This window comes from Haemaphysalis longicornis, unplaced genomic scaffold (assembly GCF_048455015.1).
Source record: "Haemaphysalis longicornis isolate Haplotype H1 unplaced genomic scaffold, Haemaphysalis longicornis Haplotype H1 scaffold_6, whole genome shotgun sequence".
In the NCBI taxonomy this organism is placed as follows: domain Eukaryota; kingdom Metazoa; phylum Arthropoda; class Arachnida; order Ixodida; family Ixodidae; genus Haemaphysalis; species Haemaphysalis longicornis.
The window spans coordinates 212,752,614-212,896,792 of NW_027526407.1; positions in this window are offsets into that span (position 1 = coordinate 212,752,614).

Sequence of the window (144,179 nt, forward strand, 5' to 3'; positions counted from 1 at the left end):
TAGCACATTGACGTACTAAAAGTGATATGCCATGGATTGGTGTGAGCTTCCTTTAATTTTTGTAACTCTTAGCACATGAGCAAGGTGCGCACAGGGCCGCTAGACGGGTGTGAGTGGTCGTGTGACGCTTTCACGTGGCATTCAGCGAGAAGGCAGGGGGTAAACCCGTAGATGTGCTTGGTGAGTACACCATTTGTCTTCCCGTGTTCCCGTGGGCTCGTAGCTGAATCGGTAAGACAACGGGCTCTCGCTTTGTTAGTTTATTAGTTCCAGGTTCGATTCCCGGCGGTGCCAGTAAATTCTTTTATTTGTTCGCTGGAGTTTTCTGGTGACACCAACGGTCGCGAAAGAACCCTTGGGGGGTAGAGGTAGAAAGCTTTGCTTTAAAAGTTGCAACGATCACACTATGGCTCTAGGTCAAGCAAAACGAAACCTTTGTACAATAGAGTGCGTACATTAAGAGACCAACAAGGATCAAACAAATGCGCAGAGTTCCCAACAAACAATGAAACCCACTAATAAAATATTGTGAGCACAGGCGCCATCGTTGTTTCATAACTGTTACTCGAATGGCCAATCCCACCTAGCAACTCATCATCAGTGTGGCGCACGCGAGCACCACACCATCTTCTTCATCTTCCATCCTCGCGCCTTCTTCACCATCGCTTTTCTCAACGGCCTCTCGGCGAGGTTGCGTCGTCATTTAACGCGTCCCTCAAGTCTCCCGTGTCCGAGTCTTGCACGTGGTGGAGGTGCACCTCGATCCACGTACGCTCTCCCCGGCTTCTCCCTGGATCTTCGCTCAGGTCGGCGTGTTCATCTTCCCACTCACAGCATGCCACAAGGCGATCCGACCAACCCTGCCGATGGCCCAGCACCCGCAAGCCCGCTTTCCCCAGCCTGGATGATCACAAGCCTGCAGCGAGACCCTCAGAAGTTTTCAGGACTTCCTGGGGAAGACGTAGAGGATTGGCTCGACGATTATAACCAGGTGAGCGCCTACAATCGGTGGGATGATAAGCTCAAGCTCGCCAGCGTCAATTTTCATCTAAGAGAAGTCGCTAAGACATGGTACCTGAATAACAAAGAGGACTTACCTGACTGGTCGCGGTTCACCGCAGAAATACGTCGAATATTTGGCACGTCCACTTTGCGCTCAGACGCGGCCAAGAAGAAGCTTGCTGAACGCTATCAGCACCCCGCCGAATCGTACACGTCGTACATTGAAGACGTTTTGGCTTTATGTAAGCGAGTGAACCGAGAAATGGCTGAGTCTGATCGAGTGAAGCACATCCTCAAGGGCATTTCTTCCTTTGCGTTCAACGCGCTCGCCGTGCAAAACCCGACCACCGTGGGTGATATCGTGACGATTTGCCAGCGCCTAACTGATCTCCAGGCCTTGCGCCTGCAGCCATCATCTTCCGATTGTACCTGACCAAGGCAACCTGCGAGCCATGATAAGAGCAATAATCCGCGAAGAGCTGCATGGGCAGGCGTCATCGAGCTTTCCGGTGGTGCAGCCACAGACATTCGGCTCCAGTCTGCGGGAGATTATCAAGGAAGAATTGGCCGCAGTCACGTGCTCTTCACCTCCGAAGCCCGACTTTCGCGCCGGGCCTGCGCACTCTGATGTAGTTGCGATGCCACACATCCCGTCCTCGCCCTCCGTTCCTGAGGCTTCCCATGTTCACCTGGCCCCCGTCTCCGCTGCATACCAACCGGCCACATACCATGCACCATACTACCCACCATGGCGGCCGCCTCGCCCAACATGCTACTACTGCGGCATCCGGGGCCATATTTCCAAGTTCTGCCGACGGCGCCAGCGGGATGAACGTCAAGTATTTTCTACTCCGTCACGGGGTGATCCCCGGTCCACGTATGACTACCGACCGCAGCCATTTACCTATTCTCGCCGCCGCTCACCTTCTCCTCCGGACTCCGTTGATTATCGTGCCACCAGCAGGTCTGACCGCCGCCGATCCCCTTCACCTTTCCGTCGATTTTCGTCTCCCCTCCGTCCAGCCTCTCAGAACGTCGACCGCCGCGCGGAAAACTAGGAGCCGCAGTTCAGGGAGGTAGAACTGCGTCACACGGAAAAAAGACAAGTCCTCCTGACCGGCCATGCAATATTTTGGAAGTTGTTGTTGAAGGAATTCCCGTCGAAGCTTTAGTGGACACTGGCGCGAGCATTTCCATTATTCATGCAGACTTGTGTTCGCGGCTACGGAAGGTCAGAACTCCTTATGTTGGTCCTGCTCTACGCGGCGCCAACGAAAATGTGATTCAGCCTTTCGGGCAGTGTACAGCGCGTGTATTCATCGAAGGCATCCGTCATCACATTCTATTCGCGGTATTAGCCCCATGTGCTCATCAGATGATCCTAGGTTGGGACTTCTTGTCATCAGCATCTGCTATCATTTCCTGTCGTGCACCCGCCCTTTCTCTTACTGACACGGCTTTCGACACGGTACCGGACGGGCGAATACGTCAATTGGTGTCAGCTTCCGATTTTGTCCTGCCTCCTGGAGAATCCGTATTTTCCATCACGTCTGACAGCATTGTCGATGGCGATGCGCTCATCGTGCCAGCTGGACACTTCATTCCCAAAGGACATATGATACCGGCATGCCTTGTCCGTTTTTCTTCCGCTTCAGCTCTCGTAGCCGCTGTGAACACTACGACTGAACCCATTTTGCTACCTCAAGGCGCTACTATTGCTTCTGTGCCCCGCGACGATCCCGTAATCGTTCTTCCGGTCTCTTCGCTTTCTTCGGACCAACCGAGTCATGCATCAAAGCCCTCGCCTTCCCTTTTTGCTAGTATCATCAGTTCTGACCTGACCTCGGATCAAAGAGAAGCATTGCTCAAGTTGTTGACTAAGCACCGAGGATCATTTGACTGCTACTCTTCCGTCCTTGGCCATACCTCTGCCGCAACCCATCGAATCGAAACGGACAACTCCTGCATCGTCCGTCGCCGCCCATATCGTGTGTCTTCGTCAGAAAGAAAAAATATTCAGGAAAACGTGGATGATATGCTGAAGCGGGACATCATTCGGCCATCATCGAGCTCTTGGTCATCACCCGTTGTACTAGTTCGGAAGAAAGACGGAAGCGTGCGATTTTGTGCCGATTACCGAGCCCTAAACAAGATAACTCGTAAAGATGTATACCCGATGCCGCGTATCGACGACGCTCTAGATACCTTGCAAGGTGCACAATTTTTCTCCAGCCTTGACCTCCGGTCAGGATACTGGCAAATTCCTATGGATGAGGCCGACAAAGAAAAAACAGCCTTCGCCACACCAGATGGTTTGTTTGAGTTTAACGTTATGCCTTTCGGGTTATGCAATGCGCCTGCAACCTTTGAGCGCATGATTGACAATGTTCTTCGTGGCTTAAAGTGGAAGACGTGCCTCTGCTACCTTGACGACATTGTTATCTTTTCTTCTACCTTTGACGAACACCTTCACCGTCTAGACGTAGTTTTAACGAGCCTCGCCAATGCTGGCTTGCAAATAAACACCAAAAAGTGTCACTTTGCGAGCAAATCAATCAAAGTTCTGGGGCATGTCGTCAGCACTGATGGAATTCACCCCGATCCCGACAAGATCAACGCCGTAGTTAATTTTCCGCGACCTCTTCGTCAAAAAGACCTTCGAAGTTTTGGCGTCCTTGGGCTTGGGCTTTGGGCTTGGTGTCCTACTTCCGTAGGTTCATCCGCAATTTTGCCCAAATAGCGTCGCCACTCAATAAACTACTAGCATCGGCGACCCCTTTTACCTGGTCTGACGACTGCGAAGCTGCATTCCAGACACTCAAGGATGCCTTGACTTCTGGACCGGTTCTCTGCCACTTTGATGATGGTGCTCCCACTGTACTCCACACGGACGCCAGTGGACACGGTATCGGCGCGGTCCTCCTACAACGCAACTCATCATCAGTAGAGCAAGTTGTGGCCTATGCAAGCCGGACTTTAACACCTGCGGAGCAAAACTACACTATAACGGAAAAGGAATGCCTTGCCGTTGTTTGGTCCGTCCAAAAATTTAGACCGTACTTGCACGGGCGTCATTTCTCGGTTGTGACTGACCATCACGCGCTTTGCTGGTTGTCGTCACTGAAAAATTTGTCGGGCCGCCTCGGACGTTGGATTCTCCGTTTACAGGAATATGATTTTACAGTGACCTATAAGTCAGGGAAGAAACACATGGATGCGGACGCTCTTTCCCGCTGCCCGCTGTCGCCTCAGTCAGATGATAAGCATCCTGGTGTTAACTCCCTAATTTTGCCGATTGCACCTGCAGATTACGATACCTACCACTTGCCTGATAACCTGATCTCTTTGCAGCGGTCCGACACGTACTGCCGAGACCTCATCAATCGCCTCGGCGGCTTGGCGCAGCCTTCTAACAGCCACTCGCGTCGCCAGCTGGACAAATTTCGACTTTTGAATGGCGCTCTGTACCACTACAATTACCATCCTACCGGTGACAGATGGGTTCCTGTGATTCCCCGTTCGCTTCGAAAGGAGATTCTAGAAGTTTTCCACGATGCCGCCACCGCTGGCCATCTGGCGTTTCGCAAAACATACGACCGCATCAAGAGCCGGTTCTTCTGGCCTGGCCTCGCCACCAGTGTCGCCAAGTATGTTGCATCTTGTGCTGCTTGCCAGCTTAGAAAACATAAAGCCACTGTACCTGAGGGACTGTTACAACCAATGCCATGTCCGTCCGCTCCTTTCCACGTGGTGGGAATTGACTTGTACGGGCCCTTGCCATTGACGACAGCATGTAACCGTTGGATCGTCACTGCGGTGGACCATTTAACCAGATACGCCGAAACTGCCCCGCTTCGCACCGGCTGCGCTTCAGAGGTGGCTCATTTCTTTCTAAAGGACATATTCTTGCGACACGGCCCTCCCCGCATTCTTCTCAGCGACCGCGGAAAAACCTTCCTCTCAACACTACTGAATGAAGTTCTTCGCGCTGCTGGTACCATCCACAAAACCACATCGAGCTACCATCCCCAAACAAATGGGCTGACTGAGCGATTTCACCGCACCCTCTCTGATATGCTTTCGTTTTATACAAGCCCTGACCACACGAATTGGGACACCGTTTTACCTTTCGTCACTTATGCGTACAACACAGCAACACAACGAACTACTGGCTTTTCGCCCTTCTTTCGTTTTTACGGCCGCCCTCCATCTCCCGTCCTCGATGCTGCTTTCTTTTCTGCACCTGCCTCTCCGCAAGCGGATGTCCCAGGAGAGTTTGTCTCTCGCCTTGAACACTGCCGCCGTCTCGCACAGTTGAACACCCAGGCCTGTCAAGAAGACCGCAAGTCTCGTCATGATGCGACGCATCGGACTGTTTCCTTTCAACCAGGCGATGAAGTGTTACTTGCGACTCCCATGCGTGCAGTTGGATTATGTGAAAAGTTACTTCCACGTTTCATCGGTCCTTACACCGTTCTGGAGCAGACTTCTCCAGTAAACTATCGAGTGGCTCCTACTCGCCCCACGTCCGACCGCCGGCGCCGCGGAACTGAAATTGTCCATGTCTCGCGTATCAAGCCGTTTCATCGGCGCCCCTCATCTCTTTAGCGCCTGGAGGCGCCCCTTCCGCCGCGGGGGGGATATTGTGAGCACAGGCGCCATCGTTGTTTCATAACTGTTACTCGAATGGCCAATCCCACCTAGCAACTCATCATCAGTGTGGCGCACGCGAGCACCACACCATCTTCTTCATCTTCCATCCTCGCGCCTTCTTCACCATCGCTTTTCTCAACGGCCTCTCGGCGAGGTTGCGTCGTCATTAAACGCGTCCCTCAAGTCTCCCGTGTCCGAGTCTTGCAATATCCTCAACCATTCAAGAGCTACACAGAAACTAGAAAAGCACCAGCAGTCAGTGGGCAAACCTCTGACACAAAGATGATAATTATTCTAAGGCAACAAACACTTTCGCTGAAAAATCGGCCAAAGTTCGCGCAGAGAAAACCAAACTCGGTAATGCATTCCACTCCGCAATTTTCCGCGGGAAGAAAGAGTATTTGAATAGATTTGTGCGAGCTTTGTAAAGAAGAAAATTGTGTGAGTGGCGATGTCTCGACGCTCGAGGTAAGAACGGCTTGACGTAAGGGTTTGCGTTGAGCTTCAGGTGGCCATGAAAAAGCGAAAACAAAAATTTTAGGCGGGCTAGTTTCATTTGCACCATTCCATTTTGCACCATTAACGAAGACGGGGAATCAGTGGATCTGTACTTGTTGAAAATAAAACGCACTGCCCGGCGCTGCAACATTTATAGTTTTTGCTTGTCTTTCTTAGAAAAGGGGCCCCAAGCAATGTTGGCGTATTCAAGCTTATGTAACACTAAGGTCTTATAAGCCAACAGTTTTGCTTCTGTAGGGGCAGCTTTAAGTTTAGGCCTTATGAACCCAAGCTTGCGCATGGAAGCTGCGCAGGTATTTTCAATGTTCTTAGACCATGATAACGTATTAGTAATTGTCACCCCTAGAAAGTTGTGTTCAGGGTTTTCTTTAGCAGTCACCCCATAAATACAATAAGAAACTTTAAACCGCTCTGTTTTGTTTGTGATTTGCAGAACAGTCTTATCCGAGTTTAACTTCATGCACCACGACGTGCACCATTGGCCAATACGTGTCAGGCTGTCATTTAAGATTATTTGATCCTCAGGACATGTAATTTTTCTGAAAATGATGCAATCATCTGCAAATAAGCGTATTTGAACATCAGACGAGACAATTGAAGTTATATCATTTACATAAATTAAAAAGAGAATTGGGCCCAAGACGCTTCCCTGTGGAACTCCTGATAAGACAGGTAATGCGCCTGACGAGCACCCGGAGATCTCCACATATTGAGTCCTGTTGGAAAGGTAAGACTTAATCCAGTTAACAAGAAAATCTGGTATACCAATGTTTAGTAGTTTGCCTAAAAGTTTACCATGAGGAACACGATCGAACGCTTTGCTGAAGTCGAGGAATACCAAGTCGATCTGGCTGGCCGAATCAAGGGCAGAGGCAATTTCGTGCACCGTAGCTATCAGGTGTGTGTGCGTCGATAGCACTTTACAAAAACCGTGCTGAAATTCGGAAAGTAAGCCGTTACGTTCGAGGAAGTCTGTTATCTAGTGAGCAATAATGTGCTCCGTCAATTTACAGCATGTAGACGTTAATGAGATCGGGCGGTAGTTTTCTATCCGTAAACGATCACCCTTCTTGTGTGCTTCCAATATGCGAGCAACTAGCCAGTCATAAGGCAAAATGGCAGACGCTAAGGACAAACGAAAAAGTTCAGTTAAAATGTGAGATATTGGTTCGGCGTATCGGCGCAAGAATGCGTTGGGTCCACTAGATGACTTGTCTCGTACACTGACCAGCAATGATAGCACACCGTTTTGACATATAAAATCTTCAGGAGGGCATGCTGTAGGAACCAAGGGATAACTGTCATCGTGCGGTGCGGAAAATACTGAATGGAAGTAGTAATTTGCCTTGTAGGCCACTGAACGGGCGTCAGTGATAAGAGCACCGTTTTGTTGGATTTGTTCTAGCCTACCACTCTTGGAGGCTAGATAACGCCAAAACTTTTACGGGCTTTCTTTCATGAAGGTTGGCAGCGTTATTCCAAAATATTCGTTTCTAGAAGTCGCCAGCGCTGCGGCGACTTCTGCAGCGTTTGTATCACCTCAACAATTACGACCTGTTTCTTTCTTGCGCGTTTTAGTCTTTTTTTAAGATGTATTACGTTCCGATCAATCCAGGGACTTTTGCGCTATGACTTCATGCGGCGTAAGGGAACGTGCTTGTTAATACAGTCCTTCACAGTTTTCTTGAATGTTTCCCAAAGCGTTCGTGGATCAGTATCAGAAATATTGTCAACAAGCTCCCACAGTGTGTCAAGTACGGATTGATCGTCAGGGGGCAAAGCACCTGGTGAGGATCAGATAACAGCAGACCTCTTGAAGGATGGCGGAGAAATTGTACTTGAAAAACTGGCAAACCTGTATACGCAATGCCTAATGACCGCAATGGTACCGGAATCTTGGAAGAACGCGAACATCATCCTAATCCATAAGAAAGGCGACATGAAGAACTTTAAAAATCACAGGCCGATCAGCTTACTGTCAGTCGTTTACAAGGTATTTACCAAGGTAATCGCTAACCGAATCTCTGCAACCTTAGATTTCAGTCAACCTAAAGAACAAGCAGGGTTCCGTAAAGATTATTCAACAATGGACCATATTCACACGATCAATCAGGTGATTGAGAAGTGCGCTGAGTATATATATATATAGCCTATATATAACCCCTATATATAACCCCTATATATAGCCTTCATAGATTATGAGAAAGCATTTGACTCGGTCGAAACCCTAGCAGTCATTCACGCATTACGGAACCAGGGGGTAGATGAGCATTATGTAAGAAAACTAGAGGATATCTACAATGGGTCTACAGCTACCATCATCCTCCATAGGGAGAGCAGTAAAATACCTATAAGGAAGGGTGTCAGACAAGGAGACACAATCTCTCCAATGTTATTCACAGCATGCTTACAAGAAGTATTCAGAACGTTGGATTGGGAACAGGTGGGAGTAAGGGTTTATGAAGAATACCTCAGTAACCTCAGATTTGCTGATGACGTTGCCTTGCTAAGTAACTCGGGGGGCGAATTGCAAAGCATGCTTTCGCACTGGACGAACAGAGTAGAACCGTGGGCCTGAAAATTAATATGCAGAAAACTAAAGTAATGATCAACAGCCTCAGGACAGCACAGCAGTTTGAGATAGGTGGGGAGGCAGTGGAAGTGGTAAGCGAATATTGTGGGATCCGTCGACCCCCAAGGACAAGACTCAAGCGTCGAGGGGGAGAGGAGCGACCATCGAGGTCTATGTTTAATGGAACGTCGAAGGGAACAGAAGACGAAGAAACAATGCGTGCGCTCGTGAAGCGTGAGACATGACCATGCCAGCCCAGGGAGATTGACCTCAGTTCGCTACAAATAATGGCTGGCCGCACCCGGCCTATGGCGGTCGATGGCGATGCGGCTGTGACCTGTACAAAGAGATTTTACATCTTCCCGGCGGCCGGCAATGTGGAGACAGTCTGCATGTAAAGAGTGTAGGCGTTGAGCTGGCAGCCATGGTACAAGTTCCTGCGCAGTCGTTGCTTAAAATCTGGCATACCCGATGGCAGCATGCACTGCAGTGTAGTTTCCGCAGAATGTTTTCAAAACTCATGTCGGAGTCCAAAATGAAACGAATGACTCTTAGATTGGCGCAGCAGAAAATGACGTGGGAGCGCTTCTTCGAAGATGGCGTCTTGAAAATACGTGGTCCCTTCAAGCTCGTTGCCTCGGTTATTTGCTGTGGCTGCATGGGCAAAATCTCCGGGTCAGGGGGTGAGCTGTGCATAGAAGATGTCCGCGAGGGTCCTTCCCACGACGCGTAAGTCATCAGCGGCTCGCTTTCCGTTTTCCTCGATAGGTTCTCGTCTGAGTTGTCGCTTCCTAGGGAAAAGTTCTGATCGTGCTTCTCGACCAAGTGACCTGTTCTTCGCTCTGCTCCTTTGGAATTGTCACCTAGGTCAGTTGCCTGTTTGGAGGGAACAGCAAGTTCGTAACTCGCACCGCCAAAATACACGTTTTCCTCTGGCTCTTCTGGGTCTTCGTTGCACATTGAGGGAACGTGCCGTCGTTCGCAACGGGGGCAAACGATCTTCCTCCTACACTGTCGAGCGATGTGTCCATGGGTGAGACAACGGAAACAACGTCCGTATTTGGTAAGAAGGCTCTTCTTCTGTTCCATGGTTACATTTTCAGCTGCGCAAGACGCTGCGTCATGTGAGGCGGAACAAAACAAGCACTTTCGTATCTCGGGAGCGGCGGTATATAGGAACGCTGCAGCATGTTGATGTTTTGAAATTCCTGTTCGCAGCTGTTCCCCTGTCTTGTTGTCCTTCTTAAACTTCGTTAGCTCCGACGAGTCCTGAAAAACTGCTTCCAGGTACTCAACTTCGTTTCCAATGAAGTCCATCAGTTCATCAAACTTTTTCTTGTGGTCGATCGGTTGTTGTTGACGCTCCACTCCGGTTGACGATAAAGCAGTAGACGACGTCTTTGAATGCCGGTGGTACCTCAGGACCATGTCTCGAGGGAGTGCCCGAAGAAGTATCTCACGTAGCATGGCACAATAAGACTCTGGGCTAGTACCAAGTGCAGTCAAGCTTCTACAGTGTATCTGCACCTCGTCGTAAAGCTTTCGTAGTTCTATTGCGTCAATTGATGAGGAAACAGGTGGTATGTCAATCAGAGCTCGCAGGTGGTCTCGGTCAATAAGAGTCTGGTCACCGAACCGCTTCTGAAGTATCTCGATCGCGTCATTGTAGCATTGTTCGGTCATGGGCAGACCAGAAACTGATGCAGCCGCCGAGCTGGTCAGTAGGCTGTTCAAGTAACAAAATTTCTCCGTCGCCCGCAGTTCTGAGTTGTTATGTACAGCGGACTCGAATATACTCCAAAATCTCAACCAGTTTCGACGGTCTCCATCGAACTTCAGCAGTTCTAATGTCGGCAGCTTCGTTCTTGTGGTTGCGGTTTCGCTATGCGGCGGTCTCGTTAAAGAAGGCGAAACGAGGGACTCACCAACCTGTTGATCTCGAGATCTGTACTGAAGCACAGCCCTAATATTCGCCACCTTGTCGTTGTACGAAGTCGCGTTGGAGGTCTCTTGCGTGACCATTTCCTCTGTAGCTTCCAGGAAAATGTCGTCGTCCAGCTTCTGGATCGGTCGATGCATGGCCTCGATCCTCTCCAAAGAAATCGCTGCGTCCATCGCTGTAGTCAGGGTACCACTTCGGAGGCCGTCTTCTATCTCGGTCAAGACGGCGGAAAGCTTGTCCCGAAGGGCAGTTCGTCGAAGCAGCTTTCGCTCGATTGAAGTCATCCTTGGTCCTTGGAGGTAGGTCCGCCGGTCAGTCAAGCAGAAGCCATCGAAGAAGGGCTATCGGTCCTGCTTGTCGGTGTCGGCCTGGCAGACACGAGTCCCGGGTCGTTTCGGCACCAATTTGTGGGATCCGTCGACCCCCAAGGACAAGACTCAAGCGTCGAGGGGGAGAGGAGCGACCATCGAGGTCTATGTTTAATGGAACGTCGAAGGGAACAGAAGACGAAGAAACAATGCGTGCGCTCGTGAAGCGTGAGACATGACCATGCCAGCCAAGGGAGATTGACCTCAGTTCGCTACAAATAATGGCTGGCCGCACCCGGCCTATGGCGGTCGATGGCGATGCGGCTGTGACCTGTACAAAGAGATTTTACAAATATATCCACTTAGGCCAAGTTGTGACCCCAGATCCCAACCATGAGGCAGAGATAATTAGAAGGATCAGAAGGGGGTGGTGTGCATATGGCAGATATTCTCAGATAATTATAATGAATAATGAATAGCATTGTCGCTGATGAAGAAAGTGTATGACAGCTGCATCTTACCAGTACTCACCTACGGGCCAGAAACTTGGAGGCTAACTAAGAGGGTTCAACTTAAATTGAGAACGACTCAGCGGGCAATGGAGCGGAAAATGATAGGTGTAACATTAAGGGAGAAGAAGAGAGCGGAGTGGGTCAGGGAGCAAACTGGTGTTAAAGACATATTAGTAGAAATTAAGAAGGAGAAATGGACGTGGGCAGGGCATGTAATGCGAAGGCAAGATAACCGCTGGTCATTAAGGGTAACAGAGTGGATCTCTAGAGAAGGCAAGCGCTGCAGGGGGCGGCAGAAAGTTAGATGGGCAGATGAGATCAAGAAGTTTGCGGGGATAAATTGGTCACAGTTGGCACAGGACCGAGGTAATTGGAGAATAATGGGAGAGGCCTTTGCCCTGCAGTGGGCGTAGATAGGCTGGTGATGATGATTAGGTACACACTTATCAAAATCGCATTAAAGAAGTACTACTTTATGGTCCGATACTCCCGGCTCCAAACTTAATTCATATTCGGTAAATGCATTGCTTATAAAAACAAGGTCTAATATTGAGCCGCTGTCACCATGTTCAGGCGTGATGGTGCGTACTACTTGTTGCAAATCGCATACTAACATTGTATCCACCAATGGTCAATCGAGCAAATCAATAGCAGTTTTGCGTGACCTCTCGATTGACGGTAAAGAAAGTCACCTGTCATTATAATTTTTTCATGCACAAGGGAAGACATGTATCTGTACAGAGAAGATAAGTACTGAGGTGGCGATGAGGGCGATCGATACGCTGCGCACACTAAAAATGTGGCCTCAGCAGTTGACTTTCAGAAATAAACTTTCATGATCAGCAATTTGAGGCAACAATGTAGCAGAAAACGTGCTCGTCAAAATTATCGCCACCCCACCCCCGCGGGAAACGCGATCGCGGCGAAATATCTGGTGCGAGGGATTGATTAGCTTATCATCCGTGATCCCCTCGTGAAGCCAAGTTTCAGTTATGATTGCTACATGCGGGTCGTATTTCAGAAGCAGATGTTCCAGCTTATCAATTTAATTTACTACACTGCGGAAAATTGCATTCAGGACACGCAGCTTCCTGGAGTCGCGCTGCTGTACCTGTCAATCTGTTTTTCCCGACCTAGGAGCATTAATGACGACGTGGCAGTTCTTAGAATCATCGCAGGCATAGAGGGTCCCATCAAGCTTCAGCTTATCATGAATAAGATACGCTTCCTTGCCGTTAGCTTCATCCTCCTTCGCTGTGTCCCACAAAAGCTTACGCTTGCGCAAAGTAGCTTTGCTAAAATCACTTTGTACAAATATGTCCCTGCCCTTCAAGTTCTTCGCACTGCGCAAAATTGTCTCCTTCTCAAGACAATCTTGAAACAATAACTGATCTTTTAGTGGCACCAGGCCTTCCAATGCGATGGATTCTAGCGACCGAGTTGCCCGTCTGTTTAAGCTTCTGTTCGAAAATGCCGTCTACAACCTTTCTTCTTAAGCTTTCATCGTTTTCACCTCTGTCTTCTTCAACGCCAAAAACGACAAGGTTGAAACGGTGGCTTCGGTCTTCCAGGTCGACAAGTTTCTCAGACTGTTGCTCAATGACCCGTTCGAGATTTAATACCTTTGTCTGTAGTGTGTCAATTTGTGAAGTTTTCTCCCGAATTTCAAGGAGCAATTTGTCGAGATCGTTCCATCGAGTGCCCAAATTTGCAACAGTATTTTCAGTCGTTGTTAGTCGTTCTCGAATATCAGTAAGTTCCTTTAAATGGTTCCCTGGCCACTCTGAATTTTCGCGAACATTTCCTCAACGGTAGGACCTGGGTTCTCTTCCACGTCCCCACAGAGAAGAAGCACACATATACGCAAGCAGTTTTGAACATCTACTTAGGCCAAGTAGTGACCCCGGGTCCCAAACATGAGACAGAGATAATTAGAAGGATAAGAATGGGGTGGGCGTAAGGGTTAATAAAGAATAAACTCGGGTGACGAATTGCAAAGCATGATTACCGCACTGGAGAAGCAGAGTAGAATCGTTAGGCCTGAATATTATTATGCAGAAAACTAAAGTAATGGGTAATAACTTCGGGAGAGCACAGCGGTTTGAGATAGGCGGCGAGGCAGTGTAAGTGCTAAGCGAATATATCTACTTTGGCCAAGTTGTGAACCCGGATCCAAACCATGAGGCAGAGATGATTAGAAGGATCAGAATGGGGCGGAGTGCAGGCAGGCATTCTCAGAAAATGAATGGCAGCCTACCATTGTCCCCGAAGAAGAAAGTGCATGACAGTTGCGTATTACCGGTACTCACCTACGGGGCAGAAACTTGGAGTCTGACTAAAAGCGTTCAACTTAAATTGGGGACGACTCAGCGAGCAATGGAACGGAAGGATAAGAACAGAGGTAAGTATCATGGAAGAAACGCGTATTAAGGACATATTATCAGAAATTACGAAGAAGAAATGAATGTAGGCAGGGCATGTAATGCGAAGGTAAGTTAACCGTTGGTTATTAAGGGTAACCGAGTGGATCCCTAGAGAAGGCAAGCGTGGCAGGGTGCGGCAGAAGGTTAGATGGACAGATGAGATCAAGAAGTTCACGTTGATAAATTGGTCTCAGTTAGCACAGGACCGGGATAATTGGATATCCATGGGAGAGGCCTTCGCCCTGCAGTGACGTAGATGGGCTGACGATGATGATGATGAAGCTGTTCGAAAGGCCTCTGCAGTTCCATTTAGGATGACAGGTTGACGAGTTGACGGACGCTTAGCCCGTTATAAGTTGGGGCCGCCTGGAGAGGGTTTCAACTATGACTGTCCGTATGACTGTCCGTATAGGCCGCATCCGTGGAGGAAAGTTTTGCGTATCTTGCAGTGAATGCGCTGCAGCCCGTTATTTACGGAATGCGCTGCAGCCCGTTATTTATTAAAGCTGCTAAGCATGCCTTGCTTTGGCCGAGTGTCTGAGGTTGTTCTATCGTAAATTTTTTTCTCCGCCATTCAGAAAATCGCCCCCCCCCCCGCCAGGTTCTCCTAGGGCGGTATTCTCGAGTTTTGTCCTGTTTGCGTCCCTTTCAAAAGTGTCCCTTTTGGCAAGCCCTGGTTGGCTAAAAGCAAACACCCGGAAGTGACGTAACGCAAGCGCGGCAAACCTACTGCCAACGCTTATTGCCTAACCGGAAGTACGTCACGAGGAAGGAGCGCAAAAAGGGACGTTTTCAATAGGGACAGTTACGAGAATACCGCCCCAGATTTGCTTTTGATTAACTACATTCACTGATTGCCTAAACCCAAGTCTTGTTAGCCGATCCCGGGGGCTGTATACACGCCATTATATATGCGCAACTATCATTATCATCATCGTCAACAACAAATGACACGCAGTGACAATGAAGAAGAAAATCAACAGGCTGAGCCATGGCGGAGATCCACCGAGAGCTCTCAAGCGTTCTTCGGGAGAGAAACGTTTTCTCCATCGTGCTTGGCAAGATCGAGGACAAGGCTAAGCTGAGGAGAGGGTGGCTGGTCTACGGTGAGTGCTGGATGACCGGCTTTCCTGCGTGCGTGTCAACTGGAACGTCATCGCGAAGCCTTTGAGGGAACGAAAACCAGGCTTCGGAGTCAATGCCGCCTTGAGGGGCTTATGCAGGACAAGGATGGGCAGCCACCTCATTAAACAAGCGCTTTGTAAGCACGACGTGGAAATATGCCATGAATTCGCGCCTCGAGAGGGACAACATTTTCCAAGTTGGAGATGACGTGTGTGTATGCCCATGTCCGTTGTGTGCCTAGCTTAACTACAGTTAGAGAGTAGCATTAGGCTATAATAACTTCGATGTTACTCCCGTACAGCACCGGCCGCAGACAGGCTGCGCCCTACGGGTTCCAGCAAGCCGAGCCACCGGGCTTGTTCGGCTCTCGCCGCACGTACGCCAGTCACTTCGCGGGGAAGCGACAACTTTTATAACACCACGGTTCACGGCGCCAGGCGGGCAACCACGATACAGCAACAGCACTGCACTGTACAGCGTGCATCCTGTAAGACGACGGGTGCATGGCCAACAATGCGCATGACAACAAGGATATAAAGGGGGCTCACGGCAGCCGCTACGCGGCGTGCCACCAAGCTTAAAGGAGCCATGAAGACAAAATACAAGTTGGGTTTATTAGAAAGACTGCTTAGTCCCGATAACAATGATACCAATATAATCGCAATCTTCGAACAAATAACGGAGATATTAAAGAAAACTTGTGAAGCAGTCGCGACCCCCTAGCCAATTTCACGCAACTTTTCTATGACGTCACGGAACCTTGTTTGTGTGATTGGCAGCCGCGTAACTGACCTGCCGTGACGACACATGACTGGACGTCTGTAATTGGGCCTCTAGTTCCATTTGACCGCATCACTTGAATGCTAACGTGCAGTTAACGCCTTGAAAATTATGTTTTATTGTTGACCCGTATGACGTTATTCTTGCTCATAACACGTCACTGTGGCGCAAAATATGAAAGTTTTTAAATACGTCTTGCTTTTTTTCGTTAAAGAAACATTTTTTGTGGCTGTAATGGAGCTGAGTGAGATACTGAATCCTAGTTCTTTCAAATTAAAGAAGTTGTATTTTCTCTTCATGGCTCCTTTAACCGGGCGTCAATGGCACTCGTCCGCTGACCTTTAACGGCGCCAGGCGGCAAAACGCGAACGCTGGTCAAGCCGACAAAGGACGGAGAAGCCCAAGACTGATCGAGAATCCGAGACAACCCGCCGGGCCCAGGCAGTTGTGGGCCCAGGAAGGGGGCAAGAGCGGGTTGGCAAGAGGAAGACGAAGCTGCGCCCACTGCCTCGCTTCCATTGCTTCCCGAAAACAGCACGTCTGAGCCGTGCTTTCCCACCGTGGTCCTCCAAACGATTGTCCCAAATGGAGGGTGGAGAGTTAACAGAGTTATTGAACCGAGAACCGGTCCCGTCATGGTACACGGTACACCTGCGCATACACAACAACCAGTATTTCCGCCTCGCGCACGCGCTGTAGCCCCACTCGCCTACCGGTTCGCGTGCCGGAACCGGTTTACCGCTTTCTGCAACTCGTTATTAGACAATATTAGCATGCAGTCTGTCCTACACGTTCTTTGTGTACCGTGTGTACCAGGAGCCGACCGCGAGCATGCGCATTCGTTCCGGTAAAGTGGCTTAGTTCTGCTGATCAGCCACTCCGCCCAGCCATGCGCGCGCTATCGTTCCCGTGGGGTTCGGTCCTCCTCGCCGTGCCCGCGTGCCTAGGCCCCGTTGGAGCCTGGTACGCACTGTACACGCGGAACGTACGGAAGAAACGGTATTTAAAAGTTGTCAGTTAAGCAGAACAAAAAAAAAAAAAAAACCGGCGATGGCACGGTACCCGGTAGGTGATCTCCGCTCCCAGTGTGCCTGCGCGGAGGCGAGAAATTGTGCCCCGGGTACCATACCGGGACCAGTTTTCCCGCTATGCTACAACTCCCTTCTCTGTTGCGCAGCGACGAATCGGCCCCGTAAGGTACCCGGTGCACATGCAAATGCACACGTCCTGTTCTACCACCATTGCGCACGCGCAGTGGAGCCGGTCGCCTACCGGGTAGGGTTCGGGACATGTTCTCCACTCTGCTATAACTAATTTAAAGGCAATTATGGCATGCACAAACCAACGAGGTGCTCGCAGGTGCAACTGCAGGCGCAACAAGGGCCAGGAGTGGCCAAAGTGCGTGCCGTACATCGCGGAGTGTCGGTCAGCCGTCCCTCCCGCGCAGGCCGCTCGCGCTCCTGCCGAGTCTCCCCGTCTGGAGAGGAGGGAAGCGTCCAAGAATACTCTAAGCCCACTGGAGAGAGAGAGGGGGAGAGAGAGAGGAAGGGTTTCGAGGAGAATCGAAGTCCGAATGGTGGTGGCAGGTAACGGGCTGAAGGCCCGCCTCCTCCTGGACGTCTTCTGCGTGACCTAGGTTGGTAGTCCCGTGGTGGCCGTCAATGAGGTCAATTTTGTTGGTTTCAGGAGCGGTTTAAGGTATGGAATCGAGTAAACTGTTCTGCTCACTACGAAGGCTTCGATTTGGCAATCCCTGTTCTGCTCGGTCAAACCTGAGTTTCTATTGGTGACCCTCTTGAGCAGACCGATGGGTATGTGCCGTTCTATTCTTTTGGAGAAATTTGTGATTTATTCTAGTGGATTGTATGTGCAGCCTCAGGCCTTTGAGGGCCGCGACCTCTGAGATCTCTCTGCCTTCAATGTGAAGTTTGATGCCGAATTAGAGCCGTTTTTTTCTGGTTCGAGGGAATGACAAGTAGCTCAGACTTGACCGGAGAGCAGGCCAATCCCACCCTCCTTGCCTCCTCCACCACCACTTCTATGCCTGTTTGTAGTGTTTCTTCGATGTGCCCATCACTCCCCTGATTCATCCAGAGGGTGATATCGTCAGCGTAGAACCTGCGGTAGAGGTGTGGGATTCGTGCTAAATTCTTCGGGATGTCTATGATTGCAAGGTTAAAGAGTAATGGTGACAGTAGGGCTCCTTGTAGATTACCTCGACTGCCTAGCGGGAATGTGTCTGAGACGAGGCTATCTGGATGTATGATGGCTGTCCGGTTTGACAAAAAGTCCCTAATTTAATTGTAGGTTCTCTCACCCGGATTGACCGATCCTAGACCCGACATTATGGTCTCGTGCGAGACGTTGTCAAATGCTTTTGCCAGGTACAGGGCCGGTATCCCCGATGTATCTAGGCTGGTGGGTGGTTTGATGATTTGTTCTGATAGCTATATGAGTATATCTCTAATCTAGAGACCACGTCTGTAGCCAATCATTGTATTGGGGAATTGTTCCGTGTCGTTCATGTGTGTTGTGAGCCGGGCTAGGATTACATGTTCTATGAGGTTTCCTACGCACGACGTGAGAGAAAGGGGGCGGATGTGTTCGATTGTGAGTGGTTTGTTTGGCTTTAGGATTAGAATAACCTTGGCATGCATCCACGATTCTGGAATTCGCCCCGTTCTTCAGCATGTGCTGTAAAAAGCAGTGATTGGGGTTATTGAGAAATCGTCCAAGTTTAGTAGCACCCGGTTCGAGATGTGGTCAGGCCCTGGGGCTGAATTCGACCTAAGTTTGCGAACCGCCAATCGGACCTCGGCTTCAGTTATGTCCCTGTCCATCTCGCTGCTGGGGTGACCCGTGAACAGGGGTAGCTCAATCTTGGGTCCTATCGGGAGGTACATGTCTCTGATTTCTGCTATGAGTTCGTCGTCAGAGCCTTGAATATGTATGGATGATTTTGGTTATGCGGTTTCTTTGTTCTGTCTTGTTCTGATCAGGATCGAGGAGGTGTCTAAGAATCTGCAACGTCCTCTTCTTCCCAAAGTTTCCTTGCATCTGGTTGCAGATCTGGTCCCATTGGGTGTGCGAGAGAGTGATCGTGTGCGCGTCAATCTACGTCTGCAGTCGGGACAGTTTTAGCCTCAGTTTGGGATTGCTCTTATTTCTACTCCATCGTTGTCGGATTCCTCGATATGCCTCCCAAAGGTGATTGAGACGGGATTCTACGATATCGGAAGGGATGTGAGGATCTAGGTCCTTGGTGATTGGTTTAAAGTCTTCAAGTAGCTGTTGTGTCCATTCGTTGATGCCCCAGTGTATTCCGGGCTTGCGCACTCATCCGCATAGTTGCTGTTACATTCTCGGATCATTCTGAACTCATCTAAGTCAGTCATAGTTTTTTTGTCTGAGTATTTTAGCGATTTTGTGTTTGGGTATAATCCCTATTCGATTATTAGGTGGTCGCTTCCCAGTGTTTGTTCGGTGACTTCCCATGTTACCCTGTCTCTGTGCAGTGAGAGAGTGAGATCCGGGGTAATGCCGCGTTGTGCGCTGTTTCCCATTCGTGTAGGAGTGTGAATGTCGTTCTCTAACGTAAAATGATGTGTCTGTATTCGTTCCCAGAGGTCTCGTCCCTTTCGCTCGCAGGTTGGGTATCCCCAAACCGCTTGAGGAGCATTTGCGTGTGGGCCCACGTCCTTCCTCGTGAGCGAGAATAGGGGGTTGAATCGGTCTGTCTTAGATTTCAGGGTACTATAGACGTTTAGAATATGAAGCCTTTCCGCTCCCCTTTTGCGTGGGAGGACAGTAATGAAGTCGTGGGGGATGGCAACACTGTCGAATTCACCCCTATAGGCCGGTATATACCTCTGTATGAGGACCGCGGTTTTCAGGTCCGTCGCACTTTGAAAGGCCCTGTAACCGGGCAATTTGACAACGGCGTTTTAGCGTCACGTACGCTGCGCTACCGGTGGCGGGTACCGGGACTCGACACGTGCAAGCGCGCATGTGTTCCAGTCAGTGCACGTTTCGCCAGTTCAGAATCAAAGGGATATGGGCCATTCTGTTCTAGGACGGGAGGCCCCGCGCCATGCCTGTGCGAGCATGCGCCGAGCGCTCCCGGTACCCGGCGCTGCTAGCGTATCGTACATTACCCGCTACTCTAAAAGTCTGGCTGAGATGCAGCACGTCCGCGCCGAGGAAAGTGGTTTGCAGCACCACAGCGGGAACACCCTCACACAGCCTCTCTTTCTACCTCTCTTTCTACCTTTCTACCTCTCTTTCTACCTCACGCACAACGCGACCAAAACGAGGCATCAGTGATGGATGTGACACAAAAAAAGTCCTATTCCGGCTTTCCCGAGGGCCATTCTTAGTAACCGTACCCCAGACGACGCATGCGCATTCCAGTTTCGGGCTGATGAAAGGTCCGTACGAGCTTAGTTTCAGATGGTACGCGCTTTGGTTCATGTCTCTGAAGACGAAGCTTACAGAAACGTGATCTCCGAACATTCAGTAGATCATCACACTTATTCAAATTGCCCCAAGGCATTACATAGTAGATGAGGGGTTGTCACGTGTAAGAGGTGAATGTTCGAACTCTCGTTATTGCATATGATTGTGACATCAAGATTTTAAATGCAGAGCATTTCTTTAACTCGCACTGTCACCCGTCGTCCCTCGGCGTTGTCCGCAGCCAGCCGGCGAGGCGCAGGTCCGCACCCCTCCCCCTACACTATAAAAAAAAATAGTTATCGGCGCCTGGTTTCGATCTCACGACCCTGCGGGCGGAACGCAAGGTACATGGTGCTCTTCCCACTGCGCCACAAAGCCTACACAGAATCAAAGGCTACGAACGCGCCTTATATCCTTGACTCATTCAAACTACGTCAAGAAGCTTCTGATACAACGCATTCACTACCACCAACTCCCCAAACACTAAACATTAACGCAATACACCCACCCCCTATTCGACGCACTTACTCGAGTCCCCCTCGCGGGGAAATCGGCCCAATTTTTATATTGATGACTTTCGTAATACGGCAGCGTTAGTCATATAAGCAATCGACAGTCTCTTTGGGCTCTTTAATTTCACTCACACAGGTTTTATACGTAACAAACCTCACTTAGACTGGCGGACGTTTCCTTTGACAGCAGCTTCCTTTTATTGGAAAAGAAGATTCCCCAAGATGGTGTGCCCCAGGAGGAAAGGAACAACAAAAACGACTAATTTTGTTCTACCGTAGGCAACCTGTAGCATGCTGGTATCATATGGGGCTCCTGTTAAGGAAAGCTGGGTGGAAATCCTGTCGGCTCACAGATGCGTTTTTTATTTACTCTTTGCAGCGGCGGCTACGTGCTTGACTGAACACAACAAGGATGGTTTTCGCACGATGGCTCATTTATCTTTATCTTGAGCCTGGTTGTGTCCACTGCAGGACGAAGGCCTCTGCCAAAGGTACACAACCACGCCTATCGAGAGCCTGAAGGCCGATAGTGCGATTGTATAATCATTGGAGGTGTTCAGCAAATGTACTCAACCAGGGTTGCTAAATCCTCGTCTTGTAAGGAACTAGGGTTTGTGTCCCAGGGAGCCCCACCTAGCATGGTTGAACCTATCTAGTGCCGCCTCCCTCGGTATTCGGCGGCGTTATATAGGGGGCATTTATAGGGTACAAATATTGACTTGTTCAAGTTGTCGCTCACGGCGCCTGGGAATATGGTAAGTGTTAGTGCCGTTCTTTTTTAAATTTATTCCTTTCAACTTCCTTTCTTTGTTCGCTCTTTTTTCTCTTCCCGTTCTCAGTGAGCGCTACACTGTATGGCATGCCAATATAATCTTGGTGTTCTCTGCTTGCTCTTACATGAATAGACGGGGTAATTGCATACATTTCCCTAGTATGTAAACTGATGCTGCGATGATGTATCCTCTAATCTGTTCCGCCGCCCACCTTCGCTTGATAAAAACCATGCTCTGGCTATATGTTACATTTCTTCGTTTCTTGTTTTTCGACATGCAGCTTGTACCTGTTTTCATGTAGTTGTGAATCTTTCATCGCCCTCCATTTCTTGTACCGCCCTTACGTAATGCCTCAACTGCGGCGACCTATGACCAATGGAAGTGAAAACATTATTTTGTTCAGCCGTACTGTACGCCAGGAGGCCGTTACAGGGTCGGGTACAGCACAGGCTAAGCGAAGTACAAAATGTACACTATACCCAATTTATGAAAGCTGTGCATAAGTATTGCCTTTTTGAGCACACGTCGATAAACACCGAATAACTAAAACAAGGGGGCGCACATAGAGTAATACGCAGTAGAAATAGAAAATGAGCACAATCTGTTTGATAGCTTCCATAGTTCAGAGAATTTTATTTAGGACATCACTCGCTTCAGCTTGTTTTCAAACTGTGCTTCAGTGTCGCTCTGAATAATGGTGGTTGATAGTGTGTGTCGTTCTTTCATTGCTCGGGGGAACAACATTGACATATGCATGAGGGTTCAGTTGGGAGATCGGGCAATTATGTTCATGTGTACCTCTGAGGGTGCTCCCTTGTTGCGGTGCTAGGTTTGAAGTGGTGTTGATGTGGAAATGCCCTTTACAGAGCAAGGAAATTAACCTCACTCTGGCTGAACGGGGTCGTTTGGCTAAGGAGGGCACTTGATGTACATTCCCAATAAACATGAACGATATATGGGTGGCCTTCACCGGCCCCTGCAGAAGCGTGACCTTACCTGTCGGCCATTCGCTCACATTGATAAATCTATTACACTGGCAAAGAAATGTTATTGATCTACGAACCATGACACTACCCGTGCTTAGCGACATAAGACAATTGCGTCTCCTTCAACCGCGGTTGAGGGAGCCACCATTTGGGGTTTTCCGGAATCATCGGCACCATACTTAAGAACGACCATGGAAGTCGCCCCTTCGGATTTCATCGCAGACGGCTGTTTCTCCTCGCGCCGCAATGAGTGCACAGAAATGTTTAGTTGGACACTTTATCGGGCGCTGGTGGAGTTGTTGGGAGTCTGACAGCGCCCGTCTTGCGCGTTCTTTTGCGTACTTCATCCGTTTTTACTGTAACACTTCAAACCAAAGCGTGCGTTACTGCGAGCATTCTGAATGCGAAACCAGTCGTTTTCGTGACTTTTAAAACCAGTTCTGCTTTCAAAATACTGCAGCAATTAGAAACTGCGTGAGCAGATCATAAAGAGCAGAAAGAGCAGACCATATCACACATTGATCGGAATCTTTTCAAAGGCTGCACGCGCGTTGACGTCTGGGTCCGCCGCTTCGGCGACGTGATTTATTACATGAGCTATTGCCGTTCGTAGCTTACGTACCAAAGCAGTCACGCGACGGGAGCTCCAGAGATACTCTGTGATCGTTTTAAATGCAGAGCATTTCTTTAACTCGCACTGTCACCCGTCGTCCCTCGGCGTTGTCCGCAGCCAGCCGGCGAGGCACAGGTCCGCACCCCTCCCCCTACACTATAAAAAAAATAGTTATCGGCGCCTGGTTTCGATCCCACGACCCTGCGGGCGGAACGCAAGGTACATGGTGCTCTTCCCACTGCGCCACAAACCGGACACAGAATCAAAGGCTACGAACGCGCCTTATATCCTTGACTCATTCAAACTACGTCAAGAAGCTGCTGATACAACGCATTAACTACCAAGAACTCCCCAAACACTAAACGTTAACGCAATACACCCACCCCGTATTCGACGCACTTACTTGAGTCCCCCTCGCGGGGAAATGGGCCCAATTTTTATATTGATGACTTTCGTAATACGGCAGCGTTAGTCATATAAGCAATCGACAGTCTCTTTGGGCTCTTTAATTTCACTCACACAGGTTTTATACGTAACAAACCTCACTTAGACTGGCGGACGTTTCCTTTGACAGCAGCTTCCTTTTATTGGAAAAGAAGATTCCCCAAGATGGTGTGCCCCAGGAGGAAAGGAACAACAAAAACGACTAATTTTGTTCTACCGTAGGCAACCTGTAGCATGCTGGTATCATATGGGGCTCCTGTTAAGGAAAGCTGGGTGGAAATCCTGTCGGCTCACAGATGCGTTTTTTATTTACTCTTTGCAGCGGCGGCTACGTGCTTGACTGAACACAACAAGGATGGTTTTCGCACGATGGCTCATTTATCTTTATCTTGAGCCTGGTTGTGTCCACTGCAGGACGAAGGCCTCTGCCAAAGGTACACAACCACGCCTATCGAGAGCCTGAAGGCCGATAGTGCGATTGTATAATCATTGGAGGTGTTCAGCAAATGTACTCAACCAGGGTTGCTAAATCCTCGTCTTGTAAGGAACTAGGGTTTGTGTCCCAGGGAGCCCCACCTAGCATGGTTGAACCTATCTAGTGCCGCCTCCCTCGGTATTCGGCGGCGTTATATAGGGGGCATTTATAGGGTACAAATATTGACTTGTTCAAGTTGTCGCTCACGGCGCCTGGGAATATGGTAAGTGTTAGTGCCGTTCTTTTTTAAATTTATTCCTTTCAACTTCCTTTCTTTGTTCGCTCTTTTTTCTCTTCCCGTTCTCAGTGAGCGCTACACTGTATGGCATGCCAATATAATCTTGGTGTTCTCTGCTTGCTCTTACATGAATAGACGCGGTAATTGCATACATTTCCCTAGTATGTAAACTGATGCTGCGATGATGTATCCTCTAATCTGTTCCGCCGCCCACCTTCGCTTGATAAAAACCATGCTCTGGCTATATGTTACATTTCTTCGTTTCTTGTTTTTCGACATGCAGCTTGTACCTGTTTTCATGTAGTTGTGAATCTTTCATCGCCCTCCATTTCTTGTACCGCCCTTACGTAATGCCTCAACTGCGGCGACCTATGACCAATGGAAGTGAAAACATTATTTTGTTCAGCCGTACTGTACGCCAGGAGGCCGTTACAGGGTCGGGTACAGCACAGGCTAAGCGAAGTACAAAATGTACACTATACCCAATTTATGAAAGCTGTGCATAAGTATTGCCTTTTTGAGCACACGTCGATAAACACCGAATAACTAAAACAAGGGGGCGCACATAGAGTAATACGCAGTAGAAATAGAAAATGAGCACAATCTGTTTGATAGCTTCCATAGTTCAGAGAATTTTATTTAGGACATCACTCGCTTCAGCTTGTTTTCAAACTGTGCTTCAGTGTCGCTCTGAATAATGGTGGTTGATAGTGTGTGTCGTTCTTTCATTGCTCGGGGGAACAACATTGACATATGCATGAGGGTTCAGTTGGGAGATCGGGCAATTATGTTCATGTGTACCTCTGAGGGTGCTCCCTTGTTGCGGTGCTAGGTTTGAAGTGGTGTTGATGTGGAAATGCCCTTTACAGAGCAAGGAAATTAACCTCACTCTGGCTGAACGGGGTCGTTTGGCTAAGGAGGGCACTTGATGTACATTCCCAATAAACATGAACGATATATGGGTGGCCTTCACCGGCCCCTGCAGAAGCGTGACCTTACCTGTCGGCCATTCGCTCACATTGATAAATCTATTACACTGGCAAAGAAATGTTATTGATCTACGAACCATGACACTACCCGTGCTTAGCGACATAAGACAATTGCGTCTCCTTCAACCGCGGTTGAGGGAGCCACCATTTGGGGTTTTCCGGAATCATCGGCACCATACTTAAGAACGACCATGGAAGTCGCCCCTTCGGATTTCATCGCAGACGGCTGTTTCTCCTCGCGCCGCAATGAGTGCACAGAAATGTTTAGTTGGACACTTTATCGGGCGCTGGTGGAGTTGTTGGGAGTCTGACAGCGCCCGTCTTGCGCGTTCTTTTGCGTACTTCATCCGTTTTTACTGTAACACTTCAAACCAAAGCGTGCGTTACTGCGAGCATTCTGAATGCGAAACCAGTCGTTTTCGTGACTTTTAAAACCAGTTCTGCTTTCAAAATACTGCAGCAATTAGAAACTGCGTGAGCAGATCATAAAGAGCAGAAAGAGCAGACCATATCACACATTGATCGGAATCTTTTCAAAGGCTGCACGCGCGTTGACGTCTGGGTCCGCCGCTTCGGCGACGTGATTTATTACATGAGCTATTGCCGTTCGTAGCTTACGTACCAAAGCAGTCACGCGACGGGAGCTCCAGAGATACTCTGTGATCGTTTTAAATGCAGAGCATTTCTTTAACTCGCACTGTCACCCGTCGTCCCTCGGCGTTGTCCGCAGCCAGCCGGCGAGGCACAGGTCCGCACCCCTCCCCCTACACTATAAAAAAAATAGTTATCGGCGCCTGGTTTCGATCCCACGACCCTGCGGGCGGAACGCAAGGTACATGGTGCTCTTCCCACTGCGCCACAAAGCCGACACAGAATCAAATGCTACGAACGCGCCTTATATCCTTGACTTATTCAAACTACGTCAAGAAGCTTCTGATACAACGCATTCACTACCACCAACTCCCCAAACACTAAACGTTAACGCAATACACCCACCCCCTATGCGACGCATTTACTCGAGTCCCCCTCGCGGGGAGATGGACCCAACTTTTTTTTATTGTGCGAAATCTATTTTGTGTCTTTGCTGCTTGCATACGTTATCTGCACCATGCGGCAAAGTTTCGGGTTCATTAACTTAAAGGGGCACTGAAGTGTTTTGTAACCATTCTGGAGTTACTAGTGCGAATTGAAGTCTACAGTCCCTCGGCCATATTTCGACCACTCGGGGTGCGTTTACGCTGCATTATTGATTAAAAAAATCAATTTGAAAGTATTATCATTTTCTCTGCAGCCTACTTGCCGCTTTCCTTTGACGATTTTTTTGCAGCTTACTTGAGGCAGGCTTGGGTTGACTGCGCGGCTTGCCGACCCTCCACTATGTCAGTCGCCCAACCGCTGGTGGGTTAAAACTAACCTACGATGAGGTTTGCTTACGGAAGAATAGGGTTTTGTTTTGTTACTTGGCCGACTGTAGTATGATACTAAAGTGAAAGTAGCTGCACACAGCGCACATGCGAAGCTTAGATGGCTTGTCTTCACTGGAGCTGTAAGGTGCATGTGCCTGTGCGACTGGTAGGCTAGAAGAAAATCTAAGGTCAAATAAAGGCGGCGGAAGAGTACGCTAGCAGAAAATGTAAGTTGAATTGAAGGCGGGAGAAGACACAGCGAAGATAAAATAGGCAATACGGAATTAAAATCAAGTAAAAATATTTTTGCAAAGTGTCAAACTTCTTCCGCAGGATGAAATTACACAGCGCGCAGCCGCGCGACCACATAATAGCGATCGCTCCTTTTACATAAGGAACGCAGTCACTAGCGAACGCAGTCACCCGTGGGGATTTGGGGAACACTTACTGCACGAGCTTTATTCATAAAATACTCATCTTAAATGCAGGGAATTCTGAAAGTAAGAAAAAACAGTCTATACGATATATACTTCATATTCCTTTCCCGGCCACCCTGGGGTTTGTGGCTGAGCGGTCAAGGCGCTAGTTGTAGTGCTTCGCAGAGAGCAGGTTGGTATCTACGGTAGCACAATCTTTTAAATGCAGAGCATTTCTTTAACTCGGACTGTCACCCGTCGTCCCTAGGCGTTGTCCGCTCTCAACAACAGGTGCGGGCGCGCATGCGCGTGCTCCGGTGCTGAAGGAGGCGTTGCAGCAGCAGGTGCTACCTCCTCTCCCTCTACTGCGCGCGCTAAGGCAGCAGCGAAGCGTCAGCGTCGAGCAGCCGATCCCGAGCGTCGAGAACGAGAGGCCGCCGCCAGTCGTCAGCGTCGAGCTGCGGATCCATCGAATCGAGAGCGAGACACGGCTTGGAAACGTCAGCGGCGAGCTGCGGACCCCGCGTTACGAGAACGGATGCCGCGGTCGGCCTTGTTGACGTAGTCCACGACGTATGCCGCGCACGCGTAGTGGTTGAGGATGATCTGCAGGTCCATGTTGGAGTCGAGAACCCTTCCGATCCACGGGTTGAACGCGTTCACGCGCTTCTCGGCGGGGGTCCTCGCGTGAAGCACGCACGGACGCGACGCGCCAGCCCGCAGAATTTCCGAATACTCCTCCCCGGACCGCACGTCGAAGGCGCGCAGGAACACGTCCAAGCTCGCAAACTCCCCGTGCTCCAACGCCTCGTGCATTTCGTCGTACTTGGCCTTCCAGCGCCGTCGAGCACCCGTACGACAACAACAACTACAAATACCACCGCCAACTACCACAACCTAAGCCACGTGACCACCCCCAATGCTCTGCATTTACTCGTGTCCCTCGCGCGGGGGCATGCGACGGGGACACTTTTTGTTTTTTTTTTCGTTTCGGTAATGTTTTCTATGCTGCATTTACCGCTTTGCGAGTTTGCAGATCGCGAGCAGACAAAGTGCCACGCTGGCGAGTTCTCGTTGGCATGATGTTGTCATAAGCACTGGTAGCTTGCGGGCACAGCGCCGGATTAGCCGACTATCGGCTTGAAGCGAGCTCGCCTCTTACGACGTACCCAAACATGTTCCAAAGGTGGCGGAGAAGCGCCTCGCCGTTCAGCGCGCCCGATGACGCGGATGGCGTTCAGCCACAGCGTACATTGTTAATAAAGAGGTCGTAAAAAGGTAGTAACGGCCGTATTCACTAACTCCTTACGATCCGTACTACCCCGCGGTACGGTACGTAGGCTCGGCCACAAGCAACTGAATGGTTAGGAAATTAAGTGGGTGTTGGAAGTAGTACACACATTAAGGTCATGCTTATGAATAGGTTATGCATAGCCGGTTGGTAAACGCATGTAGCTCAGAAGGGTGTTATGTCTAAGACTTTACTAGTAAAGGTAGTGGTACTTACTGCCTGCTTTAGTTAGTAACCCTTACTAGTGCTGTATTTACTACCTCCGTTTAAAGTACCTAGTGTATACTGGGACAAGTAACTTTTTAGCGTTCTCTTAGTGAATGCCACAACCATTACCTTTTGCTCGGCGTTCAGGAAGAAGCGCGATACAAAATTACCGAACTTTCCTTTCTACGATCACCCAATCATGCCACAACCATTACCTTTTGCTCGGCGTTCAGGAAGAAGCGCGATACAAAATTACCGAACTTTCCTTTCTACGATCACCCAATCATGCCCGGCATTACCTTTGAGGCTAACGGTATCTTGAAACTGATTGAATCGCTCAAGCTCACTTCTTCATCAGGCGTGGATGGCATCAATTCCAAAATCCTCAAAAATACTAAACACATATCCACTATTATACTCTCGCTCATTTTCCAACAGTCGTTATCATCTGGAGTGGTTCCGCAGGACTGGAAGGCGGGCAAGATCATTCCAGTACCAAAAAAAGGTAATCCATCGTCACAAAACAGCTACCGTCCTATTTCCCTGACTAGTATCTCCTGTAAACTCATGGCACATGTTATTTATTCCCACATTACGAAATTCTTAACGTCCCTTAACTTTTTCCACCCCAGTCAACATGGCTTTCTTAAAGGTCTATCATGCGACACCCAGTCAGCTTTATTTATTAACGACATATATACTAACCTGGACATGAATGTACCTGTAGACTCCTTATTTCTAGATTTCGAGAAGGCATTTGATAAAGTGCTACATAACAGATTATTTCTAAAGTTATCTCGTCTAAACCTTGACCCCGCTGTATTCGCTTGGTTGCAAAATTTTCTAACTAACCGTAAGCAGTTCGTATTCGCCAACTCACACTCTTCTAGCCTATCTCCCGTTCTCTCAGGAGTGCCTCAAGGAACAGTTTTGGGACCCTTGCTATTCCTTATTTACATCAACGACTTGCCAACTAGTATCCAGGCTAACATACGTCTTTTCGCTGATGATTGCGTCCTATATCGTCCCATCTACAATAGCAATGATAATATAATTCTCCAGCGCGACCTTAATATTATTAAAAATTGGTGCGATACATGGTTAATGTCTTTAAACGTTACTAAAACCTCAGCAGTGTCATTCCATCGCAGGCCGGCCTACATTTCGCATTTCTATGTAATTGGCAATTGTAACGTTTCGTCTGTAAAAACCTATAAGTATCTAGGTGTAACTTTAACCCAGGATCTTACTTTGACAACTCACATTACTAACGTGACCAATGATACTAATCGCGTTCTTGGGTACTTATGCCGAAATTTACGCTTTTGTTCTACATTCGTCAAATTGCTGACCTATCAAACACTTATACGACCGAAACTCGAATACGCATGTGCAATCTGGGATCCCCACCTTTCTAACTTATCTAATACACATGAATCTGTACAAAACCGTGCGGCAAGGTTTATTTCTTCGGACTATTCCTATCACACGAGCGTCACTAATCTAAAAAGCCAAGCTAATCTTCCTCTACTAGAAACGAGGCGCAAAGTTAGGCGGCTCTGCTTGTTTCATAAGTTTTATCATTCTCGAACAGCTCCCAACGGCATTAAAGAAGTACATCGTCACTCTGACCACGTCCACCACCCATTGGCTGTTTACCCACGAAAGACGCTCACCTCTGCCCATCAGAATTCTTTTTTTTTTATAAATTAAAATCAAAATCTGAATAATTCTGATTTTATAAAAAAATCAGCCAAAGACGAATGATCTTCCCGCCGACGCCGTAGTCCACTCCAGTCCCATCCGTTTTCACCAAGCCATCGAAGAAATTTTGTACTGACTTTCAACCACTGTATTATTAATGTATGCCCACCCCTCATGTAAAACCCCTGTACAGGGGCCTTTGAGGTATAATAAATAAATAAATAAATTTAAGAGTGTATGCGTCGGCTAGTGAATGTTACTATTCTAAGCTGTGCTGGCAGGCTTACCTGACCCATTCTAGAGCCGACCACGCTGCAGAAGCGCGGCATGCCGATTTCTGAGATGACGAGAATGCCCAAGCAACGATAACGTCGCGAGTCAGCTGTTGTTGCACTGAAAAAAAAAACCAAATGTTGTTTGAATTCCAATCTTGGACATCGTCCAATCACATCGCACCTCGAATACGCGTCACTGCTCTTAGTTGTTGCGACCCCCGCAGAGTGTGCGTGCTATTATTGCTTGTTTCTTGGTTTATAAATTAAATACTGCTTTATCGACCGGTTGAACGATGCAAAAAATGTTTATTTGAGCCAGTCAATGCAATGCCAGCAAGAACAAATTTGACAAATTCAGTGCAGTTATAAGGAACTTTAACAATGTTACGTTGGCGTTTCATTTGCACCATCTCTGCTCACTTGCGGCGCTGCACCAACGTGCAGTAGCGCCATCGATCGGTTTCCATAGAGAGCTTGGGGCGACAATGAGCCGCCAGTGACGGTGCTTAATGTTGAACGAAGACAACTTCTAGTTCGTATCTTCCGGTAATATAGCCCTAGCGTTAATTTCTGCCACTTTCTTTTCCTGAACTTGGGGTCGTAATGTCGACGCCGGCGTCAGTTCCAGTGATGGAGAGTTTCCGTGGACGCTTGATGAGCACAGCTGATAACTTGTGAGTAATGCAGGGGAAAAATCACCGAATGAGCCTAATATATAAAGCTATCGTATTATAAATGGGCAAGTTTAGATCACTCTCTTGTGGTGCTCGGATGGCGATAACGGTGAAACTTGAGTTCTGGAAGGGGGACAAGAGGTATGCGCGTTCTTTTCTGGCAAAAAAAAATAATAACCTATGTCATTTAGGGGAGGTATATTGTCAGTTTTTGAACAGTGACCGTTTCAATATATCTTTAAGGGGTTTAGTGCCAGTGTTAACTCGGGAGACAATCAGGAGCGTGAACCATGAATAGAGAGTGCGGAATATACCTGAAGCTTCCTTACCAATTCGGGTTGTATTAACGTCTAGAGTCTTTTGCCGTACTTTGAACCGCATGAAGCACAGTTGCTGAAACTCGGGTTAATTTCCTTTGCAGCCTTGGCTGTCACCATCATAATCATGTACATCTTGAAGATTGCCGGTCCTGGAATGACACACTTCGTTACGACGTTCTGGCCCATACTAGGTGAAAAGCCCGGCAGGCGTTGCCTAGAATATTCCACGTGCTTGGGTAGCGGTAATTGGGAAAAATGCAAAACAGCGTCTCCACATCCAAGAAACAACAACTCTTCGGAGCACTTAAGCATGCTTACTTAGCTTGGCCGCGGAAGTGACACTTAAACTGCTGGCACTAATGGCATCCTCGCTTCTGGCTTGGTGGCGTACTTGCGTGGTTGACATCCAGCGCTTAGCCGGCGCGGAAAGGGGCGCTGCAGCCGACGTCGGAACATCTTCCACCTCGACACACGGCGCGAGTCACTGCGACACCTCGGAAGAACACCCAATATAAAGGTCTCTTGGTCTGCCCCACTGTGAAGTTAGGAGACCACGAGTACCTCGAACAGCTCCAATGAACGCAATGCGCGCTGACCGCTTCCGCGCTGTTGTGCTGTGCAGGTGGAGAAGCTGTTGTGCAGCTCGCTAGCACCCGATGCGTCGAAGACAGGACAGTATTTTGCGGCAGAGGATGTTAAACACCCACATGGTGTATACGATGCTCTTCCCGCCAATCCCGGGCAGCAAAGGACGACAGGACAATGACGATGGCGGGAATCCTGGGATCAATGATGGCAAAGTAAAAGCAGTGGCTTCAAAGCAATATGAAGAATACCCCAAAGTCTGCTATTCTGTCCTGTCAACATGAGACAATTACATAAGGGGGCTTTTTGTTCAGTTATACGTATCCGGAATGTGCTTAACGATGTCTTCAAGATGTTCATTGCGTCATCACATGCGACGTTTTGCCTATTTAAATGGCTCCGTACTCATGCCAGTGGTTTTGTAAGAAGTTGAAAACGTAAGGTGCAATAGTAAATGTTTCAGCGTAGACTTCCATAAATAATATTTTTCCATCCTACTCATTCTGCAGCCTTCGAGCCATGGGCAGGCAATCCCCGGACCTCCAACAGAAATGGCTTCGATACTGGAATATTTACGCGTCACTCAACACCTTTGAATGGGTGTTTGTCAGATTTCAAAAAAATATTCCGTAGGAGGCACCTTGTAAAGGTTGAGCGTGAACTATCAAAGGGTAAAATCGTATATGAAAATACTTGACTGTCACCTCATTGCAATTGATCCCCATTTAAATGTGCTGTGTTCTATGCTAGCCAGTTTACTGCGGACGGGGAACAGTCGAGCTATAACGTTGGGTCTATTTATCTTCCAGCTCGTGACGAACCAAAAACCAAGTAAACTACATGAAATCCCAGGAATCATCGGCCACTTTCAGAGCCTAACAGCCATAGGAGACACTCCATGCACTTAAGTGGCTATTCGGGCGTGTTGGTTTAAAATAATCGGGGTAAATAGAGCGCAGCTGGCGCACGGACAAAAAGAAGACTGGACACACACGACCGCTCGACGAATGGTTGAGCCCAACATAAAATCTCTTACAACGGAGTGGAGTTTTGTACACAACGCCTTCTGCGCATTCAACATAGGCCCTCCTGTGCTTCAGACTGCAGTTCTTCCACCCACCACGAAGCACAGGTTCCATAAATGTGCGCGTATTTCGTTTCAATAAACCGTTGGTTCAAGGGTTGTGTGTGTCCAGTCATCTTGTTTTTGTCCGTGAGACATAACATGGACACCGAATGTTTGGACGGTTGACAAAATTGATCGCACAACTAAAGCAGTAATTGTTCAGCTTTCAAAGTAATGGCTAGGCATTGCCAGATAAATTGGAGCATAGGCGATCACCGACGACTCTCGATGTGATTCTAACATCGGCCTTGCGGCTGTGTGTCCGAATTGCGTTTGTGTAGTGCTCATAATGCCTTCCCCTTTATTACTGAACATCGACTCCCTCTCTCTACCCCCGCCATATCGATATCCGTTTGCACCTTCCCACCCACTTCCTACACGCTTCGGAAAACGTTTAAGCATAGACACAATATGACAGGCTGGACAAACAGGATATAAACCTGGAAAAGACCTCAACAATGTAAACACCACCCGAAAACTACAACCAGAAGATGCGTAATCGCCACCAACGTAAGTAGGCTTTGTATAAACGCAGCAGTTCAGAGATAAATGTGACCAGCCTCGCGCTGAAGTAGAAAGAAAAAAGGACGATGGGGTTCCGTACATAAACCTTAGTATGGGCTAGGGACCGCGCATTCAAGGTGTGAGAAATTGTTGAAATCGACGTTCTTAACTCCTGTTTCTGAAGCCCTGCTGCCTAAGTTTCCGGGAACACTCCATCATACCTTCCATCACACCTGCCTTTTCCGGGAACACTCCATCATACCATTCTTGAAAGTCAGCTGCCATAAAGTATTTAGAAGAATTCCACGCCAACTTGAATGTTTCAATTCAGTACGAGCCAAATACGAAACTATCGTACTAATATTGCTAAAATTCATTGCGTATTTTTTAATTACTCGTGGCTATAACATTTCTTTACCTGACATGGAAATATGTCATTAATAGCTTTGGCAGCGTTGCATTTAGTTGAAGTTGAAGTTCGGTAACCAACTTTCACTTTTTTCTCAAATTCGCCCAAGGTGGATTTGGCTCATTTCGAAAAAGAAACGCGTAATGCATTCCGGTAGCCCAAGTTTGTCTGACCTTAACGAGTGACTGACAGTATTTCAAAAATAAGGGAGCTGGAACAAGGCACACTGACGAGCAGAACTACCATTTGGTCCATTAGGTGCCGCGATGAACTTCTTCCAGGCGTGGAATATCGAGTTTTGACCTTTTCGTGTCCGTTTCAAAATGGCCCTTTCGAGCGAGCCCTGACTGGCACAAAGCAGACGACTGGATGTAACGCAGCACGTTGATTGGTCACAGGCCTCGCAAAACTGCACGACTGGAACGGATGCGAAATGGTCGTTTTCCAAACGAGCACAACTCGTCAAGCGTCCAAGTCCGCGATGTTTTTATTGTGACATTGTCTGGTGACCAGCCCGCGGCCGCCGCAATGGGCCTTTCGATCACGCCATTTTTGCTCCGTGGCCACGAGTGAAAGTGCGACCTCGCCTTCCCCGCTTTCTCAGACGGTGTGAACTAGAGGTTCACTCGGGCCTTTCCTCCGTGTCTCCTTCCGAGCGGACCCGGGATCGGCCGCGTGCGCCGCTCTACACCCGCTCTGCCCCACCCGGCTGGTGTACGCCAAGCTCCTCCGGCATCGTTTGTGGCTGGACGGGGGAGGCACGGCGCAGGGTGGCCACTCACTCGGCGCCTCTTCGGCCGCGCAGCCCTCTGCTGCTTCAACGTCGACCATGGACAACACCGAGACTACATCCACGGCCAGGGCGGCCCCGAACAAGGCGCCACCCAAGAAGGCCGGCTCTGGCGGCAAGCTGCACAAGGGGTGAGCCATAGAGGCATGTTGCGCCGCTGTTTGCCATCGCAAGGAGCAGCAGCAACAGCAGCGCCACTTTCTATACCCTGGTAGATCGTGGCGTCATATCTATTGTGAAAAGTCCCTTCTTATCAGGACCTCTGTTTCTAGCATGAAATTTACCTAGGAATCCGTTTGATTTGATTGATCGACTGATTGATTTTGGGGTTTAACGCGCCGACGCAACGCAGGCGATGAGGCGCGCTGTAGTCGGGGGCTCCGGATTAATTTTGACCACCTGGGGCTCTTTAACGTGCGCCGAAATCTCGTACGCCCGGGCTTTTTTGCCTTTCGCCTCCACCAGAAAACGTGTGATTCGGCGTCTTGCCCGATATACCAATGGCCACGATAATAACAAGTAAAACCACTGGCGCCTACATATAGAAGGCATGGTGAGTAATGTCATAATAACAAGAGCCTATATAAACGATCAGTTTACTTGGCGAAGATGACAGCATGTCACTGATTTTGCAGCCGACCATCACGATGCATTTGTCACGGCTGTATGTACGTTCTGTCTCAGTGTCAACCTCGTAGACTGTTGGCATGACACGCTGCAGTGAGTGGATGAGAACTGATTAAAAAACCTCCCTTCTTATTTCATTGCCCTAGAGTGCGCTACCGGCAGCTTTATTATAAGAAGATTGTGGCCTTCTGGCTTTTCTTTTTTCTGAATTGGCTGTCAAAAGCGTTTATTGCCCCAACTGAAAGAGAGCCGGTCAAAACCTCCTGCATTGGTGCAGGGACGTTGTTTGAACGGCTGCTGGACCGGGAAAGAGAGAAATTTTTGGGAAAGTTCCTAATGGGAATAGCGCAATTTTTTGTGGCTTAGGTACTTTGTGACCTCCTATTCAGGGTACTAGGTGTGTTTGCTGACACGTTTTAAGAGCATCTATACTTTAGAAAAAAAATTAAAAACTGTTTCAGGGTGTCATTATTAAGAGAAGCCAAGCTCCTAGCTATTCAGAAAGCATACTTAAAAAATGCTTTAAGGCAGCCTTTCGTGAGGCTCGGAGAAGATCCAGAATAAGAAAAGGTTCCTGAATTCTTCAAAAACGTTCCTTAAAGGCCAACTGCCCTCAAATTTCACCTCGTCCAAATTTACTTTAAAGGTACAGTACGTACCACCAAACCCAGTAGGACAAGACTGGTGGAACTATGAAATTCGTTGTTAAGTAGCCAGAAACGTTTAAAATAGCTCTGTCGCAGGCAACGCAGCACCTTCCAGCTGATCGCGCGAGCAGCCGTGACGCGGAAGTGACATCGTAGCCACACGAGTGCTTTCTCCTCCGGCCAGCCAGGAGAACTGGTCGAGCTCCTGTGGGCGTGCTTCTCGTATGTCTGTTGTGAGGGCGAGGCGTTGCTAAGCCATTCTAGCCACTTAGCGTTGCGCGCAGGCTTGCTTCGGACGGCCGGTCGCATGTGGCTGCTCGCTCGTCGACGGGAATGTCGCTCCAGCCTAGCCGTGGTGGCCGCGTTTTTCTGAATTTCAGCTTCTAAATCTCCAATTTTCTCCAGTGAACAACAATCTCCAATCTCCAATGGACACTGCTGCACTTAAGTGGCATTTGTCCGTTCCAGGGGTCCTATACAGGTTTCCAATACACGCGGCAGAGATGAACGGATAGCACGAAAGCAGCACTTTCCTGCTCAAAATAAGGGAAAATATAACCCTTCGGCTCTAGAGATCAGGATAACGTTGCGGGTTTGGCTCGCTGTATCAGCTGGTCCTATATACTTCCCTTTTAGGCGCGAAAGTCTTGAACTCTTCCACGAGTTCTCCTCAGCATTCCGTAAAAGTGCTTTTCCGCTCCTACAGCTCTTGCAGCATGGTAAATTTTGTCTCCCAAAGTTGTGACGTTGTCTCAAAAACAATGAAAACACAATACGATTTTTGTTTATTAAAATGCTGTTTCCTTCCGGTGACAACAACGGCAGTTGTATCGCAAACTTTAACAAAAAAAAATCAAGATATTGTGCCGGACGCTACTGAGGACTCGACTGGTAGGAGGTGACTAATAAGGTTTACTTGGCACCGCCTGTTATGCAAAAAGGGGCAATGGCTACCGAGCTCGCCGGTCACTGTTGATCAATGTCCTCCTCTCCACAGTTAAGCCTCCATGCTGATCGGTGATAACTTAGTGCTTTGTTGGCGTTTAGGGTGACAATACAACATATATTAAGAATGGCGGCAATATTAGGAAAAACAGACGAAGCAGCGGCACATACTCCGCCATTTTCTGGCTGAGTTGGCCGTGGAATAACGTCACAGTGTCACAGAATCTGTGACGTCAATAACACGGTATTGACGTCACAAAACGCCGCAGGCTCTGTGACCTCACAGAATCCTCTTTCTGTCACTGGCGGGCGCCGACAAACGCCACCGCGAGACAACATAAATGGTTGACTCTGAAGTGTCTAGTTTCCTTTGAACGTTTCTCTTGCATTTTAATACGTAGCGAGCGCTAGAATTTACAACTTTTATATTGTAAATTATTTCATAACTTGATATTTAACACCTAAAGTTTACTTTTGACGTGTATGGATGTCTGTAACTTTTAGTAAGTAGTAAAGTCAGACGATTTTAACTTTTTTTAGGGAGTAGAAATGACTTGACCTGCTATTGAATAAGTCTGGGTATTTGCACATATTTTGTGCTTCTGAGCACGAGGTCGCGGGTACGATTCCCGGCCGTGGCGGCCGCTTTTCTGATGGAGGCGAAAAGCAAAAAAAAATTAGCCCCATCTTCCCGAAGGGAACGCTGAGTAGATGCGGAGCATGTCGGGGTTCCGTTGTGTTTCCGTTGTGTTCGTAGAACTTCATCGGAAGAACGGAGTGAAATGGAGTCAACCGCAGCAAGCGCTGAACTGAACGCGCGCAGCGCGCTACCCGATTTACATTCAAGGTTGAAGGAGAGGAGACGAGAGGAGGAGAGATGCGGAAGCGCCGAGCATTCGCGCCGCTCGCTTCAAGCGTTTGCGCTCAGCGTCGCGTGCCCTTCGCTGCGAAGCTTTGTCTTCAGTGGACGTAGCGTTGCTGTTAGTTTGTAGGGTGGTGCTGACGCTTGCTTGCGCCAACACACTAACTGATGGGTCTGTTGCTTCCATCACACTTCATCGCAAGAACGGAGTGAAGTGATGTCAACCGCAGCAAGCGCTGAACTGAACGCGCGCAGCGCGTTACCCGATTTACATTCAAGGTTGAAGGAGAGGAGACGAGAGGAGGAGAGATGCGCAAGCGCCGAGCATGCGCCGCGAAAGCAGAAGCGAGAACGCGGGAGAAGCGAAAGCGAAGTGCACGCAGCTGGTACGAGAGAAGAAGTGGCGGGAGTATCGCGCAGCTGTGGGAGAGAGGGAAGGAGGAGAGTTGCGCTTGCGCAGTGTGAGTGCGGACGCCGACGCGGGACATGCCCAGATTATAAGATGCCCCGCATCTAAAACGCCCACGTGTACGATATTTCGGCGCACGTTAAGGATCCCCAGGTGGTCAAAAATAATCCGGAGCCCTCCACTGCGGCACGCCTCATCGTCTGCGTTTCGTCGGCGCGTTAAACTCCCACAATAAATCAATTTGCACATATTCCTTGCTTTGTGTCATTGAAAAAAGAAAGTTACAGTACGCCATTGTTATCAACTGAGTCTTGCAGACAGGCCTCGAAGTATGAATATTCCTTAGAGGACGTTTTAAAACTGTTGCAAGAAATGCGAAACTGGTTGCGTTGACGTTTCAAACATGCTCTTTGTGCGCTTTATTGGCCGGGGCAGGTTACGGCACTTTGTCAGGCATTAAATTGCCTTTTTCCCAACATTGCCCCTTACATGTGTGACACATGTACAGTTCACTGTACTTTGTAACCGATTTATTGATTGAATAAACAAACTTTACCAGTTAACACGCTGATAACTACGCTTCTTTTCTATTTACACGCCGGGAGGCAATGGAGAAGTGGCTTTTGAGGGGAGGTCTAATTGAATGACGCAGGAAAATTGAGCGCTGGATGGGGTCCCAGGCAGTGCGCGGACGATACGCAGTTGATGATTGGGGAGGCCCTATTTTTTAGTGCTGGCCGATGATACGTCACTACGGCCCACAATGAGTCACTGCAGCGGGAAATTGGAACGTTATTGCATTTTTGGAGATAAGAAACTTCTTTTGTGGATGGAACGATCAACGCGAGCAACCAAAGGCTAGTTCTCTCAAACAGGACGAACTTGTATTTTGGTTGGATGGCCGCTTTTTTGGGGTGGCGCTGCGGTCGCTGAAGGGAGCGGACGTGTCTCTCATCGGCTCCTATTATTATGATAATTTTCGCAGTGCTGACTATTAGGTAACACGTTTTCATTGTTACCAGTGCGTACAGAACCGTATCCGGCACCTACTGAAACCAAATTTGCCCGAATGGTATGTAATTTTCTTACTTTGCGGACGATTCCCTCTCGACTCACGTGTGCTTTTCGCTAAGCCTAACAGTGGGCTTAGCACGTATACGGCTCCGGGTGGTTCGGCCCCGGTAGCAAAGCCTAGCCGTTAGGCCTAGTTAGCGAGAATCATGGCCCAGACGGACACAACGAAGGCGATTAGTATGCCAATAAAGGAAAACAAGATTCCGTAGTTACAACTTGGCAGCCATGAAGGAAGAACGAGTGTTGAAGTCCAAGGCGAAGATCTTATTCCCAGTGATACGGCGGGGTGGATGACCTCAGGCCAGCAAGCCAAGCAAGCCGACGTCACTTCGAAAGTGTGTCAGTCCTCTTCGATTGACTATCAGTCTAGATCGCGAGATCGTGTTACTTATGCCAGAAGAGTTGCGGCAGCAGTCACGAAGGCAGCACGTATGGCATCGATAATGCCGAAAGACGACATCAAGATTATTGTGAGGCCACGTAGCGGACTCAAGATAGCGAGAACTGAAGCCTCGACCATCATGTCGGCCATTATTGCGGCGGCAGGTGTACCGAAACTGGAAGCCAGTGAAGACACAATTTGCACCAATGAAGCGCAAAATATCATCGTTGTGAGTACCCCAGACAAACGTCGCGCAGGGTTGTATCTCAGGATGCGAGGCCTGTTTATAGGAGGAAGGACTCATGAAGTCAGTACTTATGAGGCGGCACAAGAAGATACAGTGAAAGGAGTGATAAGAGGAGTGTCGATTGAAGGCCCCATCCGAAATTAGTGCTAATATTGTGAGTCCGGCCAACCCACTGGCAATTCAGGCGCACACAATTGGAAATACGACAACGGTAATTGTTCTGTTGGAAGGGCCCAAGCTTGCTAATTATGTGAAATATGGCCCCATCCTTTTGCGGTGTGGACTGTGTCGAAAGCATTTCGATGTTTGTAGACAGTGTGGAAAAGTTGGACACAGAAGCGATGTGTCCCTATTTCCTGATACTAGAGTTTGCCTTGATGGGGTGAAGCCAACCCTAACGTGGATTACGAACGTCATTGTAAACCTAAATGCAAGCTGTGGGGTGGCCAACACGTGACCGGCGCCCGGGAGTGCACAAAGAAGTTCAAGGTGCCCTATGCTGTCAAGCGCAGACAATGGAATCGTAAGATGGGGGAGTTGCGCAGCCAGCAGCTGCACCGTTTCCCAGGACAAGAAGCCGACTTCCCGCCACTGCGGCAAACCTCGGTCGAGCGCAAAAGAGAATGGTCGCAAACACGTGGCAGTAGCAGGCAAGGGAAGTGTTAGTCGTAACCGCCAACCGTCACAAACTAGTGAACGTATTACATGGGAAGATATCCTCAAGAAACCCAAGATGCCAGAGCGTCTACCCTCCGCGAAGAACGCTGCCGTCAAGGCCCTTCGAGCGGAGAATGAACAACTCAAGCAGAAGATCGCTTATCTCGAACATGCAAACAAGAGTATCAATGCGAAACTGGACCGACTCCAGCAACAACCGCAACAACCGCAACCAGCGCCACCACAACCGCAACTCTCAGACCAGCGGCCGGCAGAACTTGTTAGGGAAGGATCGGTGCCCGAACAAGATCCCAGGGCTCACCAACGAGAGAGGGAACCGACGACCAAACGACGAGCACTCGAGCCTGCCAAGGACCAAAAGATCTTAGCGTGACTTGAGAATTTGGAAGACCGCTTTGAAACCTTCGTCAAGGTGACAAACGAACGCTTTACGAAACACAATGGACGTGCCGGAACATGCAATATAATCATGATGCAGATGCAAGCACAACTGCAAGTGCTTATGACGCTCCTTGGACTAAGTGGATATCCCCAGCAAATGCAGTCCGTCATGCAGCAACCCGTGTGCGGACTATTTCTACAATCACTGATGCAGTAAAACATCTCCTGGTATGGCATTGGCTCGGAATTGGAATGGTTACGCAGGGAAGAAAGCACTACTACAACAGCACCTCAAGCACCTCACCCGAAAGCCTGATGTCATTATGGTACAGGAAACACAAAGCGAAGTCACGCCGAAGCTCTCTGGCTACCGCACGCACGCAAGTCTACCCAGCGTGCGCGCCGCGGCAATGGGAGCTGGGCGAGGAGTCTGCATCTTCGTACGCAAAGGAATTACATTTGTGGAATACGACCTTATTGGCAACAGCACGATTGAGCACTGTTCATTGTAAATCATTACGGGCAAGAAGCACAAAAAGAGTACCTTTCTAGTCATGGTATACAGCAATCCGGCACATCGAAAGCAACGATTTCGCGCATTTATACACAAGGCAAGCCGACTAGCTGCAGGAAACACACTACTGACTGGCGTGGACTTTAATGCACCGCACCAAGACTGGGGATATCCGAAAACAACCGTCAAGGGCCGACCGTCAAGGGCCGCAATCTGCTGTATGACGCAATGGATGCCAGGTTGCACTTGCTCACGGATCCGGCATACCCTACACGCATTGGCCCGTCGATTACACGCGACACTACTACAGATATCACCTTCATCAAGATTGAGGGAACCTCGCGAGGGGCTCGGTGGTGGAACACGGGCGACGATTTCGGTAGCGAACATTACGTCATCGAAGTTGTTGTCTCACTCATCGATCCCAAGAGTATCCCCACTACCCGAAAACATCGTATTGCACACTGGAATGAGTTTCGCCGGTGTCTTCCGGAGGAACGCATGGATATTGTTGCGGGTGGTGGCTACCGCGGTCTGCTGGTAGCGGGGCCGGTCGCCGTCGTTCCGTCGTGCCAGGACTAGGGGAGAGCTTAGAGCAAACTCAACGGGTTTATTTACATTTTTACAGTGAGTTGTCGAGATGAAGACAGAAGACCGCTCTTGGCGGGCCGCAGCACGCCCTTTTTGTTGACCCCCGATCCCTAGTTCCCTAGGTTGGGGATCCCCATACAAAACAATGCGGACCAATGGTGAGGTGTAAGTTCCTCGCTGTGAAGCACCGCCCTCGGGTAGGGTCACGCCTTTCAGGTATGTCGACAGATGCACGGCACACACACACACACACCCTTGCCACTCGTCAGGAGCATCTAGTCGGTGTTGCTGTAGTAGAGGGGAAGAACGGAAGACGCGCGAGCGCCTCGTATCTTTTGGGTGTCCGCCGCGCGCTGCGTTCCCACGGTGGGGTTCTCACACATACTTCCCAGGGAGCTAACAAGGTTCGTGGAATCACTCGGAAGGGTTAATGGCTTGACAATTGCCACTGCCTTCTTCGCTGTGCTGCCGCCGCCACTGGGTCCCATTGTCCGGTCGTCGCCGTCTGGGCTTTCACGCGCACACGCGTTCAGTTGCTTAGGCCGGGGGACGAGCGGCGGCTCCTTAATCCCTTTTGGGCAACAACACTAAACACCGCTCAAAAGCCGCTGTCAATCAGTGGCCGCCGCCGCGGTGTCGGCTTCCTTTCGTTTCCGTCGACAAGCGGTGGGGAGGTCGACCGGCGGGTGACTGACCCGCGCAAACATGGTGCCGGTGAGTCATAACAGCTCCTCCGCCGACGGGAAGATCTCGGACGTCGTGTAGTATCAGCTGCTCGACGGGAGAGATCACAGTAGTAGCATTCTTTCAGCACCATTGAAACCACAAAGACCAACCTCCCCGAACCAGCAAGCGCCGGCAATGAGTTTTCGGCAACCAGGCTGCTCTTTCAAAGGTGCTACAGTGCACCTACGCCTTTTTTTTTTTTTTACATATGGCAACCACACTAATACTCTTGCTCACAGCTAAAAACTTAAGACTGAATTACTTAAAACACTACTCAAAATCACTACAGACAAACGTTCCTCAACTGAAAACAAAAGAAAGCAAAAGCGAAAAAGCTAAAAGGCTCTGCTTAATGTGTCAACATTGGCGTTGGCGGAACCCTTCTTATACTTCACAGTGAAGTTAAGCTCCTGAAGCGCAAGGCTCCAGCGTAGTAGTCGCGGATTCTTTCCCGACATTTGCGACAGCCACGTTAGTGGGCAGTGGTCAGTGACGAAGACAAAAGAAGTTCCGTAAAGGTAGCAGGCCAATTTTTGGGTGGCCCACACAATGCAGGTACGTTCTTTTTCTGACGCACTGTAGGCCTCCTCGTGAACCGAGAGTTTCCTGCTGGCGTACAGCACCGGGTTCTCGTTCCCGTTCTCATCCTCCTGGCAGAGTACTACTCCTAAGCCTCTGTTGCGGGCATCGCATTGCACAGTAAAGGGACGATCATAGTTCGGTGCATGCCGTACGGGCGAGCTAACAAGAGCCGTTTTGAGGCCTTGGGAAGCACCCTCCATTTCTGGTTGCGGGAATTCGCTAACCGCCTCTACTTTCAACTCGTCAGGTCGCCTCCTGCCCTGCCTTACCACGTGCCCTAGGTACCGTACTTCGGCGCGAGCTAGCTGGCAGTTAGCCGGCTTCGCTGTCAGTCCAGCGTGTGTCAAACGTCTAAGGACATCGCTAAGATGGTACAGGTGGTCTTCCCAAGTATTGTAGTACATAGCAAGGTCGACTAAGTAGAGAACAGGGTATTCTTCAGCCCCCTGCAGAACTCGGCTCATCAGCCTTATCCCACACTTATCCAGGAAGCCCGCGGTCAGTACGCTGGTGAACACTGAGCCCGGGTCGCACAGTATCTCCTGAGGAAAGCCCACTCTAGAAAAAATAGACAGTAGTGCGTTGACTACTTCTACCGAGCTCTGCTCCTTCATTGGGATCGCCTCTGGAAATTTGGCTGGTGGACAAACAGCGGTAAGCAAATACCGGTAGCCTGATTTTGTCTCTGGGAGTGGTCCCACAACGTCTATTACCAGCCGGCGAGAAGGCTCCGAAATGAGCTGAACAAGCTTAAATGGTGCCTTTCCCTTCTCGTGCGGTTTTCCCACTCTCTGACAGGTTTCACACGCTCTTACGTGGTTCTCAACCTCGGTGAAGCATCCTGGCCAATAAAACTCCGTTAGGAGCCTATCTTTGCTCTTCCGAGCTCCTAAATGCCCCAACCGACCAACTCCGTGACAGAGATCAACAATGTAATGCCGATACTTAGTCGGAACTACAATCTGGTCAAACGTGCGACCTTTTGCATCCTGGTAGTGGCGGTACAAGATGCCGTTCTTGACGGGAAAACTGACATTCTTCCTCGCCACCCCTTCCCTGACGGTGTTCCAAATCTCCTTAAGGCTGGGATCGCTTTTCTGCTGCTCGATGAGCTCATCTCCTGTCACTTTCCCCTGTACATTGCCTAGTGATTTAGATACAGGCAACACGAGCAGCCCCTCTTCCGATTTCCCTTCAGCTATATCAGCGCGAGTCTCCTCCTCTGACCCCTCTCTCTTTTTTTCAGTAGGCGACGGGATAGTAGACTCCGCTGTGCTGACTCCAGCTGGTGTTGCTGTACTTCCGGTGAAACTCGGTTCTTTCCGCTCTAGTTCGGCTGCTGGCGTCCGTGCTTTAGCTCTAGTCAAGGCTTGGACTGTTCCCTCCTGAAAACTTTTCCCTTGTTCTCTAAGCAGACGGTCGGTCTGATTCGAGAACAAGTAGGAGTACTGCGAGGGCAGCTTGTCTGACACCGCCGCTTCCGTCTCTACATCTCCGAACGGCCCAGTGATGACTACTCGAGCTACCGGGAGACAAATGCTTCCCTCTTGCAAAACCGGTTTAATCCATGCGCACTTGCCGTTGTAATCTGCCTGTGCCACATAGTCCGGGTGCACCAGATCAATGGTTGCCCCACTGTCTCGTAAGACGCGGCATGGCTTTCCATTCACTGTTAGGTTAAAAAGGTACGGACTAAGTAGCTCCTCGCTAGTAGCAGAGTCACAAGTGTACGAAAGGGCTGGCCTGGGCCTACGACAGCCTATGGCAATGTGACCGACCTCCTTGCATTTGTAGCAGGTAGGTGGTTGCCTAGCGTCAAAAGGACTCTTTTTGGGAGAACTATCCGAAGCCTTTCCCTCCTGTTTGTTTTGTGATCCCTGACTGCTTGCAGCGAAGTCCGCCTTTTTTTGTGCCGTCATACCTGCGCCAGCCCCTTGCCTCGCCGTCCAAGGTTTTCCTTTATCTCCCGCTTTTGCGGGAGGAACCTCGTCCCTTTCTCCCCGGCGTGACGCGTACTCATCAGCCAAGTCGGCAGCTGCCTGCACTGTTACTACTCCGGCCCTATCTTGGATCCAGAGCTTCATTGGCTCGGAAAGCTTAGAAAAAAACTGTTCCAGAGCCACTACCTCAAGAGCCTTTTCGAAGTTCCCAAAAGCGCTGGCTCCCTTCATCCATTCTACCAAGTTGACCTTCAACTCGTAGGCAAACTCAGAATATGTGCTGCTCTGCTTCTTGCTAAGATTGCGAAACCGCTGCCGGAACGCATCTGACGAAAGTCGGAACCTCTTCATGAGGCTATCCTTCACTTTGTCATAATCGTCCGCATCCTCCATCGGAAGCCGCGCGATCACATCCGCTGCTTCACATGGCAGCAAACTTAGCAAGTTTCGAGCCCATGTGCTACGGTCAAGCTTCGCTTTTTCACAGGTTCTCTCGAAGTTCACGAGAAAGAGGCCCACATCTTGCCCTACTTTGAAGGGTTGCATTAGCTTAGATAAATCACAAAGATTTTGTCTGCCTGCTACCTCCACTCCTTGAACCTCAGCCATCTTCCTCACTTCCACCTCCAGGCGCAGCCGTTCTACTTCCAGTTCCTTTTGCTTTAGCTGGCACTCCTGTTGCTCACGCCTGTTCTCACGCTCCTGTTCCTGTTGCCTTTGAATCTCGTTCCACGTTTCTGTAATATCTTCACTGGTGAGATTCAAGCCCTCGATAGCGCGAACAATTTCGTCCTTCTTCATCCCCGAATCTACTTCTGCTCCCAGCTCCTCCCCCAGAATCAGCAGCTGATTCTTCAACAAACGCTTCCAATCCATGACAGAGAACTGGTGTGGTGCGGCTCACTATCTACCCAGAAGTTCCGGAAACAACTGCTTCTGTGGTAGCCTCTACCAGCGAAAAGATTGCACTTCTATCTTATCAGCCTGGCAACCAAAAAACCAAAGCCAGCACTCACCAGTTCACAGCTGTCAGTCTCCATGATCTCGGCGTGTTGTTCATTCTCCGACGTCCAGGCTCAGATCCAACCGCTTGCCATCCAGTTGTTGCGGGTGGTGGCTACCGCGGTCTGCTGGTAGCGGGGCCGGTCGCCGTCGTTCCGTCGTGCCAGGACTAGGGGAGAGCTTAGAGCAAACTCAACGGGTTTATTTACATTTTTACAGTGAGTTGTCGAGATGAAGACAGAAGACCGCTCTTGGCGGGCCGCAGCACGCCCTTTTTGTTGACCCCCGATCCCTAGTTCCCTAGGTTGGGGATCCCCATACAAAACAATGCGGACCAATGGTGAGGTGTAAGTTCCTCGCTGTGAAGCACCGCCCTCGGGTAGGGTCACGCCTTTCAGGTATGTCGACAGATGCACGGCACACACACACACACACCCTTGCCACTCGTCAGGAGCATCTAGTCGGTGTTGCTGTAGTAGAGGGGAAGAACGGAAGACGCGCGAGCGCCTCGTATCTTTTGGGTGTCCGCCGCGCGCTGCGTTCCCACGGTGGGGTTCTCACACATACTTCCCAGGGAGCTAACAAGGTTCGTGGAATCACTCGGAAGGGTTAATGGCTTGACAATTGCCACTGCCTTCTTCGCTGTGCTGCCGCCGCCACTGGGTCCCATTGTCCGGTCGTCGCCGTCTGGGCTTTCACGCGCACACGCGTTCAGTTGCTTAGGCCGGGGGACGAGCGGCGGCTCCTTAATCCCTTTTGGGCAACAACACTAAACACCGCTCAAAAGCCGCTGTCAATCAGTGGCCGCCGCCGCGGTGTCGGCTTCCTTTCGTTTCCGTCGACAAGCGGTGGGGAGGTCGACCGGCGGGTGACTGACCCGCGCAAACATGGTGCCGGTGAGTCATAACAATATAGACGACATAGAGAAGAGGGCAGAGGCCGTCGTACAGACTACTTCAGCTGTAACTCCGGAGATGGAGACGGACGGCAGTATTGATCAGATGGATAGTCGACTTTCTCATCTACTTGAGGCCAAGCGGTCCATTAAAGCATGCTGGAAAACACAGCGCACAAACAGACGTCTCCCTAAGAAGATTGCGATTCTCAACCGGCAGATCGAGGCACATTGCAAGGTGTTATGCACCCAGGAATGGCACGAAGTGTGTAGTGAGGCTGATGGGCAACTTCACGAGGGCAGAACGTGGGGTATGCTCAGGCACTTACTCGACGAGATTATGACGAAGAGCTATCACCACAACACTCTTGCCCGAACTCTACACAGAGCCATCACGGAACTGGGATAACGGGAAGTTGGCAAGCGCTTGGACGCCAAGTACCTACCAGTGTCCCCCACAGACCGTCACCCAGAATACGCCGGAACGGACAACGATGTGCTAGACCGTGACATTGAAGTTTGGGAAGTACGAGCAGCCCTGCAAGTCCTCAACTGCAAGTCGGCGGCGGGCACCGACCGTGTAACGAACAAGGCCGTTAAGAATCTTAAAGGAGCCATGAAGAGAAAACAAAAGTTTGTTTTATTCGAAAGATTAGGTGTTTCATAGTACCCCAAGCGCTTTCCCGGAAGCAAATGATGCTTTATTCACTGAGAAATAAGGCAATTTAAGCCAAAATTTTAAATCTCCCGCTAAAATTGCACATTTGGTGACGTGAGCAATGGCGTCACACGGGCCGGTCCATGAAACAGATACTTAGTATGTCGACTCCATATAGCACCCACACGCGGGAGTCGACCGAGACGGCGGCCATTTTAAAAATACTAGTAACACCTAGTGCACCCGCAGCCCTAGTCATGGAATCGCCTGATCCGGAGAACAAAACTCTCGCCGAGGAGCTCGGGCTTGCATTTAACAACCTCACACCACTTGAACGCCCAATGCTTCTAAGTGCATGAGCGGCAAGAGTTGTGGGATACGCGGTGGACGGGAAAGCGACCATTCCGCGATAGCCACAACAGACGAACGCCCTGCCGTCGGCACCGCTGCCTCGTCAGCCCCGTCGCGACGGACGAATACAGACTGGTACGTATGTGCCGTATTTGTATTACGGTTAATAATAGTTCAACTTCAGTAGCAGTATCGCTTATGCCAGTTGGCCGGTGTCGTGTATGGAAAGCCGTTCGAGCGAGCTCTCTGCTTCGACCAGAAAGATACGAGCGTCAATGCGCGGTGTTTACGGCATTTTTCCCCCAAGGTCAGAGCGCCTCGAACCCGAAAATTCGTCTGCGCGACGGCGAGATGTCGAGCTCGGCCAGGCAGTAGTTTCGTACGCATTGGCGCACACGCTTGCGTGTTCGTTCGGAACTTCAACCGTTTACTCCACCGTTCTTTGTCATAAAAAGAATGTGCAGTATGTTTCACGGGCATTTAGCTCGCTATGCAAACTGTAAGCCCTGCCTAACATGCGTTTGCTTTTGCCGGCCTCCGCCAATCGCAGAGCATTCCCAAGTGACATCACAGGTTCTGTTGCGGAAAATGAGCTGGTGGGTCGCATGGACATTCCCTTTTTTCCTAATTATGTAGCTTATTTGAGCGAAGTTTGCGTTATAAGTGGTGTCGTTATGGTTCTAACGAGGCAATCTTTCGAATGAACCAAACTTGTGTTTTCTCTTCATGGCTCCTTTAACGATAACGCCATCGAAGCCCTCACGCGTTACTACAACAACTGCTGGCAAGAGGGTCGACTCCCAAGCCAATGGAAAACGGCTAAGACTATCTTAATTCCGAAGCCAGGCAAGCCACCAAGCATAGAGCACCTCCGACCGATCTCGCTCACTACGTGTGTGGAAAACGTCATGGAGCATGTTCTAATGAATTGCTGGCAACGTTATCTAGAAGACGCCGGGTTCCGGGAGAAGTTGAGTACACAAGATGCCATGCTCCTTCTCAAACGCGAAATCATCGACGACGTCAAGAACACCCGAGACAACATGGCGGTACTGGGCCTCGATCTCCAGAGCGCCTTTGACAAAGTGCGACATTCTGCGATTCTGGCATAAGTGGCCTAGTTGAACACGGGGAAACGAACGTGCGACTACATCCGTGACTTTCTCACGGGTCGCTACACGCAGATATGCGCCGGCGATCTGCCAGTGAAGCAGCTCGGCAGTGTAGGCACTCCACAAGGCTCCGTAATATTCCCATTGCTTTTCAACCTGATCATGATTGGAGTCGCCAACCGCTTCGAACACTTGGAGGGCATCCGGCATACCACCTACGCCGACGACGTTACCCTGTGGGTTACGGGTGGTAGCGACGGCCACTACGAAGATACACTCCAGAAAGCAGTGAATGTTATCGAAGACCAACTCGACGCGACGGGGCTCATCTGCTCCCCTTTTAATTCCTTTTAAAATTCCGTGTTCCCCCCCTCCCCCCAAAGAATAAAGAAAAATAAAGTGGGGAACAATACCCGCTCCAGCAAGGCTATGGCAGGTTTAAAGCCAATATAAAATAAATGAACGGGGCTAAAAGCCAAACTTTCTTTTTTTTTGATTGAAGAAAAGCCAATTTGCAGGGCTTAAAAAAACAACAAAAAAAAAACCTACTTTCCACGTTCCATATGCTCGGGTAGCAGGTACATAGAACGTGAGAAGAGAGTCGGCAATCAAGGATGTGATTGAAAGTAAACAAAGAAAACAGGTAGCAAAATGTCCTAATTGCGAAGTGCAGTTGAAAAATGTGATAGCTAGCAGCGTGGAAAAAAACCCGGATAAGCAGCAGAGGAGAAAAAAAAACACGAAAAAAAATACAAATACATATGGTGTTTCACTCATAAAGTTCGCCACAAATGTCCGTCTAGAAGTAGCTGTTATAAAATGAACGTCCAGTTGGGGTATTCCTGTTCACGAGAATATCTAACTGCGACGCCCTGCTGAAACACCGCATACATTATGCACAGTATCCACTAAATACAAAACGAAGCGCCGCCGAGGCATTGTAAAGGTAATAAATAGAAAGTCACTGGGTCCAGCGTAAACACTGCAGCACTCCCTGCCACTCACTGTCACATGGTACACGCGATAAAAAAAAACGATACCACGCTGAAGAAAGGTACGAATTGTCCCAGGGAACAGTACTCCAGAGAGAACACGTGTTTCCTGTCATGTGCACACAAAACACAACTTGAGGAAACAAAATTAAAAAAAAAACACGCACTGGAGAGCCGCACAGATCACAAGTTGTGCCGCAGGAATACCCAGGCTTGTAGACCGTACGGCGCCGATTAAGGACCATTGGAGACACACCGGCATCACACGTCGGGTAAGGAACGGGAAATGAAGTCGACGAGCTCGATTAGGATCTAGATGGCTTCAGAATTATCCAATAGATGCCGAAGGTGTGGCGGTTCAAGTGGTGGCCGCACAATGCGAAGCAGTCGTTGAATGTATGATGACGTTTTTGAACACTGCGTCAGATAGTGAGAGACGGAAGTGGCGGCTGCACCGCAAAAACACAGGCAGTCCGGCGTAAGTTCGAGACGGAAGAAATAGTGAGGGAATCGGCCATGTCCAGTTATAAGGTGAGTAAGTTTTTTAGACGGCGGAAAAGAAGCAGGCAGATTGAGAACACTCGGCGTCCAGCGGAATAATTCTGTGTCACTGTTGTTCAATGACCACACCTCCTGCCACAATAGGCGACCTGCTTTCAATAGTGACGAGCGGACCATATGTTTGGATATTTTCCCGCACACATCCTGTCCTCTCGTAGCAGCACTTCGCGCGACTGCGTCGGCGATTTCGTTTCCCCACACGTTAGAGTGCGCTGGCACATGGTACAAGGCCAAGGAGACCGAGCTCAAGAGCAAGAGAATGTCATGTTTCAATTGGTGGATTGTGGAGGACTTATTGAAAGGATTGTCGAGTGCCAGAAGTACAGAAAGACTGTCAGAGTATATGTTGACAGGAGAGGAAGGCCTATTGTCCAGGAGGAACTCGATGAGTTCTTGCAGGGCTATCACTTCAGCGTCAAAGGATGTTGTGGGAGAAACTAAACGGAACCTTCTTACGGCGTGCACGCGGTCGGGCCCGTTCAGAATGACAAAGGCTGCTCCAGCCGCAGTGGGTGTGTGGGAACCGTCTGTGAAAGTGTGGAGAGCGGAGAGATGAAGTCGCTGGTTCGCCTCCGCGCTCGTCAGGCGGCCACTTCGGACACGAAGACGTCGCGCAGGGTGAGTGGCGAGACCGATGGGAAGGTCTACGTCGGCAGGTCTGAAGGAAACCGAGTGGAATGTGATTGATTGTCGATGATTAAACAGTAAAATGATGCGCACAGCGATGTCAAGGTGAATCTGTAACGGGAGCGCATTGGCGATGACCTCAAGGGCTGCTGTCCTCGTCGTGGTGTAAGCTCCCGTGATCGCGAACAATGATGACCTAAGCAATGAGTGAACTCGAGCTTTTAGACTATGGTGTTGATTTAAGTGCCACCAAGCGGGAGCGGCGTAGGAAATTGCAGGAAGGACGACCAGATGATGCAGTTGACGCAGATGAGAACGGTTGACGAGGGTGTGCATCTTTTTACTGTTTAATCATCTGCTCCATGCCTCATCATCTGCTTCATCTGCCTCATCTGCTCCCCTTCTAAATCAGAACTTCTGATCATTCCACCTAAGGGTCGGCGGAAAACACAGTCAACGACTACCATCACAGTGTGCACGGCGGGCGGCCAAGTGATTGCCGAGGTCCGCGTGACCGCGTCAACGGGGCTACGGTCAAGTTAGTGACGAAGGCTGCTGCGGTGGTGCATCTCATCCGTCGTATCTCCACACGTCTAGCAGTAATGAAAGAGGAAAGCCTCACCCGCCTCGTTCAGTAATTTGCCATCAACCATATCGCATACGTGGCTGCCTTCCATCACTAGAGGCAGTGCGAGCGGGTGAAGGTGGAGGCCATCATCAGCAAGACCTACAAGACGGCTTTGGGACTTCCCCAGAGCACAAGTACTGAAAAACTCCTGGACTTGGGTGTCCACAACACCTTGGACGAGATTGCTGAAGCCCGACGAATCGCCCAGATAGAACGCCTAACCGGAACACGGACGGGTCGTCATATTATCCAACACCTGGGTCTGCTATCCACAGAAGACAAGCGGGAGCCCAGGAATCCGATACGGGATGGTATTGGCAACCGTCTGGTTGTCTGTCCCCTCCCCCAGAATATGAACCCCGAGAACAACCACGAGCGGAGGTTGGCTAGAACGAAAGCTCTGGTCGATCTTCATGCCAACGACACCGGGGCCGTGTACGTAGACGCGGCCGAACATCAGGACCAACCCGGTACCTTCGTGGCTGCAGTAGCTGCGGGTGCGACGGGCAATACTGAGTCTGCTGCGAGCTTCCGGGCCAGCAGAGCACATCAGGCAGAAGAGGTGGCCATCGCCGTGGCCATCGCGGAACCCAAGTGCACTACGGTGTTAAGTGACTCTCGGACAGCAGTGATGAACTATGCTCGGAACAATGTGTGCAGCGTTCGGGTGCGTGTCCTTCGTGGGGCGTATGTGCGTGATGGTGCAGTGTCTATCAAGTGGTTCCCGGCCAATATGGGTCTCAGTGTTTCGTGTAAAGGGAACGAGAACCACAGCGAGATGGCTAACGCTGTCGCGCGAGGACTGGTGAACCGTGCGGCGGCTATGAGTGCCGGACCCTCGGAGTGGCAGCCCTTCAAAATTAGCAAGGATCCTATGACCACCTACAACGACGTTGTGAAATGGTATCGTTTACAAAGCAGGAGAACTATGGCGTCCCCACACCCGGGTCTCACTCGGTCGGAGGCAGTGCTCTACTGACAATTACCGACCGGTTCGTTAATTACTCCAGTGCTTGCTTGCCCAGAGGTGTACGAGAGTGACGTGTAGATTATGCGCGAAGGAGCGGGCCACTGCGGTCCACATCCTCTGGAACTGTGAACTTAATCCGTGTGAGGGCAGTGCGATGACAACGATCCCGCAGCAGTTTGAAGCTGCAGCGCGGAGTGGAGACTGCGACACCCAACTTCAGGCCGTCCAGCAGGTCGCGGCGGCCCTCAATAGACAGCGCCCGGGGAACACAGCGGGGGAGGGAGCAAACCGTCCGCAACCCGGAGATAGTACCCGGATGCAGTCTTAAAGGCGCTGACGTGACGACGTCCAGGCCAACGTTACTAGAATAAACTCAGTTTCAAAGCTCCGCCGGAGAGGCAGTCCGCGTGGCGGTCGCGAGAACTAGCGGCGCTGCAGTCAAGTATTGCATAGGGAGCCTACATGCCGCAGCCCGCTTTAGGGAGCCTACATGCCGCCGGCGGCATGTAGGCTCCCTAGTATTGCACTACTTCCGGCGCGTTGTCTGCTTCGGCGGCGGGCGGCCGCTGCAGCCGACCGCGGCGGGCCGCCGCGCACACGTACCGCGGCAGCTTTCTAATACTGCTGTTGCTAAACTTAAATATCTATCATCTTTCCAATCAACTAGCTTATACGCCTTCGTCCTTCTAGTCCATGTTACCGCATCACATTTGTGCACTGTTTTAGTGGAAATGCGTTAGGTCGCCTGTATGCACTAACCTGCACGCGCATCTCATTGGCTAGCTAAGAATCGACGGTCGGCCTATATTTTAACTGTCTCCATTGCGTTTAACTTCATGTGCGGTAGTTTCTAAGCCAAGTACCCCCTCGGCGTAGTTTTTATAGCTAGTGCGCCGTCTTACCTCGACCAAAAACGACCCAATGAGTTTGTGAAAGCAGTGCCTTTATAAGTGCATTTATCTCCACGCGGCAATAGGACAGTTTTTCTGAATCTCGTCGGTGCAAGGTCCCGTTAACCAGCTTCCGATGTAGTGTCCCTATGCTGAACTTTTACATTCTGCCGGGCTGGTCCCACGTCATCTCACCTTTGTGCACTCCGTAGTGCATACGAGCATTAGATCACCAAAGATGAAAGTTCGCTTTATAGTTCTTACGCTCAGTTAATCTGTGACAAACGCACTCGAATTTTGTTAGTTCACATTAAAGCTTAAATCCGCAATTTAACTCATGGTACGCCTGAATTAACAAGGATCTTTGACCGCCATTTTGATGTCTTGAACTCAAGAAATGCGTTCAGCTGGTTATACAAGACACCTCTCCGAAAGGCGAATCAGGCTTCAATGAAGACTTTTTTTGAAAAGGCTGAATTGTACATAACATGACGCAAGGATGCACAAAACAAAAACCAGTGTTTGAGGGCTTCAAGAACACTGTATTTGCAGGACTCCTTGTGTCAGCACCTTTTGATGGGTTTGTGACGACGGGAAGCTGCCGGATTTGCTAACGCTCAAGTTGCCTCAATACCACATCAAAACATTTTTTGGTTGCGTAAAAAGGAAATGGCGGCTAAAACAACAGCCCTACTGCCTGTCAATTTACAGCTGCCTACAAGCGTCTTTTTATTAGAACAGAAGTGAGATCATCAGCTACTGGAAACTCCTCTCGCGATATTGTGACTGATCTCTGCCCCTCAGGTGATGAAAACCTCGTTGAAACGCCCACAGCTTTCGCCTCCTTAAGAAGATCATCGCTGTTGCAAGTACTTAATGATGATAACTATACCACCAAGCGGGTCGACTTCCACACAAGCCTTTCGCTTGTTCTCAGTGCAGTAGTGCCATATACAGCAGTATTTGGGGCACGCAAAGTATATGGAGGCACATCCCGCAAAGAATACTGCACTACACTGATGTCCACTGAGCTTCCAGAAGTCGTTCCTGCGAAAACAAACGGTGGTGTCGTGGCACCATCGAAATACTTCTTGAAATTGCGCCACGTCGTGGAAAAAGGGTTTAGTGTTTACAGGTTTAATGCAAGGGTTAATGTTCTACATGTTTAATGGAGCCGTTATATGCAAATAATGAGCGCCAATAGTGGAGGTGTTGACAGTATTGTTTGAACAAATATTACTTGCTGAGTTGGAGCCTCATCTGTTGAACTGCGATGCATTCGACAAATACATTTAAGTTTTGTCGAAGAAGATTGCCAACGTGTATTCAAGAATCAGGTTCAGCCCATTCCGACTCAAATCAACCGGAAAAACTTGTATGCACAACGGTGTATGAACACAGCAGACAGTCTATTATTTCGTAAAATCTGCAAACGACAGATAAGAACCAGAATTTAAGGAAGCTGGCTAGCTAGTATGCCTTCGTATTTTTTGCCGTTTTTAAGTGCGTGCGTTTTGTATAAGTCACCTCGTAGCGTACGTTGTGATAAATCAGGAAGTTTTTTTTAATTGGTTAGTCTTTTATCGTGTGTCACTTTTTTCTTTTGAAATTGTGTAAACCCTGGGATGAATAAAATTCGTGTACCGTTTGTTGCTTCCTCCGTGTGCCTCTCTTCTGGAACGTTTCGAGCAAATATGCCTTACACCGTGAACGGCTGAATGCGTATTCGCTCTTATGTAATCGCGTACGGCACATATGTTTGTCTGTAAACAGCTGCTTTGGGAGGGTGTAATCTGTTGTTTTAGCCACCTTTTTCCTTTTACGCAACCAAAAAATGTTTCTATGTGGTATAGAGTCATCTTGAGCGTGAGCGTTTTCGGCAGCTACCCGTCGCCACAAACACATCAAAAGCTGCTGACACCGTGCATACATATAAGGAGTCCTGCAAATACAGTGTTCTTGAAGCCCTCAAACACTGCTTTTTCTTGTGCATCCTTGTGTAATGTTATGTACAATTCAGCGTTTTTCAAAAAAAAAAAGTCCTCATTGAAGACTGATTCGCCTTTCGGAGAGGTGTCTTGTATGACCAGCTGAACGGATTTCTTGAGTTCAAGACATCAAAATGGCAGTCAAAGATCCTTGTTAATTCAGGCGTACCATGAGCACCTTTAAATTCCGGATTCAAGCTTTAATGTGAACTCACAAAATTCTAGTGCGTTTGTCACAGATGAACTGAGCGTCAGAAATGTAAGGCGAACTTTGATCTTTGGTGATTTAATGCTCGTATGCACCACAGAGTTCATAAAGGCGAGATGGGGTGGGACCAGCCCAGCGGATATAAAAGTTGAGCATAGGAACTCTACATCGGAAGCTGGTTAACGGGACCTTCCACAGACGAGATTCAGAAAAAACGTCCTATTGCCACGTGGAGATAAAAGCACTTTTAAAGCTATACTTTCACAAACTCGTTGGGTCATTTTTGGTCGAGGTAAGACGGCTCAGTAGTTGTAAAAACTACGCTGAAAAGGGTAATTGGATTAGAAACTACCGTAGACGAAGTTAAGCGCGGGCCGCGGCGGCCGCTTTTCTGATGGAGGCGCAAAGCAAAAACGCTCGTGTGTACGAGATTTCGGCGCACGTTAAAGATCCCCAGGTGGTTAAAATTAATCCGCAGCCCTCCACTACGGCGCGCCTCATCGCCTGCGTTGCGTCGGCGCGTTAAACCCCACAATCAATCAAATTAAACGCAATGTAGACAGTTAAAGTATTGGCCGACCGTCGATTCTTAGCTAGTCAATGAGCTGCGCTTGCAGGTTAGTGCATACAGGCGACCCAACGCATTTCCACTTAAAGAGTGCACAAATGTGATGCGGTAACGTCGACTAGAAGGACGAAGGCGTTCAAGCTAGTCGACTGGAAAGATGATAGATGTTTAAGTTCAGCAATAGCAGTACTAGAAAGCTGCCGCAACACGTCTGCGGGGTGGTCTGCCGCGGTCGGCTGCAGCGGCCGCCCGCCGCCGAAGCAGACGATGCGCCGGGAGTAGCGCAAGAACAGGGTGCCTGGATGTTCCTCCTGCCCGAGGTGGAGCATCCAGGCACCCTACGGGCTTTCCCTATCCCTACGCCTCGCGCGGATAATTTTTAAAACTGTCCGCACGCCTCGCGCGGATAACTCTTAAAATTGTCCGCACGCCTCGAGCCCGAATGCAGCCGATGCAGCGCCATGTGCCGAGTTTCTTTTTCCGGGTGTTATTATAGTGCTTGAATATACTATATTCTAGGCACTATAGTGTTATTATGGACGCCCCAGTTTCTTCCGCTCTCAACTTGGATGCTATCCGCGTGTTACGTTTCGTGGCTGGTTACTGTAGTGTTCACTAGTACGATGATATCCTTACTTAAACAGAGTGCAGCGTCGGTCTGCTAACGCTCGGCTTAGCGTTGTGTGCTGTCCTGAGCCAGCCACATCACGGGTGAAGCCGGGGTGCTAAGCCCATCTCCTGAAGAATAAAGGACGAAGTTTGCCATCGCTAGTTCTGCACTTCCTATCCTACAAGCCACGTTGCAACAGTGTGCCAGACATCACCACACGAACAAATGCCGTGCTGTGATATGGCGAATACTGTGAGGTGAAGATGATTGTTTGCATCGCGGTGTAGTGCTCGACGTACTACCACATTCGTCTTGTGATTGCGGTGACGGCGTAAACTTTGTAAAGGAGGGCTAAAAATAGCGAACTTCTCCAGTTGCTAGTGGCCTTGGTCCTCTATCCTCATTTGCACAGCGAGCCTCCTCTGACCGTAACAGCTTCCCTCGTGGTGGTGTACAGCCATTGCTACTATTTCTCAGGCCCACTTTGTGTTGCACACAGAAGTACCCATTTCACTGAGAGGAGGGGGAATCACCCCCGCAACCTCACCCACCCAGACGTCGTCACCTGTACTCGTACTCTTAGACGTATGTTGTGCTATGAATGCTGTAAGCACTGTACGACGCAAGATAACGTGTATGCTAGTTCAATCAACACAGTGAAGCACCTGAAGTAGCTTTGTGATGCTTTGAGTTTGTCAGCGTATCCATGGTCGCTGTTAAAGATCTCTGTAAAGTGGTTGCAAGAGCACAGCCTGAATGTTTGTAACCACTTTGCCGACCACATTTTCCCTTCGTATTATGTGAATCCTTGCCAAGTTACCGCCGTCAGGTTCTGTTGTTTTTTTTAGCTCAAAAATCTCTGCCCTCTACTGTCCTGCTCCCTGCCTTGCGCTGTTTCCAGGAGGAGGAAGCTCCTCTCACACAAATGCAGTCTTGACCGGCCGACCTATTGCTGAGGAGGGTACTGATCATCCACTGTGGGACCAAGGCCATTCTTGGCAGTGTGTGCAGTGAAGGTAGTTTATTCGTGGTTGACCTGTGTGAGGGACTGCTGATAGCACTGCACCATTCCCGCTATGATTACTCTTCACTGTCCTTTCCTTTACTGCCTTTCCTACCCTTTTGCTCACTTTCTTCTCAATCCCATTTAGGTCTCCGTTTTACTCTAAAAGGCAACCCGTGAAGGAAGAAAAAAATGCGTAGGGGGAGTAAAAAAAAACTTGGAAGCCAAATAGTGCTCAACAGAAGTCGTTATGCAACAACGGGAGGAGTTTTCAATTATCAGTCCTGGACTCTCTACGAACTCCCCGAGGGGGAATCTGGTATTTCTTGCTCACATGTATTCCTGTGGTGTGGAGAATCTTGTGACTACCCGTGGACAGCGGGTGAAATGTCACTGAAAGACCCTGGAAGACCCTGGTTCAGGAATTAAGTCAACCTAATGCATATAGATGATACTAAATCTTTGTCACTTGAAAAATCTTGCATATTCTTCACGTTTGGCCTCATGTTAGCTCCTTCTGCACAGGCAGGCTCAGTGAAACTATGTATGAACTCGCTGCACATTGGCTCCAGGGTACCATTTTCTGTCGAATAGCCTGCTGAAAAATACCGAACACTTTCCAATATCAACTTCAGGTTAGTTGTAGTGCAGTGGGAAAGTGTGTCGTGAACTCAGAAGCCATAATGTTTTTCATGGCTAAAGCTATGGCTACGTGATAAATCCAACATGTGTATTGATTGATTTTGATTGATTGTAGGGTTTAACGCGCCGACGCAACGCAGGCGATGAGGCGCGCCGTAGTGGAGGGCTCCGGATTAATTTTGACCACCTGGGGATCTTCAACGTGCGCCGAAATCTCGCCCACACGGGCGTTTTTGCTTTTCGCCTCCATCAGAAAAGCGGCCGCCGCGGCCGGGAATCGAACCCGCGACCTCGTGCTCAGCAGCGCAACGCCTTACCCACTGAGCCACCGCGGCGGGTTTCCAACATGTGTAACATGAGTTGTTAGACCTGTGACCGTCCTTATGTTTCTTCCCCTCTCTTCGTTTCTGTTGCACCGATTTCATCCAAAAAAGACCCTCTAAATTTCTGCACAGTTTCACCTAAAAACTAGACCATAAGGTACAGTTGAGGCTAACATCAACCCCCCGGAGTTATCGTCTGTGGGTGAAAAAGTGATGAGCATGATCCAGAAAAAACATAAAAACAATATGATGCTGTTTGGGCAAAAGCTATATTGTGCTCAATTTCATTCGGAAAAAAGTTACTAGCGAGTGAAAGTGGATTTCAGATTAGTTTATCTTCAGCATTTCTTTCAGTAAAGTTTTACTAAGGCTGCTCTCATTTCCCAAGCTGACATCACAAGCATGGTGAGTTAGGCAACACCACTGCCTCAACATTAAAATTGTATCATGTAAGGTGTTTCAACTGTGGTGATTCCGGCACTCAGTAAAATGCAACAATACTGTGCTTAACCATCACGCATATGACTCCACATTACTACCCCTCCCTTTGCATAATACCACCAGAAGGTACTGCATTCTACCTGCCCTTGACATGAATGAAAACAATTTCCGGGCACCTTTCTCTGGCACTGACATCACCTATTTGGCTTTTTATTACAAAATTATGAACAAGGTAATGGTCCTTTTATAGCAACCTGAAACGAAATTTTGTGTTTACTTTTTCCTTTGTGCTGAGTGAAGAGTGGTGTTACTAAGGCACCTATGTCAAAAGCAGCCCTGTTCTCATCTTACTTGCCCCTGTGAAGAATAAAGGCAATCTAAAGAACTACTGACATGAAATTTCCAATTTGAGCAACTATGTAATCTTTCAGAAGTTGGAACTTTACTGTTTCATAAAACAATTACAAGCTTCGCACGTATTCAAAAGGCAAAACGGTGCAAAAAAAGGCAGAACACCAACCCAAGAAAAAGAAATTGATAAACACCACAACACGAGCGAGTACATATCTTGAAACACTTGCACTGCCTATGGTCTAAAAATATTTGCTCAGTTCAGCCTCGTAGGAAGAACTGAACATTATGAGTAACTACTCTTTTAATATGTGTGCCGTCTGATGCACTCATAATACAAAAGATTAACGGATACATCATCTCGGGAAAGAACTTTCAAAGGCACACACACAGTGAGACGACTGTGATATAATTCCTCTTCTCAAGAGTGAATGTATGCCCTGGTGGCACAGGTTGGAATCATCAGCTGTTGAAGTGTTTGCTTTTGGCTCTAGCTCCTCTATTACCATATAGAGTATATTGAACAGAAAAAGTTTGACCGACACATGATGCACGCACACAGAATGTTTGGCTAGGGGTCAACACATATCGCATCATGTGATAAAATATATAACAGTGGCAGTGTGTTGGTTCGGCACAACAGTAAAAAATAGCATGGCTGGAACAATGACATAGGAAAGACGTGACACACCCAGAACTCGTGTGATGAAGTGCTTGCCAGTGCCCTCTTTGGCATTATAGCAGACCCTGAGTTGTGTACAGTTTTGCTGAGAAGCTTTGTCTATCCAAGCCCACATACTGCACATGTGCTAGTGCCAGTAGGCAGTGTTTCCCGGTCCCCCACCTCACCCTGTCTCGTGAAGCTGCATCTATGGTCCGAAATGCACAAACCCCTTCCCTTCTTGCCCAGCCTCGTGTCCACTATATAAATGGAATCCTGCTGCCCCACTTGCCCGACAACCAACTGCCCTTCACACCCCACCAGTACTACCCCTCTGCAGGGGGTGCCATCCACTATACCTGCCGCAACACGCTTCCTGGTAAGACTGGCTGAGCGCGGATCATGGTGTGGACGTGAAGTAGATGCAAGAACTTCTGGTAGTCATGGCATTCGGCTTAGTGAGGAACTCTTGGAGATTTGCAGACTGACCGTCTTCTCATGAAGATTAGGAGACGGCCAGGCAACCTGGACTATGGCTGCCTATATAGTACAGATTTTTCTCTCTCTCTCTCTCTCTCTCTCTCTCTAGTCATGAATACCACATTTATAATGCTTTAACGCGCTCATAATAGCAGTGCATACAATGGGCCGCTACCTAGAAAGAATGCGGCAATGATGTGTGTTGTTTAAATGCATCAGACTCGCTTCACACAACCGCAGTTTCCACGAAAGCGAGTGCTTTATAATGGAGCGCTTGTAATTTCGAACTAAATTTTTATAGACAAGAAGTCGATTGATTTTTCATACGCAGTGTTTTGGAAGGGTCTTTGACGCCTCATCACATCTAGCACAGCTAGGACATAAGGGGGCCAGCTAGTGGGTAAACCATAATGCTCACAATAAAAAAAAAACGGGCAGATTAAAGGAGAGCAAACAGCGCTAGTTTTTTTTCCATTAGTTGTTTTTATTTTGTGCTGTGAGCGTTATTCCACGTACCCTCGTGTTGTGTTCAAAACCAATGCATGAACACTTGATTCAGTATCGCTTTGGCACTATGCCTCTTCCTCTAGCCCGAAAACTAATACGCGCAGTAGCAAGCAAGCACCCGCAGAACAATACTAAGCACTCAAGGTATGCACAGAATATACCACACACGCATACTCAGGTTATCAGTTCCGTGCGATAATCGCGTTTTTTCCCCTTCAATGTTACGCGGGTAGCAGCTAGGTTGAAAGAAAGAACCTCGGGCGCTAAACAAACGTCAAGGCGACCGTAGCTGACTAGGAGCAACCGCTCCTTGCTTGCAACGGCTGCCTGCAACAATCACTGCTCGTGCAAGCATCGCACTCAGCCGCCGAATGCGCCGACATGAAGGGCGATAGCGCAGAGAACACACCCTGCACTCGGCCCCACCTCATTCGCGCATTTACCATGTGCTACGCCGTCACCGCAAACACAAGCCGAATGTGTTAGTACGTCGAGCTCTACGCCCCGATGCACACAATCATCTTCACCTCACAGTATTCGCCATATCGCAGCATGGCATTTGTTCGTGTGGTAATCTCTGGCACATTGTTGCAACGTGGCTTGTAGGATAGGAAGTGCAGAACTAGCGATGGCAAACTTCGTCCTCGATTCTTCAGGAGATGGGTCGGTGTCGTCGTGGTCGCCGTTTCTCCGACGAGGGCTTAGCACGCCGGCTTCACCCGTGATCTGGCTGGCTCAGGACAGCACACAACGCGAAGCCGAGCGTTAGCAGATCGACGCTGGACTTGGTTTAAGTAAGGAAATCATCGTACTATGCTCGGTGACAACTTAAGAACGACACCGGAAGTTGCGGCTGTGCCTTTAGCCGGATGTTTCTCCGCGTGGCGCAAGTAGGGCGTTACTATGAATATTTTGAAGATGGCGTGAACCGTTCCCGTGATTTTTTGTACTTAACATGCTTATAAATGACTCCAGTAACGGCAAACTGCGTGAGACAAGGCAGACAATAGCACGCATTCATAGCAAACCCCTTTAGAAACGCGCGCACACTGATGTCACGGGTCCGGCGCTTTGGCGGAGTGATACACTACATGAGGTGGTGCCGTTCTTGAGTTGTAAGTAACCAGCCACGACAACGGAACACGCGGATAACATCCAAGTTGAGACCGGGAGAAACTGGCGCGTCCATAATAACACCCAGAAAAAGAAAGTCGGCACACGGCGCTGCATCGGCTGCATTCGGGCACAAGGCGTGCGGACAATTTTAAAAGTTATCCGCCCGAGGCGTGCGGGCAGTTTTAAAAATTATCCGCGCGAGGCGTGCGAACTGTTTCAAAAATTATCCGCGCGAGGCGTGCGGATAGGGACAGCCGCACCCTACGCAAGACCAAGGTCCCTAAAATTACTAAGGTAGCGCCAACTGCTCCCTCCTTCTCCGCTGCCCTCCTCTTTTTTCTTTCCCCTCACCCGCGGCGCCGCGGTCCCTTTAACTCCGTGCCGGTGCCGCCATATTTGTTGGCCACTTGAGAGCAGACGCCCTCGCTACGCTTCAGGGCGATCGCTGCAGTTTGCTCTTGTTTTCGCGCCGAAATCGCTCTTTGGTAGCATTTATAGGATTTCTAGAGCCCCGATTTACCAACACGCGCTGAGTGATAGGGTTTTGTTTTATATTTTTGTCTACAAGGGGATATTTGCGGGGCGGATGCCGCTGGCGCATACGCACAGCGCGGTTTTTGTTTACGTGTGCGGCATTCTGTAACACCTCAGGATAGCTCGTGAATGCGAAAGGAACGAGCGTGGACATTTCAAACTGCTCTGTTACGGTAGTTCCGTTCTTGCATTTGCGTGACTGTGGTCGTGCAATCACTGCACAGAGGTCTTGCGCACGGTTCGCGGCAGTATACAGAGCGCTTCATTCGCAAATGCCGTAGTTCGAGCGTTGCGCTGGCGTCCTTGCACTCGCCTTTCTTGCGATAATTTGTGAATGCTCAGCGGCGTTCACTCTGCGCCCGCTTTTACTAACGACCTACATCCTACCTTAATTCCACGCAGTTTAGAGTGCTTTGCCTTTTTTGTAGAAATGTTTCTTCACCTTCATGTCGTTATAGGCTGCTGTTAGTAGATTAAAACATACACATGCTGTTGTGCGCGTGTGCGCGTACAGCGACGTGAAAAGCCCCTGCTTCCCCAACTTCGCAGCCGGATACACTAAACTGCACTCGCGGCCGTACGTTCATGTGCAAAACGAGTGAAAAACGCAGACTTGTAATTCTGGGAATCCGCGCAAGAGAAGACTGCGATCAATCGATCGGGTAAACTGAAATTACAGATTTGTGGCCTCTTATTTCTCATACGAACCAGAGATCGAGTCCCTCTAGGTACAAATTATGTAACTAGTTATTGCAGTTAATTAATCATGCAATACGTTTTTTCACCGGGCGCGGTCGTTTACAGCCGTTATTAATGAAGGCGCCTGGACAGAATTGTTTTGTGCTGGGATATATTCTGGCATATTTGTACATTGCACTAACACAGGGATACACCCGAAAGAAATTCGAAAGAGGACCAATGTCACGATGATTATCAAGAGAAAACAATAAATCACAAAAATGAATTGGTGCCACCAAATAGATATTTTATTGGAACAAACGTCCGTGATGACGTCGTGCAGGTGGCTTGTGCTGCTGACGTGGCTTCCCGTGAGAAAAAATGTTGGGAGTGGCATTTGGGTTTAGTTTTTTCAACGCCAAGCTTCTCCAATATCCGTTGCTCAAATTGATCCGTGAAATAATCCTATTGAGAAGGGAAAAAAATGTAGCCACCGAGTTTGAGATGCGCCACAAACACTCCGCAAATATAGGCAATAATGCATTGCAGAAGGGAGTTAGTGACCGTTCTACCGTAGCATGGTCAAATTCGTGTTCGCGCGTCTGCTCAGTGCCGCGTCCGCTCAACTCGCTACACTAAACCCGTTTAGCAAGCGCTTTGCTGGACAAAAATACGTCTGCTGAAAATAATATAGTCGCCCAATGTGTTTTGGTTCCAATCGCAATGACTGGATACGCTGCGCCATTGACTACTGAGATGAAGTAAGCGCGCACACTGCAAATGTACGGCATCACGTGTAATGCAAACGTAAGTTGTAATTAACATTACTCTGTGCATGCACGGAAGAAAGGGCGTACAGCCGTTACGGTGCGAATATGCATTTGAAGTGCTCATTCAAACGTGCAAGAATTTATTAAAGCGATAACAGAAATGGCGAATCAAACGTACGTCAACGGCGCGGTCACTATATTAGCTGGCCTTAAATTGTTTTACCTAGCCGCAATTTTTTTTTCTCGCAAAAGACTCAATTTGCGCCGCACCGACCAAGCCCATATTACGCAGCAAATCGATGATGATGGTTGGATGTTTATGGCGCAAGGCCAACTGGGGCAAAGAGCGCCAAAACAAGTTATATATGAGGGATGAAACCTGAAACACTAAGTAAAATCAGCAAAAACAAAAGTAAAATCACAAAACGACAATGAGCATGGCTGGTGTATAGGGCCAGATTTCATGATGCGTGATAGGAAATGAGGTTTAAAAACTTGACGTCGGACAAATACTCAAACACACGTTCGACGGAAACAATATGGCATCATCACCTAGAAAAAACGATGGATGCAGGGGAATATGTTGTCTGTAGAGTTCTCTGAAGTGTTTGTGCCGTGTTGTGTGAAGTGCCTTCCATGTGATTAGTATGTGCACTACGGATAGGGCCTCTCCGCACCTGCTGCACTGGGGTCTAGAAGATCCCGTCAGCAGATACGAGTGCGTTGCATGGGTGTGCCCTATCCGCAGCCTACCCAAGGCGACGTCCGTGTGTCTGTTGTGTGAGTCAGTTATGTAGCATCCCAGTTGTGGTTTTATAACGTGTAACTTGTTATCTGTCTGTTCACTCCAGTGTGTTTGCCATGTTCTACGCAAGTGATGTCTTATGTGTGGCTTGAGGTCTGTATATGGTACGGTTGTTATGTCTACAGTGTTCCTGAGTGCAGCAGCAGCTGCCCTCTCGTCTGCTAACTCGTTTCCAGCGATCCCAGCGTGTCCTGGGACCCAGCAGAGGAGCAGCTGATGCTTCTGGGCATACACAGACATGATAGTGTTAAATACAAGATTAACTATGTGGTTTTTGGGGGGTGTATGCGATGACAGTGCGCGAACAACACTCAAGGAATCTGTGTAGATGATAGACTTTGGAATTTGATTTTCAAGTATGTGCCGTACAATCAGTAAAATTCCGTACGCTTCTGCTGAAAAAATTGTTGTGTGCACGCTCATGGTTGTGGCTGCATTGAAATTCGGACCATGAGCAGCGCACGACACCATAGTGGAGGTTTTAGAAGCGTCACTGTAGAATTCAGCACGTGGGTATTTGAACTGCAAAGAAAGAAAGCGCTGCAGTATTGCAGCACGCGGTACCCGATTTTTGTCAAGCTTTATAAAAGAAAGGTCACAGGACACAGGGCGAACTTGCCAAGGCGGTAAAATGTTTAAAGAGGATGACCTGCACACGTCTAAAAACGAAGCACTCAGATCCGAGGCTCGCTCTCTCGCTCGAAGTGAAAAAGGCGGAGTAACGGACGGGCGATTTACAAACAGCACAGATGTGGATGTATGGTTAAGGACAGTATAAAAAGGGTGGTTATTCTGAGATGAAATTTTAAATGCAGAGCATTTCAGTAAGTCACGATGTCACCCGCGTTGGCGTCTGTAGTCCGCATCGTCGTTGTCCCCACTATATAGAAAGAAAATACTATCCGACGCCAGGTTTCGATCCCTCGACCCTGCGGGCGGAGCGCTATGTACATTGTGCTGTAACCACTGCGCCACAAAGCCGACACAGAATCAGACGCTATATACGCGCCTTATATCGTTGACTCATTCAAATTACTGCTGACGAGCACTCTCTCGTCAGCAGTTGCCACAAGTGCAACAACATTAACGTAACGCAAACTACTTAACGTCATGCGCCCCCGGAAATGCTCTGCATTTGATCGTGCCCCTCGCGAGGGGCATGTTTCACTGCGGCTTCCTACTGGCCAGTACACTCGTCGCCATCTGTCGGATGTTGTGCGAACCCTTTGCGGCTGATGGCGCGCGATCTGAAATTTAAAAGCATAAAGTAAGTCCATGTACGTTCGCTGGTTCTCAGGGCTCCGCTTATTACATTCAACATATAGACTCTCGACAGGGCTAGTGCGAAAAGCACCCGACGCAAGCCGTAGCCCCAAGTGTAGTACTGGGTCAAGCATTCGCAATGCTGTTTTACTCGCCGACCCATATACCACACTGCCATAGTCCAAACGAGACCCAACCAAAGCAGTATAGAGCCGTAGTAGGAGTTCTTTGTCGGAACCATACGAATTGTGGGAGAGAACCTTCAGGATATTCATTGTTTTAAGACATTTATGTTTAAGTTTCTTGATGTGTGGAATGAATGTGAGTTTCTGGTCAAACACAACGCCTAAAAACTTGTGCTCCTTGTTCACAGGAAGCGACACGCCATTAAGTGTAATGTCTGGGTCTAGAAGGATCCCGCGCTTCCTAGAGAACACAACGCAGGAGCTTTTTGCAGGATTCAATTTAAAACCATTCTTGTCTGCCCAGCTGGCAAGTTTCTTGACGCCGAGCTGGACTTGACGTTCGCATATTGACATATTACAAGATTTAAACGATATCTGCACGTCATCTACATACATAGAGTAAGAAATTGTAGGCGGCAGCGCCTTCCCAAGGGAGTTCATCTTTACTATGAAGAGAGTGCAGCTTAGAACTCCACCTTGCGGCACGCCATTTTCCTGCACGTGTACCTTTGACAGTGCAGAACCAACTCTGACGCGAAAGGTTCTCTCTGACAAATAACTAATAACGGTATTTAACATGTTACCAGAGACACCGAACGACTTAAGGTCAGTAAGTATGCTATAACGCCATGCGGTGTCATAGGCCTTCTCTATGTCAAAAAACACCGTAAGACAGAATTGTTTGTGAATGAAGGCATCCTTAATGTATGACTCTAGTGCCACAAGTTGATCGTTTGTGGATCTCCCTGCCCTGAAGCCTGCCTGGCAGCTCTCAAGAAGACCGTTGTACTCCAAAAAGTACACAAGCCTCCGGTTTATCATCTTCTCTAGAAGCTTGCACAGGCAGCTGGTCAGGGCAATGGGTCGATAGCTAGCGGGAGAAGAAGGGTCCTTCCCTTCTTTCAAAAATGCTACAACTATGGCATCCCTCCAAGACTTTAAAATGTGCCCCGAAAGCCATATCTTATTGAAAAGGTGAAGAAGTGTTACAAGAGTGTCTGTGTGTAAGTTCTGTATCATTGTATATGTAATGTTGTCTGGGCCTGGAGCTGAGGGTTTACACGTGCTCAGAGCACCCCTCAGCTCATGAAGTGTGAACTCAGAGTTATAAGAAGTGGCTGACCTGTCATTGTCATGTAACGGCTTCTTTTTGGCCATTTGTTTGTGTTTCATGAAAGTGTTTGTATAGTGTGCTGAACTGGAAACGTGTTGGAAGTGTTGTGCGAGTGTGTCAGCCTGGTCTTCGAGTGTGTCCCCTGTTGTGCTGACCAGAGGCAGGCTGTGCGTTTGTTGTCCTCTGAGTTTGCGTATTCTCGTCCATACTTTCCGTGTGTCTGTGTAGGAGTTTATGGATGTTATGAAGGAACGCCAACTCCCTCGTTTTGCCTCACGACGCACACGTTTTCCTAACGCCTTGGCCCGTTTGAACAAAATGAGGTTTCCCGACGTGGGGTACCGACGAAGGATACCCCACGCCTTGTTCTGGGCCTCTCGCGCCCGCCTGCAGTCCTCATTCCACCACGGCCTCCGCTGGTTGCGCGGGGCACCAGAGGCGTGGGGAATGGACTTTTCGGCGGCGTCGAGGATGTGCGCCGTGAGCAGTTGGGTAGCTTCTTCAACGTGTAGGTGTCCTATGAATGTGTGGTGTAGTTTGGATGTCTCTGTAAATGTATTCCAGTTAGCTCTTGCTTCATTAAACCTTTTATGGGAAGATGGACTGCTCGGGCCTGTACCTATATACGTTAATGAAGTGGGGAAATGGTCACTACCATATGGGTCCGTGCCCACACCCCACTCAAGACATGGCAAGAGAATTGCAGAGCCAATAGCCAGGTCAAGATGTGAGTATGTGTTGTGACCTATGTTATGGTATGTAGGCTGTTTATTGTTGAAAAGGCATGCTCCAGAGGATGTAAGAAACCTCTCTATCAGGCGACCTCGGGCATCCGTACGAGAAGAGCCCCAAAGAGAATTGTGAGCGTTAAGGTCGCCTGTTAGAATGTATGGTTCGGGCAGCTGGTCAACCAGCGCCTCGAAGTCAGAGCTCAAAAGCGTAACATCAGGAGGAATGTATATGGAGCATACCGTTATCAACCTATTAAATATTATTAAGCGTATTGCTACAGCCTCCAGGATAGTGTTTAAAGTGACAGGGTGGCATGCTAAGGATTTCCGGACGATTATGGCCACACCGCCAGAAGAGTGTGTGCAGCCACCCCTGTCTTTCCTGTATACCAGGTAACTATTCAAGAAATTTGTGTGTTTGGAATTCAGATGTGTTTCCTGGACACACATTAAACTTGGCTGATTGGCATGCAGAATCTCATACACGTCGTCAAGATTATTTAGAAGGCCTCTGCAGTCCCATTGAACGACATTTTCTCTTCCCATTATGATGTATTAGAGCTACTGGAGTGTGACTGTTTATGTAGGGTCTTTCGGGGCTTGGACTCTTGGACGGGTTTTCTTTACCTCATCTGGAGGTTTGGATGGAGGGACCCGCTCCTTCCGCTGCGAAGCAGACAGGAAGGGTCCCACATCCAAGTCATCATCTGATTTGGAAGGGGTACCCGGCGTACCGGACCCCCCGGACCTGGCACCCTTTGCGGTGCCCTTCGTTTTGGCCGCGACCGCCGAGGGCGTCAGGAGCGCCCCGGGTGGCACAGGTGGTGCGGCGGAGGTGGGAAACGCTGCGGTTTCCTCCAGCTCCATCTCCTCCGGGCCCTCGCATGTGCTTTGGGCCGGTGGAGAGGAGGAAACAGAGGGCGCAGCAGCATCCCCAACGGACGTGGATGCCACCACAGCCGCTGCTGGCCCAGCTAGCGCTGTGGAGGCAGGTTGGGCTGCAAGAGGGGCGGTGGCGGGACCAAGTCCGACTCGCGGTACTGGGTCCCCGCCGAAACAAGACGCCGCTCCGCCCCCCGGCGAGCTGCGTCGGCGTACCTCCCCAGAGGGAAAGAGGCGAACCTCTTCCGCGCCTCTGGGAAGGTGATGTTTTCGTTGACTTTCAAGGCTATTATCTGTTTTTCCTGTTTGAACTTTTCACAGCTCCTAGAATAGGCAGCGTGTGGTCCCTGACAGTTCGCGCAGTTGAAGTTCTCGGATTTACAATTGTCTGTTAGATGATCATGTGCTGCACATTTTGCGCACGTCAATTTGCCACGACAAGAGGTTGTGCCGTGCCCAAACCGCTGACACTTGAAACAGCGCCGTGGGTTCGGCACGTAGGGTCGGATTGGACATCTCAAGAAACCTGCGTTGACCGACTCAGGAAGGTTAGAGCGGTCAAGTGTCAGGATTATGTGCTTGGTTGGAATTATTTCATCATTTCGACGTATGGTGATTCGCCTCACCGCTGTCACGCCCTGATCTCGGAGGCCCTCGAGCAGATCTGCTTCAGTCTCATTCATTAGATCCCGATCAGAGATCACGCCCTGGCAGCTATTGAGGCTGCGATGGGGCGTGATCTTGATGTCAACATCTACCATGCGCGTTTGCTTGAGGAGGTTGGAGGATTGTTGTTTGTTCTCTACTTCTATCAAAACTTCTCCCGTTGTGAGTTTCTTAGCCTTGTACGACTTTCCGATAAGGCTTTCAAGAAACTTGGATATTAGAAACACTGACTGGGAAGTGATGGGCTTTGCCTTGTCAACAGATTCCATGATCAAAAACCGCGAGAAATTATCAGGCTTTGGGAGAGAGATCGATTGCAAAGGAGGAAAAGAAACTTCGGTGCGGCCCCTTTTCGGGGGCCGATCACGTTTTGGGGGGGGGGGGGTATGGAAAATGCCATGTGATACATTGGAAAGCAGGGAGACGGGGGTACTTTCTCCTTTGACCTTACCCTGGTAGTCAAAGAGGTCTCGCAGCTCCCTGCCTGGTAGACAGGCAGGGAGCCCATCGGCCGGAGCTTGACCAAGGCTCCGACGGCCACCGTTTACGGCTTCTACCCTTCACCTTTAAACACCTCGCCACGGTTGGACACGGCTTATGTTGGGAGCTCGGGGTCCGCGGTGTCGCTGCTCACCGTCACCATGAATACTCAAGGTGCCCCGTGCGGGGATTACGCAGCAAATCACTCCAATGTCATAACAACGGGATTATAATACCACCCGGGTCGCTAACACACAAAACATGACTTCACGCCAAAAAGAGCGTACACGCACTAGGAACGCACACGATACATGGTCAGACGCAAGCTGCCGTCGGCCAAAAGAAGCATGGATTCAGGTGAACAATTCTCGCGTCACGAAAACCTTACGACAACTGCCTGAACATGCTACACCGCTGATATTGATGCTGGAAGTTAAGCGCGCACATGACAAATACACGGCCTCTTATCCAAAGCAAAGCTTACGACGGGACGAACTCGGCGCTGCGCGCAATGCCTACTCAGAACAAAGCGTGGACGACGGTCGCGAAGGGAATACGCATTTCTTCGTAAGTGACCGCTCAAGCTCGTGCAGAATTTAACAGAGCATGCAAGAACAAACATTCAGAAACTTACATCGCTAAAGAGTGATGGCAGCGTCGGCCTGAAGTATGCCTGTTCAAATCTATGCAACCAAAGTTTTCTCCTTTCTGCGTCACGTTTCCCGGACGGAATAACGAAGTCTTGTGCCCTGCCTGACGATATTCGCGCTGCCTAAGGCACAACACATCGGCACCGAGAAGCAACATAAAACGACATCGGTACGACATTTTTTCGAAACGAGCAGCTAATTCTTACTTTTCTATTAGCTGGCGCCTACGATAAAGCCGGTACTGAAGCTCGGTGGCTCGGAAGCCAGCCATGGCGTCGCAGCGGCGGCGTTGCGCAATGTCCCAGCCGGCGAGGCATCGGCGAGACGACCCGGCGGCGGAGCAAAAAAAAAAAAAAAAAAAACCACGTGACTTTTCCCTTGGCCAATGGCGCGCGGCGTTCGCCGGCGAAAAAGAAAATGGCAAAAAACGAAGTCGGAAAGGAGCGCGGGCGAGGGCGAAAGGCGGCGAGATCTAAAGATGGCGCTACCTTAGTAATTTTAGGCATGGAGGAAGAAAAAGTTAGGAGACGGCGCCGCCGGAGAAACGTGAAGCCTATACATAAAAAGTAAAATCGAAGTCGGCCCAGGCGTCACTGCACCACGTGACCACACCGCACCGCCTCTGTATGGGCCGCCGCGCTCTTCAATTTCGTCTGCTCGAAACTGCTCTGCGGCCTGTTGTCGCGAAGCCTGCTATATGTTGGTTTTTTTTCCCACGGCTTTTGTCTTCCGCACGTACGCGGCACTCCTGCCCGCACACGGGCATGAGATCGCCGAGCAGACAAATGCAGGAAGGACGGGGAACAGCTACCGCCAACGAAACACGAGAGATGACCCGGAGTCGGAGACCGCCGCCGCCGCCGGCCCACCCGACCTTGGAGGGCCGACTGCGGCGGCTTGAGAAAGGGAAACGGCGGAGGGAGCGGCTTCAACGGACCTGGGCTTGCGAAGGCTAGCTGCGTGACGTCATGCTTTTTTTTTTGACGTCATGCTAACTTTTTTTTCCTCCATGATTTTAGGGACCTTACGCAAGACTTGACTGCAGCGCCGATAGTTCTCGCGACCACCGTTTGGCCCACCCTCCTCCACTGGCGGGGATGCGGAGCTCCGAAACTCAGCTTATTCTAGTAACGTTGGTCCAGGCCGCGTCGCGGTAACTCGGTACCCATGTTAGGGTAGCCCTACGTTTGCAGGCTCTCAATAAAGTTGATTCGCTCTCTCTCTCGCTGGCCGCTTTTGGTGTACGGCCTCCGCGCGTCGGGGGGATAAGTTCGCGAAAAGGCGCGCTTTCAGCGTAAGTTTCGTTCTTGAAATGGGCTGCGCAATCTAAATGGCTTGGAAGGCAATAGATACACTGCAGTTGGGTCGGTAAGCCTCCTCTTCAGACACCTAAGGATAAAATCATTCAGTGTTCATTTTTCAACTTTGGGAAACCTCGCTCTTCAGTTTTAAGTGCGAATGCACTTTATAAGCGACCCCAAACCATCCACCGCCGGCGTCGGCGGCGGCGGCGTCGGCGTCCGCAGTGCTCCTTTATATTTAAAAAAGAAACAGCATCCGGCGCCAGGTTTTGATCCGAGGACTTTGCGGCCGCAGCGCGACGCTCTACCGACCAAGCCACGGAGGCGACGCTGATATCAGTGTTAGTGACGCGCTTTATATCTTTAACGCATTCAAACTACGTCGTCAGCGGCGTGCGTTGGCGACTCAGCGGTGTTATAGCGGCTTGATAACTGCGTGGTGTACACGCGATACTACAAACCCGATGGAAGAGATGGACGAGAAGGCGGCGAGGCGGTGGGCTGCGGGTGCCGAGCGCAAGCGCCGCAAGCGGGCCGACAACCGTGCATTCGCACTTTCACATTCTCCCCCTCGGGGAAATGCGGGGGAATTTTTATAGCGTAAAGGTTCCAAATTTTACAGAAGAGATGTCCGCATACCAAAAATATTTAGTATCGGGCGAGGTTAGTTTCGGATTTCATTGACGACGTGTTTGACGCAGGTATTATTGGCACTATCTGCAATTGAAATACATAGGCCTAGGATACCAGCAATCCTACTTCTGTGTCGTAAACCTCCTGTCGGAATATGTATCTGCTCTCTAGTTTAGTTTTAGCCCTCCGAGGCAAATAACTTCAATAACTTCACGAACATGCTTTACCCTGTCTTTTTTTGTTTTCAGAAAATAAAGCGACCATCGGGTACTGGAACATGCGAGGGACGGACTTGTTTGCTGCAGGAAGAAACAGCCAAATTCCCGCAGAATAAGTTCCAAATTTTGGAACAGGGGGTCTACAAAGATTGTTTGCATCTCAAAGCGACTGGGCATGATATTGCCGAGAAACATGCATTGGGTTTGTTTGTTTATGTTTTGCTTTTACCGCCCGGCTGCGCCGGTATGTGTTATCTCTGTGCCAAGGGAAGCACGTGTTTCATTCTTTCTTTCTGTGCCGCATGTGTTATCTCTTCTGATAGGGAGAGCATTCCGATCTAAGGTGAACAGCATAGAATAATCTTCTTGGACCTACAATGCTCTACATGTGAATCGACGGTTCGAGAACTACGCGCGCCGAAAGATAAAAAATTCACCCGCATTTCCCCGAAGGGGAGCATGAGGAAGTGCGAATGCACGGGTGATGCTATGAGGGGGAGTTATGCGAAGGTTCCATCTAGGCGACCGATCTAGACGGAGGCGCGCGCTCGACTGAACTGCCGCGTGGCGCGCCGAAGAGCGCGCGACAGCAGGCGAGCGAAGGGGAGAGAAGGCGAGAGCGCGCGACGTCACGTGGCGTACCACGTCATTGCGCCGTTGGTACACACGCTCCCCTCCGCTCCGCGCCGTTGCTAGGGGCGAGGAGGAGCACGCGCCCGACGTCAAGGCGAGCGAAGGGGAGAGGAGGCGTGAGCGAGCGACGTCAAGGCGAGCGAAGGGGAGAGGAGGCGAGAGTGCACGACGTCACGTGGCGTACTACGTCATTGCGCCGTTGATACACACGCTCCGCTCCGCGCCGTTGCTAGGCGCGAGGAGGCGCACGATAACACCTGTGCTGCGGACGGACGGCGGTCGACGGAATTCAGGGTCGCTTATAAAGTGCATTCGCACTTAAAAGCCTGCAGAGCAAACGCCGGGGCCCCGGGGTATTCGACTCTCGACGCCAGACTACACACGTCACTTTGTTGACTGCTGCTTCGCCGCCTGTGTACTTTTGAGTTGTTAGGGGAGCACAAGTTCGCTCCAATAAACCTGCTTTTCCTTCAAGACGACTGCCTCATCTTTGGCTCCGTGACAATATTGATGGGGTGAAATGCTCCAGTTATATTTGAGCCGGGTGCATATTTTTGTTTTTCATTAGAGGGTGATGTACTCTTATTTTTGTGTCCTGCGTAATATATTTTGATACCTTCTTTTGATACCTTCTGCATAATAATATTCGATACCTTCAGAGAAATGCTTTGCTAGGACTTGTGCAAACAAGTCTTATGAAGTACGAGCGACAAATTTCCTGTGAAGTAAGAGCGAGGCCTCGTTGTTGCTTCGCACTACGAAAGTGACAGGAAAGAACCTGTGACCCTCGATGCTTCGTAACTAAAGGGCTGCATTAATAAAATGTTTCATATGTAGTATAAAAATGCTTCAAAAAATGTTGACAAAATATGTAAAAGGATTTATTAAGTTGTGTAACAAAGCGTTTCAGCAATAACGGTTGAGTTTCAGATGCAGGCAAGCAAAACTAGTTAAGCGTTACTTTTTTTGACGCCTTGTCGTCATAGCTCGCTAACGGTCGATGTCAAGCGACTGCATGGAATCAGGCGGCGCAGCGAGATAACGGACCCAAGTAGCGCCTGGTGTGCCGTCGTCAGGGAGTGACGCTGATGCTTCGAAAACCACGTGGTTTAAATAGCCTAAAGGCCCAACCACATGCACGCGCAAAACCGGCGTACTCCCCTTATAAAATTTTCTATGTCCAGTGAAAAGACAGTCTACGTCCCGAAGGAAATAGACTGTATGCGTCCTTTGTGTGTCCCCTGTATTGAAATTTCGCCGCCGACTTTCTGCGTCCTCCAAGAATGCCTTCTTTCCGTCCTCTACATGTCCCACAAGCTTCCACCTTTTGAGTGCCCTTTGCATGCTGTCAAATAACAGCGCCCAACAGGCAGCTCCGTGTGGAAAATGTCAGGCAGCTCCACATTCACTGGTTCATGCTGCAGCTGAGCAAGCTGACGAAAATCAAATGAATCACATATGACTCTTGAAAACCTCACTATTTTATTTAGGTTGGATTTATAAGTGCTACTGCCGCCTGCTACATCAGGTGTCTCCTCATCTTTACCCCTCACAGGACGTAATAGCGACTGCCACACTTGAACCAAAAATTACAAACGCATTGATCGCATATGAAGGAGTTTAACATGTCTCTGGAACATTTGCTGGTTATGCTTACAAATATGAAAGAGTGTTCCGATACAAAACTGAACCAAGTATCCGGAAAGAGAAGTTACAACTTCTAGGTTGCAAAATTAGCCACAAAATGTAGACCAAATAAATTAACTAGTCGTCTTACGAACATCAAATATGACATACTGTTACATAGGCAACATAACCCAGAACTAAGTACTGTTTAGATTCATGGTCTCCTCATGACGGGCATTCATACAGCCTCGGAAGAACATTTGAGAGATGAGATTATTGCAGCGGCACTGTGGGAACAAAGCAATATGGGGGGGGGGGGCAGACAGGGCAACATAAAATTACATGAACATGCCAAGACAGGCATTGATCAGTCGTCAGCATTAGTAGTTGCTTGTGTCTACGCGTTCTTTGGAACCTATAAAGGCAGCAGTTTTATTGTGCATTTTGTTAACGAGGACAGCACTTGCATTGTTTAGTTTGTTTATCTGTGATTTTCTGCCATCCCCTTCCCATTCCACCCCGCCGAGTAGCATGTCAGTGTAGAGATTCTGGCAAACCTCTCGGCTTTCTTCTTTAATAAAGAGCTTTCTCTCTCTGTGCTTGCTGTCAAAAAGCAAAATGTTCAGAGTTGAAGAAACGCACATTACCATGAGCTGAGCAACCTCTAGGTTGGCTCCTCACTTTATATATTTCCTTGTGTCAATGGGTCGACCAGAACATGAGTAAATAAAGCAGAAGGAAGTGTACACCCCCCTTGTGAATTCCATAATTATTGCTAGATACAAATATAAATTCACCCTTCGGGCGTTAAGAAGGTGCACATGTATATACCCGAGATCTGTGACTGGGGGATAATACCGCTGACATAATTATGTCAGCGGTATTAACCCCCCAGTCACCGCTGACATAATTATGTCAGCGGTATTAACCCTTTCACTTTTGGGGGTTTCTGGCCATGATGCACCCCTAGTGTCTGATTGGTTTCCGGAATATCAAGGAAGGAACATAGTGATTTATTTGACTACGATAACATCTGGAACGTAACGCGTCGAAAGGAAAGAGCGTGGGTGAGAAATCGCCTTTCCAGGTATTTTCAGTTTGCTGTGCACACTTCCGGGAGGATGTTTCATCGTTTCAACACTAGAGTCTGATGCTGGGGAACTTCTTCGGATGACAAACTCTCAGATTGCAAATTCGAGCTCAGCTCGTATCCGAATTGGAATCTAAGAACCATCGCTCCTATCCGCAGTCGAAGTCTCGCACGGTACGCCATCCGAAAGTAAAGGCAGGCATGGAGAGACCACTTGAAGTAGCCCCACAACGCACAGAAATGGTGCCTTCTGAAATAATGATGGCAGATAGAGATAAAAAGGGGATACAACCTTAATACAACAACCTCATGTGCTGCTGAAACACGAGGTTGTTACTGATACGAGGTGTGCGATGGGCTGACCTGGCGCACTGTAGCAGACACAGGTACAGAAATAAAAAAACAACCGTAGAAAACCGTGGTGGATGGCACGACACTTGCAGCCATAATTGCTTGCGTGCCACGTGCTTACTCCTCCCGACAGATGTACATCGCATGGAGTGACCCTTCCAGCAGTCTTGTTCGATATGGAAAGGGTGTTGCTTTGCGATCCCTATCCTAGCTTTTTCTGTTTTTTGTTGAAAATTTTCTCGATCTAAATGAATGAGTGCAAAAGAAACCCTGCGACATTCAATTCGCCAATGCTCATCCGTACACGTCCCTTTGCTTACTCCTTGAATGTTTGTGTTTTTTATGTTCACCGCGGAGCACAAGTTTGCTCCAATAATATATATTTTTACAAAAACCCTGCATTATCCGTGGCTACATAACAATATTCCAAACAATGTCTGATACACAAACCAGAACCTCCCACAGCTCTTTCTTCTATTGCCGAGTGCCATTCTACAATGAGGACCATCATCAAATTTGCTAGAGTAAAAGCTGTTGGGGGGGGTACAATGGCCAGTGAGACTTAATACACTACAAGAAACAAAGTGGCAAAAAGGCATGCAATACACCCCTTTCACTGCTAGGCACAAGTTGCATCTAGGGCATTGAAGTGAATTCACCTAAATTCTATTTCTGGATGCATAGAATTGTTCCAATCCTGTAATTTAATCAATAATTAGACTTTTGAGTACAAGTCTGAAGATCTAGTTCATCTGTAATTGGCGGTAGAAGAAAAATCCCCACACAGTCTGTGGCCACCACGCAACTACCACAGTGAACAAAGAATTAATTCATGGAACAGCGACACAGCCCTGATGTGACAAAAAAATAAGACAGGCATCAGGAAGTTTATCACCCTCATCTGTTTTTTATTTTTTGTCCCATCTCTGCAATGTTCCTATGTCCTGGTATCATTAAGGTACCACAAGCATGCCACAATGGTTTTCCATGTTTTCATGTTCTCTCAGCCTTCAAAATCGAGATTTTTATGCATTTCACAGTCGTAATGAAGTCCACTTACACGTCGTGCAGGGTAGATTGAAACAGGAGGAAGCCAATTCTTCTGGTAGCTCACAACGTACATCTTCCATGTAACACACCTGGCCTTGTAAAAAAGAGAAGTTCAAGTAGTAAACAAGCCGGAAACATGCGGTATAACGCCATGAAATACTCGCTCTGACAGGACATGACACAATTTCTTTTTGGGTTGGTGCAAGAAAGGCACCTTCAGTTCTTTATGGCTAAAAAATAAGTACATGCATGATAATCTTTACAAGGCTTTCAGCCATACTTTAAAGGAACAGAAGCAACCTTACACCGAATTAATATTAAACTAAGCCTAATAAATATCCCTGGGTGGTAGAAATCTGTGACAAGTTTGGTTCATTCAAAGCATTGCGTTGCTAGAATCATGCTGACACCATTTTTAACGTAAACTACACTCAAATGAGCTACAAATTATGAACAAGGGAATGGCCATGCGACCCACTAGCTCATTTCAAGCAACCGAACCTATGTCATACCACCCAGATCTGCAGTTGGCGGAGGGCGGCAAAAGCAAACGCGAAGTAGGCAGAGCCTATAGGCTTGCCGAACGAGCTATTTGAGCTTAAGTTGAGGGCACATTCTTTTCACAGCAGTAAGAATGGTTAGGAAAGCACACAAGTTAGGAAAGCACACGTAAACATACAGGTACCGATGCGTACTGCTGTTGGTACTGCGCGCGCTATGGTTGGTTTAGCTGCACAGGACTGCGGGGCTTTGGGGTTGTCTCAGACAGCACTGGCCGATTGACGCAAGCAACGGTGTCTTCGTCACCATATTTGTAGAGTGAGCCCTATGTTTCACGGAACGGTTTTCTCCCTGAACAACAACAAGTTAGGTTTAAATACGGCAAAAAAAAAAAAAAAAAAACAAAAGCAGAAAGCGGCTTGCCATGTTATGGCGGCACCATCTAGGTTCACTAACGGTAAAGAAGGCTTCCCAATCAGCTGCATTCTTTGCTTGAACGGTGCACATGCTTTCGTCATCTTTTACAATGTACCACATGCTATTCACTAATATTGTAGTTATTTTCAATCAGCATGAATAAACAGCGAAGTTGTCCACGAATAATAAACGCGAGCGACAGTGCCGGGCCCTGTCCATATCTCGACTGCTGACGCCAACCATGCACAATGAAGAAACAGGGGATGGCTCAAGACAAACACGCACATTTCCTAACCACGTCACGAGTGGTTGGGTAATTAATCTCGAATACATATACAAGCCACAAGTATAAGCACACAGAGTGGAAAACAAGGGTAAAAGTATGACATTTGTCAATTAGATTAGAAGGTATTGAACTACAAACCATCAGACGTTAAACAAACGGTAAGCTACGATGTCGAGGCGACCGCCTTGTACCAAACTAACGCTTCCTTAGTGGCTTTCGTAACGTGCCGCGATTTCCTGAACTAACAGAGTTCACTTACTTTGCTCACCCCACGGCGACAATCCACTTGTCTTCACGTTTTCTCCCACGGCCGCGATGGGAAGCTGTTCAAAGCTTCGGGCCTGGCGTGCCCTCGTGACTGTGGCATTTGAGGCAACAATACCTGTGCCCAGTTTTTTTCTTCGCCACTGTGGAGTCGCCGCATGATGGCGATGACGCCATTGAACCGTCAGCTGCAGAAACATCAGCGCGAAATAAAAAAACCCGGATCAAATTCCAAATAGTCCATGCTCACGCAGCAGCGGCGAACGCGGGTATGCACGAGCGAACGCCTTCAAGCTTATCAATTCAGCCACCGGAAGCTTGCCCCAGCTGCTCCTCAAACTGCATTGCAGGGTGCCTGTTGCGAACTTGAGTGATTAGCCATGCGTCCCTGCTGTGTTGCTGTGACTCAGCAAACGTCGCTTAGTGCTTGCAAGCTAGCTCCAATGCACACTGACTGCACTCAGGAAGGTGAGAAGCTTTTTCTTTGCTGCCATCAAAATTTTCACTGTTGAGTGCCAAACGGTCCGAAAATGCGGCCGGACCCCTAGTCCTAACCGGGGAAACTAAAGACGGCGTCCTCCGGAGGTGGGACTGCCACCGCTCAGAAAGGTCAACATCCTCCACGTGTCCCACGAACCCGCTCACCCGACTTGACACCCACGATCCATACCGACGACTTCACCGGAGCCTGTTTAGAACCCCACTCGACCTCAGCGGTCCCCACCGACGACTTGACCGCACCAGCTCCGTCGGCGCGCCATCACGACAGTAAAATAGTTTCGGCCGATATTGCAGTTATGGTCGATAGTCATCACGTGACGGCTTTGGTGGATACCGGCGCCGATTTTTCCGTGATGAGTAGCGAGCTAGCCACCAAACTGAAGAAGGTAACAACACCATGGGACGGTCCACAGATCCGTACGGCTGGTGGTCATCTGGTAACGCCGATCGGTGTATGTACCGTCAGGATGCAGATACGTGGCGTACATTTCCCTGGCTGCTTCCTAGTGCTGCGAGAATGTTCCAAGCAGCTAATATTGGGATTAGACTTCCTCCATGAGTACGGTGCGATTATTGACCTTCGAAAGCTACTCGTGACGTTCTCGACACAGGGAGCTGTCCGAAACGAAGGGGAACTACCCAAGGCGGCGTTACGCATTTGCGACGAGTACGTAACAGTACCGCCCCGAGCTAGCCTGTTCGTCACGGTAGAATGTGAAAGCGACGCCACCTGCGGGATCGCTGAAGGCAACGTGTCCCTCTTACTAGACCGGCAAATTTGCGTAGTTCGAGGACTTGTGCAGCTCCGCGACCACCAGACCGAAGTTCTGATAACCAACTTCGGTAACGCACACCAACGCCTAGTGAAGAAGACTGCCGTAGCCCACCTGGACGAAGAGTATGACTGTACCGGACAACCTTCGTTCTTTGCGATGGAGGAAAATGTTCAGCAGCACACGTGGACAACGGCAGCCCCTCAGGCCGCTTCCAACTTAGGCATTAATGTTGAGGTTAACCCGGACCTATCGGCAGACCAAAAGCGCCGACTCCACAGCGTCATCTCTTCTTTTGCTGACTGTTTTGCTCCTTCGTTGAAGGTCCGACAGACAGCGGTCACTAAGCACCGCATAGTGACAGAGGAAGGGGAAAGACCTGTTCGTCAACATCCGTACAGGGTCTCCCCAAAAGAGCGAGATGCAATACGTCACCAAGTCAAAGAAATGTTGCAAGACGACGTTATACAACCGTCGACGAGTCCATGGGCGTCCCCCGTGGTTCTGGTGGCAAAAAAAGACGGCACTCTTCAATTTTGCGGTTGAACCAAATTACGAAGAAGGACGTTTACCCTCTCCCTCGGATTGACGACTCCTTAGACCGACTACGCCATGCCAGGTACTTCTCCTCCATCGACTTACGCAGCGGGTATTGGCAGATCGAAGTGGATGAGCGCGACCGCGAAAAGACTGCATTTATCACCCCAGATGGGTTATACGAGTTCAAGGTGCTCCCGTTCGGTTTCTGCTCTGCCCCTGCGACTTTCCAAAATAATGATGGACAGTGTACTGTCGGACCTGGATGATGTTGTCATTTTTTCCCGGACCTTCGACGAACATCTCGATCGCCTGCATGCCGTGTTGAACGCGATTCGTTCAGCGGGACTGTCGCTCAAACCGGAAAAAAGTCACTTCGCATTTCAACAGCTCAAGTTCCTCGGCCACGTGGTTAGTCCTGAGGGTGTCAGCCCCGACCCTGACAAGACGGCGGCGGTGAGCGCATTCCCGACGCCCGCTGACAAGCGCGCCGTGCGCCGATTTCTGGGCCTGTGCGCTTACTACCGGCGCTTCGTGGCCAATTTCTCCAAGATAGCCGAGCCCCTCACTCGTCTGACAAAGGACGACGTGCCATTTGTTTGGGGCCATGAGCAGATCAATGCTTTCGATGAGCTGAAGGCGCGCCTGCAAAGTACCCCTATTTTAGGACATTTTGACGAAGACGCCGACATTTTGACCGATGCGAGTAACGTCGGTCTCGGTGCAGTCCTAGTCCAGTGGCAGGATGGTGCTGAACGCGTAATTGCTTACGCACGTCGCACGTTATCACGCGCTGAAAAGGAGTGCTTGGCCGTGATATGGGCAGTCACAAAATTCCGCCCGTACTTATACGGCAGGGCGTTTCGAGTGGTCAGCGACCACCACTGTCTGTGTTGGCTTGCCAACCTAAAAGATCCGTCAGGACGTCTCGCGAAGTGGAGCCTGCGGCTCCAAGAGTTTGACGTTACCATCGTATATAAGTCCGGAAGACGCCACACCGACGCTGATTGCCTATCACGAGCCCCCCTGGAGCGAGTTACTGCTGACCAGGAAGATGCTACACCCTTTCTCGGAGCGTTGGGACCATCAGCCCTCGCCGAAGAACAGAAGAAGGACCCAGAACTTCTGCCGCTCATTGAGTACCTCGAAGGTCACAGCTCGCGTCCTCCACGGCTCTTCCAGCGCTCGCTCTCATCATTTTTCCTGCACAACGGAGTCCTTTCCAGAAAAGGATTTGACCCTACAGGGGCCACCCACCTTCTTGTTGTGCCAGCAGCGCTACGTGACGACATCCTTCACGCCACCCACGACGAACCTTCGTCGGGGCATCTGGGTTTCACCCGCACACTCGCAAGGCTTCGTCAGAAGTATTACTGGCCAAAGTTGGCTCCGACAGTCAAGCGCTACGTCAAAACATGCCGTGACTGTCAGCGGCGAAAGACACCGCCCACTAAACCAGCTGGTTTCCTTCAGCCTGTTGATCTACCAAGCAGGCCATTTAAGCAGGTCGGCATGGATTTACTGGGGCCATTCCCTACGTCATCAGCTGGGAATCGGTTTATTGTAGTCGCTACTGATTATCTTACCCGTTATTGCGAAACCAAGGCATTGCCCAAAGGAACGTCGGCTGAAGTTGCCCGATTTTTCGTCCATAACACTGTGCTCCGTCACGGCGCCCCATCAGTCATCATAACCGATAGAGGCACAGCGTTCACCGCAGCACTTACTCAAGAGGCAATGAAACTGTGTCATACCGACCATCGCAAAACCACTGCATATCACCCCCAGACAAACGGGCTGACCGAAAGGCTGAAGAAGACCATCGCCGACATGATTTCGATGTACGTCGATGTTGACCACAAAAACTGGGATGACATACTGCCGTACGTGACATTTGCATACAATACGGCAGTTCAAGAAACGACAAACTTCACTCCCTTCCGGTTGGTCCACGGCCGCGAAGTGACAACTATGTTGGATGCGATGCTGCTTCCGGATGAAATCCATGTGGTTACTCCAGACACCACGGAATACGCTACCCGCGCTGAAGCTGCCCGCCAACTTGCGCAACAACGCATCCGTCACGAACAAACGACTGATGCCCGCCGCTACAACTTACGGCACCGACAAGTAACTTTCCAACCCGGTGACCAAGTCTGGGTGTGGAGCCCTGTGCGACTCCGAGGACGTTCGGAAAAACTTTTACGCTGCTACTTTGGGCCCTACAAAGTGATACGCCAAGTAAGCGCAGTGAACTATGAAGTTATTCCCGAAGGAACACTACGGTCAACGCGTAGTAGGACACTCCCTGAAGTGATTCATGTTGCCCGGATGAAGCCGTATCACTCACGTTGACAGTGGCCGCGAAATGTTTGCGTGTTGCGTCGTGCTGTTTTGCTGTGTTTTTTTTTCATTCCATCTACATCTGGTAAGCATCGAGACGATGCTTTGAAAAAGCGGGGGGGTATTGCCACGATGACATGGTATACGATGACAAGCTGCTGCCGGCGCCAAGCGGCTGCACGGCTTTATGAGTGAGGGGATCGGCCTGGTTGCTCTGTGTTCTTCTTCTTCTCTCTTCTGGCTTGCGGCTGCTGGCAGTTCTGATCGCCGCTCTTCAATCATTAAAACCCCCTTCCACCTGGACTCGGCTTTGTGACGTGACAATATGAGCGTTCGCAGGCCCATTTACCTCTTTTGGAGACATGGCTTGACAGCATTAATTTAACGTTAAATGTGTCGAAGAGTGCTCTACTTGTGTTCCCCGTTGCAGGACCAGTTTCACATTCTCTCGCTTACAAAAATCGAGTCATTGCGCAGGTGGACTGGCTGAAGTACTTTTGTGTTACATACACGTCTGCTCTTGATTGGCAAACACATATTAACGCATCAGTCACAAAAGCGGAGAGAGCATTTGGTCGCATGAAAAGGCTACCTGGGAAACGAGCAGGAATACGCCGGGTCACACTTTTGCTGTTGTACCGATCCTACGTCCGGCCAGTCATGGAGTTCGCGTGCGTCTTGTTTTGCAGTAGCGCTATCTACAAACAGCGACCTTTATACCTGTTGTAGGCGCATTTTTTTATTTTGCTCTGGCCTCCCCCGGTTCGTCTCGAACCAAGTTCTGTACTTAGAAAAACACGTTTCTGAACTCTATCTATCGCTGACGGTTCAAACTTACATCCGCATGTGTGAAGCCCCCTCCGGAGCTGACAAGCCTGTATTTATTTGTTATCCAAGTTTATTCTTTACATCTCCGTGGCCTAAACGTATTTCCCCCCAAGTGGTATTCGTTCAGACATGCCTGTGTTGTATTTCTGCTAAGCTATATGAAGTTATTCCGGTGTCCACAATTGATCGAAAAATCAAGTTTTTCTTTCAAAACCCCCTCCCTTCGGCTGACGTCTCCCACGCTCTCTATTAGCCGCTATTTTAAATCAATATTTATCCGAGTATCCCGCTTCTTTTGTGATTTATACTGATGCATCTCAAACTGGCAAGAAAGCTGGAATTGGTATACTTCACAATTTCTAGAATGGAGTAATTCGCTACGAGTCCCGGATTACACACTCATTTTTATGGCAGAATTGGTAGCAATAGCTCTTGCTCTATGCAAAGTACCGCAGCATGTATCAAAAACCACCATACTATGCGATTCGATGGTGGTTATATCGGTATTAACTTCCTCTTCCGACTCTGCATTGTACCTCCCACTGTTATTTTTTGTCCCCGCCACGCTCGTATCCAAGACTCTCGTAGCCCAACTACCCGATATTGCCTCGCCCATCACTCATACCGTTCTGGATATTCTGCCTTCCCACCCAAAGAGCGCAAGCCTGTTCATTCTCAACATCTACAGCTCTCCAACGCACTCCCTCGCCACCATCGACACCTCATTCACAACGCTATTCGCATCTCTCGCACCGCTTCCCTCATTGTTTTAGGTGATTTCAACGCTAAGCAGAACGCACGGGGCTATCATCACGCAACCAAAAAAGGGGCAACGTTACTCAACACCACTCAGCAGCATGTTCTCACTCTCTCCAATGACCTTACCAACCCTACACGTCGGGGCAACAGTGTATCACGAGATACGAACCCCGACCTCACCTTTTCATATATTATTTCCTACCTGAAATGGCAGTGTCTTAAAGACACATCGGGCAGCGATTATCACTATACCCAACCTCACACTCAAACCTCGCATCGGTCAAACCACACTCACCGACTGGGAATCCTTACGTAAAGATCCTGAACACGTCCCAGACACTAACACAAACCTAGAAGAATGGGCTTTACAATTAATGACGGCTGTCAAGAAGCATTCGAAGACAATTACTCTGACGGTGGAGAATCCCTCAGCTGACTTTCATCTTCTCCATCTATGGGAGGCTCGCCGGGGCCTCATTCGTCGATGGTGGAAGCAAAAACATATAGATCCCTGAAACGTTAAATTGCTGCCCTGACTCAAGAAGCCGCTATCTACGCTCACACCCTTCACAAACAAAACTGGGCTTTCTTCTGCGACCAGCTCCAAGTAGCACTCAGCAGTAAACGCACGTGGCATCTCCTCCGTAGTCTTATTGGCTCAAAACCTGCCGAAGTTCGCACTTACAATCACGTCCGCCGTCTTCTTCACAACTATCCCCATTCGAACGATCAGCTACTAAAAGAGCTCAAGACCACCTTTTTTGGTACCGACAGCAATACCTCTCCTTTTTGCCACGCTGATTACACCGGCGCTCCGAATCCTCCCTTGACGCTCCCTTTACGCTGCGAGAACTACACCAAGCTATACACTTGTCTCACTAAAAATACCACTCCCCGCCACGACCGTATAACTAACAAAATTATCCGTAACTTGGGCAATGCCCCTGTAACCGCTTTACTACATTTCTTTAACAACCACTGGACAAACGGCTCTCTCCCTCCGCAATGGCAGCACGCAGATATATCACTAACTCCTAAGCCCAACAATTCAATTCAGCTCTCCAACCTTCCCCCCATTTCCCTCACCACCTGTCTCGGTAAACTCTTTGAACGCATGGTTCACACCCGCCTCACTACTCACCTTGAAGACAACGACCTATTCCCTCACACCATGTTTGGCTTGCGCTCACACCTCTCAACTTAAGATGATCTCCTACAGATCAAAGAGCAAGTCATCGATCACCTCAGCAAAATTCATCCCAGTGCCATCTTAGCCCTCGCCTTAAAGGCGCTTTTGACAACGTCACACGTCAGGCCATCTTCGAAGGACTTCGAGAAACCCAGTCCGGTTGGTGTACATACAACTATGCGCGGGCCTTTCTTACCGACGAAACGGCCACCCTAGGCATTGGACCGCTTCGACGTGACATATTTCGGACACCTCCTTAAGGAACCCCACAAGGATCAGTTATAACACCCCTCCTCTTCAACATCGCTCTCCTCAAGCTCCCAACTCTCCTTCAAACCATTCCTGGTCTCCACGATGCTCTATACGCTGATGATATAACTCTTTGGAGGACCACCAGATCTCCGGGCACACAACAAGATACCCTACAACAAGCCATAGACACCATTCTCGCTTATCTCCGCCCTCGAGGCCTCCTGTGTGCCCCCAGCAAATCAGCAATCTTCATCCTCCGCTCCCGAACTCGTGCGCGATCTCTAGTTCCGTTTGGATGTATCTTCTGTTTCCAGCAATATGTTCTCCCATTTCTGTGGATTTTTCCTGTGCCTTCTGGAGCTGAGCTTGTGTTTGCTCCCGGAAGGCTCGAAACTCTTGTACTATTTGCTGGTAGACATTGTCCCCCAGAGAAGGTGGCGGGTGTGGTTGCACTTGCCCATGTTGCTGTGGCTGCGCTTGCAGGGGGGAAGAGTTTGTGTTGGTCTCAATCATACCGTGCTGCTGAGTGTTCTTCTTTGTGAATTCCTCAATGCGTGCTTCCGTGACTGCTAAGCGCGCCTTAAGAGTATTGTTCTCTTTTTGGAGTGCCTGCAACTCGTCATTTTGTTGAGTGTGTTGTGCGTGTGTGGGAAGGGGAGGCCAATCTGCACAGCTCACCTTAATCGAAGTCTGTTCCACCCCTGGCAGCAGGCGGCCCGAGGACGTCTGCTTCGTTGCGCTGGTTTGCCTAGCCGGAGGGTGGCTCCATTGTTTGTCGCTCCAGGCGTGACCTTCCCGGTTGGAGCTTGTGTTCCTTGCTTTCCGGACGGATTGCCGGCGGCGGGATGTAGAGCGGCCAGGTGATGATGAGCGTCCGCGCGTCGTTGACGTCGATGTGGAAGTCCTCAACCGCACCTGTTGCCTTCCCCTCGATTGGCTTCTTACTTCGCCATTCTTTTCGTTCTTGTGTTCCCCGTCCGCAGTCTTCGATGGCTTGTCTGGGCGGAAGAATTTGAGTGGGCATTCCTTTGCGTAGGTTTGATGGGACCCCTTGCATAGCGCACATACGGGAGTACATGGGTGTTCCTCCGTGGGATGGCGCAGGCATAACCTTTTGGTTTTGGGCTTACATCTGCCCTGTGCCCCGGTTCTCCACAATTGAGGCACGCAGGGCGGGGTTTCCTGTAAATGTAGCGTCTCTTTTCAAGAACCGCATGGCCGTGCTCCACGTGCGTTCCAAGCAGAATGCGAGGAAGAAGATGAAGAAGACGCGCTTTCTATGGGCTCCGTAAGAATGCTTTCTCCCAAGGTTATTTTCGCTTGGTGCACCTTTTTCTCAGTGCGGCAAGCTAGAGAACATCAAGCGGAACTGGTGGATACCTCACTTTTGACTGTGAGTGACTTTTTCACCTCTTTACGACCACCCAAACTACACCGACGATCAGCGGCCGCGTTAAGCCTAACGCCAACCCAGGCAGCGGCGGGTGTGAGTGCCCGCCGCACAGCCCCGCCGGTGGCACCGACGAAGCGCGCGACTATGAACAGCGACGACAATACGAAATGGCAAACTCGGATGAAGGAATAATTCCGGTGGCGGCGGCGCCGCATCAAAACAACGCAACCGACCAGCCTGCAGGAGATGCCTCCAACATGGCCGACGACGACGACGACGATGCGGGCTGGATACAGGCCCTCAGTCATAGAAAGAAGCAAAGACTAAAGAAAGAGAAGAAAGCCAAGCAAACCCTGGAAGCAAACGTGAAGACGTCGAAGCCTGGTAAGTTCGTCCCCACATCGGAAAACGAAAAACAGCGTCCTCCGCGTCGACGGCTCCCACCTCTTCCGAGAGAAGACATCAAAATCATAATGAAACCTCGAAAAGGCCTACCGCTGAAGGACTACACCACCTTTGAAATAACAAAAGCCGTCATAGAAGCGTGCGAACATGGAGAACAATATCTCCACCATTTCCTGGTCCGCCCGCACCTTGGCTCAAATATCATTATAATGAGCACACCGGATATACAAGCTGCCAACGCCTTGCGAAAAATCACTAGCATCACGATGAGAGGCGCCTCACATGAAGTCGTCACGTACGTTGCCTTCTCGAAGGATGAAGTCAGAGGAGTTGCCCACGGCTCTCCAGAAAACACCAGCCCGGCTGAACTCATGAACGGCCTACGGGTCCGCAGTCCCAACAGCAAGATACTTCAAGCCCGCATGCTCGGCAGCTCCAAGACAGCACTCATCACCTTTGAAGTGCCAAGAGCGGTGTATTTCTACTGCGGGGAAATGCCCTGCTTTCTCTACAGACCAACACGACATGTGTGTCACATATGCATGACCATCGGACACCGGTCAGACGTGTGCCCTACACAAGCAATCAGGAAGTGCCCTACGTGTGGAATCAGTGACCCTCAGGATGGACATTACTGCCAACCGAAGTGCGTGCTGTGCAACGCCGCACACATCACTGGTTCGAGAGAATGTCCACGAAAACTGAAAAAAAAATGTAGTAAAGGCAGCACCTGCGTTCATTTAGTTAGGAACGCTCGTTGGGTTGGTTCTTACGAAAGTAAGCGAAACATCAAACCACCACGCCGGAACGCACGCCGATCAACGAACGCCCGCGCAGCTCCCCTGCCGTGGTTTGAACCGTGGCGGCACCGACCCGAGCGGGCGGAAACTATAATGGCAAACTGTTCGCATGGCGACGCAGTGAAACATCCCCCTCGCGAGGGGCACGATCAAATGCAGAGCATTTCCGTGGGCGCACTACGTTAAGTAGTTTGCGTTACGTTAATGTTGTTGCATTTGTGGCAACTGCTGACGAGAGAGCGCTCGTCAGCAGTAATTTGAATGAGTCAAGGATATAAGGCGCGTTCGTAGCCTCTCATTCTGTGTCGGCTTTGTGGCGCAGGGGGTAGGGCACCATGTACATTGCGTTCCGCCCGCAGGTTCGAGGGATCGAAACCAGGCGCCGGATGGTATTTTTTTTATATAGTGTAGGGGGAGGGGTGCGGACTACGACTACGGACGCCTACGGACGTCAACGCGGGTGACATCGTGAGTTACTCAAATGCTCTGCATTTAAAATCACGTACGCCAGAAGGAAACCAAAACAACCGGAAATCACATCGAGATATCACCAAGGAACATAAACAACATCTTAGATGGTTCAGCTCCGAATGTCCAGGCCTTGAAGAGAAGAATAGAAAAAGGGACAGGTCTCAGTCCAGGACGGAGTCTCCGAAGAAACACCACCTCGCCTCAACACCGAAACAGAAGGAGGGCAAACCAAAAACTTCCAAAAGCAAGGACAATGACTGTGGAGAACCCACGCAACTACAACAGGTGAGCTGGTCCAAGGCAGCTGCCTCCCTAGCCACCAAGAACACGAAAGTAGCCACACATGAGTCTAGACAAGAACAGTTAATTGAGAACCTCAAAGCGCAATTAGAGAAACAGAAACTTGAGATAGCAAACCTCAAGCAACAGCTTATGCAGCCTAGCAGGGAAAGGGCACACTCTTTCACGCAGCCCCCGGCTACTAACACTATGTCTTTCCCCCAAAGTCATCAGTCCCAACTACCGCAGCCTACCGTCCCAGAAATTCTTTTGAAGGATCCGTGCGGTATAGGGCTTTTCTTGACTCAATTGTTAGAAATATTAAACAGCCGTTTCGACACCATTCAGAGGCAAATTGATTCACCCAAAACTAGAAATCTGGACGGCAAGCGCAAACTGGACATGCCCGAGCTTCCAAGAAACGAAAAAATGCAGGTAGTAGACCCCAATGCAGACGACACTGACTTCAGCTCCACTGACGACAAATAATAGAGCACCCAATGCCAACACAAAACTAGAAATCTGCAATGGAATTGCCGTAGCCTACAGCGCCAGCAACACAGTTTAGAAAAATACATTGAAGCAGCCCCCATCCAACCAGACATAATCTGTCTACAGGAAGTTGGCAATAACCCTAGGTTACAGGGATACTACACCATCAAGGAAAATGAAGCGACGCGTATAGCCACCTTGGTCAAGAAAGACGTGACAGCTATAGAACACAAGCTCGAAACGACCGCGTCACATTCCCTTCTTGTAGAGCTAATCCCGACAAAAAGAGGGAGAAAAAGCACCTTCGTCCTTAACATCTATCCGCCATCCACTCGGGACGACAATTTCGAGAAGCTCTTCCGAGAAACCATCACAAAATCCAAGGGCAATCAGGTCATCATTGCAGGCGATTTCAATGCCCCCATAAAGAATGGGGCTATAAGGGCAACACGAAAAAGGGAGAGAGCATTATCTCTGCAGCCGAAGCTTGCAATTTAACCTTAATCACTGATCCCAATCAGCCTACCAGAGCAGGCGGGGAACGAGCCAGTGATACATGCCCAGATTTAACTTTAGTAAAGACGGACGAGGACGTCACATGGACGAACTTAGGAGAAAACGTGGGCAGTGACCACGCCATTATCAGCATTTCAGTCTCAACAGCCAAACTCAGGAGAAATTTGGAGGTAGTCAAGATCACCGATTGGAAGAAATTCAGAGAACAACTAACCAACGATACCGACAGCTCACAGAAAATCACATCTATTTAGGGTATCAAGGATTGGTGCGTTCAGCTCAAGAATAAATACCTGAGCGTTACTCAAACACTAGAAAGAATGACACAAACTCCAAACATCGACTCCCATCTAGCCCATCTGTGGGAGGCAAGAAACGGCCTAACAAGGCGGTGGAATAAAAACAGAAAACTTAAAAAACGAATCGCAGAAATCACCAAAAAGGCGAGAGAATACGCACACGTTTTAGCGAGACAAAATTGAAATAATTTCTGCGAGTGTCTGCAAGGCACCTTGAGCACCTCCAAAACCTGGGCACTGCTTTGAAGTATGCCCGACCCCCTCGCAACAAAAAACGCAAGCAATCACCTACTGAAACGAATTGCTTATACGTTTCAGGGCAGCAATGATGCCCTTCTCGAAGAACTTAAAAACAAACTAACTGGAACACAGCTCCCAACGCCTTTCACCGGAGCGTACAAAGGTAGAGCAAACGAGCTCCTAGATAAGGAAATCTCAAGGGAAGAGGTCTGCAGTGCAATGTTTGCAGCGAAGTACACGACACCAGGTTTTGATGGCATAACAAACTCAATCCGAAATCTCGAGGATCGCCAGGTGGAGGAGCTGACTGAGTACCTCAACGAGCAAATATGGACAAAGGGCGAAGTCCTGCAAGAATGGAAACATTCGGACGTAGTCACAATTACGAAACAAGAAAAACCACCAGGAATTGATGCTCTCAGGCCCATATCCCTTACGTCCTGCTTGGGGAAGGTGTTTGAAAGGATCGTCACGAACAGACTAGTCAACTATCTAGAGGATAACGACATGATACCGCCTAGCATGCTGGGCTTTAGGACCGGACTTTCCACACAAGACGCCTTCCTAGTACTCCGAGAGGAAGTGCTGCAAGACATCCCCAAGGGAAGCGAACACCTCGTTCTAGCCTTAGATCTGAAAGGTGCCTTCGATCATGTCTCACACCAGGCCATCTTGGAGGCACTGAATGAACTGCACTGGGGGGAGCGAGCATACAATTATGTAAAAGCCTTCCTATCGGATCGCACCGCGTCTATAGGAATAGGAGACATTCGATCCAATTCCTTTCCCCAGGGCTCCGTAATCTCCCCCCTGCTTTTTAACAGTACCATCATCAAAATCGCAAAAAAGCTGCAAACCATTCCCGACATTGGCTTTACCCTTTACGGCGACGATATAGCAATCTGGGCTACTAAAGGATCACTGGCTGCAAAAGAAGAGGTACTTCAAGAGGCTACAAATTTGGTGGAAAACCTGGCTGTACAAAATGGGTTACAATGCGCACCAGAAAAATCCGAAGTTATCCGAATCCACGGCACCCGCTGTGTAAGCCCAGGGCCAATAACCATTAAGCTTGGAGATTACACAATACCCGAAAAAGATCAAATACGAGTCCTGAGGAATGTTTATACAAAGTAATGGCAAGGCAAACTTCGCCATAGAAAAGATAAAGAAGTCAACTGTGCAAATTGCAAGAATTGTGAGAAGAATAACTAAAAACAGAGCCGGCCTCAAGGAAGAAGAAACTCTGCGCATTATGCAGGCCTTGGTAGTCAGCCGCCTAGCATATAGCTTGCCTTTCCACTGCCTTAACAGACAAGAGACTGATTAAGCCAATGTCATACTCCGCACGGCTTACAAAGCAGCCCTCGGTCTCCCAAACTATACATCAAATGAAAAGCTGATGAGCTTGGGTGTATCCAACACCCTCGAAGAAATCAGAGGCACTCCTCATCTCGCAAAAACAACGCCTGGAAAAAACAAAAGCTGGCAGGGAAATCCTGCAAAGAGGGGGGTACCCCGCGGACGTACACTCGATTGTTGACAAAGTGGACATGAGCAGTGAAGTACGAACATGACTGAAAGTGCTCCCCAACCTCGAAACATGGACCCCTGCCTGCACAAAGAGAGAAGAATAGCACGAGTAGCCTTCCTACGGAAACAGCTTGAAAACAAAAAAAAATGTCATCTACACCGACGCTGCTTTCTACAGCGGGAAAAATGCCTCCATAGTTACAATCGATCACGAAGGAGCCATCAAGGATTGCCTCACGCTAAAAGATACCACTGCCGACGAAGCCGAAACTGGTGCTCTCCTCTGGCAATAAGGTATGGAGGTATGGGCAGCATAAGAACCAAATCCTCCAAATAGTCACAGATTCCAAAAAGGCTATGCAAAACCTTATGAATGGAAGAATTCACAAGCGACTTAAAAAATTAGAGCCAAAAATGTCGAATCAATTCCACCGCCTTCTTTGGACTCCAGGACCCGAGGAGCTGGAGGGAAACGAGAGGGCCGACCAGGCTGCGCGCGATCTTACATACCGCGCAGCTAACAGTCATACCCTTCTGCAGCCCCTCCCAAGTGGCTTTGGCGAACGCCTCACTGTCCAAACAGGTGAACCAGCCCTTTTCCCCAACCTGGACAAGAACCTCTCTGGCGCAGAAGCTCAAACGCTGAGGCAAATCCAGACGAACACTTATCCTAACAAATCCCGGCTATACAAAATGTTCCCTCAAACACACACAAACGCATGCAACAAATGCGGAAACCCTTCCAACTTATTTCACGCAACATGGGCCTGCCCTATCATCTGGCCTTCAGCAAACAACCCCACAAATACGGTAGCGCTATGGGAGGCAGCTCTGACCAGCTCCGACTTCGGGTTTCAGAAGGACTTAATTCTTCGAGCCCGGAGAGGAGCAGAAGAGTCTGCGGCCCTGGAAGGAGGGCACCACCCCTAAAACAATCGCGCCACCTCCTTTTTTCCTAATAAACGTTTATCTCTCTCTCTCCCCCAAGCAGAATGTGGAATCTAGCTAGTGAACCTATCGTTGCTGTTGCCGCGTGATTTTTGATATGCTGCCAGGAGGCACCGGTTTTCTGCAGTAGATGTAGAATATCATTTGCTATCAAAAACTAAGCATCCATAAATTTTTTAATAAAGCAACACTGTAAATATTCCTTGTGTACTAATTTCCGGTCTTATATTTGCGTAATGTCTTGTTCAACAAAGCTGACAAGTATGAACATATAAACCGGGCTTAGACGTTTACATGTGGCTGTGAGTATATAAGACTATTGCGCAATATCGATTTTACTTTGGCCGGATGGCTGAACCCAGTCACAGACAGACAGACGGACCGACAGACAGACAGACAGAGAGACATACAGACAGACCAAAATTTCTGGGTTTAAGTAGCCAAAGAAAGACTATCTTCTTTCATAGACTTCTCTTTCTCATCATCTACTTGCCTCGCCTCGTCATCCGGTCCTTCACCACCCTACACGATGACACCATTAACTTCAACAACGAACCTAACCTTACTGGCACAGCCCGACAGCGTCGTGGTTCAGTTAACGAAGTGGTTACTCAGTGCGGGCCGAGAGGCGTCTTCAAAAGCAAGAGAGAAGGGACGTCGACAACACGCAAGGACAAAGACGAAGCAGGGCGGCTGCGAGCCACCTACAAGACAACGGAAGGATTAGTTTTCCTGCCGGGAAGACAACACTTCAGGACCTTCCAATCCCCGCCGGAGATGAGTGGTGGGACTGACGTGCGTGGTGCAACGGGACGGCCGGATCATCGACGGTGAGTGGTCCATCTCTGCACCTTTTCTTTTTTTTTGGTGGGATATCCTCACTGGCCCAGCATGGCTAGGGACGAAGTGCTCGAAGCGGAACGCGCAAAAACGCGAGAGCTCCGCGACTTGTAAGGTTGGCCGAGGCCGAATACCTTGCGCGTCCGGGAAATAATGACATAGTACTGCCGTGCTGTAGTTGCATTCCGCCGCCGACTGTCGCCGTTATCATTATCTCGATCGCGAAGCCAGCCCACCCCCACAGAGGGAACGGTGGGTTGAAGTGGCCGATTCTGAGGCAGTTGAAAAGCCGCGTCTGGTCACTGCGGCGGTTTTCGGAATCTCAAAAAGACGGCCATACAAGGTGGACGGTCGGCTAGTGGGGCCGAGGGTCTCCGCTAAGGCGTTCGAGCTGAGTCTCAACGCAGTGAACAAAATTGCGGTGTTGAAAAGGATTTTCAGCCCTGGTCTGATGACCAGGCCAGAGAAATCTGTCTCACTGGCTTCCCGTGAACGGGCGACCGCGAGCCCCGCGGTTCTTCCCCCGTCGAAAGCTATTGTCGGCGGCATCTTGGCTACACAGCCAAGGGTAGCGGAGTCCACAGGTCAGGCCAAGGGTCAGGCAGGCACGCTTGCCGCAAAGGCACGCGCCGGGGAGGAAGTGGCGAGCTTGGTCAGCGACTGTGCGCGTAAAACAAAAACAAAAAAATTACGCCCACCTCCCCTCGCAGGAACCCTGGTGTGATGCGACGCTGAGTGGGGTTCAAGCGCAAGCGGAGAGCAACCGTCGACCGAAAGGCCGCCGGAGAGCGGCACACCGGTTATATGCGCAGCGCGCCCGAAGGAGAGAAGACCGCGGAGAGAGAGAGTACTGCACATGCGCAGCTCCGCCCACCGGCGCAGTGAGAGCGCGCTGGGCCGCACACGCTCTCACCTGGGCACGCGCCGGCGCCAGTGCGTCTGCCGCGGCTATGACAACATAATCCAAAACAATCCACTTTATTCGAATCCAAATCCACTCCAAATCCAATCCAATTTAATCCAAGTCAAGTCAAGCCAAGCCAAGCCAAGCCAATCCAATCGAATCCAATCCAATACCCATCGCGAGAGAGTGGCAACAGCGGACGCACGCAGGAAGGACAGGGCCGCCGACAAGAGATGCTCTGAGCGTCGCATCTAAAAGCCGGGAAACACCCAGGCGTCTCCACTGATATCCACGGCGGTAGGAGTAGAGGCGGTCGGTCAGACAGCCAACGCCCACTTGGGAGCTCCAAAATATCTGCCGTATCACGACCGGCAGTGCCCAAAGGGTTTGCTCAGGGCAGACGCTAACGCGGACGGCTGCGGGGGTAAAACTCCTGTTGTCACGGCGGCTGACGGCAGAGTGCGGAGACAGGACGGTGGTGTCGAGTCGAGAGACCCAGACTTGCACGCCATTCAGCTTCCGTCCGCATAAAATTGTGCTCGCGCCCGGGCATACCCACCGGTGCTCCCTTGCTTCGACAAGCAATTGTACAGGAGAAAGAGAGGCTTGCTTGGTGCACGGGGTGACTTCTTTGGTCCCCCCAGGCGTAGACGAAGCTCAGCAGCGTCGAACGTGGTTGACCTGCGCACTACTCAGAAATCTTTGCCGCATTATGCCCGAGCCTGCTCAAACGGGCTTCCGGTAGCAGTAGCTCCCTCGGACATTTGCGGTTGCAAAAAGACGGCAAGCACCGCGGCGGCGGTATACAGTGGGTTCGATATGAGAACGAGGGTCGACAAAAGGGCAGCGGAAAACAACTCGGCATGCGCTAGAGGGGACGGTGTCAAACTCGTACATGAGTTGGGAAATGTCTTAGAGCTTCGGCTCCTGGTCATGCGTGTGGCTCAGACATTGTGGACTTCCCGTACGGGTGGCAGAGGCAGGTCACCTGACACCTCGGCGACGAACGCCAAAAACCGTGGTTGGTGCAACTACCGAAATGTGGACTCTCACCTGGAGGCTGCGCCCGATTAAGCGGAGTGTTATATGTGAAAAAGAAAATGGACTGCGGTGGACTGAATGAACGCTCCTATGTTTATTTCGCTGCTGTTTTTTTTCTTTTCTTTCGTCCTATGCTTAAGAGTGAGAGTAACTTTTCACCTTGTGTTGTTTTGCAATTGCGTTGTTCATTTGGCTGCCGTTTTCTCTTGTTCCTTCTTTTGTTCTCGCGAGTGATCCTTACTTTTTGCCTTTCTTGTTGTATCACGCACGCGGGTAGGTAATGATTGCAGCGCCGATGAACCCCGTCTTGACGATGACCCCCCTCCCTTCTCGTGGCCTTGTTGGGTCTCCCCATCCGGTGTCGGAATGTTGGGGCGGCCTCCGCCGACGCCAGCCAGTCGCAACCCTTTGTATGGGCCTCGCCGGGGGCTTTTACGCGGCGTCGGGGGAGGCTTTCCTTTCATCCTGACCTTCGGGGACGGCCAGGGGGGGAGCGGAGGTCAAAATCCTTATTGGCATGTGCGCTGCTGTGGGGGAGGCGGCATTGCTCGAGCCCTGCTCGCGCATGCTTGGACGAGTTTGTTCGGAGCTGCGGCCCAGAGTGGTCGCACCGAGACTTGCTCCCGTGGCGGTTCCTGGGCGCCAGAGCCCCACGAATTTCTCGCCAACCGTGCGGTGGTTCGGCACCCTTTTTGCCCCGTCAGGGACCGCGCCGCGATACCCCCTTTTGTGCGCTGCGGCGCTTTTTCATTTTAATCCAGTTTTCCTTGTCTTATGATTTGCTTCATCGTCTGCTCTGTAAATAAGTGTAAATAGACTTCTTTTTCTTCATCACCTACTGGCATCGTCTCGTCATCGGGTCCTTCACCACCCTCCACGACGACACCAACCACCTTCACACATGAACCAAACTTTACTGGCGCAGCCCGACAGCGTCGTAGATCGTCGCTTCAAGTGACGAACTCGTGAACGAAGTGTGACCCAAAGGTGACCGCGAGAGTAGAAGAAAAAGGTCGTCTACACGCAACGACAACGATGAAGCAGGGCGGCTGCGCGCCGCCTACGAGACAACGGAGGGATTAGTTTTCCTGCCGGGAAGACTACACTTCAGGACCTGCCGATCCCCGCGGGAGATGAATGGGACTGACGTGCGTGGTGCAACGGGACGGCCGGATCATCGACGGTGAGTGGTCCGTCTCTGCACCTTTTCTTTTTTTTTTGGTGGGATATCCTCATTGCCAGAGCCCATCATGGCTAGGGACAAAGTGCTCGAAGCGGAACGCGGAAAAACGCGAGAGCTCGAGCGGCTTGTAAGGTTGGCCGAAACCGAATACCGGGCGCGTCCGGGAAATAATGACGTAGTACTGCCGTGCTGTAGTTGCGGGCAAATCACGCATTCGTCCGCCGACTGCCGCCGTTATCGTTACCTCGATCGGGAACGTGATCCATCCCCGCAGAGGGAACAGTGGGTTGAGGTAGTGGTTCCGGAGCCGGGGGAAAGACCTCGTGTGGTCACTGCGGCGGTGTCTGGCATCTCCAAAAAACGACCACGCAAGCTGGGCGGCGGGCTAGTGGGGCCGAGAGTCACCGCTATGCCGTTCAAACTGAGTCTCGACACCGTCAAGGCATTTGCGGTGTTAAGAAAGGTCATCACTCCTAATCAGCTGAACAGGTCAGCTAAACCTGATTCGCTGGCAGAAGCTTGCCATGAAGGGGTGACTGCGGACCCCGCTATTCGTCCGGCACCAAAGCCTATGGCCGTTGGCACCGCGGCTATACAGCTAGGGGCAGCGGAGTTGGCCCTTCAGGCGAGAGGTACGACAGGTTCACTCGTCTCGACGGCACGCACCGTGGAAGGGGTGGTCTGCTTTCTAGGAAAAGCAGATGAGCCGGGCAAATGGAAGGCGTCTCCGCTGAGCGTCACGGCTACAGGAGTAGAGGCGGGCGGTCAGATTGCCAATGCTTACTTGGGTTCAACAAAAGCTCTGCCGTACCGTGACCAGGCCGGCCAAAACCTTTTGCTGGTGGAAGACGCTCCCGCGGACATTTGCGGGGGCGGAAATACGGCAGGCACAGCGGCGGGAGGCAGAGGGCTGACGCAAAGGGGTGCTGCCTTTGCGGGCGACATGGACTCGTACAGAACTGAGCCGCTGTCCGCACAGGCCAATACGCGCCCACAGCAGTGTCCGCCAGGGCTCACTTGCGTTGACAATTCGCCAAAGGGCTCTGACAACGGCTCGAACGTTGCGCTCGACGGGCTGTTGGGGCCTTCCAAGTTTGGGTGCAGCGCCGAAGCGCCGAACGGGGAGAACCCGCTGCTTGCGGGCGCAGCGAATCAGCAGGGGTCACAGGGAAGAAGAGGGGCCGGCGAAAATGTGGCGGAGAACAATTTGGCTTGCCCTGGAGGGAACATGGTCAACCGCGGACAGGAAAAGGGAACCGGCTTAAAGCCTCGGATACTGGTCATGTACGTGACTCTGGCATTGTGGACCTCCCGCACGGGTCGCAGAGGCGGATCACCTGACGCCTCGGCGACGAACGCCAAAAACCGCGGTTGGTGCAACAACCGAAGTGTGGACTCTCACCCCGAAGCTGCGCCTCATTAAGTCGAGTGTTATAGGTGAAAAAGAGAATGGACTGCGGTGGACTGATTGAACGCTCCTATACGGTTTTCATTTCGGTGCTGTTTTTTGTTCTTTCGTCCTATGCTTATGTGTGAGAGTAACTTTTCACCTTGTGTTGTTTTGCAATTGCGTTGTCATGTGGCTGCCGTTTTCTCTTGTTCCTCCCTTTGTTCTCGCGAGTGAGCCTAACTGTTGCCTTTGTTGTTGTATACAGTATCCCACACGCGGGTATTTGGCAGGGTGTATGATGTTCCCCTGGAGTGTTATGCATCCTTCGTGTTTTATTTCTTTTTGCGTAGCATTTTACCTTGCGCTTTGCTCGCAAGCGGAAATGTCGCTTGCATGCATGGAGTCCTCAAGGGATATTCCTGGCTGTTTTTTTTGTGTGTTTGTTTGGGTTACAGCGCTGTAATCACTTTGTTTTGGCGCCTGTAGTAGTCCAAACAGTCCTGACACAGGCTTTTGATAGGGGAGCTGTAATGATTGCAGCGCCGATGAACCCCGTCTTGACGATGACCCCCCTCCCTTCTCGTGGCCTTGTTGGGTCTCCCCATCCGGTGGCGGAATGTTGGGGCGGCCTCCGCCGACGCCAGCCAGTCGCAACCCTTTGTATGCTCCTCGCCGGCGGCTTTTACGCGGCGTCGGGGGAGGCTTTCCTTTCATCCTGACCTTCGGGGACGGCCAGGGGGGGAGCGCAGGTCAAAAGCCTTATTGGCATGTGCGCTGCTGTGGGGGAGGCGGCATTGCTCGCGCCCTGCTCGCGCATGCTTCGACGAGTTTGTTCGGAGCTGCGGCCTAGAGCGGTCACACCAAGACTTGCTCCCGTGGTGGTTTCTTGGCGCCAGAGCCCCACGAATTTCTCGCCAACCGTGCGGCGGTTCGGCACCTTTTTTGGCCTCCGGGCCCCATCAGGGATCGCGCCGCGATACCCCCCTTTGTGCGCTGCGCCGCCTTTTAATTGTAATTCAGTTTTCGTTTTGTCTTGTGCTACGTTTCGTCGTCTCTTGTAAATACGTGTAAATAGACTTCTTTTTCTTCATCACCTGCTGGCCTCGTCTCGTCATCGGGTCCTTCACCACCCTCCACGACGACACCAACCACCTTCACCAACGAACCAAACTTTACTGGGTATCTTGCTGGTTGCATGCTGTTCCACTGCAGCGTTATGTACCCTTTGTATGTGATTTCTTTTGCGTAGTATTTCCCTTTGTGCTTTGCTCGCACGCGCAAATTTCGCTTACATGAATGAAGTCCTCAATGGATAATGGATATTCCTCCCGTTTTTGTTTGCGTGCTTGGGTTACGGCGCTGTAATCACTTTGTTATTGTGCCTGTTGTAGTCCAAGCAGTCCTGACAAGCTTTTGATAGGGGAGCTGTAATGATGACAGCGCCGAAGAGCCCCGTCCGGACGATGACCCCCCTGCCTTCTTGTGGACTTGTGGTGTCCCCCTCCTTGGGCGGAAGCAATGGGCGGCCTTCGCAGACGCCAGCGAGTCGCAACCCTTTGTATGGGCCTCGCCGGCGGCTTTTTACGCGGCGTCGGGGAAGCCTTTTCTGTCCTCCTGACCTTCGTGGACGGACAGGGGGGGGGGGAGGGGGAGTGCGGAGGTCAAAAACCTAATGGGTATGTGCGCTGCTGTGGGGACGCGGCTTTTCTTGCGCCCTGCTCGCACATGTTTCCACGAGTTTGTCGAGAGCCGCGACTGCGAGCGGTCGCGCGAAGACTCGCTCCCGTGGCGGTTTCTGGGCGCCAGAACCCCACGCACTTTTCAAGCCAACCGTGCGGCGGTTTGGCACCCTTTTGTCCTCCGGGCCCCCACTAGGGGTCGCGCCGCGATACCCCCCTTTGTGCGCTGCGGCACCTTTTAATTTTAATCCAGTTTTACTTGTCTTATGTTGTGCTTCATCGTCTGTGTAAATAAGTTTGTATAGACTTATTTTTCTCACCATCTACTTGCCTCGTCTCGTCATCCGGTCCTTCACCACCGTCCACGATGACACCATTAACCTCAACAACGAACCTAACTTTACTTGGCCACTACTTGGCAACTTAATTGACCCCAGTACCAGTAAGACGGCACAAAGTAGACACCTAACCCGGATAATAGAAAAGTACCAAGGTTCTGATTCGGAACTCCTAGATGCACGACGCGACATCTACTATCCACCCACCTCGACATCGCAACTACACCCTACTCGGGACTAGCCAATCTGGAGCTGGACCGAGATATTGCAGAAGCTGAAGTCAGAACCGTATTAGCCAAACTCCGATCCAACTGAGCCCCTGGCCCAGACCTAATAACTAAGAAAGCAATAAAGGCAACCTGTATGATAAGTCAATCGCATCAATCACGCTGTATATCAATGAATCCTGGCGCACGGGCACTATACCCAAATCGTGGAAGCGCGCCAAAACGATCCTAGTTCCGAAGCCAAACAAACCCCACGAATTGGAACACCTCCGCCATATCTCCCTGACATCAGGTCTGGGTAAGCTCATGGAGCATGTCATCCACGCACGACTCATGCATCATATAACTGATAGTAATTGATTTACACGCACCATGATGGGCTTCCGGCCACACATGTCTACCCAAGACGTCATGCTCAGGCTTTACCATAATATTATAGAACCTAGTACAAACAGTCACGAATCTGCTGCAATTCTAACTCTGGACCTGAAGAAAAGCCTTTGATAATCTCACCCATGACGCTTTTCCTAAAAGCCTACAGTCAGCGAATCTATAACTGCGTTAAGTATTTTCTAGCAGACAGAACGGCCGCCCTTCACGTAGGTTGCCTTACCACCCCCGCCATCGACATAGGGGGGCCCGCAACGCCCCAGAGAGCGGTCATATCACCACTCCTGTTCAATCTGGCCATTCTAACAATACCACAAAAACGCAGCCAAATCCCAAGACTACCTTAGCCTATACGCTTATGACATTACGCTCTGGGCAAACCGAGGCAGTGACGCGCATATAGAGGAAGTCCTCCAGCAAGGCATACAGAAGAACCCACCAAAGCAGGACTTTCTTGCTCACCGTCTAAGTCGGAGTTACTTTTGCTATCACCACAAACCCGTAAACCGGAGAAGCCAAACATTAAGCTACACATTAAAGAACACCCTATCCCAGAGGTCTCGCGGATCCGGGTACTTGGTTTACTTATTCAAAATGACCAAAAAATGGAGAGTACCTAAATATAATGGAAATAAACGCTACACAAGAAGCCAAAATAATACGCAGATTCACAAATCGTCGTCAAGGCATGAAAGAAAATGAAAAGGTCCGCATTCTACAGGCGTTCGTTTTAAGTCGACTCATGTACTCTCTTCCTTACCTTAGCTTGACTAGGCAAGGTACAGAACGTGTCAATGTACTTATTAGGTGAACGTATAAACTTGCACTTGGCCTCATCCCCGGCACATCCACTGCTCGCCTCGAAGGCTTCGGTCTCCACAATACAGTCAGAGAACTTATCGAGGCCCACCTAACGAGCCAGTACGAAAGACTATCACGATCAGCGGCAGGGGGACATATACTCCAAGAGCTGTCGATTGGACACCACATCAACTATACACACCTCTACCCTATACCACCACACATCCACGCAAGGCTAATAATCAAACCACTGCCACGCAACACGCACTCCGAACATGACATAGCTAGGGTAAAAAAAACGGGCTGAAGTGCTCCACAAAATACACAGCAATAACCCAAATACCATCTATGCGGACGCAGCAGAATACATGCACCACGATGCATACGCAGTCGCTATAATAGACCTCTCTAAAAGACTTCTAAACTCGGAAACTATACGAGCCACCCGCGTAGAAAGGGCAGAATCCCCTAGACCATGATTTCTTATTCAAAGACTGCAATTCAAGATTTCGCCCCATACCGATTATTAGGAGTGGCACTCAAAATCCCGTAAAAATGTCCACCCATACCCCAGGCCAGACAATTCCCTTGACCTGGGCACCCGCACACTCCGGTCTCGAGGCAAACGAGACGGCCCACGAACACGCCGGAGGGCTCAGGATCCGGGCAGGACCTTATCTCTATCCCTATCACGGGGCGCGGTCTGCGGGGGATTGCCTGCTAACATTTAATGATATCACCGCATAGTACCGCCTCTCCCGCCGGATCTACCCACCGGCGGACCAGCAATGAGATAACAGCAAAGTTCACATTTGGCGTTTACTGCAAATGAACACTTTCCCCAACCCAGCCCGTCGTACCTGCGTACACCCAAGTCTCTACCCAACCGCAGCCTGCCACCTGCGCAGTGAGCACGCCACCCTACCTCACATAATATGGGCATGCCCCCCAGATCCGTTCCCACTAATCACCACTGAGGAGCACGGGGATGCCGCGCTGTGCAGCTCCGACCCGGAATTTCAGATCCGGCTAATCGATAGGGATGAAGAGGTCGCTGGTGAGTAAATGCCACCGGCTACAAGCGCGACCTGAATGGCATTAACCAAAATAAAGTGTTTCTGTCCGTCTGTCTGTCCGCTCCTGTCCGGAAGTCTGGTGCAAATCTGTCAGACTTGTGATTAAAATCTGTAGCCCGCGTGCCAGCACCTGCGCGAATATCTTGTAATCCGTATTACACAGGGATATCGGCCCGTAGCCACGCTTTTCTATTTTTCTGCGTTGTCACTCTTTGGGTACGGCATAACGCCGGTAAAATGTAGGAGGCAGAACGTCAAGTTCATATTCCTTTGTGAATGTTTCATGTAAGGCAGTCGCCAGAACACTAAAGAATTTTTGGTAGGACAACGAAGTGAGGAAATCAGGTCCAGGCGATTTGCAAGTTCGAAATGGCAACTTTCACTTTTTCAAGCGTCATTGGGGTTTCTGCAAGAGCCCGCAAATCGTCACTGAGCTTAGGAAAAGGCTGGAGAAAGACATTGAAATCAGGTACTCGTGTTGCCATTAGAGTTTTTCATAATGGGAACAAAATGCCCCAAGTATACTGCAGGTATCAGAATAGCTTTGGTCACCATACTTGATTTCGGCTATAACTTTTTCTAGTGCTGACTGCCTTTCATCCCCAAATGCACGTCGTGTTGGCGGCTCCTGCAAAAACCTGCACGTTCTTGATCCAACAAGTGCTCCCGATATTTTTAGTCATGTGCTGCAGCATCTGAGCTTTAACATTACATATTTAATGAAAACATTTCCCGGCGTCAGCTCTTTCAGCCTTATGTAATTGGAGTGAGGAACTGCGGAGTTCACGCATGTGAAGTCGCTTCAAAAAGGATGACCGAGCTGAAGCCTCTATAGCTAAGTTTCTAGTCTCTTGTTTAAAAAGGTCCCATTTTTGAAAAATGCAAAGTTCGAATTTATCTTTTAAGCAAGCTGGTACTGAGCATTGAAAAAGGCCGTCCAAGAACATCCTATTGTTCAGTTTCCACAGTCTCCAAGGGATGGGACGAGCACGCCAGCCCCGTCGACCAATCTGTACAGAGACCATGAAGTGATCAGTAAAAAAATATTGGCCTAACAACTTAATCACGCACAATGGCGCACTTTCCCGCAGAAGCATCAATACGGTCAAGACGGGCACTAGAAAAACGATGAAAATGCGCAAAGTGCACAGTGCTGTCTATAACGCTTCCTAATCAACTAGGCCGTCTTCACGAATTCTTTATCAACTAGGCCGTATTCACGAATCACGTAAATGAGAGCCTCGGTACTGGAGTCATGGCGATCCTCCTAAGCACACACACAATTTAAATCACCTAGCAGCAGGGCACTTCTCTTGGTGCTCAAAAATTGAGCCAAGGAGAGTAAGAAACTCCTTCTCTCAGTCAATTTGTTGGGGGAATACAATCAAATAATGCGCCATTCAGCTCCCGATATGTCAACGTCGCAGCAGACAAACCGCCACACATCATACACTTTGCAAGCAAGGACAGTCGAATTAAGATTTTTACTATGCAATAGCATACACCCTCCTGATAGGGTAACTGAGTGGCGAACGCAAACACTATATTCGGATCAAAAGGGTGGGAGAGCTGCCTGCGCGTCCTCATCTGTACTTGGCTTGGCCTCCGGAATAGCCCGAATAACAGAATTACTATCAAAAAGCTGCAGCAGCTGATACCGCCTGCGCCTCTGCCTTAATCCCCTTGCATTAAGTGAGGCGACGAGCACTGCTGCGAAGTTGGTTATAGGAAACAACTAATCACACCCTTCACCGAAAGGAGTCACCCTAGTTTTTTATGACGGCTGAGACTGCCTCCCTGGGTTGGGCCGCACTTTTAGGCTGGCAGCTTTTGGATCTACCCGTGCAACTGCTGAAAAGTCAGGCGGATGCCTCTTCTTTGCCCCAGACCAGGTTTCCTTTGAATAAAGAGAGGCCGGCCGCTCTAGGGTCCCTGAAGCAGCGTCCCTGAAGCAGCTTCACAAAAAGAGAAAGCATGAGCCCGCGATACCAAAGGCGATGCATTAGGCTCCGAAGAACCATCCTCAGTCTTGATGAAGCTTGCTGAAGTAGCGCCGTCTTCTCTAGCCACTCCGCTTCAGGGAAGAGACGCGCTGTCACAGGAGCTCTCAAGCAGTGCGGCCGCCTTTGACGGGCCCACATCATCGAAGCCCCTAGAGTCTTCAGCCGAAGGCAAAACAGGCCCCACTGGCCAGCACTTCCTTGGAATCTGGAAACCCACCATCGGGTGCGTATGGTTCTCGGAGCACAGGGTCATGCTATTGGGTCTCCAAGTAGGCAGATGGAGACTACTGGGGAACGGTTGCCAGGCCTGGAGCAACGCTGATGTCCCCTGAAGCACCCAACACTTCAGATGCATCCATAAGGTGTTCAGAAGTTTCATCGTCTGCAGTCTTCGCCTGGCCCTGGCGTAGTTTATCAGCACACGTCATTGCACGGTTTTCCACCGTGTGTCCATAGCGCCGGCATTGGTAGTACCGAGGTCGTACGGCACAGCCGACGCATGTGCCCAATCCTGCTGCAACGGAGGCACAGCGGTGGCCTTCCCAGAATGAGTACCAAGCTCTGGATCTCTTAGAAATCTAGCATGTGCGGGGTACTGCTCAAAGAGACGCCTTTTTTCAGCGCTAGGCAGGCATCCCGGTTCTAAGTTTCCGCGTGGTCCATTCCAGGGCAACTCCAAATCTCCCTGGTTACAGACTGGACAGTGCCGTATTGTTCCACCGCTTCCACATCAACGACGAAGACATGGAGCCAATTACCTCATACAAAGACGTGATGAGCTGGTACCGTGAAGGTAGGAGGAAGTACCCGCCGCCTCACAAACAGCTCACCAGGCAAGAGGCAACGATGCTACGGCAACTACAAACTCGCGCAATGTGGACACCTGTAATCGCAAAACATGTGTGCCCGGACTTATACACAAGCGACGAATGTGCGGTGTGCGGTGCCGATCGTGCCACTATGGCGCACATGTTATGGAACTGTGCAGTAGAAGACAGTGCTACGGACGTGCTACCGCCACGCCTAGCAAGTGCTGTAACACATACCGATCTTAACGCACAGCGGGAGGCTGTCCAGTTAGCGCTGGCGGCCCTCAAACACCAGCAGCCGACGGCGCTGCCCCCTCACCGGGGCTCGGGTGCCTGTAGGTAAAGTGCAGGCCTTAATAAAGTTGTCTCTCTCTCTCTCCACAGTTCGTCGGTCTCCACGTGGCGGGGTAACCAAAGTAGCTTTACCTGGACCTCCGGCGAATCCGGGTCAAACAGCATACACTTAGGAACTTCACAGGGAAATTTTCAAGGTCTACAAGCTTCTGCATCTCAAGAGCACTGACGCGCGTTGCCATCCATACATGGCCGATCTGGTATTGACCAATGCTAATACTGTCTCAGATGCATAACTCGAGCAAGAGCATCACTAAAGTCAGGAGCACGGTACGGACGACCTTTGAGATTAGCATGCAGAAAAACGGTGTCCAAAACAGCGGTACTAGTCGGTAGACGGGGAAGGACGATCTTGTCAGCATTTTCTTTGTGTCTGGATTTGATGTAAGTACCTCGGCCAAAGGCCGATGCGCTGTTTCCGGCTTGTATCAATGGAAAAACACAGCCGCTCCGAACGGCTTTTTCCTCTTCTCATACCTACGCTGTCGAATCAGTTTGGAGAATGGAGACTGGACGTACAAAATTGCACAGAAAACCATGCACCCCTCGTCTAACGGTGACGAAGGTTGAACTCGAAGCTTTGTTCGTTCGAAATAAAGTGAAGGGTCAAACTCACTGACGCTGCGTTCAAAAAATACAAACTTTTCAACGAGTCAAAGGCCAAAATCATACGAAAGCCGAGGAATCCCTCACGTGAAAGCTTGGCGTTCAACCATCGCCGTCGTTCGCCGTAGGGGTGCATGATATTAAAGCCGGATTGCTAGTTACAAAACCTCGGCAAACTTCATTTGGGCCCAAGTTGACGGATTATTGGTATTAACTGGAGCAGGGTCGCTAATTGGGCGAGGACAAAAAATACGAAGGAAACAAACATCGCGAGCACTAACTTTTAACTTTTTTTTTTAATTGAAAGCATAATACCTTACATACGAAGCAGTATGCCTTTGTTGTCACAACTTGTTGAAACCAGCTAATGACATACAAACACTACCTAAATAAGAATATTGCCATTGCAACATTGTTACCACTCGACACGAATGAGATCGTTTGCCTTAATTGTTTCGCTATCCGTTAGGTTATATTTAGTTTGCTATTAATCACTGCAACAATTACGATTAAGAAGTTCAGAAAGGACTTCCATAAATGTTCGATACAACGCCTGCTACACCCCAAAGCACGAGGTGCAGCGACCGCGTACTGCACGAAGCCAAACCACTAAGGGGAACATGCGGCAGCTGTTGCCACATGTCTCCAAAGCGTCGACGAGACCAGCTTATGCTGGCCGTTCATTTACATGAGCACTAGGCCAGTGCTGAAGCCGCAGTTTTGGGCGGCCAAATGCGGCGTGGCTGCAGTGGTACAAAACACAGGGTCGGTGAAGTTCAGCGCTGTTCGTTGAAGTTGCGAACAGCAAGGAATGAGCGCGTTATGCCAGTGCTAACATCGTCCATCTCAACGGTTTCCTCATTCGTCATCACGGACATACCGGAGGTCAAAGCATCGATTTCAGAAGCGCGAAAGTGCGCGCGGAACAAGCGGCAAGCGGGTCCGTAATAAACCTCGGGCATTCTTTTTTCCTGCTTCACGCTCTTTGCTAATCGATGCTCACATCGCAGAAAGGATGCAGGCAACTCAATTATTGCCTATGCTTTGCAAAAATTAGCGCTGGCTTAGCTCGGCTATGCCAGGATATACGCAGCCTGAGGTAACGTTCAACTGGATATTTTTAGCTTTACTGGTAGTCTAGAATTAGCTGGATTATCATGCTTACTGCTGCTTCAATTACACAGGCACGGTATACCCAGTATGTGACACAAGTATACTTATCAAAGGGCTCCGGCGCAACGTCACCAATCGCCCCAGAGGTGAGCTGGTTTCACAGGCGCACGCCGGTGTTGCCGCGACGCACGAGCCATCGATTCCACACCCGGCCACCCCTCGTATGATCGTCAAGTGGGCCGGGCCGCGTATTCCCAAAGCATATCCCGTAACGGACCACGCCGACCACGGCCCCCCCAAAACAGCGACTACACAGCGTGACGTCACTTCCTCTTCGTGCTCAAATTCATGCAACGTGGATTTTTTTTCTTGTTTTCGGCGGCGGCCGATGGTTTCGCTCCGTGCGCGAGGCTGGGCTTGCGGCGCTGTGGAGCTGACGCACCTGTGGTAGAAAGGCCCAACCCCATGCAGCGTACTTTCGGTGTTTTCTCGCGTGGTGACGCGAGCTGACATGCGAGCAACGCCGATGTCTACGCTCGCCAGATATCGGCGTCGACGCAGCGCGAGAAAGCAGCGGAAAGCGGGCAGCAGCGGTCGGGTTTCACATCCTTCTCCTGGTTTGGGGCTATTCCTTTCAGCAGAAGAGAATCAATTTCTTTTTAACTTGCGGTTATCGGCTGCCTTGGGACAAATTGCAAGCTATTTCTGTTCGAGAGCGCTCATTCATTTGCGGCTTGTTTTGCTTTTATCGGGGAGATGGTGGTTATGGGCTGCCTTGGGACAAATTGCAAGCTATTTCTGTTCGAGAGCGCTCATTCATTTGCGGCTTGTTTTGCTTTTATCGGGGAGATGGTGTATCGCGATAGCTTTTGTTTAGTTAAATAAGGGCGCTCTGCCTACGCCGCTTGTAGTATTAGCATGATGGGGCTTGGTTGCAAGATTGGTGCGTGACGACCAAGCCTTATAAACGCCAAAATGCTAGTGGCGCGTGCCATTCCATTCGTTGCTACCGTGGCTTGCATAGGGAATACCAAGGTTTTGCGATAGCTTTTCTTGACTCAAATAAGGGGGCTGTTCTTACATAGCTTGTTCTCGGATCAACTGTCCTCGGATCCAAGATGGGTGCGTAAAAAACAAGAGTTACCACGACTCAAGTCTCTCAAATATGACCAAAGCAAATCACTCGACAATATTCGTTGGTAGCCTGTGTTACGGTACCAAATTCTTGGAGCCCGCCTGGTCTGCTGGCGTGGTCGAGTACGTGGAAACGCAGAGAGGTCTCGCCCAGTCCATGCCTGCGACGCAGGCTTAACTTGCGTGAGCGCTGATGACCAATGAGACCCTGTGTTTCGTATTTGATGTAACGGCACGCCGAGGTACTGAAGTGGGGCGCTATCCCAAATAATACCAGCTAATCTGGATGGTTTCGTTCGCCACTGTCCGATCCAAAATCCCTTAGTTTTTCCATATTACCATCGGCTCCAGACACATCGCAGAACTGCTTAGTCGCTATAAGGGCTTCCTGGACACACCTTTTGTCAGCGCAAAAATGCGCTACATCATCTGCATAAGCAACCACCTTAACTTCGCCCGATTGGAAGTAAAAACCTTTCACTCCTTGACTCTGCTGAATGCTGAGACAAAGATGCTCGCGGTACAGTGCGAACAGCAACGGTAACAGGGGGCAGCCTTGTCTGACAGACGACTTGATCGCAATCGGCTTTGACAGAATACGATTGACGATAAGCTGTACAGTGCAGCGATTTTAGCACAGCTTGATATCCTGATGTAACACATCACCTAAGTTGAGTGCTGCAGGAAGTTCGAAATAAGAAATCGTGAGAAACCCGATCAAACGCTTTTTCAAGGTCAATTTGTATTAGGGCCACCTGATCCGAATCGGACACGCACTCCAAGACAGAACGAGCTATATAAATATTTGTGTGAATAATCCTGCCCCGAATACCGCCAGTTTGGTGGGACCCCACTAAACTAGTGATTAAAAATTGAAGGCGCCTAGATAAAATTTTTGCAAATATTTTAAAGTCAACGTTGCAGAGGGAGATTGGTCGGGAACCCTCTACATACCTTAGTTTCTCCGCATCCGCAGTTTTGGTGTCTCGTTTTTTCTTCTACCAATTGGTTGATCACGCACTTTGACTAACTGTACTTCAGCAGCGCATAAGTTTCCATTTGCCTTTTTTACTTATATGTACGGGCGAAGTTAATACGAAGCCTCCACGGGGATTTCTCAAGGAGGTCGTGGAGTCTTTTAACTTTCTTTCTGAGCGGTTTTCCTTGGAATATCTGTTCAGCATGTCAAGGAAAACTATGACGACTACTCTTATTAAAAGTCTATTCTCGATGCCTATTTATCGGCAGTCTTACGTAGGCCAGCAGAAAAGCAATGTTTTAAAACGCGTAATTAGGATGTGTATTCCGCCCAATACAAAAACGTTTTTCTTCAAGTTGCATTCTTCCAGACTCCCAGTTAAGACATGGCTGCGCGAAAAGGGAATGTCTATTCCTTGGCCGGACAATTGTCGCCTCTGTAATCAACCAGAGACAATTGATCGTTGTTTTGTGTTGTGCTGGCACGCTGTGTTCTTCTGGGACATTTTGCACCGGACACTAAAAAAGGACTTTGACATCACCCCATACACCATTCGCTTCCTGCATTTTGAATATGTTCATCGGGTGCCATATGACGTTTTCGTTCTCCTAGGATTGTTTAGCTTGTGGAAGTGCCGCATGACTGATCGGAATGCGGAACTCTCTACGCCGACCAAATGCATTTTTTGGGAACAGGCGGCATTGGTGCGGAGCGTTTATGCTGCGGACGAGTGATCCACCGGAGTGGCTGCTCTTTTGGATGCGTGCGTTTGCTTGCCTGAGTTTTGATCTTTGTTTCACTGATGTCCTTGCCCTTTGCGGTCAGTTAGTGTTTCTATTGCGTGTTAAGTGTCTTGTATTGTAACGTTTCTAAAATTTTCATGCACTAAAGAAAAAAAAATGTGGCGTGGCCGAGCGCTGGGGTGCTTGGGTGCTGGCATTTGGTTTTGAAAGTCCACGGTTCGAATCTTGGGAAAACCACGGTTTTTTTTGCAATGATGGTTTCATCGGATTTTTTTCAATGCAAACAAAGGGGGCCAGAGTACCTTGCCGTTTAACATTAAAGTAACGTTTGACGGTAATTTTTACCAACTTTGAATTCAATGTTTGCTGCAAAAGTCGACAAAAGCAACAAACATTGAGTAGACTATCTACTTACTGTCAATAGACCTCCCACCAACAGCCTACCAACTTTTTGTCAACCATTGGCCGGCGTGTTTGAACTCAAACGTTTCTGTAAACTTTCAACAGAAAGTTTTGTGTAGACTTTATATTCAATCGTTGTCAATAACCGAAGCGTTTTTGACAGGATATTCAAAATGTGATCCAGTACGAAATGCCGACACTTCGTAGACCCTGCTTTCAATACAGCTTAATTGAAGGTCGTCATTATTTCTCGCTAAAACAATGTGTAGTGGCAGCAAAAATGAAAAAAAAGGAAACAGCAACAGGTTAGGCTAATCGGGCTCTTCAAGGGATAACCGTTCACATTTTTCGGAGGCTCGATTTCTGAAATGTAACATAACAACACAATCCCAGCAGAGAAACGTACTATAGCCGAAAAAGCAGAAGGATCGTACAATTAGGCGTGGCATCGGAGGGTCTCTGACTACAATTACGTAGGCCTGCCGGACAGTCTTGGTACGTGCCACAGTTAGCGACGAGCCTCGGCCATGATTTAGGAGAATTGTACAAATAGGTGTGCAAGCAGAGTGACTATGACTACAATTACGTAGGCCTGCAGGACAGTCTTGGTACGTGCCACAGTGTGCGACGAGCCTCGGCCATGACTTAGGAGAATTGTACAAACAGGTGTGCAAGCGGAGTGACTATGACTACGATTACGTAGGCCTGGAGGACAGTCTTGGTACGTGCCACAGTGTGCGACGAGCCTCGGCCATGACTTAGAAGAATTGTAGAATTAGGTGCGCCAGCGGAGTGACTATGACTACAATTACTGAGGCCGGCCGGACAGTCTTGGTACGTGCCAGTGTGCGACGAGCCTCGGTCATGATTTAGGAGAATTGTACAATTTGGTGTGCAAGAGGAGTGACTATGACTACAGTTACGTAGACCTGCAGGACAGCCTTGCGACGAGCCACAGTGTGCGACGAGCCTCGGCCATGATTTCGGAGAATAGTACAAATAGGTGCGCAAGCGGGGTGACTATGACTACAATTACGTAGGCCTGCAGGACAGTCTTGGTACGTGCCGCAGTGTGCGACGAGCCACGGCAATGATTTAGGAGAATTGTACAAATAGGTGCGCAGGCGGAGTGACTATGACTACAATTACGTAGGCCTGCAGGACAGTCTTGGTACATGCCACAGTGCGCGACGAGCCTCGGCCATGATTTTTGAGAATTGTACAAATAGGTGTGCAAGCTGAGTGACTATGGCTACAATTACGTAGGGCTGCAGGACAGTCTTGGTGCGTGCCACAGTGTGCGACGAGCCTCGGCCATGATTTAGGAGAATTGTACAAATAGGTGTGCAAGCGGAGTGAATATGACTAGGATTACGTAGGCCTGCAGGACAGTCTTGGTACGTGCCACAGTGTGCGAGGAGCCTCGGCCATGATTTTTGAGAATTGTAAAAATAGGTGTGCGAGCGGAGTGACTATGACTACAATTACGTAGGCCTGCAGGACAGTCTTGGTACGTGCCACAGTGTGCGACGAGCCTCGGCCATGATTTAAGAGAATTATAAAATAAGGTGGGTTATCGAAGTTACTATGACTACAATTACGTAGGCCTGCAGGACAGTCTTGTTACATGCCACAGTGTGCGACGAACCTTGGCGATGATTTAGGAGAAAGGTACAATTAGTGTGCCTATGACAACAAGAGAATTATAAAATAAGGTGGGTCATCGAAGTTACTATGACAACAATTACGTAGGCCTGCAGGACAGTCTTGGTACGTGCCACAGTGTGCGACGAGCCTCTGGGATGATTTAGGAGAATTGCACAAATAGGTGTGCAAGCGGAGTGACTATGACTACAATTAGGTTGTCCTGCAGGACAGTCCTGGTACGTGCCACAGTCTGCGGCAATCCTCGGCCATGATTTACAAGAATTGTACTAATAGGTGTTCTAGCGGAGTGACTATGACTACAAATATGTAGGCCTGCAGGGACAGTCTTGGTTGAATTAATTTTTCGATGCGAGCTTGTTGGTACTTCATCATGGGAACAGGTTAGGCGCCAGGCACAACTGGAGGAAGAAAAACAGACAGGAAAGGGGCGCACTAACAACTGAGCTTTATTCGTTCCTAAAGCGATTATAAAGGCACGAAAAAACACCATGTGACACTAGTTGCACCATGTGTGGAAACTATTGCAGCTGCCGCACTCGCCTAACTAATCATCCAGATAATCCCCCACATTCCAAAGAAGGTCAATTACGTACGCCTGCAGGACAGTCTTGGAACGTGCCACACTGTGCGACGAGCCTCGGCCATTTTTTAAGAGAATTCTACAATAAGGTATGTCATCGAAGTGACTATGACTACAATTAGGTAGGCCTGCAGGACAGTCTTGCTACATGCCACAGTGTGCGACGAACCTTGGCGATTATTTAGGAGAATGGTACAATTAGTGTGCAAGCGGAGTGACTATGACTACAATTACGTAGGCCTGCAGGACAGTCTTGGTACGTGCCACACTGTGCGACGAGCCTCGGCCATGATTTAGGAGAATTGTAGAAATAGGTGCGCCAGCGGAGTGACTATGACTACAATTACTGAGGCCTTCCGGACAGTCTTGGTATGTGCCACAGTGTGCGATGAGCCTCGGCCATGATATAGGAGAATTGTACAAAAAGGTGTGCGAGCGGAGTGACTCTGACAACAACTACGTAGTTCTGCCTATGACTACAATTACGTAGGCCTGCAGGACAGTCTTGGTACGTGCCAGAGTGTGCGACGAGCCTCGGCCATGATTTAGGAGAATTGTACAATAAGGTGTGCCATTGAAGTGACTATGACTACAATTACGTAGGCCTGGAGGACAGTCTTGCTACGTGCCACAGTGTGCGACGAGCGTTGGCGATGATTTAGGAGAATTGTACGCAAGCGGAGTGACTATGACTACAATTACTGAGGCCTGCCGGACAGTCTTGGTACGTGCCACAGTGTGCAACGAGCCTCGGCCATGATTTAGGAGAATTGTACAAACAGGTGCGGAAGCGGGGTGACTCACTTCAATTACGTAGGCCTGCAGGACAGTCTTGGTACGTGCCACAGTGTGCGACGAGCCTCGGCCATGAATAAGGAGAATTATCCAAATAGGTGAGCGGGCGGAGTGACTATGACTACAATTACGTAGACCTGCAGGACAGTCGTAGTAAGTGCCAGACTGTGCGACGAGCCTGGGCCATGATTTAGGAGAATTGTACAATAAGGTGCGTATGCGTACTGACTATGACTTCAATTACGTAGGCCTGCAGGACACAGTTCGTACGTGCCACAGTGTGTGACGAGGCTAGGCCATGATTTAGGAGAATTATCGAATTAGGTGTGCAAGCGGAGTGACTATGACTACAATTACGTAGGCCTGCAGGACAGTCTTGGTACGTTCTACAGTGTGCGACGAGCCTAGGCCATGATTTAGGAGAATTGTACAAAAAGGTGTGCAAGCGGAGTGACTATGATGTAGGCCTGCAGGACAGTCTCGGTACGTGCCACAGTGCGCGACGAGCCTCGGCCGTGATTTAGGAGAACTGTAGAAATAGGTGCGCAAGCGGAGTTACTATGACTACAATTACGTTGTCCTGCAGGACAGTCTTGGTACGTGCCATAGTGTGCGACGAGCCTCGTCCATGATTTAGGAGAATTGTACAAATAGGTGTGCAAGCGGAGTGAATATGACTACGATTACGTAGGCCTGCAGGACAGTCTTGGTACGTGCCACAGGGTGCGAGGAGCTTCGGCCATGATTTAAGAGAATTGTACAATTAAGCGTGGCAGCCGAGTGACTCTGACTACAATTACGTAGGCCTGCTGGACAGTCTTGGTACATGCCACAGTGTGTGACGAGCCTCGGCTATGATTTAAGAGAATTGTACAATTAGGTGTGCCAGCGGAGTGATTCTAACTACAATGACGTAGGCCTGCAGGATAGTCTTCGCAGGCGCCACAGTGTGCGTCGAGCTTCGGCCATGATTTAGGAGAATTGTACAATAAGGTGTGCCATCGAAGTGACTATGACTACAATTACTTAGGCCTGCGGGACAGTCTTGGTACGTGCCACAGTGTGCGATGAGCCTCCTCCATGATGTAGGAGAATTGTATAAATGGGTGTGAAAGCGGAGTGACTATGACTACAATTACGTAGGCCTGCAGGACAGTCTTGGTATGTGCCACAGTGTGCGACGAGCCTCGGCCGTGATTTAGGAGAATTGTACAAATAGGTGTGCAAGCGGAGTGACTATGACTACAATTACGTATACCTGCAGGACAGTCTTGGTACACGCCACAGTGTGCGACGAGCCTCTGCCATGATTTAACAGAATTGTACAAATAGGTGTGCAAGCGGAGTGACTAGGACTACAATTACGTAGGCCTGCATGACATTCTTGCTACGTGCCACAGTGTGCGACGAGCCTCGGCCATGAGTTAGGAGAATTATACAATTAGGTGTGCAAGCGGTGCGACAATGACTACAATTACGTAGGCCTGCAGGATAGTCTTGGTAAGTGCCACAGTGTGCGACGAGCCTCGGCCAAGATTTAGGAGAATTGTACAAAAAGGTGTGAAAGCGGAGTGACTATGACTACAATTACGTAGGCCTCCGGGACAGTCTTAGTATGTGCCACAGTGGGCGACGAGCCTCGGCCATGATTTAGGAGAATTGTACATATAGTTGTGCAAGCGGAGTGACTATGACTACAATTACGTGTACCTGCAGGACAGTCTTGGTACATGCTATAGTGTGCGACGAGCCTCGGCCATGATTTTAGAGAATTGTACAAATAGGTGCGCAAGCAGAGTGACTATGATTACAATTACGTAGGCCTGCAGGACAGTCTTGGTACGTGCCACAGTGTGCGACGAGCCTCGGCCATGATTTAGGAGAATTGTACAAATAGGTGTGCAAGCGAAGTGACTAAGACTACAATTACGTAGGCCTGCAGGACAGTCTTGGTACGTGCCACCGTGTGCGACGAGCCTCGGCCATGATTTAAGAGAATTGTACAAAAAAGTGTGCAAGCGGAGTGACTAGGACTACAATTACGTAGGCCTGCAGGATAGTCTTGGTAAGTGCCACAGTGTGCGACGAGCCTCGGCCATGATTTAGGAGAATTGTGCAAATAGGTGTGCGAGCGGAGTGACTATGACTACAATTACGTAGGCCTGCCTGTGACTACAATTACGTAGACCTGCAGGACAGTCTTGCTACGTGCCACAGTGTGCGACGAGCGTTCGCGATGATTTAGGAGAATTGTACAATTACTGTGCAAGGGAGTGACTATGACTACAATTACGTAGGCCTGCCGGACAGTCTTGGTACGTGCCACAGTGTGCGACGAGCCTCGCCCATGATTTAGGATAATTATACAATTAGGTGTGCAATCAGAATGACTATGACTACAATTACGTAGATCTGCAGGAAAGTCTTGGTACGTGCCAGTGTGCGACGAGCCTCGCCCATGATTTCGGAGAATTGTAGAAATAGGTGCGCAAGCTTAGTGACTATGACTACAATTACGTAGACCTGCAGGACAGTCTTGGTAGGGGCCACAGTGTGCGACGAGCCTCAGCCATGATTTAGGAGAATTATCCCATTAGGTGTGCAGGCGGAGTGACTATGACTACAATTACGTAGGTCTGCATGACAGTCTTGGTACGTGCCACAGTGTGCGACGACCCTCGGCCATGACTAAGGAGAATTTTAGAATTAGGTGCGCCAGCGGAGTTACTATGACTACAATTACTGAGGCCTGCCGGACAGTGTTGGTACGTGCCACAGTGTGCAACGAGCCTCGGCTATGATTTGGTGTGCAAGCGGAGTGACTATGACTACAGTACGTAGACCTGCAGGACAGTCTTGGTACGTTCCACAGGGTGCGACGAGCCTCGGCCATGATTTTGGAGAATTGTACAAATGGGTGCGGAAGCGGGGTGACCATGACTACAATTACGTACGCCTGCCGGACAGTCTTGGTACGTGCCACAGTGTGCGACGAGCCTCGGCCATGATTTAGGAGAATTATCCAAATAGGTGAGCGAGCGGAGTGACTATGACTACAATTACGTAGACCTGAAGGACAGTCTTGATACGTGGCACAGTGTGCAACGAGCCTCGGCCATGATTTAGGAGAATTGTACAAATAGGTGCGCAAGCGTACTGACTATGACTACAATTACGTATGCCTGCAGGACTGTCTTGGTACGTGACACAGTGTGCGACGAGCCTCGGCCATGATTTAGGACAATTGTACAAAAAGGTGTGCAAGCGGAGTGACTATGACGTAGGCCTGCAGGACAGTCTTGGTACGTGCCACAGTGTGAGACGAGCCTCGGCCATGATTTGGGAGAACTGTAGAAATAGGTGTGCAAGCGGAGTTACTATGACTACAAGTACGTAGGCCTGCAGGACAGTCTTGCTACATGCCATAGTGTGCGACGAACCTTGGCGATGATTTAGGAGAAAGGTACAATTAGTGTGCAAGCGGAGTGACTATGACTACAATTACGTAGGCCTGCCTGTGACTACAATTACGGAGGCCTGCAGGACAGTCTTGATACGTGCGACAGTGTGCGACGAGCGTTCGCGATGATTTAGGAGAATTGTACAATTACTGTGCAAGCGGAGTGACTATGACTACAATTACGTAGGCCTGCCGGACAGTCGTGGTACATGCCACAGTGTGCGACGAGCCTCGGCCATGATTTAGGAGAATTATACAATTAGGTGTGCAATCAGAGTGACTATGACTACAATTACGCAGACCTGCAGGAAAGTCTTGGTACGTGCCAGTGTGCGACGAGCCTCGCCCATGATTTCGGAGAATTGTAGAAATAGGTGGGCAAGCGTAGTGACTATGACTATAATTACGTAGGCCTGCAGGACAGTCTTGGTAAGTGCCACAGTGTGCGACGAGCCTCAGAAATGATTTAGGAGAATTATCCCATTAGGTGTGCAGGCGGAGAGACTATGACTACAGTTACTTAGGCCTGCATGACAGTCTTGGTACATGCCACAGTGTGCGACGAGCCTCGGCCATGACTTAGGAGAATTTTAGAATTAGGTGCGACAGCGGAGTGACTATGACTACAATTACTGAGGCCTGCCGGACAGTGTTGGTACGTGCCGCAGTGTGCAACGAGCCTCGGCTATGATTTAGGAGAATTGTACAATTTGGTGTGCAAGCGGAGTGACTATGACTACAGTTACGTAGACCTGCAGGACAGTCTTGGTACGTGCCACAGGGTGCGACGAGCCTCGGCCATGATTTTGGAGAATTGTACAAATGGGTGCGCAAGCGGGGTGACCATGACTACAATTACGTAGGCCTGCAGGACAGTCTTGGTACGTGCCACAGTGTGCGACGAGCCTCGGCCATGATTTAGGAGAATTATCCAAATATGTGAGCGAGCGGAGTGACTATGACTACAATTACGTAGACCTGAAGGACAGTCTTGATATGTGGCACAGTGTCCAACGAGCCTCGGCCATGATTTAGGAGAATTGTACAAATAGGTGTGTAAGCGGAGTGACTAGGACTACAATTACGTAGGCCTGCAGGACATTCTTGCTATGTGCCACAGTATGCGACGAGCCTCGGCCATGATTTAGGAGAATTATACAATTAGGTGTGCAAGCGGTGCGACAATGACTACAATTAGGTAGGCCTGCAGGATAGTCTTGGTAAGCGCCACAGTGTGCGACGAGCCTCTCCCATGATTTAGGAGAATTGTACAAATAGGTGTGCAAGCGGAGTGAATATGACTACGATTACGTAGGCCTGCAGGACAGTCTTGGTAAGTGCCTCAGTGTGCGAGGAGCCTCGGCCATGATTTTGCAGAATTGTACAAATGGGTCCGCAAGCGGGGTGGACATGACTACAATTACGTAGACCTGCAGGACAGTCTTGATACGTGGCCGTGTGCGACGAGCCTCGGCCATGATTTAGGAGAATTGTACAAATAGGTGCGCAAGCGTACTGACTATGACTACAATTACGTAGGCCTGCAGGACACAGTTGGTACGTGCCACAGTGTGTGACGAGGCTAGGCCATGATTTAGGAGAATTATCCTATTAGGTGTGCAAGCGGAGTGACTATAACTACAATTACGTAGGCCTGCAGGACTGTCTGGGTAGGTGCCACAGTGTGCGACAAGCCTAGGCCATGATTTAAGAGAATTGTACAAAAAGGTGTGCAAGCGGAGTGACTATTAGGTAGGCCAGGACAGTCTGCAGGACAGTCTTGGTACGTTCTACAGTGCGCGACGAGCCTCGGACATGATTTAAGAGAACTGGAGAAATAGGTGTGCAAGTGGAGTTACTATGACTACAATTACGTAGGCCTGCAGGACAGTCTTGCTACATGCCACAGTGTGCGACGAACCTTGGCGATGATTTAGGAGAAAGGTACAATTAGTGTGCAAGCGGGGTGACTATGACTACAATCACGTAGACCTGCCTGTGACTACAATTACGTAGGCCTGCAGGACAGTCTTGCTACGTGCCACAGTGTGCGACGAGCGTTTGCGATGATTTAGGAGAATTGTACAATTACTGTGGAAGCGGAGTGACTATGCCTACAATTATGTAGGCCTGCCGGACAGTCTTGGTACGTGCCACAGTGTGCGACGAGCCTCGGCCATGATTTAGGAGAATTATACAATTAGGTGTGCAATCAGAGTGGCTATGACTACAATTACGTAGACCTGCAGGAAAGTCTTGGTACGTGCCAGTGTGCGACGATCCTCGCCCATGATTTCGGAGAATTGTAGAAATAGGTGCGCAAGCGTAGTGACTATGACTACAATTACGTAGGCCTGCAGGACAGTCTTGGTACGTGCCACAGTGTGCGACGAGCCTCAGCCATGATTTAGGAGAATTATCCCATTAGGTGTGCAGGCGGAGTGACTATGACTACAATTACGTAGGCCTGCATGACAGTCTTGGTACGTGCCACAGTGTGCAACGAGCCTCGGCTATGATTTAGGAGAATTGTACAATTAGGTGTGCAATCAGAGTGGCTATGACTACAATTACGTAGACCTGCAGGAAAGTCTTGGTACGTGCCAGTGTGCGACGATCCTCGCACATGATTTCGGAGAATTGTAGAAATAGGTGCGCAAGCGTAGTGACTATGACTACAATTACGTAGGCCTGCAGGACAGTCTTGGTACGTGCCACAGTGTGCGACGATCCTCACCCATGGTTTAGGAGAATTATCCCATTAGGTGTGCAGGCGGAGTAACTATGACTACAATTACGTAGGCCTGCATGACAGTCTTGGTACGTGCCACAGTGTGCAACGAGCCTCGGCCATGATGACTCTACTGTGCACGTGCGCTGGCGATCGGACGCACCTCACATCGGCTCCGCGAGGAATGAAAGATTTCGGCGGTTCAAATTGCCCCAGCTCGACCCGAAAGGTGTGTACGGATTCAGTTTGACGAGATCTACGTCCTGCTGAAAGAATTTTGCAAATCGTTGCACTTTTGGGCATTTCAGGCCCATAGTTCTAAAATCGAGGTGGCGAGCGCGCTAGGCCTAACGGGCCGGCGTGGTCCGCCGTCGGCTTCGGCCGCATCGGAGCTCGCCTCGGGCCTCACCGGAGAAGAAATGACGTCGTCGGGACCTTCGACGGACATGGAAGTGACTCAAACGGAAGTCCAGGATGGATTTCTGGACCGCGGCTCAGGCCGCACGGCGATTGCAGTGCGTGGCTTAGACGTCGACGACTCGCCGTCGGGAAGCCACGCCGGATGGGTGGTTGTGAATCGTCGCAGCCGACCGACTAAGAGGGACTCGACCGAATCTTCGCAGCAGGTTCGTCAGCCCGGTAAGCGTTCTTCGACTTCACAACCATCGAGAGCGCAATTTGCCCAGAGAGTGAACGCGGCTTTTACGAAAGCAGCAAGGATGCCTAACATGCCCATTGGAGAGCATAAGGTGGTTTTTCGGCCACGTGGCGGACTGCTAGTGGGGAAATTGGACCCGCTCGTGCTCGTGCGAGCCATGGCGGCGGCAGCCAAGATCGAGTTGAATGCCTTTATGTCGGACAATGCATGCCCAAACGCGAACCAGAACATCTTTGTGATCGGAACGGCCAGCGAAGAGCGAGCCGGTCTGTACGACCGCGTGAGAGAGATTTCTGTCGGAGGCCGCAGCTACGCGGTGTTTGCCTACAGAGTTGCGCCGGAGAACACGGCTAAGGGAGTTATAGACAACATCTCCCCGGAACACTCGGCTGAAACCATCAACGAGTGCGTTATCCAAGACCGTAACCCCACGGTGCTTGCCGCGCATAGGATTGGAAGTTCCAGTTCTGTGATCGTGCTGTTTCAGGGCACCAAAGTCCCGTCGCACGTTAACTTCGCGGGCGTGTGGGTGAGATGCCGCCTGTATAGGCAGCACAAGGAAGTGTGTAGAACGTGCGGGAAAATTGGACACCGCAAAGATGTCTGCCCGCACCCGGAGCTCAGAATATGTTTCGCCTGCGGTCGTAACAACCCGGGCCCAAACCACTCTAACGAATGTAAGCCGAGATGCAAATTGTGCGGCGGACCGCACGCATCGGGCATGGGCAACTGCAAGAACAAGTTCAAAACGCCATTTATAGTCCGACAGCGTGAGCACGAGCGCAAGATGGCGGCCGAAAAGGCGGCAAAATCTGCCAGCCAGGCAAACAAGGTCCGGTTTCCCGGAAAGGAAGAATTCCCGAACCTCCGAGAAGCGGGCTTACATCACGCGAGCCGCAGCAAGAGCCGCGGCAAGAGCGGAGAGAGAGGGAAGAGCGGAGAGCGGAAGAGGAGCCAATCACGCAACCGCGCGACTTGGGCGACCGTTGCTAGGCGACGCGAGGAAGCCGGCAGCGCCCCTAGCGGCGCTGGCACCGCGCCAAGCGGAGAACGCGGGCGCTCCAAGACCCCGGCGAGGAAGCCGAACGACCCGATGACGTCAAAGATGACGCAATTGGAGAACACTATCAAGATGTTGCAAGAGACCATCAAGCAGCAGCAGGAAACCATCAACAAGCTCACGGCAGCGCAGAAGCCGGCGTCCCCGTTCACGTGGACGCTCGGATCGGTCCCCAAACCGGCGAGCTTCATGGCCCTCGGGGTGAAACCGATGGCTGCGGAGCCGTCGACGCCACCGGCCATGTCGTTTACACCGGCGCCGGAACAGAAGAAGATCCGGCCTCCCCCAGCAAAGCTGCGCAGGAGGAAGGCACCGGAATCGGACACCGAAACCGACAGCGCCATGGGCGAAAACAGCTCGGGCGATTCTCAGACCTCATCGGACGCCGGCATCAACTACGCCGTCAGAATTCGCAAGATGAACAAAAGGCTCGATTGCCACGAGCGGGAAATCAAGGTTCTGAACGAGAAGGTGACCCATCTCGACGAGCGAGTGAGTCGCCTGGAAGTCAGAGTGGAGAAGGGTTTCGCCGAAACGAAGCAATCAATCGAAGAGCTCAAGCAACTCATCATGGGCCTAGCAAGCAAGATAGGCCACGGTAACCAGGAACAACAGCAGGGTCCGACTCCGAAACATGGATAGAAGACCCCAAGGCGATCAACTCAGGATTTGGCACTGGAACGCGAACGGGTTTCGGTGCCGAAAGGCAGTATTACAGCAGCACCTGCGATCGCTAGATGCATCGGAACTCCCCGACGTAATAGCGGTGCAGGAGACGCACGCGGAAGATTCCACGAAGATGACCCTGCCTGGATACCGCGCTCACGCCTGCCCGCCGAGCGCCCGCACCTGCGGGAAGGGGGCGGCACAAGGCGTGTGCACGTTCGTCCGCAAAGGCATAGCGCACATCAAGCACGACAAATTCCTGGGTTCCCGGGATTCTGCGATAGAGCTCTGTGTAACCGAACTGGCCATAACAGGACGGCGAAGCGGAAGCAGAAGAAAGGGGAAGACGTCGACGACGATCTACGTTGCCAACGTCTACAGTAATCCGCAACACGGGAAACAGAAATTTAAGACGCTGTTTCACAAAGTCAAAGAAGCCACCCTTCAGGCGGGGAGGGACGTGGCGGGAAGAGGAGACGCGGCAGCCATCGTCTGCGGCGACTTTAACGCACAGCACACCGAACTCGGCTACACGCACACGACGGCCAAGGGCAGAAGCCTGCTGGACGACGCGAGCGAAGCCGAGTACACGTTACTCACGAACCCGGCGCACCCGTCACGCATCGGAACGTCGACTGCCCGAGACACAAACCCGGACCTCGCCTTTGCGATCCTGCCCGACGGCGGGACCGCGAGGTGGCGGAACACGGGCCACAACTTGGGCAGCGACCACTTCATCATCGAGATCACGATGCCGCTGAGCCATTCCCGCGAGGGAAGCGGCGGCAAGGTTACCAAGCACAAACTGGTCGACTGGCACAAGTTCCGCGAAACGGAGCTTGGAGAAGTCGAAGACATCGAAGCGTGGACCGCCAATATGGTGGCCGCGACAGAGGGCGCCACCGAAGAAATCGAGGCGCCGGGTGACGTGGAGAGGATGGATCCCCGCCTCGCTCACCTATTGGGGGCCAGAAGATCGCTCCAAATGCGATGGAGGAAACAACGCCATAACCGGACGCTGCGCAAGCGGGTGGCCAATCTCGGTCGCGAGATCGAGAAATACAGCCGCCAGCTCTGCGCGCAACAATGGTTCGCGCTATGCAACCAAGCCGACGGACAGCTGCACCGCGGCGGTACATGGAAGTTACTGCGACAGCTCATGGACGAGACCAAGAGCAGCGAATTTCAGCGCAGCCGAATGGCGCAGATATTACATACCACCGCAAGACAGGTGGGCGAGGACGAAATGCACAGGCGTCTCAACGAGAAGTACCTGCCGTCCACCCAGCACGAGGATCATCCAGACTACGCGGGCCCGCCCAACCTCGAACTCGACCGAGACATCGAGGAATGGGAGGTGCGACAAGCCACGCAAGATTTGAACTGCCGGTCGGCCGCTGGCCCCGACAGGGCAACAAACAAAGCGCTGCGAAACATGAGCGACGCGGCCATCTCGTCGCTCACCAGCTTCTTCAACAAATGCTGGCGCAGCGGACAGTTACCGAAGATATGGAAGACGGCCAAGACCATCTTGCTGCCGAAACCCAACAAGCCGCCGGGGATAGAGGGCCTGCGACCCATCTCGCTTACGTCCTGCGTGGGCAAGGTGCTGGAGCACGTCCTCAACACCCGGTGGAATCGATACTTGGAATCCCGTGGGATGTACCCGGATTCGATGCTGGGGTTCCGGGCGAAGCTCGGCACCCAGGATGCAATGTTGCTGCTTCAACGAGAGATTCTGGAGCCCCCCGGCGGGGTTCCGAAGAACGACAGCCGCGCGATCCTGGGCCTGGATCTGCAGAGCGCATTCGACAAGGTGCGTCACTCTGCGGTCCTGGCCCAGGTGTCGCGCCTCGGGTTGGGATCAAGATCCTACTAATATATACGGTCCTTCCTCTCTCGTCGCACGGCTCGGCTGGAGGTGGGAGGAGTCAAGCTAGAAGAGCGAGAACTGGGCAATGTGGGCACCCCGCAAGGCTCGGTGATCTCCCCGCTCCTCTTCAACCTCGTGATGATCGAGGTGGCGAGGGGCCTGGAGAAGCTCGGACCTAACATCAAGCACTGCATATATGCGGACGACGTCACCATGTGGGCGACGGGCGGCAGCGACGGCGACGTGGAAGCCGGCCTGCAGGCAGCGGTGGACGCCGTCGAGACCGCGCTCTCGGGCACGGGCCTCCGGTGTTCGCCGCAGAAATCGCAGCTCCTGATTCTTCCGCCACCCGGCCGGCACAGAAAGAAGGCGACCGAAGAAGCGGCCCGCAACATCGTGGTCCGCACCGGAGACGGCGAACCGATCCCGCACGTCCCGGGCCTCCGGGTCCTGGGCATGTTCGTGGACGCCGTCCAAACCAACAGCACGGCGGTGAAACACATCACGACCAAGATGGGCATCGCCACGCGCCTTGTGAAGCGGGTCTCGTCTCGCTCGCGAGGCATGAAGGAAGAGAGCCTCCTGCGTTTGCTGCAGGCCTTCGTGGTCAGTCACGCAGCTTACGCGGGGGCTTTCCACCGCTGGACGCAGGCGGAACGTCAGAAGATCGACGCCGCCATCCGCAGGGCGTACGCGGGGGCCCTCGGGCTCCTGCAGGGAACCAAGACCACGGCCTTGCTGTCTCTGGGAGTACACAATACGCTCTCGGAGATCAGCGAGGCACAACGAGCGTCACAGCTGGCGCGCCTGGGCAGTACTGCCGTGGGCCGACGCTTGCTGGCGAGAGCCGGCCTACTGCCTCCGGGCGAAGAGCCGACGACAACATCGACGACGGACGAGCTCGTTCCCCTGCGGGACGACCTCGTCAGACGACTAGTGGTCTACCCGCTCCCCAAGAACACGGACCCGGAGCGGGACGGTGGAAGAAGGGCGGCACGCGCTCTCGCGCTCGCCCGGCAGTACGAGAACGACGACGGCGCAGTCTTCGTGGACGCCGCGAGGTGCCGGGGAAGACGCGACGCGTACGTGACGGTGGCGATTCGGGCGAGCACCGGGGTGCTGATCACGGCGAGCAGCGTGCGAGCTCGAACGGCCGGCCAGGCGGAGGAGATGGCGATCGCCGCGGCCGTGGGCCTACCGGGCACCCGCACGGTGCTGAGCGATTCCAAGACGGCGGTGCGCAACTTCGCGCGCGGCGTGGTGTGGAGCGGTACGGCGCGACTGGCGGAGTCCCTGGAGGCTTCGCGGGCTGCGCGACAGGACCGCGCCAAGACTATCGTCATCAAGTGGTTCCCGGCCCACGCGGGTAGGGAGCTGGCACCCAACATCTGCAACCGCAACGAGGAGGCGGACGCTGCGGCTCGTGGTCTCGCCACGTGCCGGGCCGCGGCCGATCGTCCGCCACACCTCGTCGACGAAGGTGAGGAAGACAAAGAAGAAGAAGCGAAGCCCCTCGTCGACTACGGCGGGGTGCTCCGCTGGCACCGCGACCAAAGAAGAACTTTCCCACCTCCGCATAGGGAATTATCCCGGGCCGAGGCAACGAAGTTCCGGCAATTGCAAACGGAGACCGTGCTCACGCCGGCGCTTGCGCGTCACGTGTGCCCGGAACTCTATGAGAGTGCTACGTGTAGCGTCTGTGAACTGGAGACAGCGACGCTCGCCCATATAATGTGGGGATGCAACAGTGCTGTGCGCGATGGGGGGGACAATGTGCTGTGCCCGACGGACACATACCCTCCGGAAGTGCGCGTGTGCGTGGGTTCCGTGGAACTCCAAGAACAGCGACGGGCGATCCAGCGGCTCGAAGACGCCCTGGCGAAGCAAAGGCGAAAGGGGATCTCCAATCCGCCTACCCCTCCCGGCAGCGATGCCAGGGACGGTGGGAAGGACGGAGGAACCCAAGTAGCCGGAGCTAAGGCGGGCCCAAGTCTCCGAGGTCTACGTCCAAGACATTAGGACTCTTACCTAAGTCTACGACAGGGGTGAAACCGAGCCCTGCGTGGCCGGTGTAACCCTGCACGCCGGTTTCGTTCAGTAAAGTCTTTTCTCTCTCTCTCGGCCATGATTTAGGAGAATTATACAAATAGGTGTGCAATCAGAGTGGCTATGACTACAATTACGTAGACCTGCAGGAAAGTCTTGGTACGTGCCTGTGTGCGACGATCCTCGCCCATGATTTCGGAGAATTGTAGAAATAGGTGCGCAAGCGTAGTGACTATGACTACAATTACGTAGGCCTGCAGGACAGTCTTGGTACGTGCCACAGTGTGCGACGAGCCTCAGCCATGATTTTGGAGAATTATCCCATTAGGTGCGCCAGCGGAGTGACTATGACTACAATTACTGAGCCCTGCCGGACAGTCTTGGTACGTGCCACAGTGTGCAACAAGCCTCGGCTATGATTTAGGAGAATTGTACAATTTCGTGTGCAAGCGGAGTGACTATGACTACAGTTACGTAGACCTGCAGGACAGTCTTGGTACGTGCCACCGTGTGCGACGAGCCTCGGCATTGATTTAGGAGAATTGTACAAAAAGGTGTGCAAGTGGAGTGACTATGACGTAGGCCTGCAGGACAGTCTTTGTACGTGCGACAGTGCGCGACGAGCCTCGGCCATGATTTAGGAGAACTGTAGAAATAGGTGTGCAAGCGGAGAGACTATGACTACGATTAAGTAGGCCTGCAGGGCAGTCTTGGTACGTGCCACACTGTGCGACGAGCCTCGGCCATGATTTAGGAGAATTGTACAATAAGGTGTGCCATCGAAGTGACTATGACTACAATTACGTATGCCTGCCTGTGACTACAATTACGTAGGCCTGCAGGACAGTCTTGCTACGTTCCACAGTGTGCTACGAGCGTTCGCGATGATTTAGGAGAACTGTACAATTACTGTGCAAGCGGAGTGACTATGGCTACAATTACTTAGGCCTGCAGGATAGTCTTGGTATGTGACACAGTGTGCGACGAGCCTCGGCCATGAATTAGGAGAATTGCACAAATAGGTGTGCAAGCGGAGTGACTATGACTACAAGTACGTCGGCCTGCAGGACAGTCTTGCTGCGTGACACAGTGTGTGACGAGCCTCGGCCATGATTTTGGAGAATTATACAATTACGTGTGCAAGCGGAGCGACTGTGACTACAATTACGTAGGCCTGCAGGATAGTCTTGGTAAGTGCCACAGTGTGCGACGAGCCTCGGCCATGATTTTTGAGAATTGTAAAAATAGGTGTGCGAGCGGAGTGACTATGACTACAATTACGTAGGCCTGCAGGAGAGTCTTGGTACGTGCCACAGTGTGCGACGAGCCTCGGCCATGATTTTTGAGAATTGTACAATTAGGTGTGCGAGCGGAGTGACTATGACTACAATTACGTAGGCCTGCAGGAGAGTCTTGGTACGTGCCATAGTGTGCGACGAGCCTCGGCCATGATTTAAGAGAATTGTACAAATAGGTGCACAAGCGGCGTGACTATGACTACAATTACGTATACCTGCAGGAGAGTCTTGGTACGTGCCATAGTGTGCGACGAGCCTCGGCCATGATTTAAGAGAATTGTACAATAAGGTGGGCCATCGAAGTGACTATGACTACAATTACGTAGGCCTGCAGGACAGTCTTGCTACATGCCACAGTGTGCGACGAACCTTGGCGATGATTTAGGAGAAAGGTACAATTAGTGTGCAAGCGGAGTGACTATGACTACAATTACGTAGGCCTGCAGGACAGTCTTGCTACGTGCCACAGTGTGCGACGCGCGTCCGCGATGATTTAGGAGAATTTTTCAATTACTGTGCAAGCGGAGTGACTAGGACTACAATTACGTAGGCCTGCAGGATAGTCTTGGTATGTGCCACAGTGTGCGACGAGCCTCGGCCATGAATTAGGAGAATTGTACAAATAGGTGTGCAAGCGGAGTGACTATGACTACAAGTACGTCGGCCTGCAGGACAGTCTTGCTACGTGGCACAGTGTGCGACGAGCCTCGGCCATGAATTAGGAGAATTGCACAAATAGGTGTGCGAGCGGAGTGACTATGGCTACAATTACTTAGGCCTGCAGGATAGTCTTGGTAGGTGACACAGTGTGCGACGAGCCTCGGCCATGATTTTGGAGAATTATACAATTAGGTGTGCAAGCGGAGTGACTATGACTACAAGTACGTCGGCCTGCAGGACAGTCTTGCTGCGTGGCACAGTGTGTGACGAGCCTCGGCCATGATTTTGGAGAATAATACAATTAGGTGTGCGAGCGGAGCGACTGTGACTACAATTACGTAGGCCTGCAGGAGAGTCTTGGTACGTGCCACAGTGTGCGACAAGCCTCGGCCATGATTTAAGAGAATTGTACAAATAGGTGCACAAGCGGCGTGACTATGACTACGATTACGTAGGCCTGCAGGACAGTCTTGGTACGTGCCACAGTGTGCGACGAGCCTCGGCCATGATTTAGGAGAATTGTACAAATAGGTGTGCAAGCGAAGTGACTATGACTACGATTACGTAGGCCTGCAGGACAGTCTTGGTACGTGCCACAGTGTGCGAGGAGCCTCGGCCATGATTTTTGAGAATTGTAAAAATAGGTGTGCGAGCGGAGTGACTATGACTACAATTACGTAGGCCTGCAGGAGAGTCTTGGTACGTGCCATAGTGTGCGACGAGCCTCGGCCATGATTTAAGAGAATTGTACAATAAGGTGGGCCATCGAAGTGACTATGACTACAATTACGTAGGCCTGCAGGACAGTCTTGCTACATGCCACAGTGTGCGACGAACCTTGGCGATGATTTAGGAGAAAGGTACAATTAGTGTGCAAGCGGAGTGACTATGACTACAATTACGTAGGCCTGCAGGACAGTCTTGCTACGTGCCACAGTGTGCGGCGCGCGTCCGCGATGATTTAGGAGAATTTTTCAATTACTGTGCAAGTGGAGTGACTAGGACTACAATTACGTAGGCCTGCAGGATGGTCTTGGTATGTGCCACAGTGTGCGACGAGCCTCGGCCATGATTTAGGAGAATTGTACAAATAGGTGTGCAAGCGGAGTGAATACGTAGGCCTGCAGGACAGTCTTGGTACGTGCCACAGTGTGCGTGGAGCCTCGGCCATGATTTTTGAGAATTGTAAAAATAGGTGTGCGAGCGGAGTGACAATGACTACAATTACGTAGGCCTGCAGGACAGTCTTGGTACGCGCCACACTGTGCGATGAGCCTCGGCCATGATTTAAGAGAATCGTACAATAAGGTGGGCCATCGAAGTGACTATGACTACAATTAAGTAGGCTTGTTGGACAGTCTTGCTACATGCAACAGTGTGCGACGAGCCTTGGCGATGATTTAGGAGATTTGTACAAATAGGTGCGCAAGTGGAGTGACTATGACTACAATTACGTATACATGCAGGACAGTCTTGCTACGTGCCACAGTGTGCGACGAGCGTTCGCGATGATTTAGGAGAATTGTACAATTACTGTGCAAGCGGAGTGACTATGACTACAATTACTTAGGCCTGCAGGATAGTCTTGGTATGTGACACAGTGTGCGACGAGCCTCGGCCATGATTTAGGAGAATTGTACGGATAGGTGTGCAAGCGGAGTGACTATGACTACAAATACGTAGGCCTGCAAGACAGTCTTGCTACGTGGCACAGTGTGCGACGAGCCTCGGCCATGATTAAGGAGAAATATACAATTAGGTGTGCAAGAGGAGCGACTGTGACTACAATTACGTAGGCCTGCAGGATAGTCTTCGTAAGTGCCACAGTGTGCGACAAGCCTCGGCCATGATTAAGGAGAATTGTACAAATAGGTGCGCAAGCGGAGTGACTATGACTACAATTACGTATACCTGCAGGACAGTCTTGGTACATGGCACAGTGTGCGACGAGCCTCGGCCATGATTTTAGAGAATTGTACAAAAAGGTGTGCAAGCGGAGTGACTATTAGGTAGGCCTGCAGGACAGTCTTGGTACGTGCCACAGTGCGCGACGAGCCTCGGACATGATTTAGGAGAACTGTAGAAATAGGTGTGCAAGCGGAGTTACTATGACTACAATTACGTAGGCCTGCAGGACAGTCTTGCTACATGCCACAGTGTGCGACGAACCTTGGCGATGATTTAGGAGAAAAGTACAATTAGTGTGCAAGCGGGGTGGCTATGACTACAATCACGTAGACCTGCCTGTGACTACAATTACGTAGGCCTGCAGGACAGTATTGGTACGTGCCACAGTGTGCGACGAGCCTCGGCCATGATTTAGGAGAATTATACAATTAGGTGTGCTATCAGAGTGGCTAGGACTACAATTACGGAGACCTGCAGGAAAGTCTTGGTACGTGCAGTGTGCGACGATCCTCGCCCTTGATTTCGGAGAATTGTAGAAATAGGTGCGCAAGCGTAGTGACTATGACTACAATTACGTAGGCCTGCAGGACAGTCTTGGTACGTGCCACAGTGTGCGACGAGCCTCAGACATGATTTAGGAGAATTATCCCATTAGGTGTTCAGGCGGAGTGACTATGACTACAATTACGTAGGCCTGCATGACAGTCTTGGTACGTGCCACAGTGTGCGACGAGCCTCGGCCATGATTTAGGAGAATGACCCAAATAGGTGAGCGAGCGCAGTGACTATGACTACAATTACGTAGACCTGCAGGACAGTCATGATACCAGGCACAGTGTGCGACGAGCCTCGGCCATGATTTAGGAGAATTGCACAAATAGGTGCGCAAGCCTTCTGACTATGACTACAATTACGTAGGCCTGCAGGACACAGTTGGTACGTGCCACAGTGTGTGACGAGGCTAGGCCATGATTTAGGAGAATTATCCCATTAGGTGTGCAAGCGGAGTGACTAGAGGTGCACAAGCGGAGTGACTATGACTTCAATTACGTATACCTGCAGGACAGTCTTGGTACATGCCACAGTGTGCGACGAGCCTCGGCCATGATTTTAGATAATTGTACAAATAGGTGCGCAAGCAGAGTGACTATGACTACAATTACGTAGGCCTGCAGGACAGTCTTGGTACGTGCCACAGTGTGCGACGAGCCTCGGCCATGATTTAGTAAAATTGTACAAATAGGTGTGCAAGCGAAGTGACTATGACTAGAATTACGTAGGCCTGCAGGACATTCTTGGTACGTGCCACCGTGTGCGACGAGCTTCGGCCATGATTTAAGAGAATTGTACAAATAGGTGTGTAAGCGGAGTGACTAGGACTACAATTACGTAGGCCTGCAGGACATTCTTGCTATGTGCCACAGTATGCGACGAGCCTCGGCCATTATTTAGGAGAATTATACAATTAGGTGTGCAAGCGGTGCGACAATGACTACAATTAGGTAGGCCTGCAGGATAGTCTTGGTAAGCGCCACAGTGTGCGACGAGCCTCTCCCATGATTTAGGAGAATTGTGCAAATAGGTGTGCGAGCGGAGTGACTATGACTACAATTACGTAGGCCTGCCTGTGACTACAATTACGTAGACCTGCAGGACAGTCTTGCTACGTGCCACAGTGTGCGACGAGCGTTCGCGATGATTTAGGAGAATTGTACAATTACTGTGCAAGGGAGTGACTATGACTACAATTATGTAGGCCTGCCGGACAGTCTTGGTACGTGCCACAGTGTGCGACGAGCCTCGCCCATGATTTAGGATAATTATACAATTAGGTGTGCAATCAGAATGACTATGACTACAATTACGTAGATCTGCAGGAAAGTCTTGGTACGTGCCAGTGTGCGACGAGCCTCGCCCATGATTTCGGAGAATTGTAGAAATAGGTGCGCAAGCTTAGTGACTATGACTACAATTACGTAGACCTGCAGGACAGTCTTGGTAGGGGCCACAGTGTGCGACGAGCCTCAGCCATGATTTAGGAGAATTATCCCATTAGGTGTGCAGGCGGAGTGACTATGACTACAATTACGTAGGTCTGCATGACAGTCTTGGTACGTGCCACAGTGTGCGACGAGCCTCGGCCATGACTAAGGAGAATTTTAGAATTAGGTGCGCCAGCGGAGTTACTATGACTACAATTACTGAGGCCTGCCGGACAGTGTTGGTACGTGCCACAGTGTGCAACGAGCCTCGGCTATGATTTAGGAGAATTGTACAATTTTGTGTGCAAGCGGAGTGACTATGACTACAGTACGTAGACCTGCAGGACAGTCTTGGTACGTTCCACAGGGTGCGACGAGCCTCGGCCATGATTTTGGAGAATTGTACAAATGGGTGCGGAAGCGGGGTGACCATGACTACAATTACGTACGCCTGCCGGACAGTCTTGGTACGTGCCACAGTGTGCGACGAGCCTCGGCCATGATTTAGGAGAATTATCCAAATAGGTGAGCGAGCGGAGTGACTATGACTACAATTACGTAGACCTGAAGGACAGTCTTGATACGTGGCACAGTGTGCAACGAGCCTCGGCCATGATTTAGGAGAATTGTACAAATAGGTGCGCAAGCGTACTGACTATGACTACAATTACGTATGCCTGCAGGACTGTCTTGGTACGTGACACAGTGTGCGACGAGCCTCGGCCATGATTTAGGACAATTGTACAAAAAGGTGTGCAAGCGGAGTGACTATGACGTAGGCCTGCAGGACAGTCTTGGTACGTGCCACAGTGTGAGACGAGCCTCGGCCATGATTTGGGAGAACTGTAGAAATAGGTGTGCAAGCGGAGTTACTATGACTACAAGTACGTAGGCCTGCAGGACAGTCTTGCTACATGCCATAGTGTGCGACGAACCTTGGCGATGATTTAGGAGAAAGGTACAATTAGTGTGCAAGCGGAGTGGCTATGACTACAATTACGTAGGCCTGCCTGTGACTACAATTACGGAGGCCTGCAGGACAGTCTTGATACGTGCGACAGTGTGCGACGAGCGTTCGCGATGATTTAGGAGAATTGTACAATTACTGTGCAAGCGGAGTGACTATGACTACAATTACGTAGGCCTGCCGGACAGTCGTGGTACATGCCACAGTGTGCGACGAGCCTCGGCCATGATTTAGGAGAATTATACAATTAGGTGTGCAATCAGAGTGACTATGACTACAATTACGCAGACCTGCAGGAAAGTCTTGGTACGTGCCAGTGTGCGACGAGCCTCGCCCATGATTTCGGAGAATTGTAGAAATAGGTGGGCAAGCGTAGTGACTATGACTATAATTACGTAGGCCTGCAGGACAGTCTTGGTAAGTGCCACAGTGTGCGACGAGCCTCAGAAATGATTTAGGAGAATTATCCCATTAGGTGTGCAGGCGGAGAGACTATGACTACAGTTACTTAGGCCTGCATGACAGTCTTGGTACATGCCACAGTGTGCGACGAGCCTCGGCCATGACTTAGGAGAATTTTAGAATTAGGTGCGACAGCGGAGTGACTATGACTACAATTACTGAGGCCTGCCGGACAGTGTTGGTACGTGCCGCAGTGTGCAACGAGCCTCGGCTATGATTTAGGAGAATTGTACAATTTGATGTGCAAGCGGAGTGACTATGACTACAGTTACGTAGACCTGCAGGACAGTCTTGGTACGTGCCACAGGGTGCGACGAGCCTCGGCCATGATTTTGGAGAATTGTACAAATGGGTGCGCAAGCGGGGTGACCATGACTACAATTACGTAGGCCTGCAGGACAGTCTTGGTACGTGCCACAGTGTGCGACGAGCCTCGGCCATGATTTAGGAGAATTATCCAAATAGGTGAGCGAGCGGAGTGACTATGACTACAATTACGTAGACCTGAAGGACAGTCTTGATATGTGGCACAGTGTCCAACGAGCCTCGGCCATGATTTAGGAGAATTGTACAAATAGGTGCACAAGCGTACTGACTATGACTACAATTACGTATGCCTGCAGGACTGTCTTGGTACGTGACACAGTGTGCGACGAGCCTAGGCCATGATTTAGGACAATTGTACAAAAGGGTGTGCAAGCGGAGTGACTATGACGTAGGCCTGCAGGACAGTCTTGGTACGAGCCACAGTGTGCGACGAGCCTCGGCCATGATTTGGGAGAACTGTAGAAATAGGTGTGCAAGCGGAGTTACTATGACTACAAGTACGTAGGCCTGCAGGACAGTCTTGCTACATGCCATAGTGTGCGACGAACCTTGGCGATGATTTAGGAGAAAGGTACAATTATTGTGCAAGCGGAGTGACTATGACTACAATTACGTAGGCCTGCCTGTGACTACAATTACGTAGGCCTGCAGGACAGTCTTGCTACGTGCCACAGTGTGCGACGAGCGTTCGCGATGATTTAGGAGAATTGTACAAATACTGTGCAAGCGGAGTGACTATGACTAAAATTACGTAGGCCTGCCAGACAGCCGTGGTACATGCCACAGTGTGCGACGAGCCTCGGCCATGATTTAGGAGAAATATACAATTAGGTGTGCAATCAGAGTGACTATGACTACAATTACGTAGACCTGCAGGAAATTCTTGGTACGTGCCAGTGTGCGACGACCCTCGCCCATGATTTCGGAGAATTGTAGAAATAGGTGGGCAAGCGTAGTGACTATGACTACAATTACGTAGGCCTGCAGGACAGTCTTGGTACGTGCCACAGTGTGCGACGAGCCTCAGAAATGATTTAGGAGAATTATCCCATTAGGTGTGCAGGCGGAGAGACTATGACTACAGTTACGTAGGCCTGCTTGACAGTCTTGGTACGTGCCACAGTGTGCGACGAGCCTCGGCCATGACTTAGATGAATTTTAGAATTAGGTGCGACAGCGGAGTGACTATGACTACAATTACTGAGGCCTGCCGGACAGTGTTGGTACGTGCCGCAGTGTGCAACGAGCCTCGGCTATGATTTAGGAGAATTGTACAATTTGGTGTGCAAGCGGAGTGACTATGACTACAGTTACGTAGACCTGCAGGACAGTCTTGGTACGTGCCACAGTGTGCGAAGAGCCTCGGCCATGATTTTGGAGAATTGTACAAATGGGTCCGCAAGCGGGGTGACTATGACTACAATTACGTAGACCTGAAGGACAGTCTTGATACGTGGCACAGTGTGCAACGAGCCTCGGCCATGATTTAGGAGAATTGTAGAAATAGGTGCGCAAGCGTACTGACTATGACTACAATTACGTATGCCTGCAGGACTGTCTTGGTACGTGACACAGTGTGCGACGAGCCTCGGCCATGATTTAGGACAATTGTACAAAAAGGTGTGCAAGCGGAGTGACTATGACGTAGGCCTGCAGGACAGTCTTGGTACGTGCCACAGTGTGAGACGAGCCTCGGCCATGATTTGGGAGAACTGTAGAAATAGGTGTGCAAGCGGAGTTACTATGACTACAAGTACGTAGGCCTGCAGGACAGTCTTGCTACATGCCATAGTGTGCGACGAACCTTGGCGATGATTTAGGAGAAAGGTACAATTAGTGTGCAAGCGGAGTGACTATGACTACAATTACGTAGGCCTGCCTGTGACTACAATTACGGAGGCCTGCAGGACAGTCTTGATACGTGCGACAGTGTGCGACGAGCGTTCGCGATGATTTAGGAGAATTGTACAATTACTGTGCAAACGGAGTGACTATGACTACAATTACGTAGGCCTGCCGGACAGTCGTGGTACATGCCACAGTGTGCGACGAGCCTCGGCCATGATTTAGGAGAATTATACAATTAGGTGTGCAATCAGAGTGACTATGACTACAATTACGCAGACCTGCAGGAAAGTCTTGGTACGTGCCAGTGTGCGACGAGCCTCGCCCATGATTTCGGAGAATTGTAGAAATAGGTGGGCAAGCGTAGTGACTATGACTATAATTACGTTGGCCTGCAGGACAGTCTTGGTAAGTGCCACAGTGTGCGACGAGCCTCAGAAATGATTTAGGAGAATTATCCCATTAGGTGTGCAGGCGGAGAGACTATGACTACAGTTACTTAGGCCTGCATGACAGTCTTGGTACATGCCACAGTGTGCGACGAGCCTCGGCCATGACTTAGGAGAATTTTAGAATTAGGTGCGACAGCGGAGTGACTATGACTACAATTACTGAGGCCTGCCGGACAGTGTTGGTACGTGCCGCAGTCTGCAACGAGCCTCGGCTATGATTTAGGAGAATTGTACAATTTGGTGTGCAAGCGGAGTGACCATGACTACAGTTACGTAGACCTGCAGGACAGTCTTGGTACGTGCCACAGGGTGCGACGAGCCTCGGCCATGATTTTGGAGAATTGTACAAATGGGTGCGCAAGCGGGGTGACCATGACTACAATTACGTAGGCCTGCAGGACAGTCTTGGTACGTGGCACAGTGTGCGACGAGCCTCGGCCATGATTTAGGAGAATTATCCAAATAGGTGAGCGAGCGGAGTGACTATGACTACAATTACGTAGACCTGAAGGACAGTCTTGATATGTGGCACAGTGTCCAACGAGCCTCGGCCATGATTTAGGAGAATTGTACAAATAGGTGCACAAGCGTACTGACTATGACTACAATTACGTATGCCTGCAGGACTGTCTTGGTACGTGACACAGTGTGCGACGAGCCTAGGCCATGATTTAGGACAATTGTACAAAAGGGTGTGCAAGCGGAGTGACTATGACGTAGGCCTGCAGGACAGTCTTGGTACGAGCCACAGTGTGCGACGAGCCTCGGCCATGATTTGGGAGAACTGTAGAAATAGGTGTGCAAGCGGAGTTACTATGACTACAAGTACGTAGGCCTGCAGGACAGTCTTGCTACATGCCATAGTGTGCGACGAACCTTGGCGATGATTTAGGAGAAAGGTACAATTATTGTGCAAGCGGAGTGACTATGACTACAATTACGTAGGCCTGCCTGTGACTACAATTACGTAGGCCTGCAGGACAGTCTTGCTACGTGCCACAGTGTGCGACGAGCGTTCGCGATGATTTAGGAGAATTGTACAAATACTGTGCAAGCGGAGTGACTATGACTACAATTACGTAGGCCTGCCAGACAGCCGTGGTACATGCCACAGTGTGCGACGAGCCTCGGCCATGATTTAGGAGAAATATACAATTAGGTGTGCAGTCAGAGTGACTATGACTACAATTACGTAGACCTGCAGGAAAGTCTTGGTACGTGCCAGTGTGCGACGACCCTCGCCCATGATTTCGGAGAATTGTAGAAATAGGTGGGCAACCGTAGTGACTATGACTACAATTACGTAGGCCTGCAGGACAGTCTTGGTACGTGCCACAGTGTGCGACGAGCCTCAGAAATGATTCAGGAGAATTATCCCATTAGGTGTGCAGGCGGAGAGACTATGACTACAGTTACGTAGGCCTGCTTGACAGTCTTGGTACGTGCCACAGTGTGCGACGAGCCTCGGCCATGACTTAGATGAATAATAGAATTAGGTGCGACAGCGGAGTGACTATGACTACAATTACTGAGGCCTGCCGGACAGTGTTGGTACGTGCCGCAGTGTGCAACGAGCCTCGGCTATGATTTAGGAGAATTGTACAATTTGGTGTGCAAGCGGAGTGACTATGACTACAGTTACGTAGACCTGCAGGACAGTCTTGGTACGTGCCACAGTGTGCGAAGAGCCTCGGCCATGATTTTGGAGAATTGTACAAATGGGTCCGCAAGCGGGGTGACTATGACTACAATTCCGTAGGCCTGCAGGACAGGCTTGCTACGTGCCACAGTGTGCGACGAGCCTCGGCCATGATTTAGGAGAATGATCCAAATAGGTGAGCGAGCGCAGTGACTATGACTACAATTACGTAGACCTGCAGGACAGTCATGATACCAGGCACAGTGTGCGACGAGCCTCGGCCATGATTTAGGAGAATTGTACAAATAGGTGCGCAAGCCTTCTGACTATGACTACAATTACGTAGGCCTGCAGGACACAGTTGGTACGTGCCACAGTGTGTGACGAGGCTAGGCCATGATTTAGGAGAATTATCCCATTAGGTGTGCAAGCGGAGTGACTAGAGGTGCACAAGCGGAGTGACTATGACCTTAATTACGTATACCTGCAGGACAGTCTTGGTACATGCCACAGTGTGCGACGAGCCTCGGCCATGATTTTAGAGAATTGTACAAATAGGTGCGCAAGCGGAGTGACTGTGACTACAATTACGTAGGCCTGCAGGACAGTCTCGGTACGTGCCACAGTGTGCGACGAGCCTCGGCCATGATTTAGTAAAATTGTACAAATAGGTGTGTAAGCGAAGTGACTAGGACTACAATTACGTAGGCCTGCAGGACATTCTTGCTATGTGCCACAGTATGCGACGAGCCTCGGCCATGATTTAGGAGAATTATACAATTAGGTGTGCAAGCGGTGCGACAATGACTACAATTAGGTAGGCCTGCAGGATAGTCTTGGTAAGCGCCACAGTGTGCGACGAGCCTCTCCCATGATTTAGGAGAATTGTACAAATAGGTGTGCAAGCGGAGTGAATATGACTACGATTACGTAGGCCTGCAGGACAGTCTTGGTACGTGCCTCAGTGTGCGAGGAGCCTCGGCCATGATTTTGCAGAATTGTACAAATGGGTCCGCAAGCGGGGTGGCCATGACTACAATTACGTAGACCTGCAGGACAGTCTTGATACGTGGCCGTGTGCGACGAGCCTCGGCCATGATTTAGGAGAATTGTACAAATAGGTGCGCAAGCGTACTGACTATGACTACAATTACGTAGGCCTGCAGGACACAGTTGGTACGTGCCACAGTGTGTGACGAGGCTAGGCCATGATTTAGGAGAATTATCCTATTAGGTGTGCAAGCGGAGTGACTATAACTACAATTACGTAGGCCTGCAGGACTGTCTTGGTAGGTGCCACAGTGTGCGACAAGCCTAGGCCATGATTTAAGAGAATTGTACAAAAAGGTGTGCAAGCGGAGTGACTATTAGGTAGGCCAGGACAGTCTGCAGGACAGTCTTGGTACGTTCTACAGTGCGCGACGAGCCTCGGACATGATTTAAGAGAACTGTAGAAATAGGTGTGCAAGTGGAGTTACTATGACTACAATTACGTAGGCCTGCAGGACAGTCTTGCTACATGCCACAGTGTGCAACGAACCTTGGCGATGATTTAGGAGAAAGGTACAATTAGTGTGCAAGCGGAGTGGCTATGACTACAATTACGTAGGCCTGCCTGTGACTACAATTACGGAGGCCTGCAGGACAGTCTTGATACGTGCGACAGTGTGCGACGAGCGTTCGCGATGATTTAGGAGAATTGTACAATTACTGTGCAAGCGGAGTGACTATGACTACAATTACGTAGGCCTGCCGGACAGTCGTGGTACATGCCACAGTGTGCGACGAGCCTCGGCCATGATTTAGAAGAATTATACAATTAGGTGTGCAATCAGAGTGACTATGACTACAATTACGCAGACCTGCAGGAAAGTCTTGGTACGTGCCAGTGTGCGACGAGCCTCGCCCATGATTTCGGAGAATTGTAGAAATAGGTGGGCAAGCGTAGTGACTATGACTATAATTACGTAGGCCTGCAGGACAGTCTTGGTAAGTGCCACAGTGTGCGACGAGCCTCAGAAATGATTTAGGAGAATTATCCCATTAGGTGTGCAGGCGGAGAGACTATGACTACAGTTACTTAGGCCTGCATGACAGTCTTGGTACATGCCACAGTGTGCGACGAGCCTCGGCCATGACTTAGGAGAATTTTAGAATTAGGTGCGACAGCGGAGTGACTATGACTACAATTACTGAGGCCTGCCGGACAGTGTTGGTACGTGCCGCATTGTGCAACGAGCCTCGGCTATGATTTAGGAGAATTGTACAATTTGATGTGCAAGCGGAGTGACTATGACTACAGTTACGTAGACCTGCAGGACAGTCTTGGTACGTGCCACAGGGTGCGACGAGCCTCGGCCATGATTTTGGAGAATTGTACAAATGGGTGCGCAAGCGGGGTGACCATGACTACAATTACGTAGGCCTGCAGGACAGTCTTGGTACGTGCCACAGTGTGCGACGAGCCTCGGCCATGATTTAGGAGAATTATCCAAATAGGTGAGCGAGCGGAGTGACTATGACTACAATTACGTAGACCTGAAGGACAGTCTTGATATGTGGCACAGTGTCCAACGAGCCTCGGCCATGATTTAGGAGAATTGTACAAATAGGTGCACAAGCGTACTGACTATGACTACAATTACGTATGCCTGCAGGACTGTCTTGGTACGTGACACAGTGTGCGACGAGCCTAGGCCATGATTTAGGACAATTGTACAAAAGGGTGTGCAAGCGGAGTGACTATGACGTAGGCCTGCAGGACAGTCTTGGTACGAGCCACAGTGTGCGACGAGCCTCGGCCATGATTTGGGAGAACTGTAGAAATAGGTGTGCAAGCGGAGTTACTATGACTACAAGTACGTAGGCCTGCAGGACAGTCTTGCTACATGCCATAGTGTGCGACGAACCTTGGCGATGATTTAGGAGAAAGGTACAATTATTGTGCAAGCGGAGTGACTATGACTACAATTACGTAGGCCTGCCTGTGACTACAATTACGTAGGCCTGCAGGACAGTCTTGCTACGTGCCACAGTGTGCGACGAGCGTTCGCGATGATTTAGGAGAATTGTACAAATACTGTGCAAGCGGAGTGACTATGACTAAAATTACGTAGGCCTGCCAGACAGCCGTGGTACATGCCACAGTGTGCGACGAGCCTCGGCCATGATTTAGGAGAAATATACAATTAGGTGTGCAATCAGAGTGACTATGACTACAATTACGTAGACCTGCAGGAAATTCTTGGTACGTGCCAGTGTGCGACGACCCTCGCCCATGATTTCGGAGAATTGTAGAAATAGGTGGGCAAGCGTAGTGACTATGACTACAATTACGTAGGCCTGCAGGACAGTCTTGGTACGTGCCACAGTGTGCGACGAGCCTCAGAAATGATTTAGGAGAATTATCCCATTAGGTGTGCAGGCGGAGAGACTATGACTACAGTTACGTAGGCCTGCTTGACAGTCTTGGTACGTGCCACAGTGTGCGACGAGCCTCGGCCATGACTTAGATGAATTTTAGAATTAGGTGCGACAGCGGAGTGACTATGACTACAATTACTGAGGCCTGCCGGACAGTGTTGGTACGTGCCGCAGTGTGCAACGAGCCTCGGCTATGATTTAGGAGAATTGTACAATTTGGTGTGCAAGCGGAGTGACTATGACTACAGTTACGTAGACCTGCAGGACAGTCTTGGTACGTGCCACAGGGTGCGACGAGCCTCGGCCATGATTTTGGAGAATTGTACAAATGGGTGCGCAAGCGGGGTGACCATGACTACAATTACGTAGGCCTGCAGGACAGTCTTGGTACGTGGCACAGTGTGCGACGAGCCTCGGCCATGATTTAGGAGAATGATCCAAATAGGTGAGCGAGCGCAGTGACTATGACTACAGTTACGTAGACCTGCAGGACAGTCATGATACCAGGCACAGTGTGCGACGAGCCTCGGCCATGATTTAGGAGAATTGTACAAATAGGTGCGCAAGCCTTCTGACTATGACTACAATTACGTAGGCCTGCAGGACACAGTTGGTACGTGCCACAGTGTGTGACGAGGCTAGGCCATGATTTAGGAGAATTATCCCATTAGGTGTGCAAGCGGAGTGACTAGAGGTGCACAAGCGGAGTGACTATGACCTTAATTACGTATACCTGCAGGACAGTCTTGGTACATGCCACAGTG